Here is a 121,896-nt window from a genome sequence, read left to right as displayed (position 1 = left end):
GTATTGAATATATAGTTCTGAAGATATAAGGCCTACTGATGTTACATTTACAACACATGCAGCTACCGAAGTCTGAGAGGCGGGTGACAGATGTTCAACCTGATAAATGTTTCCAAATCTGCTCTATTTCATGTCCCAGCTGTGGAAGTGTCAAATAAAAATGCCAGTGTTGTATTCACATCTGATATTTATCAAGCAACAACATTTCAAATGACTGATATGGTTGTGATGAAGGTATCATACATGTACTTTTATTCAGCTTTGTTGAGGTAGATGGTTACAATATAATGAACTTACTCCCCAAAGAAATTCCCTCTTCTTTCTCCCACCAATTTGAATTCGACGTGTCCTGTGAGATCATTCTGCTTGTTTTTTTCCGCCCTGTCCCTCCTATCTAGGGCTGTTAGGATCGGGATGACGCCACCTTTGCTCCGCCCCAAAGAAAAACTCGCTCTTCGCGTTCATTTCATTCCTGTTCTCATTCCGAGCATTCTTCGCATCTCTGTCCGTGCGCTGTCGATTCACGTACACATATCCGGCTGGCCCAGAAACACAACAATAACTTTACACAGTTTACAAAAAAATGTAATATCCCACATTAGACAAACAAAGGGGGACGAATTGTATTACAAATAACAATAACGGAGGTGTTTGAGGTAAGTTTCAATGTAGTTAATGATATGCAAAATGGTTGCAGACTAACACTGTTATGATGAAGTTGCGCCTTTCATTAGAAATAAGAAGTAATGTATGGTATTAGAATGAGTGGGCATATTTTTATATTACAATAAAAGTGTGTCGGTGAGATTTTAGGTTGCCGTTACTTGTCGCTGTTGCAACAGGGTGCTTTCACTTTGTCCACTCAGTGTTGTATTCGACTGACACGAAAATCTTTGACATTTTTCAAATTTTTGTAAAGAAGCCCGACCATACGCCCTATTATATCGCAGTAAGTCCAGTGCCCTCAAACTCCTAACAGGATTCCGGATACGATTGGACGTACATTATTTTATGAATGACAATTTTGGACAAGATGACGGATCAAAATGTTGCTGTTTTCTTCTCCTTAGTTGGCTCAGCCGGGAGTTGGAGATTTCAGTGGAACATTTTCGGAGCAGTGCAAAAACATTCTGCTGAAAGACTTGTTGCTTCAACACCTTTGGTCGTGTATTTAATCAATCGTCCCTTGAAGTCACTGTAAGTATATCTTTTTTTATTTTATCTGTTTTAGGCTACAAAAATTCCATCAAATTCTTCGCATTCCATTTTCCATATGCGGGATTGATTCAACCGATCATAGGCAAGAATCTATCAATGTTGCCGAATTGATTAGATGTGTCTTTTAAGATAATTTTTGATCATCTTTGACAGTAGAATATTGTGGCCTACATTTAAACACATATTAGCCTACATTTAAACACATATTGCCCATGTGCCATCACAGTGTAGGATAGTGGGCCGGGCAACATACTTTTAGAGAATATAATTGATAAAGCACAATCTGTTACATTTACAAAATAATCTGAACATATAATTACATAGTTTTGGTGTTTTAGAGATAGTGGATGAAAACATTTGATATGTGTTTGGATTCAAAGCTAGGTTTTACTTGGCTTTCGGGCACTGTTGAAACGTTGCAAAAAAGAAAAATACCATTGCTACCCAGTTCTTATTTGCAACTCCCTTTGTCTGTTTAGTTTTTAAACAATTGGTAATTCAATATAGATTTGAACTATTTCAAAAATAAATTCTTACAAGTAGGTTATTGTGGGCTTTGAGCTATGTTTATGTCTGCTTCATTGCTCTGTTCGATCCTTGTTTTCCATATCCGCCTTTTTTCGGCATACATTGTTTCCTGCTCAGCTAAAATCGGAATAAGTCACAGGGACTGGGGTTGCATCATGTAGCCAAGGCCACTTCTATGTGTTACAAAGTTTCATCGCATCCGAAGAAACCGTGTGATCCGATGCCTATTAAATATAGGCCTATAACGTTAGTCCGTTAATCTCAGGAAAATCTTGATGAAGGTTAAGAGGGATTATGGAGCTTTCTATTCCTTTAGAATTTCGTAATATACATGAATTACCTATAGGTTACACAGATGCGCAGCTGTTGCTATTTTAAGGATGAATTTGTTGCAGGAAACTTTGCACTGCCTTTTATTGTAGGCTATGTGGATGTAGTGGTTTGCGCTGATGCTATTGCAGAGCTATGAAACATATGAATATTAATAGGTTATGTAGCCTGACTGCCCTCACTTGAACCAAATTCTAAACGTCATCAAGGTCACCACATCAGATACAATTCCAATATAGTTTGTCTGATATAAGCAAATATATTTTATAGAGTAGGCCTATGTAATTATTGTGTAATTAACTTATAGTGTTGTTTATAGTATCTCAAAGAATGTAAACCTTTCAATTATAACTGTATATGCTTGTTGGTGAATATAGAAGGTGAAATGACTTGGTTATTTCTATGCATGGTGATATACACTTCATTCGTGACTAAACAAACCTAACTGCATGAGGGTATTCTTTGGCTGTGCAAGTTCTCTGCTATGGAGTGGAATTCATCTCTTAATACAAGTTAGGGTTAACCCCAACCCTATTGTGTGATTAGGGAAAAACCTCTTTCTTGCAGTTAATTACCATCTTATATTTCAGTTTGTCTCCCTTGAAAATAGTGGCCAGCAAGATACAATGTGTAATTGGTTGATTCCTCTAACTATGCTATTATAATTTACTACATTAAATAGGTTGACTTCTATCAGACTTAACCCCTGATATGTTATGATGTTGAGAAGTAAAGCTGCTTGCTGTAGGTGGGAAATCGGGAACAGCAATAGATGCTTTGTTTTCTGCTTATGCAACAAGTGGACCTGTTGGACATTAGCCTGCATGGCAATTTCAAGTGCAAGAATTGTACATGGTCTTTGCTTGACTCCATGTGTTTTTGCTTTTGAAATTGGGCTTATGAATTCCCATTTTACCAGATGATATCAGTTGAACCCCAAGTGTGTGTGAAGTTAAGAATTATTATAATTATCTGGAATTTCTCTTTTTCAAAAGTAATACCATATGTATGTTGAAACCCAATCACATAAACATATAAGATTAATAAATAATAACAAGTCAATGTACATTATGGAAATATGCTACAGAGGCATTCAATAATGTATATTAGATGTATTGCAGGTATTTTGAACTTGGCATTTAACACAGATAGACTGTAGCCTACTAAGCCCGTCCTCCCCCATTTCTGAACATAAGTGTCGCATAGTTTTTTGTTATAACATTCATTTAGCCCCAATGACTCATCGGACAGGTACAGTTGAAGTCAGAAGTTTACATACACTTTAGCCGCCAAATACATTTAAACTCAGTTTTTCACAATTCCTGACATTTAATCCTAATAAAAATTCCCTGTCTTAGGTCAGTTAGGATCACCATTTTATTTTAAGAATGTGAAATGACAGAATAATAGTAGAAAGAATGATTTATTTCAGCTTTTATTTCTTTCATCACATTCCCAGTGGGTCAGAAGTTTACATACACTCAATTAGTATTTGGTATCATTGCCTCTAAATTGTTTAACTTGGGTCAAACGTTTTGGGTAGCCTTCCAAAAGCTTCCCACAATAAGTTGGGTGAATTTTGGCCCATTCCTCCTGACAGAGTTGGTGTAACTGAGTCAGGTTTGTTGGCCTCCTTGCTCGCACACGCTTTTTCAGTTCTGCCCATACATTTTCTATAGGATTGATGTCAGGGCTTTGTGATGGCCATTCCAATACCTTGACTTTGTTGTCCTTGAGCCATTTTGCCACAACTTTGGAAGTATGCTTGGGGTCATTGTCCACTTGACATGTTGCTTCAATATATCCACATCATTTTCCTGCCTCATGATGCCATCTATTTTTGTGAAGTGCACCAGTCCCTCCTGCAGCTAAGCATCTCCACAACATGATGCTGCCACCCCCGTGCTTCACGGTTGGGATGGTGTTCTACGGCTTGCAAGCCGTCCCCTTTTTCCTCCAAACACAACGATGGTCATTATGGCCAAACAGTTCCATTTTTGTTTCATCAGACCAGAGGACATTTCTCCAAAAAGTACGATCTTTGTCCCCATGTGCAGTTGCAAACCGGAGTCTGGCTTTTTTTATGGCGGTTTTGGAGCAGTGTTGAGCGGCCTTTCAGGATATGTTGATATAGGACTCGTTTTACTGTGGATATAGATACTTTTGTGCCTGTTTCCTCCAGCATCTTCACGAGGTCCTTTGCTCCATAAAAAAGCCAGATTATGGTTAGTAACTGCACATGGGAGCGTACTTTTTGGAGAAATGTCCTCTGGTCTGATGAAACAAAAATGGAACTGTTTGGCCATAATGACCATCGTTATGTTTCGAGGAAAAAGGGGGAGGCTTGCAAGCCCAAGAACACCATCCCAACCGTGAAGCACGGGGGTGGCAGCATCATGTTGTGGGGGTGCTTTGCTGCAGGAGGGACTGGTGCACTTCACAAAATAGATAACATCATGAGGAAGAAAAGTATGTGGATATATTGAAGCAACATCTCAAGACATCAGTCAGGAAGTTAAAGCTTGGTCGCAAATGGGTCTTCCAAATGGACAATGAGCCCAAGCATACTTCCAAAGTGGTGGCAAAATGGCTTAAGGACAACAAAGTCAAGGTATTGGAGTGGCCATCACAAAGCCCTGACCTCAATCCCATAGAAAATTTGTGGGCAGAACTGAAAAAGCGTGTGCGAGCAAGGAGGCCTACAGTTACACCAGCTCTGTCAGGAGGAATGGGCCAAAATTCACCCAATTTATTGTGGGAAGCTTTTGGAAGGCTACCCGAAACAGTTTGACCCAAGTTAAACAATTTAGAGGCAATGCTACCAAATACTAATTGAGTGTATGTAAACTTCTGACCCACTGGGAATGTGATGAAATAAATAAAAGCTGAAATAAATCATTATCTTTACTATTATTCTGACATTTCACATTCTTAAAATGAAATGGTGATCCTAAGTGACCTAAGACAGGGAATTTGTACTATAATTAAATGTCAGGAATTGTGAAAAACTGAGTTTAAATGTATTTGGCTAAGGTGTATGTAAACTTCCGACTTCAACTGTAAGTTATATTCTTCAAGAATCAATGGGTATACAGTGCCTTCGGGAAGTTTTCTGACCCCTTGACTTTTTCCACATTTTGTTAGATTACAGCCTTATTCTAAATTTGATTAAATATATCTTTTTTCTCAGCAATCTACACACAATGCCCAATAATGACAAAGTATTCCGACCCTTTGCTATGAGACTCGAAATTGAGCTCCGGTGCATCCTCTTTCCATTGATCATCCTTGAGATGTTTCTACAACTTGATTTGAGTCCACCTGTGGAAAATTCAATTGATTGAACATGATTTGGAAAAGCGCACACCTGTGTATATAAGGTCCCACAGTTGACAGTGTATGTCAGATCAAAAACCAAGGGTACCAAAACATTTCTGCTGTATTGAAGGTCCCCAAGAACACAGTGGCCTCCATCATTCTTAAATGGAACATGTTTGGATCAACCAAGTCTCTTCCTAGAGCTGGTCGCCCGGCCGAACTGAGCAATTGGGGGAGAAGGGCCTTGGTCAGGGAGGTAACCAAGAAACTGTTGGTCACTCTGACAGAGCTCTATAGTTCCTCAGTGGAGATGGGAGAACCTTCCAGAAGAACAACCATCTCTGCAGCATTCCACCGATCAGGCCTTTATGGTAGTGTGACCAGGCGGAAGCCACTCCTCAGTAAAAGGCACGTGACAGCCTTCTTGGAGTTTGCCGAAAGACATCTAAAGACTCTCAGACCATGAGAAACAAGATTTTTTAGTCTGATGAAACCAAAATGGAACTCTTTGGCCTGAATGCCAAATGTCACGTCTGGAGGAAACCTGACACCATCCCTACGGCGAAGCATGGTGGTGGCAGCATAATACTGTGGGGATGTTTATCAGCGGCAGGGACTGGGAGACTAGTCAGGATCGAGGCAAAGATTAAAGGAGCAAAGTACAGAGAGATCCTTGATGAAAACCTGCTCCAGAGCGCTCAGGACCTCAGACCGGGTCGAAGGTTCACCTTCAAACAGGACAATGACCCTAAGCACACAGCCAAGACAATGCAGGAGTGGCTTCATTTGCACACACTGTATACAGATTTTCTATTGTGTTATTGACTTTACGTTTGTTTATCCCATGTGTAACTCTGTGTTGTAGTTTTTTTGTCGCACTGCGTTGCTTTATCTTGACCAGGTCGCAGTTCTCAGTTGGCCTACCTGGTTAAATAAAGGTGAAACACATTTTTTTATTTTTTTATTCTCTGAATGTCCTTGAATGGCCCAGACAGAACTCGGACATGAACCTGATCAAACATCTCTGGAGAGATCTGAAAATAGCTGTACAGCAATGCTCCCTGTCCAACCTGACAGAGCTTGAGAGGATCTGCAGAGAATGGGAGAAACTCCCCAAATACAGGTATGCTAAGCTTGTAGCGTCATACGCAAGAAGACTTGAGGCTGTAATCGCTGCCAACGGTGCTTCAACAAAGTACAGAGTAAATGGTCTGAATACTTATGTAAATTTGATATTTCAGTTTTTTGTTTCAATAAATTTGCAAAAAATAATAAAACCTGTTTTTGCTTTGTCATTATGGGGTATTGTGTGTAGATTGATGAGGGGGGAAACAATTTAATACATTTTAGAATAAGGCTGTAATGTAACAAAAATGTGGAAATAGTCAAGAGATCTGAATACTATCCGAATGCACGGTATATCATTAATTTATCATTTAAAAAATGAATGTAGCAACTAAGGATTCTAGCTTTAAAACATGCTCCAAAATGTGAGTTTTTGAACCTCAACATGCAGTAGTTGTACGCAGACCACCTCTCTCTGAATACACATGCCTTTTTTATAGATCCCACCGCTGTACTGTTTTGGCTAGGAATGTGGAAGTCTCAGGGCCGGGAAAAGAAGAATATAGTCTTTCACTTGTGAAATGTGGGGAGAATATGTGCATTGCTGAGGCATTGAGTGGATTGGATTTCTTCTGGGAGCAGAGAGAGACCCATTGTCTTTCCTGTTGTCAAGACTGAATGTGTGCGAGGCTGTTGAGCTGCTGAGTGCAAACACGCCCGTTCTCATTGACATCTGCTTGGGTCATTTTCTGCACCTGTATGAAAAAAATGCAAATATCAACATTTGCTCTAGCTTGTACTGCTCTGAGATTTCATGCCAACGACCATTAGTCAACTTGTGGTTCTACATCCTGGCCAGGCTATTGTTATGTCAAAAACAGGCTGTACTGGCTTTGGTACCATATGGCTCTTGTATGCTTCCGATAAGCTATCTGTTCCCTTGCTATATCATTTAATATGCCTCATATTTTATTCACCAGCTGTTGTAGGACAGTGTGTGTATGAGTTATTGTAGGTGATGTGCACATAGGTGATTTCGTCTTACCATGAAATTCCTGGCCTAGAATTGTACTTCAATGTTTACTAAGCATAAATGTTGAAGCGAACCACAAATACATTCATAGTTATTGTAAACAAGTTCACCTAGTCAAGGCATCAGTAGGTATGACTGAACCACACATGGGCATTACCACATCATTTACAATTAGCAAGCTTGTTTTTCCCTCTGTGGTCATGGGTCATTGTGAAGATGTAAACTGTAGTGGGATACAGCCCAAAGCAAACAGGCATGTCCTGTCGTTTTAATGTTCCACTAAGTCATAATTTCCTATTAAAATCCATCTGCGGTCAAAACTAATTCAGAGTTATCACAGGCAAAAGAATGCAATGGAAACCGTTGGATCTTTGAGTGTGTTGGTTTTGTGCAGGGGGATTGTACTTGGGCTGGTGCCACATATCAAGTTTTCCTTCACAATGCCATTTTATGTATTTATTTATTAGTAAAGGTTGGCATGGAAGAAATGTTATTTTCTTCAGAAAATCTATTCTTGTTCGATCCTCTTACATTTGTTGCATTCTTTAAGAAATGGAAACAGCTGTTAGGAATAAATGCCTAAACATATCAAAAGCACAATTAGGAATACCCAACAAATATTTTATATTCCTGCATGATAACAGTCTGAGAAATGCCTTGAGGGAATCTGAATGGCACAAAGCATTCCTTTATCTAATCAAGGGAAGAATTGATGAAATGAAAGGATGCTGCTTTTGTTATAGCTACACAAAACAGGAGTAGGGCGAGTATAAGAGATGTGATCTGTAATTTAATCTGGACACAGGGTCGTTAATTGTGTAATTACATCCAGACATTTAGCAGGGGAGGGACTCATCGTCACATCAATGTGTCTGTGATCGGATAGCATGCTTCACTAAAACACACTACCGTACTGCTGGGTTCCAGTCACTCTGTACCCTGAGGTAAACTCTATTCTAGAAAGAGAATTTTGCAGTATGGCCTGCTGCTCAACAGTTTCAGTAAGGCCTCAGAGAGGCCGATGTAGAGTGCCACCAAAAAGGAAAAGCTGGCTCAAAGCCACTGACGTCATCTAAGTAAATCTGCTTCAGGACTGCAGTCATAAAATGACTGCAGGCTAGAGTGCACTTTGGCCTTGTCAACCACCTTTGCAAGTGTAATTCACTTTTTCTACATATGTATAATTATGGCAAACAGCTTTTGTATTAATTTGTTTGTCCCACTTTGTCTGTTGGTATATTGACCTTTACCTCATCATATGTTAATTTTCAAAAGGTCCAAAGCACTTTCTCCCTAGATAAGTCAAAGAGTCAATGAAACCTTGAAAAACAAAGTTGTAGAGCATTATACTGCCATACTGTTGCAGGAAATCTGGGGGAAATAAGAAGGAAAGAGAAACATAAAATGTAAGAGCTTTCCTCATCTTTAGAAGTCATACAGTAAAGAAACCACTGTTTCAGCACTGTACAATTATAGTCTCATAATTCGTACCATATGTCAGCCTCAGTCAGTTTCTCAGGAAAGCAAATAATGTTGATACAAATTCTGTCTTAATCACGTTTTATTAAACTGTAATGATTTGGAAGTTGGGATTAGGAAATTGTTATAAGTACCTTCCCTGCTTTCACATTCTCCTAACTCTTCTTTTTTGCATGGGGAAAAAGTCATTTAAACGAGCTCCCACATGACCAGACACACATGAGAAGCAATATCTAATCCATGAATCATTAGATGAGTCAGTTCCTGAAACCACTATAAACCTTCAAGCTGTTGGCCACAGCCGAAATCAGGAAATCCAGGCTTCAATAACTTCCTTTCCCAGTGCAGGCTATGCTAGTGGTTTAGTGCCCACTAGCAATAGGAAGATGTACGCCTGTGGAACAAAGGCCCTCAGTCACTTCATTTACTGAAACTGTTTATAATTTGTGGTCTGTATTCAAATGTGGGCTGTCCAGGCTCTCTGGCACCGTATTCCCCAGTCCTCTCCTGTAATAAATCCCTACAAGGCCTTTCATTAATTGCTGCTGTATTGTTATCATGGCCGACAGAGATCAGGCAGGCTCGCTCTGCCCTGAAGCTGTCCTGGATTCAGCCGAGGCACAGATAGACTTTGGGTGAGCTCCCAACATTAGTATGCACTCTGTGCCCAGTGAATGAGTTTGAACTCTAGCCCGAAGCACAGCTTTCCTAGGTTTCTTTACGGCTTAGATCTATGTGTATGTAAATACTTCTGTAAGCATGTTTGGCTGGGAAAGCTGGGCCTAATATGATTGCACCTCGTAAACAGTTTAATTGCTCCGTCTGAGGACCATACAGTACATTTTGCTTTGGTCCATTTTTGCGTTGATGCTGGATGTGGCTATGGACTACAGCATTGTGTGCTTTCCTAGGTTTCTTTACGGCTTAGATCTATGTGTATGTAAATACTTCTGTAAGCATGTTTGGCTGGGAAAGCTGGGCCTAATATGATTGCACCTCGTAAACAGTTTAATTGCTCCGTCTGAGGACCATACAGTACATTTTGCTTTGGTCCATTTTTGCGTTGATGCTGGATGTGGCTATGGACTACAGCATGTTGAGACATTCCTTGCATTTATTGAAGATGTTGTCTCAAAATGTTCTGACAAAGTTGTGTTTTGGTGTTGTTTTGCCCTGACAAGTAAATCATTTTACAAGGTAAGCACTTCAATAGAGTTCCCCGCCTTACATTTTGGGCTTCAAATACGGAAATGATCATTGTCAATGTGAAACTTAGTTTCTTTCAATAGTTCAATGGTTTTTTGTTTGTGTACACTGCTTGCTTAATTGGAAAAGCTCATGAAATGAATTAAAGCTTTGTGCTGAAGTTGGATGAAAAAATCAGTTGAGTAAATCAGAGTTTGAGAAAACCTTGAGTGAGGTTTGAGCTTTTGTTTGACACTGGCAGATTTATATGGTATTTGTTTCGTACAGTGACTCAACATGTACTTAACTAAGTCGGGTCAACATGAAATTTTCTCCATCAAATTACCTTGGAGCTTCATGGGGACGATGTGTCACATCTGACCAAGCCTTCCTTTAAGTACCAATAAACTGGACAGTGTCCGCCACACAATGAACAGCAAACAAAATAGTTTCTAGAAAATTCCATTTTACCTTTCTGCCGGTAGCACCTTGGTAGTAGGGGCTGGTTTATGGCAGATGGAGGCCCAAACAGATATCCTTTCTGAGATGGAGGCATCCGTGATGGTGAGTGTGGTGTGGAGGAGCTGGATGCAGATGGTGGTCTTCATGCTCATCACTGATTTGTTTTTTTCATGCCAATCCACAGTGTCCTGACTGAGCCCGCGCCCAGCCTGAAGCCCCCAGACTGCTCTACTCTCATAACTGTCAGGGGATCCTTTATCTGCCAGACGTTTATTTACAGCTTTCATTTCCTGCGCTTTATGCGCTCCCCCTTCTCTCCTCACTAGTGTGACGCGACCATGAGCAGACGTTGGAATGCCCTGCATATTTTTGACAAACAGAAGTTTATTGCGTTGAATGCATTGATTTCCAACATTGTTGCGGTTGGATGGCATGTTTTTATGTCATGGATTTGTAGTTCATCATTTCTGACGTGAAGAATGTATCATGGGCACATTTTTTAGCAGATCCTTTGCTAATTTTCTGAATAGACATCTACAGTAAAAGACTGGTCCCCTGCACTCCCACTGTATCTGATGTGATGCCCAGGTATAGAAGGTGCTACTTGATTCTGATACGTCGTGAGGCAGGTGGGGACTGGGAGAGCTTCTTTGACAGCGCCTGTAAATCAATCCCATTCTCTACCGAGTAGAGATTGATCCCCGAGTGGCTGGCCCGTTGGTCGGGCGCTGGGCGGCGGGCTCCAGACCTCACATTTGAGTGGGATATTATCAGACAGATTCACTGCACCCAAGCCTGCTGGTTTAAAGAGGCATGAAATAAACGCTTGGCCGTTGCCAATAACAGAGGGAGCATTACCGAGCTACTCTACTGAACCTTTTGCTCTCTGCATTGGGAGATTGGTATTGAAAACCTTGTTCATTAATTTATCAGCACTCCATACCCAGCAGATTTATTCATGAAACCTGGAGAAAAATCCAATACTACGTAGATCAATCGGTTTGTCCCTGTGTACGGCAAGACATTCTTGTGTTCCCCTGCCCACCTTGTCATTTTCCTCTCCTTAAAGAGGCTACAGCAGAACAAATATCGTGCCTGTTTCAGAAAGAATAGATGTCTAACAGAAGAAGCCTCTTATTTCTATGTTGCTGGGTGTGTTCATCTAAGAAATGTAAAGACAAGCTTTCTGAATGTTTGAATCATTTCATGAATGTTCTATTACTTTATATCTCAAGGTCCATACCGTACTACAGAAAGGGTTTCTGCTCGTCATTCTTGATACATGCCATTCCAGTTACAATGAACATGTTTTGATGAAGCAAACTGTAAATGGAATCTCAGTAATGTCCCATCATGGTAATATGCATAATTGGATATGTTTTGTTCCAAACATGAGGGCTTTGGCATACATTCAACATTACTGAAATAATTATCCAAAGCCCATGGTACGCCTTTAAAACTCACAGCGACCATTGAGTTTTGTAATCACATGGTAATTATAGTTCTCCACAGTGCAGGCTTAACTACTAGGGGTCATTATGCGGTGCGCAAAAGCCATTCACAGGATCATTATTGCACCCTCTGAGATAACAGCACAAAAGGACTCCACATGGAAAATTACATTTGAGACCTCTCATCTGCTATTTCATTACCCAGGTCTGTATGATCGGTGAAATGGGTTCTTTTAATTTAAGGAGCTGGATTCCAACTTAGCGTGAACGAGAGTGGTTTATGTAATCTGCCGATAAGTGTCATCTCCCATAATGCCATGTCACAACTATGGCCCAACCCTTGCCAATGCATTCACTTGTTGCCCACTTTTGTCCTTATCTTGCTAATAAGACCATTTCCATGGTTCCGACCTTGGTGTGATAGGAGTATGCAATTATCTGTTAAGGCCCCAAGTGTTTCTACAGGTGACATTCCAACCTCTCTTTGGCCGGGATAATTAGTGTTCAGATTCTCAGACACTAGGAGACCAGCTCAATAGGAAACCTCACAGTCCCCATGGACCTCTCACATCTCAGGACAGTAATGGCTCTAGAGTACCTCTGTGGAGATGGGAGAACCTTCAACCATCTGATTGATGCCACATGGTGTTGAAGACCAGGCATCTGGGGACAGAGATGGAGAGATGGAATCTGGGCATATGTATGAATTCTGTGGTGTACTCACTCAGTCCATGTTTCAGAAATATTTAACATCTTTTAGTTCTCTAATTATCACATTATTACCTTCAAATCAAATTTGAATGGTCACATGTGCCAAATACAACAGGTGTAATAGACTTTACAGTGAAAAGCTTACTTACGAGCCCATTCCCAACAACGCAGAGTTAAAAAGTAAAATAACCTTCTAACAGCATCAGTAATGGCTGTTCTAACTTGTGGGCCTGGTGGCTACTGAAGGTTTTGTGATAAACAAGGTGTAACTGGGGATATGTGGAGTCTATGAACACCAGTAACAGGAATACACAAGGAGATGGGTCTGTTCCATGACAGCCTGTGTGATGAGGTGATAACGATTCCCACTACCACAGAGCCTTCTGCAGGAATAAAAGATCCTGGACCCACTCAGCAGAGAGTGAGCAGACGCAACAAAATATGCACACTCTCACACAGATGTGTGCCATATAAATGTGAAAGGTCGGTGGAGGTTGAAAAGGGCTTCTTTTTTAGGTTAGCTTAATTGAATAGACATTTTATGATTGTAGTTTGTAGAAATCCTTTTGAATTGATGCAAGAACCTTAATCATATTCCTTGGAAATAACCTTATTCACAAGAAGCTTGTTTTAAAACATATGGGTTGGAATGTACTCAACATAGTTGTACCGTAAAGGAAATGTCAAACCAAGCCATATAGGGTTTGGCTTGGAAGTTTATAAGGGTTACAAAGACATTGGAATCAGAGTGTATAAAATATTAGGAACACCTTTTTCCATGACATAAACTGACCAGGTGAATCCAGGTGAAAGCTATGATCCCTTATTGATGTCACTTGTTAAATCCGCTTCAATCAGTGTAGATGAAGGGGAGGAGACAGGTTAAAACTTTATTTTAAAGTCTTGAGACAATTGAGACATGGATTGTGTATGTGTGCCAATCAGAGGGTGAATGGGCAGACAAAATATTTAAGTTCCTTTGTATGTGGTATGGCAGTAGGTGCCAGGCGCATCGGTTTGTGTCAAGAACTGCAACGCTGCTGGGTTTTTCACGCTCAACAGTTTCCCGTGTGTATCAAGAATGGTCCACCACCCAAAGGATATCCAATCAACTTTACACAACTGTGGGAAGCATTGGAGTCAACATGCCCTGACAACTCAATATTTGGAAGGTGTTCCTAATGTTTTGTATACTCAGTGTAGATGTTTATTATCTGTCCAAAAGTAATATTGTTGTAGTTGTATTGTCATTCCTAAGGGAAAGCAGGACACATGAAAACTTTCAATTATGCAAAGAATGTCTCCCTCTTCTGAATGTTGTACATTTGACAATCTCAAACTTTGTTCTGTAGTGGTTTCCTTTGTTTAGGGAAATCTCTTTCCTCCATCTTTTCCAATGACCTTGAGAGAGCTTGACACGTAAAAAGTGAAATTCAATGATTGTCAACATCTTTTGAATTGTCCATCCTATATTAATAGTGCAGTGAGCCGAGTCATTGTATCTTTGGATAGCACTATCGCCTTTGGAGTTCCAGTAAGTGAGTTTTTGGTAAGCACCCAGATTAGACAGTTCACTTCTCTAGGGACTAAACATATCAATCATGATATAGATTGTGTCATGTTTTATTACAGAATAGGGTTTACAAAACCCGGTATTTCCCATCAAAATCGGAAGTGTCATTCAAAAGCATTATAAAGCATGTCTGGATTTGATTGGAGCTTTGGTCAGCATGAAAATTCAAACCTGATACTACCTGAGCCTGATGAGACATATATTAACCACATTTAATGAGCCACTACATTAACAACATTTAATGAGCCCAAGCCCCCAAAAAAACAAATGCTGTTATCTAAGCACACAGTGCCTTTGGAAAGTATTCAGACTCCTTGACTTTTACCACATTTTGTTACATTACAGCCTTATTCTAAAATATATATTTTTTAAATCCTCATCAATCTTCACACAATACCCAATAATGACAAAGCAAAAACAGGTTTTTAGAAATGTTTGCACATCTATTACAAATAAAAAAACAGAAATGCCTTATTTACTTAAGTATTCAGACTCTTTGCTATGAGACTCGAAATCGAGCTTTGGTGCATCCTGTTTCAATGGATCACTCTTGAGATGTTTCTACAACTTGATTATAGTCCACCTGTGGTAAATTCAATTGATTGGACATGATTTGGAAAGGCACACACCTGTCTATATAAGGTCCCACATTTGACAGTGGATGTCAGAGCAAAAACCAAGCCATGAGATCAAAGGAATTGTCCGTAGAGCGCCAAGACAGGATTGTATAGAGGCACAGGTCTGGGGAAGGGTACCAAAACATTTCTGCAGCATTGAAGGTCCCCAAGAACACAGTGGCCTCCATCATTCTTAAATGGAAGACATTTGGAACCACCAAGACTCTTCCTAGAGCTGGCCGCTCGCCCAAACTGAGCAATCGGGAGAGAAGGGTCTTGTTCAGGGAGGTGACCAAGAACCCGTTGGTCACTCTGACAGAGCTCCAGAGTACCTCTGTGGAGATGGGAGAACCTTCCAGAATCTCTGCAGCAGTGCACCAATCAGGCCTTCATGGTAGAGTGGCCAGACGGAAGCCACTCCTCAGTAAAAGGTACATGACAGCCCACTTGGAGTTTGCGAAAAGGCATTTAAAGACTTTCATACCATGAGAAACAAGATTCTCTGGTCTGATGAAACCCAGATTGAACTCCTTTGGTCTGAATGCCAAACATCACGTCTGGTGGAAACCTGGCACAGTCCCTACGGTGAAGCATGCTGGTGGCAGAATCATGTTGTGGGGATGTTTTTCAGCGGCAAGGACTGGGAGACTAGTTAGGATCGAGGCAAAGATGAACGGAGCTAAGTACAGAGAGCTCTTTGATGAAAACCAGCTCCAGAGCTCTCAGGACCTCAGCCTGGGGCGAAGGTTCACCTTCCAACAGGACAACAACCCTAAGCACACAGCCAAGACAACGCAGGAGTTGAATGTCTCTGAATGTCCTTGAGTGTCACAACCAGAGCCGGAATTAAACTTGATCGAAGCTGACCGATCACTGGAGAGACCTGAAAATAGCTGTGCAGCAACGCTCCCCATCCAACCTGACAGAGCTTGAGAGGATCTGCAGAGAAGAATGGGAGAAACTCCCCAAATATTGGTGTGCCAAGCTTGTAGCGCCATACCCAAGAAGACTCAATACTGTAATCGCTGCCAAAGGTGCTTCAACAAAGTACTGACTAAAGGGTCTGAATACTTATGTAAATGTATATTTCAGTTTTCCATTTTTTATAAATCAGCAACATTTCTAAAAACCTGTTTTTGCTTTGTCATTATGAGGTATTGTGTGTAGATTGATGAGGGAAAAAAAGATTTTATCAATTTTAGAATAAGGCTGTAACCTAACAAAATGGGGGAAAAAGTCAAGTGATCTGAATACTTTCCGAATGCACTTTATATGACACATTACTCAAGACAGAAAATCATAAAAGCCCATAGATGTAGCTAGCTATATGCTCTCTTGGGTAAATAAATTAAACTAGCTCCAGTAGGCTAATATTTTTTATTGTGAACTGTATTACTGTACTGTATTGTTCTATACTGTTTTATATGGATTGGAATTACGCACATCGTTCAAACCATGATAAAGCAGGGGAGAACATACGATTCTGGTGCAGCACATGTGGCCTACAAAGTTACAAGTATAGGCTAACGAATTTGATTTGAATTTTGAAATATAATAGGGTCTATTTTTCAAATTAGTAGGCTGACGCATATATACAGTGGGGCAAAAAAGTATTTAGTCAGCCACCAATTGTGCAAGTTCTCCCACTTAAAAAGATGAGAGAGGCCTGTGATTTTCATTATAGGTACACTTCAACTATGACAGACAAAATGAGAAAAAAAAGTCCAGAAAATCACATTGTAGGATTTTTTATGTATTTATTTGCAAATTATGGTGGAAAATAAGTATTTGGTCAATAACAAAAGTTTCTCAATACTTTGTTATATGTATTTGGTCACCTACAAACAAGCAAGATTTCTGGCTCTCACAGACCTTCTTTAAGAGGCTCCTCTGTCCTCCACTCGTTACCTGTATTAATGGCACCTGTTTGAACTTGTTATCAGTATAAAAGACACCTGTCCACAACCTCAAACAGTCACACTTTTTTTTCTCACCTATGATGAAAATTACAGGCCTCTCTCATCTTTTTAAGTGGGATAACTTGCACAATTGGTGGCTGACTAAATACTTTTTTGCCCCACTGTCTAGGGTTATATATCAATCTAAAACACAATTATATATTTTGGATGCAATTTGAATGGAATAGATGGAGAGAGACAGAATGCGAGAGAGTGCATGCGTGTGCACTGATTTAAGCAACGATATTCAAGTGATAGGCTTTTTTTTAAACTCAGCTTTAAAACTCTGCTTAAATTGCAGCTACAATTTAAAAAATTATAATCTTTACAATTGAAAAAAACAAGCTGACCCACAAAAGCCAGATGGAGATGGGTAAATTAGACGTGCATTTGGTCTTTATATTACTGTAACATAGACTATGCTGCAGCAAATGTAGGCCTACCTGTTACAATGATGAGTTACCATGATGAGATGATAGGCCTACCTGCATTTTGAACTGCGCTCCATATTGAGATGGGCTGTCTGCCCCCACCCTCAGCGTTGATTCATCATGCTGAGGCCGTAGAGAAACCAGTTTTAGACATCACATATCATTTAACAGTTCCATTTCACGCCATGCTGTTCATATAAATCATTTATTATAATTTAGCGCTTTCTCTTAGTTATTTATCCCGGGAAAAGGGAGTGGTTTTGGCGGTAAATCCCGGTAAATCTCAGTAACCGGGTTCCCACCATTCAACCATATCACTGAACTCTCTGCGGTATAAGTTGTCATTTTCTTTGTTTATGCATGTTGATAAATTTTTTTTTGTCCTGATTCGCTCTATCACTCTCTTGCTTTCTCACTTTCATTTTTCTATCATTCTCTCTCTCTCTCTCTCTCTCTCTCTCTCTCGCTCTCTCTCTCCCTCTCTCTCTTTCTCGCTCTGTCTCCCTCCTTTCTTGCTCTCGCTCTCTTTCTCTCTCCCTCTCTGTCTCCCTCCTTTCTTTCTCTCTCTCTTTCTCTCACTGTCTCTCTCTCTCTCCCTCTTTATCTCTCTTGTGTAATAATGGATGAGACACATCAGTGCCTTATCATCCAACCCGAACAGATACCAGAAATCCTGCCATCAAACAATAGCCACGTGGTGTATCCTGTTAAGCTTCCATCGTTTCTTTTACAGTTCCAAATCCCCAATCCTGGAACTGTTGGTGTGTGTGTGTGTGTGTGTGTGTGTGTGTGTGTGTGTGTGTGTGTGTGTGTGTGTGTGTGTGTGTGTGTGTGTGTGTGTGTGTGTGTGTGTGTGTGTGTGTGTGTAGATGTCTGTGAGTTGTGAAAGATGCGTGTAGGGGCACATGCTGGCTGAATTGATTGGGGAGACTTTTCAGAGAGGGGTACAGCCTCAGAAGAACCTGTGAACACACACACAGATACAATGAACGCAACCTTTTGGTGAGGAAAGCTATTGAACTCCACTATGATATTATAAGCACATTAATAAAAAATTAATGAAACATGGGCCTGGCTTATGACCGTGCCACCGAGATTTAAAAGCATAGAATTTGCCATCCACAGTGTTAGGCTCTTAGAGGAGGGAAATCCTAATTTCCAATTTTATGTTAGAGTAGACACGATGCAAGAAATCATCCATTGTATGTGAAGAGGGTTACAGGAATATGTGTGAGGAGAAAAGTACACACTTTGGGTACACGCTGTTGTTTCATCATTGATTCGATTTTTGGAAATTCAATTTATCAAATTCATTTAAAGTGGTCGCATTATAGTCATCACATAATTTTCATGTGGGGTTTTGTTGATGTCTTGTTCTTGTCCATTAGTCTTGTCATTATGATGACTGGAACAGTTGGATTTAGTTGAGTTGGGAATTTGATTAGAGTTTTACAGAAACATTTCCAGACATTCAATTAACTGTAATGACTAACAAAAGCCACAATGCTCTTTACCTGCTGAAGGTTGCAGGTGTTCGTATTGTTTAATCATTTTTGTACTATTACGCAGAAATATATGAATGGAGCCAGATTGCGAAGCTCCCATCTACCATACAGTTCCGTTATTACAGCCAATTGCATTTTTATTAAGCATCTTTCTGCTTTGTTGGCATGCTGTAGGGCAGCTAATGCAATGTTGCTCTGCAAGTCTAGCTCCATAATTTTATTGAAAAGTGTGCAGCAAACACCTGCTTATAGTCCATCATTAGTGCACACCAGATGAAATTATCAGGTTTGTTGGTGGGCTATTTTGTTTTGAATGATGTACGATCGAGAGAAAGCGCCTCTCCCTGGGTGGGAATGGGATTTGTCTGTAGCCTATGGTGTCCTTGTTCTGGGTATGTCTGAAATGCTTTCCCTGCTTTGAGAGCGAGGTGTAGCGACAGCAGCTCAGCCACAGTATATTGTTGCATGACTAATCTCTGTCTCCCATCTGCCACTGGGGCCTGGACAAACATCACCACTTCAGCATCATCTGGAGACATATTGCACTAATCGCAGCACTCGTCTCTCTCCCGGTCCAAACACACAGCCAGCTCAGCATAGCATACCTGTTATGGCTAAAGCACACAGGCACATTCTCCTCTGCGTGTATTTATACAGAAGGCTGTGTAACATAGACTAAATATTAGAGACACACTCGTTTGATTGCTGTAAAATGTTCTTAACAACATAGTAAGTCTGTTAGGTTGCTATGCTCTTGGCATGGTGTGCATTTGGATTTGGCTCAGTTCAGCTGCATCATGTTGTATTGGTGAATTTCTTTCCCTTGCCTTTCATTACTCAAGTCTATAGGGGACAGCAATGATTTATGTTCGTCATGTAAATGTTTTAGGGACGAAAAGCCGAAGTCTTGGGGAGTCAGCAAATCCTCTATTCTCTCCTAGCAAGAAAGATAAGTGTTTTATTTTCTGTTTGCAAACATCCCCTGCGTTTGTTTCTCCACTAAGACAGCTGAGTGTCCATAGTTTAGAGGACGTTCATTAGAAGAATGGTCAAGGTGTTCTATGATATTCGTCTTGCGTTTAAAAGCAAACTTTCAGCAAACAATGTCTACTGCTCTAATGATGATCTCACTCAGTTCAAAACAGCAAGAACGACTCACTTGTCAATGTCTACTGCTATGCTCTAATGATGATCTCACTCTGTTCAAAACAGCAAGAACGACTCACTTGTCAATGTCTACTGCTATGCTCTAATGATGATCTCACTCTGTTCAAAACAGCAAGAACGACTCACTTGTCAATGTCTACTGATATGCTCTAATGAGGATCTCACTCTGTTCAAAACAGCAAGAACGACTCACTTGTCAATGTCTACTGCTATGCTCTAATGAGGATCTCACTCTGTTCAAAACAGCAAGAACGACTCACTTGTCAATGTCGAGAGATCAACGAAACACAGGGTAATCAGTAATTGAAACATAAAGAAATATACATCAAACTCTGGCTAATTGACCTCATATTTCCTCAGAATGCTCAAGGAGGCGATCACCCGCTTGGACACAGAATTAATCTGGTTGTTGAGGTGTATCCTGAGAGATGCTCCTTATGAAATAGTGACAGAGGTCAATTATTTAGGGTGATATATCACTGAGCCAAATGACTGCAGAGTCACTTCAGCCATGCCCAGTGATTAAGCTGTTAACTCAATAGATTTATCTGCTGTTCTCTAACACTTGTTCAGGTTAATAGACTACAGCGTGCTAATGACAGTGTTAGGGTAAAGTCATTCATTCGGGGGACATACTGTAGAGTGCTTCTGGCTGTGGTGTCTTGGTGGGAAATAACGCCCTTGACAATGTACTATTCTATTGAATTTACTTTGGCGAATGGTGGCAATAAACGTACCAGTAACAAGATAAATGTGTAGTTATCACCAAAGAATTATGCGGACATTGATTATATCACATTGTAACTGCCATTAAGTAAATGCGTTTGTAAATAGCATTGACTTACTGTAGATCTGCCAGCTGTACGATGTGGGTGCTTCTACTGGCCAAGAGAGGTACTCTTGAGCCCCTTTGCCGCTTCAGTCTTTTAAACTCTTTGTGATTACATGGCAGGGAGTGTGTACCGCTGTTTCCCCCCTCAGAGTAATCCTGCAGCAGCTGCGGCTACACACCATCCTCAGCAATGGATGGAGGAGACAGAAAATACTTATTTATGTTGGTTATATTAACTAAATTAATTAAGAGTACCACTTAAAAGGAATTAATTAGCCTACCAGGTTCTATTATAACATTTCAATGTTATATATTACCCCTCCACCCCTACCCCCTCCATCTTTATACCCCAAATATTTTCTGCTCTAATCTTTTCATGTAGCAATATTATAGGCCAAGGATTTCTGCTGCCCTTCCCTAGTGGTAAATGCTAGTCGTGGTTGAGAGCTCAGTTTTTGTTTTGTTGTTGGACGGGGGTGGGGTGGTGGATTCAATAATTCATTGCACGCTTCAGTGTAACAGTATTCATTTCCTGGTGTGGCGCGTCAGGGGAAACCACCTGTAGAAGAGCGGGGAAACATCAGCCCATTGTGGGATGAACATGGCCATGAGCTCACTAAACACCCCTCCAAATGTCAGTGTTGTTTCCCTCTTTTTGTCCAGACACTCACCTTAGCTCTCGCTTTCTCTCACTCTCACTTTTCTTTCTCGCTCTCTCTCTTTTCTCTCTCTTTTCTCTCTCTCTCTTTTCTCTCTCTTTCTCTCTCGTTTCTCTCTCTTTTCTCTCTCTCTCTCTAAATATTTTTTTTCTCTCTCTCTCTCTCTCTCTGAATGGTGAACCCCTGGAAAGAGCATTCACAGCCATTTAACTTGTTGAAGAAGTAAAGAAGAAATCTTGCTTGAGATCAAGTATTAAAATCATGACCGTGCTGGAAGTGATTACCGGTGTAGTTTATTATTCAGTCTGGGTGGGGGGAGCAAGGCTGGAGAAAAAGCCCAAGCCATTTAGTGGTCGAAATGGGCGTTTTTTCCCCTCCCTCATCAGTCTATGAGTAAGTTCTGCAGTGTCAGCAGTCAGCTCACAAAAACGGAATTCAGTAAATGCTCCCTCCGCTCTCTGGGAGTTTTTTTTCTCCCAAACAGCTTGCTCCCATCCCCCCTCTCCCCCCTCACAAACCGACATTCTAGAAGAAACATATGCTGCTAGTCCCACTTCACAACAGCTTGTGCTGCTTGAATAGAATCTTGCCTAGAGAGGGAGCGGTCGTCTGGAAGGGGAGAGGAGGATAGGGCTAAAGATGGTGGACCGAGAGGGGAGGATAGGGAGGGAGACTGGGTAGTGGGATGGCGGGTGGGGGGTGCTAGAGTGAAGGGCTACAAAAACATCCACCGAATGAACTCCCCAGTTGTGATTTTCACCGTTAAAATTCAACTCAGCATGATTGTCTACAGCAATACATTAGAATGTACATTGCTTTTATGAGTCACTTTGTGGACAATAGTTTTGATTAAGGAGAGATGGACACTTTCAGTTTAGGTACATTTCTGCCTCTAATTCAATCAAATTTCAATCAGATGTATTTATAAAGCCCTTCTTACATCAGCTGATGTCACAAAGTGCTGTACAGAAACCCAGTCTAAAACCCCAAACAGCAAGCAATGCAGGTGTAGAAGCACTTAATGTTAAATGTTAAATGTGATTTCCTCCTTCTGCGCTTACAATCCAGCCATTTGAATGAGTTTTTAATGGGGATCTAATTCAGAGCATGTTGCTTACACAGCATAAATGCAATGAAAATTGAGGAACCTCACAATGGAATGTTCTATGTCAAGGGAATTCACAATGTGGAAAACAGACTCTTTCCTGGAACAAAGAGGACAGGGGATATTTCTTCCGTTTGAAATTTAAAGTGGGACAGATATGGTTGCATCCTTTCTTGAGTGGGCTTCTCTGTTTCTTTTTTTACAGTTCTCCTACATGAATTTCATCCAGATTTAAGAGTCTATTTGACAGTCCTGACAGCCGGTATAAAACGGCTTCAACTGTTCGTGTGCAGGAAATACCAGGTGCGCTGGATGAGTTTTATGGTTATGTTCTCATTATATATTTTATATCTGCAGTCTTGTATTTTTATTTGCCTGCTTATCTATTTTGGAAAGTAAAGGAGGTGAATCTACTACAACAAGGTAAAAATGTATCCTGTGATGAAGTAGTTACATGTGACCTCCATCACATATATTTGTTTCAAATGGGAGCTAACACAAAGTATTTTCAATAGTACCATTTCACATGTCGTACAAAAACTAGCATAAAGCAAAGTTTCAGTCCCTTCCATGGCAACTAGTAAAACTGTACCACAGTCATCCTAACATCCTAGGTAGATAGCAAGGCCAAGAATCCTCTCCTGTTTGGCTCACCACACTATTGACCAGTGGCCATGAGCAGTGTGTTGTCGTCTTGGAGGCAGATGTCTGTGCTGTGGAGAGTAACGGATGGCTTGTGTTTGTTTATTTGGGAATTCCAGATCTCTCCCTACAGTGCTCCAGGCTTCGGCTTGGAGATCCCAAGCTCCACCATGGACCCCAGCAGCTGGAGCGGCAGCGAGAGCCCTGCCGAGGACATGGAGAGGATGAGCGACTCGGCAGACAAGCCCCTGGACAATGACGCCGAGGGGGTGTGGAGCCCCGACATCGAGCAGAGCTTTCAGGAGGCGCTGGCCATATATCCCCCCTGTGGGCGCAGGAAGATCATTCTATCTGACGAGGGAAAGATGTATGGTGAGTACAGGGGTCAGGGATGTGGGTTGGTACATGGCAGGAAGGGCGAGGATACCCTCCTTTGTAATTATACATTACTATTTTTTACATAAATTTTTTTAAGATGAAGGTCACAACATTTCACTTTTAAAACCAATTGCATATCATCATTACACACTCAAATAATCTTGGTATGGGACCTTAAAAAGTGCCCAAAGTGACTGAGGAATATTTTCAGAGATTCCGTGTTGACCGCACAAGTGAAACAATAGACTGGGAGGGAAAATGTCAATCAGGAATTCATTTGTGGGACTTGCAGGCCTCCCTGGCTGTGGCCATACATTAATATCCCTTCTATGCAGAAGTAGGAGTCTATAAGTAAAGCAGCATTAACTATTAGTCAGGGGCAGATGGTACTGCGGCTGCCACCAGCTGTGTCCCCCCTCCCCCATCCCTGGCTGGGTGATGTCATGGAAAGAGGGAATATTTTCTTTCTGCAGTGTTGGACTCTCTCACAGCCTGTCAGTGTCAAGTGAAAGCAGAAAGCCCCTCGGGGTGTTTGTTTGCAGCTGTCATGTGACCCCTCCGGCCAAACCAAATGTAAAGTCTAGGAGTCGCAGCGAAGCCCCTCAGCTGCCGGTACAAAGAGGCTTCAGACCACATGACCAAGCAGCTCACCACCCCAGCACCACCTCCTCTCTCCTACAAGCCGAATGGGAGTGCCAAAGAAACTCACTCACACTCCCCCTGCTCAGGATTAGAGCATAACAAATAGGTTTGCCTAGCGAGTTTTAAATGATTAACGCTAAGGACAAGACTCACTAGTGCAGACTGGACACGCCAGTCTCGTTTTTTGTTGGACGCATTCTTCTCTCCGATAAGAGATCAAATTAGGTGAAATAAAAGTTACATTTGGAGGAGAGATTTGACACCTTACTGAATGCAGTTTCTTTAATGGCCACCATCAGACATATTTTAGCTCAGGCACTTCTACCATTTCAAATTCCACAAAACAGCATTTAACATAACACAGCATGTTTTGTGTCAAATGCAAACCTTGGGAGAATTGATAGGTCTTTGCTGGCTCTGCTGATGCATAAAGAATATGATAATAGCTGATTCAAGGTTATTCATTTACATGAAAATCCATTGTCTGGAGCTCTGTTTGTTTTCAGTGCTGTGTAAAGGGAAGTGCCATGCAGAGTGGTGTTTACAGCTATTCCGTCAGTGCTTGTGTTATTGGGGGTATTGAATGTACTTTGACCTGCCTGAGATCGGGGGGGATTGAGCAAAGGTCAACCATGCCAGATGTGCTGCGTATCCGGTTGCATATATACTCACCAGCACAATCCACTGTCTCCCCGGACTGGCCTTTCACTGTGCCCTGAGCCAGAGCTGTCAGCCACACACAGTGAAATATTTTTACGGAAATATGCAGTTGCCAGTCTATTAGGTACTCAACTTTGTTCACAGAAATGGTTCGCTCCTACAGACAGTGAGTCACTTGGCCGTGGCTTGCAAAATAAAGCAGGCAGACAGGCATCAAGGCATTCAGTTACTGTTTGATTGAACGTTGGAATAGGCAAAAAAACTAGTGAACTAAGCGACTTTGCCTGGTGTCAACAGTACAGGCTGGTGGTAGTGGTGTTCTGGTGTGGGGAATGTTTTCCTGGCACACGTTAGGTCCCTTGATACCAATTGAGCAACGATTGAACACCACAGCATGTCATACCCCAAAGAAGTCAGGCTGTTCTGGAGGCAACCTGTGTAGGTGTGTAGATCTAGTGGGATGATCCCTCTTGTAATTGAAGTAATGCTTCAAGTACCACTGAAGTGTATCAAGGGATGTGTTAATGGACAATGTATTATGTGAGTAACACTCTTCATTTTCATGCTGCATAATTCAATTGCTTTTCTGCAGCACAATGGCCAATGGATCCAAAGATGTGAAGACAACAAGCTTACATGCTGCACATGAAAGCTCTATACAAGGTTGTTTGTTGTGCCTTGAAAACAGACTGGGTCGAGTGCCAGTGTTCAGCTGTGTGAAAGAGCTTTTGAATCAAATCAAATCAAATTTTATTTGTCACATACACATGGTTAGCAGATGTTAATGCGAGTGTAGCGAAATGCTTGTGCTTCTAGTTCCGACAATGCAGTAATAGCCAACAAGTAAACTAACTAACAATTCCAAAACTACTGTCTTGTACACAGTGTAAGGGGATAAAGAATATGTACATAAAGATATATGGATGAGTGATGGTACAGAGCAGCATAGGCAAGATACAGTAGATGGTATCGAGTACAGTATATACATATGAGATGAGTATGTAAACAAAGTGGCATAGTTAAAGTGGCTAGTGATACATGTATTACATAAGGATGCAGTAGATGATATAGAGTACAGTATATACGTATACATATGAGATGAATAATGTAGGGTATGTAAACATTATATTAGGTAGCATTGTTTAAAGTGGCTAGTGATATATTTTACATAATTTCCCATCAATTCCCATTATTAAAGTGGCTGGAGTTGAGTCAGTGTGTTGGCAGGAGCCACTCAATGTTAGTGATGGCTGTTTAACAGTCTGATGGCCTTGAGATAGAAGCTGTTTTTCAGTCTCTCGGTCCCCAAAAAAGAAAGAAAGACAGTGTGTAGAGGAAGATTTGTTTTTGTTTTTTTCAGGGGGCTAGGGAGGAGGGGGAACGTGGTCTTCTTTCATTGCCTAACTAACACAAAGTTTGGTGGGACTGTGAGGCGGGCGGCGAGGGGAGCAGATTGGAACTGGTCTCAGTGTGTTAGTGGGCTTTTTCTGGGGGCAAGGCTAGCTGTTCTGTTCAGCCCGGCAGCTGCTGCTGGGTCCTAGTGCCAAACCCATCATAGTGTGAACTGTGACCCCACTCATACTCACTGAGCCATTAAGAGGACTGTAGCACTACCCAGTATGGAAAATAGGCTGCCTTTTTACTGGGACTCTTTTGATTTTTAAAAACCTGGGTATAGTGTTTGTTTACATATAATAACTGTGTAATTAAGGAAATAGTAAGAAACATCAAACATCTTACCTTCAATCAATTTTACCAAAATCATTTCACTCAAATGTTATTGTTTTATTAAGAAATAATATTTGCACAAAAATGGTAAATAATGATCAAATATTGAAATTGTATTATTATTAGAAGAATGCCAACTAGAGGGTAGTTGTGTTGTACACTGTGGAGAGATGCAGCTCTCATTGAGGCAATGTTGTCTCACAGGAGACACTGAGTCTGGCTGGAGAGCCAAGAGGAATCTCACAACCCAGCCTCTTCATCTCCCTCAGGAATCTCACACCTTCCTTTCTCACCAATCATGGATTGTTGGGATATCTGTATGATGCCGGTGTCATTCTTTAAAAAACAGAGAACAAAGGGGATATCTCTAGAGGTAGCGCCCGTGAAAGCAGATTTACCAGCAAGAGCCTCATCTTTAGACATACCGACCTGTTGCATTTCCCAGAGAAAAACTGAAGCGTTTTGTTTACAATGTTAGATATGTGTCTGTTTCTCCCTGCATGCTACAGATTTCCATTAGTGAGGTGCTCTAGCTCGGAGGGCATCACTTCAGAATGCCACCAGAGATGATGAGAAAGCCATGAAGTGGTCTTCAGTGCTGATGGAGGGCATTGATTGGTCTGAAACGCCACAGTGATTTGTGTTTTAAGAGGGCAAGCCGGGCCCTGCTAACCATAGAACATCTCCCCTCACACAGCCTTGTAATCCTGGTCCACAGAGTTGTGCCCTGATGGACAGACAGACAGACAGACCACCACCGCCCCTCTCATGGCATCTGTGACAGGTGGAGACACAGGTATTTTGGTGATGAGAGACCCTGGGGATAGTACTGGGTACCGTGCATAAAGCTCATCACAAGAGGAACCGTCCTGAGTGCCCTTAAGCCCTTTGGTACCCCTGGGCCGAGTGCAGTTAATTAGCAACAGTCTCTATAGCAACTGCCTCTTGGTTCAAAACAATGTCTAATTTCGGCTTCTTAGCTTATCGTGGCGGTGTTTACCTGAAGAGCTTTCTGGTGCCCTGAGTCTCATCGGGGCTGGTGCCATGCCCAGTCTCAGAGGTTAATTGTGACTGGGGTGAACAACAGCACAGCTGCATGGTAGGCAGAGCCTGGCCCTGGGCTGGCTGATGAGAGGATCATGAAAAGCCCAGTGAGAAAGTGGCTGTGGCCCCAAGCCCCCAACACTGCTGCTTACATAATTCACCTGCTGTGCAAACCTCTATTTAACTCAGCCCAGAAATAAGGTTGACGCATGAAATGACATGCCCCACATTATGAATGTATTCACTGTATATTTGCATTTACGCGCTTGCCTTGCATTACAAGTGAGTGAATATTTCCCATTTTACTGCTGGCAAAGAAAATCTGAATTCATTAATTTTTCCCCGGTGTTGCCTATAGTCACATTTCTTGTATTTTACACCCATCACTTTAAGAGGATGGCTGTATCTAATTCTAGTGTTCCATAGCAGAGCTGTTTAACTCCTCTGGTGTGTGTGTTACATACCACAGCAAATGATTCCACTTAACATTAATGTAGACAAAGCACTGGCACAGCTATCATAAACCAGTCTAAATATCACAATATGTTTGTGTTGGAGCAGTGAAGCCGTGGCAACAGTAATGATTATGATGTGTGAAACGACCATCTGTCTGGGGAACTCAGAGGTGCTCTGCTCTTGGAGGCTGTCGTCTGATTGGGCCCTATCTGACCCTGGTCAGTCACCACGCTGCATCTGTTGAGTTTAGAGGTGGAAAATGTTACTGCTTTCTGTCATTTCAGCTTGATGACTAAGGTACAGGTAAGACAGGGCTTTACATACGATTCTGGGGATTGGCGACACTATCAGTCCACATACAGTCCACGTATGCCTTGGTCCTTCTTGTCTTTTGAAACAAAGCTTTCCCATTACTGCTATGCTGTGTGCTCTGTCATCTCATCAGTGGGCGGACCCATGCCCCTCCTATGGGCACTAAGTGGCACTTGGTTTGCAGGGATGCCAAGGATGAGTTAGGCATAATGAGCAGACCTGGCTCACCCCCGATGGCCCAGCTCTGTGCTCCTCTGGGGCCCGCCTCGCCGGCCCTGCAGTGCTTCCAGAGACAGCGAGCGGACCTGAGATCCCCCGCTGGGCGGATAATGAGGAATTCTGGGATCAGCTCAGGCTCCCTGAGTCACCTGCATTCACACAGATTGGAGTGTGCGGAACTTCAGGACGGAGAGGCATCAGACACCTCCACAATAATCCCCTCTTTGTTCCTGAGCCATTGTGGCAATGGAGCACTGCTGTGTTTTTACACACATGAAGGAAAAATTCCAATTATATTATATTTTTTCTCCTGATAAGAGGAACTCTTGAAGTGTAATCTGAGTTTAGTCTGGACGGACTGGATGTTGGCATTGTGAGACTAGCAGGGGGTTGTGTTGAATAATGTAAAGGATGTAAAGGTCATGAGTTCATAGGTTGACACACCAAGTTATGTAGTCATTCTGGGTCAGTCAGTGAAGCTGTTTCTGCTCCTATCTGTTTGTTTGTCGTCCGCCCTGCCCCACTCACTACAGTATATTTAGTTTACTCTCAGGGACAATGCTTCCAATTGTCTGCTCCTTAAAATTCTGTCGGATTTTCAAAGGGAGATTGTTGCAGTATAACGAGACTCAAAGGCACATGACATTTCAGCCTCTAAAATTCAAGGAGGGTACCTTTTATATGTGCTCTTTGTGCTGTCACTTTAAACCAAGCTCAACGCTGACAATCCTGCTGCTGCTTGCCTGCACCTGTTGTTTTGTGCCCGTGGCAATGAAGAGAGAGACGTGTGTGTGTGTGTTCGTTCAATACGCAATACGCCAGCTCGAAGAGTATGAGGACAGGTGATAGAAACAGGTCGGGTTATATTTACAACTGGATTTCATATCGCTTATGTAATCGTAATGTAATCAATTTACATTCGAATGGATTTTCACAGAGATTCTCCGCTTTTTTGATGATCAGTACTGTTATTTTTAGTAGGGGTCTCCCCAGCATGTAGACCCCAGTGTTAACCTGTGTTGTTATTGAAGTGACCCTGTGTGTGAGGTGTGACCAGGCATGGCATGTTGGCACTTGTCGTAGATTCCTGTCTCCTGCCTGCCTGCCTGCTGCGTTAACCAGCCGCAGGCTGTTGGGGGATTGCACCACGCTTGGCTGCTCAGCCAGAACAATGGGCCCTGGACTCTTGTTGTTGTTATTTGTTGACCAGTGGGTGACGGGATGCTATTGGCAGGAGCTTAAATAGTGCTAAAGAGGCGGCTTTACTCGCAGATGCAGAAATAGGAACAGAGATTTGATTTTTATTTGATTTGAGATAGCATGCAACGTTTATGAATATTGAGGATACTTTTGGTGTATCCATATGTCAGGGTTGGACGAAGGAAAATCCTTGTAAATCTCTTTCCGCTGGATTTGTTTCGTGACATTTAGGGACTTTTCGGTATATTATGTAAATCCATCAGCATACAGTAGCTGGTATGTCTGTTATGAACAGCAGTCTCAGTTTGTCTTTTGTAGGTCAGGACCTCAGTTGGTTTATCAATGTCCAGACACAGGCTCCTCATCAGAATGGAATGTACCATGGAATCTCAGATGGCTTTCTTAGAGACTGTGAGAACCCAGACACATTTATACACAGACAAAACAGACACACATACATGCATGTAGGCTAAACACACACACATAAACACGGACCTCTGTGTCCTAAAATGATCAACACTGAGGCTGTTTTTATCATGAAATGATTGTACAAAATACAACGTTTGTTTTTCCCATATAAAGGACACAATCAGGTTTTCAAGTCCCATCCTGGTCTAACAAGAGAAGAAAGAGCGCATTCTAAAGGTGCCATGTAACTCCTGACCTGCAGGGAAGAGAGACTACAGAGGGTTACAGTGTGCTCAGTTGTGATTTGACCGTGGCGAGGTTTGCTCAACGTTTTTTCAGGAAATGTTTGCATGTGAGAGCAGGGTTAGGTTAGTTAATATTCTGCTGCCTGTGTGTGTCAGGGACTTTATGGGGTGTGTCCCAGCAGGGAAGCCTGTGTGAGTCTCTTTAGAGCTGGGCTGGTTTCAGGTTGCACACTCCCAATTGGCTGCTTTTGTTTGAGTAAAACGCTGAAACTCTGGGTTTCTTAAAGTTGCAGTGTCTTGTGCTCTCCATTCATGTAGAGCATCAGTTTAACACTGATGATGGCACCATTTTATATTTATGAAACCCTTTCTACTGATGAGACCAGCCATTCTACACTGACGAAACCATTCTGTGTAATCAATGTAAGAATGGAATCTGTACTGTTACTCTATATTTTTCAACCAGTGCTCCTAAAGCATTTAATGTTGGCAGCAGATGTTGAAGCCTGTGATTGTATGTCCAAGGTAAAGCCTATAGTATTCTAAACTGTAAGTCTGTTCATGAAGAGGATCATAAAGAACAGGTAGGAGATATGCTAACCTTGCCAATACTGCACAGTGTTTTTTGCAGAGAAGCAGACAAAGGAGCTGCTCTTAGAAGACTTCTATACTCATATCTCAACAGCAGAGTTTACTATCATTTACTATCATTTACTATCGTGTTTGGTCTGTATCACAGGCAGCTATCTCTTCTAGACTGATTGGAGCTGTCAGATTGTTACAGCCTTGACAGAGAGGATTGTGTGCGATTTCTCTGTTGGAAAATGATAGCATTCCCTCACAACTTTGAGAGATAAGGTTTTGACTTTCAGCCTGTGTGAGTGAAAGAGAAGCAAACAGGGAGAAGGAGAGGCAGACCACATCAGGGCCACAAAGTTGGGCTTTTCATTTACACATATTGGTCGCCGCTAACAGGTTTTTCTTTGTGTTCAGATGCCGGATTGATCCTGAGAGATTGAAAATATTGATTTAACCCTGTGAGGGGGCGGTTGGGGGTGCCTCCCTGCCTGCCAGCCAGCGTCATGTTCACACATCGGCCGCGCTCCGCTACGAGTTCCACAGGGGACTCCTAATTACCGCCGCCCTCACAGATTAGTCCAGCAGCCAGTCCGACTGTAGCCTGACTCCCTGGTTGTTTATTTCATCCCTCCGTCCTTCTCTTTCTCTTCTCCTCCCCCACTACTCCTGAAAGACACACCCCGACCCAACGGCCAGGCCTGCCTCTGCTGTAATGTATGAGATGATATACTCAGTGGCTTCTAATTGATAGAGTAATTCAGACGAGTGCTGGTTGCGTTAATTGGTCCCCGGTGAGCGCATGTATTGCTCTGAGAGGGGGGAGTAGGCCTCAGCCGGAGGCTCACCTAAACAGGACAGGTCAGGGAGAGAGGATGTAGAGCCGGCCAGGGCCACTGAGTGATGGGTGGCGCCCCTAACTCCTCGCCCCTGTCCAAAACACAGTCACCATTTAGCAGAGGTTAGCTGGTGTAATCCTCTCTGTGTCTCCATGAAGACCCAGGTCAGTAACCTGTTGATATCTGATGTCCCGTTAGCTTGAGAGAAAATACCCCACCTTTAATCTCTCGCGGTTAACCTGACTCATTACCTCAACCACTCACTGGGCTTTTACCCCACTTTAAGGTCAGTTAAAGTTAAGTATTGATTTCTTTTTGGTGTTGGCAGATATAAATAGATTTTTAAAGAGGTATTAATTACATACAAAGACATTATAAGGAGATATTAATTGATCAGCAGTCATATTTCCAGCCACCGAATGAGACTTTTTATCCATTAATCAGGCCTGAAGACTAAACACAGTGCCTTTGAGTGTCTGTGAGCACCGACCTCCACTGGGTTGAATTATGAATGTGTATCAGGAGTCGCGAGAACTTGGCGAAGCCTATTCAGCTGGCCACTTTCTGCGGGTGAAAGTGATGGTCTATTACCACTGAATGCTTGTAGATCCTGGTTGCATACCATGCTGTTACTCACTGTGGAACAACAGTTATATCACATGACAATGATTAAGTAGTGGATATTGTTGGATGTCTTGATGACTGAATGAGAAACATTACTCAGGTCTGGGGTCTGCTGCTCTGTTTGTTCTTTGTTTGCTTAAGACCACAAACATAGCCTAGCCGTTCCATAGAAGAGCTCACCCTTTGTAGCCCTAATCATCAGAAGGAACTGCTTCTATTTTCTCAGCCAATCAGCAAAGGCCTCACATTAGAAACCACAAATGAACACACTGCAGAAATGGGATAGATGAATCACTTGAAATCATAGTGTATCTAAGAGAAAATGAGATTATACTTCAGCAAATATAAGATCTTATCTTCTCATAGATAAATACATTTTAGACAGAAGTATTTCAAATATAGGTTTATGGTAGTTTTGCAACGTATTCGTCTGCAACAGATTACTGGCACATCGTTTTTAGAGAAATACTGTAAATGTATTTGGGTACCGGTAATAGTTTTGAGTAATAGTAGGCCTGTTTTTAAAATGACAATCATGTCATTACATTTCAATGTTGCTTTCTATCATTTCACATTGTATGCTAAAGGTTATGTAAGAGATTGGGAACATCATTATATCTATGTCTTTGAAAGTTGACTGGATTTTGCCTTTTTGTTTGTGGAGCTCATTTTATATGGCGTTTTTAATGTTAAACGTGATATTATGTAAACATCATCTTAAAAACATAATCTGTTCGTGTAAAACCATATGTGAGTTTAGTGAGTTATTCGAGGGCATTCATGTTTTGTGAATGGGTGATATGAATCTCTGTGGTTTCTGTCTGCCCCACCGGCCTGTTTGAGAAGTCCTGAAGAGGTCCCCTCTTACTTAATGACTTTTTAAACCAACCACATTTCTTCTTCAGTGTTACATGAGTGCCCTCATGGATTGGTTTCATTATTTTATTTTTTTCTGTTTCAAATTAGCTCTGAATTGTTGTGATCTGTGGCTGTATGAATGAGAAATACCTATGTTGAGTGTTGGGACTGAGGTCAGAGCCGAAAGCAAACAGCCACTGATGTTCCATTTCTTTCTCCCAGAGACATTAAGGAGCCTGCCCTACATTTACACAGGCACACAGCAGGCTCTACAAATCAAATAGTCAAATCATGGATTGTGGAGTTTTGGGTGAAGGCTACAATGAATGTATAGACTGCAGATGACAATCAGAATCCTTCACTATGTTTCACTTCAAATAATTCAGAAAAACATTCTTGAAAACGTTTTGTGCAAAAAAACGAACATATGGTCTTTATTAATCCTTGTTTCCTCTAACTCAGCAGCATGGCACCATGCAATGAATTATTAAAGCAAGCTGAGTGAGTAGAATGTAGAGGATGTGTATACGTGTGTTAGCGTGTGACCTTGCCCTCTCAGCAGGAGGCAGATGGACGCACGCAGACAACCTCTCTGGAAGATATATAGGCTTAAACTTTCAGTTTGTAAAAGCCAGGAGGGATGGGTGGGACGTGTGTGTCTGTCATCGTGGGGGGTGGGCTAAACTATTGTGACCCTAAGAATGGCCCGAGTGTGTGTGAACGTCGACGTGACAACTTTGGCCTTGAAGTCTTTCTTAGGGCCCCACACTTTAAATACGGGGGGGGGGGGGGGGGGGTTAAGCCACCCTAATAAGAAGCTGGAGTCAGATGTTGGGATCAACAGACGTTATCCTCTTTCTAAATGGATTTCCCTGGCATAAGGGGCTGAGCCCCCTCTCCCTCTGACCCTAATTATTACTGATGAGAGAGCAGAGATTTGAAGAAAAGGGGGAGGAGGAAGAGGGGAGGGAGTTTCTTTGAGCCACACCTTCATGAGGAAACACCTGCAGGATCTTAGCAACTTCAAACCTTTATTGTTAGAAGCACTGGAATTGTTTCAGCTAGCCTCTTGATTAAAGGGCAGACCTATTGTTTTGTTCACCTTGGCAGCTCAGCAATAATTGTTTTTGTACAATTAACACCAATACAAACAACATGCTTTTGCAGTGTGATTATGTTTAATGATTATACAACTCGGCTATTGTTGCGTCATTTTTAAAAATTATTTTGTACATATTAAAATGTAGGTTACTTGAAATGGACAGCCAAACGTAGGACACCATTGTCTGTCACCTGTTCATTTTCCAGGCCACAAGTCTCCTTTATTGTTAGTGACTGGTTCTCCTCTTGGCAAGTGCTGTTTCCCAGTGTGTCGCTGTTCTTGTCAAGTTAAAGGCTTTCTGCCTCCTCTACCCACACCCTGACCCAGCCAGGGACCCTCCTGCTGAATGCCTCCTCTACCCACACCCTGACCCAGCCAAGGACCCTCCTGCTGAATGCCTCCTCTATCCACACCCTGACCCAGCCAAGGACCCTCCTGCTGAATGCCTCCTCTACCCACACCCTGACCCAGCCAAGGACCCTCCTGCTGAATGCCTCCTCTACCCACACCCTGACCCAGCCAAGGACCCTCCTGCTGAATGCCTCTTCTACCCACACCCTGACCCAGCCAAGGACCCTCCTGCTGAATGCCTCCTCTACCCACACCCTGACCCAGCCAAAGACCCTCCTGCTGAATGCCTCCTCTACCCACACCCTGACCCAGCCAAGGACCCTCCTGCTGAATGCCTCCTCTACCCACACCCTGACCCAGCCAAGGACCCTCCTGCTGAATGCCTCCTCTACCCACACCCTGACCCAGCCAGGGACCCTCCTGTTCTTGTCAAGTTAAAGGCTCTCTGCCTCCTCTACCCACACCCTGACCCAGCCAGGGACCCTCCTGCTGAATGCCTCCTCTACCCACACCCTGACCCAGCCAGGGACCCTCCTGCTGAATGCCTCCAGATTGTTGCTTTAGTCTATTGTAATGCTAATGTTAGCCTGAGACCCCTGAGTAATCTATCAGGGATGACAAGGAAGTCAGGCCTATTGTCTGAACCTGCTACTCCATCCACATAGAGAGAGAGGCTGGCCTCTGGCCCACACTGCATTTGGGGACAGGAAACCCAATGAAAAAGGATCAATGCTGCTCTTACTCTGCCCAGACAGGAAAACTGCCAAGCCATTTACATTGACAAGCATTCATGTAATCGATACTTACATAGATTCCTGTGTCTTTAGGGGGGGCGGGGGGGGGGGGGGGGGGGGGGGAGACAAGGAAGCACTTCCTCTGGTTTGAGAAAGTCCCCTGTAGTGCTCCTTGACTTACAAATGAATGTTTTGAGACAGGAGAATGTGTAATAGGTGCTTTACCCAGTAGTTTCCTACAGCACAAGGTTCTAAATATTGGGTTGAGATAATGACTGAGCAGTGCCGTAACATCTTACAGCGTGTTAAGCTTTCACAGGTCTAATTCAGGTTAAGCCTGGGCGAAATCACATTGGCGGTTCCTTTTGGGCCTTGACAAGTGACACTTGAGAAAATAACATTGTAATGAGATGGAATGAAAGATATGTTTGGTGGGGGCGGGGCGTGTGGGTGAGAGGTTGCCCCCTGTGTTGTTCAAGGCGTGCCCCGTTGTCCTACTAAGAGGAGAGAGTTAAAACCACATGAGCGGCTGACATGGAGCCAGGCCCAGCACGGTCTCAACATCCATTGACATCATCGCCCACCGCCGGACCAGATGTGACTGTGGTTGTGCCTGCATTAAACAAAAGTGCTGCTACAGGAAATGAGCGCCTTGAAAAGGAGGGAAAAAACCTTCAGCAAAGCGTTGTTATTACCACTCAAAGGACGTAACCAAGGCAGTTAAAACGTTTAATACACCATAACCTAAATTATTCCAATGTTTATAATATGCGGGTGCATTGCTTTGGGGCCTTTTCAGATTTAATGATCTTTTCATTGATATGCCAGTGGAGATGCTTCGTTTACAATGGCCTCTGGGTGCGTGATCAGTGGCAAATTTATGCACATCAAGCTCACTTATACTTATATAATTGACCAGCTCACCCTCTGGAGAAATGTATCTCATCACTGCTATGGATGAGAACATGAATGTCTGGGCTGAGTTCAAGTTCTGGAGGGTCAGCACCATTTTCGACCTAAATTAATATCTCATACCATATATATTCATGATATTATGGCCACATGACCCAGGCTATTGGTCTATCTCATTCCCTTCTTCAGATGAGGCTCTAGCACTGCTGTTCTCCTGGCAGGTGGCAATAGTCAGACCACAGCACCACCTGTCTTTCCCCGGTGTCACTCACCACTCATACGTAGCAGGATACTTTAGAATACGGGCTGAAGCAGAAGGACATGTGGTCTACACATGTGGGATGAACTAACTTCAACTCAAACATCAATATACTGTATCTCCTGCAAGACTCAGCTTCTCTGCTTTTCATAGAGCAGCTAATGATGGACGGTTTGTTAGCATTGATTAGTTTAAATATAGAGACAGTAATGTGATGAGGAGAGAGAGTCAAGACATATAAATGATGAGAAGGGCTTACCGAGAAACATTTCCAAAAGGACTCATTCAAGGTAGAAAAGAGTTGAAGCGCTCAACAAAAAATGATACAGTGGGGATTTTTGAAACATTGAGAAAGACTATAAAGGTCAGAGGAAATTATTCCTAAAGAGGGAGTTCATCTAATTAATGTTACTCAAAGTGTGATTGAACATTGTCAGAATATAACTAGGGAAAGTGGAGGAGTTGTAAATAAGCTGGGAGTCTGTTATTTTTAGGGGGAAGCAGGCTCCAGCAGCACCAGAGGGGGTATGAGTGGGGTGGGGTAGAGGCAGTGTGGGGGCTGGCTGTACGGGGGTGTTGGATGGGAGCTAGGAGCAAGCAGACACAGCAGCTGTGTAAACCCCAATAGTTCAAGGAGGGATAGAGTGGGGGGGGGGGGGGGGGGGGAGACTTTCCAGCTAGGCCAGTTAACCTCATAGACTACTGCAGTCTCACTCAAAAACATTTGTACAGTTTAATGGTGGAACGTGTTATGTGCTACAATAAGTAAGTAATAAGCATACCTTAGATGTTTCAAACCATGAAAGAAGTGGTGCTGCTGTGTGAATCATGACAGCTAATAGGCCTAAGCAGCAGGTCATCCATCACATGTTGAATTGAAACATTATCCTATTAAAAGTGTGTTTGTGCACCCTTACCGTCCAGCAACGTTACCGGAGCAACAGGACCAACAGGCTCCGAGACAGATTCTACCCCCAAGCCTTAAGACTGCTAAATAGCCATAAGACTGCTAAATAGTTAATTAATGGTTACCCGGACTATCTGCACTGGCCCTATCTTGCACTGACTCTATGCACACTCACAAGACTATATATACACACTCTTTCACACACACACTACACTCTCACACAAAACACTCTCACACAAAACCCACAAGCATTCATTCTCACACACACACACACACACACACACACACACACACACTATTTTACTTTTATTATTATCTATCCTGATGCCTAGTCACTTTACCCTGCCTTCATGTACATATCTACCTCAAATACCTCATCTGGTACTGGTACTCCCTGTATATACCTCCACATTGATCTGGTACTGGTACTCCCTGTATATAGATCCATTCTTGTGTATTTTATTCCACTTTTTTCCCCATTTTTTAAATTTTTTTTTTTTTAAAACTCTGCATCGTTGGGGAGGGCTCTTAAGCAATTATTTCATGGTTAAGTCTACACCCGTTGTATTTGACTCATGTAACAAATAAAATGTGATTTGATTTTTGATTGTAGAGGCAGAAAAAGTGCATTCCTGTGGTCAGGCTTGAGTGGACTGTGACTATATTCTCCACTACTATTGTAACACCCAGCAGGGCTAGGGACCAGGGTGAGGCTGTTCCAGGATCCTCCCAGGGAGGAAGGATGCTCAGGGACAAATTAGATTTCTGACTGAATGAAGAATCAGCTCTGGGGGACAATCCCAGGAAGAGTGGACCGACTGGCTCTTTGTGGTGCTGTGGTTTGAGTGCCATTGATATGGCCCAGGACCTTCAGGGTCATTGAGATTCAGAGGAGACCATTCTTACCAGGGGGAAGTAATCCACAGAGCGACTCTACTCTGGGGATCACACCATAAATATCTAATCCTTTTCCTGCTGCTTTGAGTGACAACAAGAACCCTCCTTCAATAGTTAACTTCCTCAGTCAACCCCCATCCCCTCGCCATGACTTTCCCTATTTTCCTCCAGTGGGGCACAACTATCCACCCATCAACCTGAGTGAAAATGAAATTGTGGTCCCAACTCCAAAACGATGGTCCCAACTCCCAAAGATTGAGAGCTTCCCCCTCAGCAATTCCCTTCCAGCGCTCTGTAACTCAGGCGGATGCCCAGGGCATCATCGGTTACGATGCAGAGTTACTTTTGCCCAGCGGGAAACCTCTGAAGGAGAGATGCAGAGGAGCCAGGCCAGCGTAAAAATGTGGTCTTGCGTTGGGAGAAGGTGTTAGCCAACATGTTGACAGATATTGGAGTAAAACAGGCTGCTGCAGCGTCTTTAGGGGTGATAATTCACCCCAGTCGTATACCTCACTAAATAAGATGAACAGCTCATGTCAGCTCTGACTCTTACCTCCCACAGAGTTGAAATAAGCATGTGGGATGAAGCAGAGCTGGGACCCTGATGCTCATGTGGAGAAAAGGGTCTATCTTGATTCACAACAACTTTCAACTCCCTAAATGCTATTGGTTCTCACTGTTTAGGACATAGTAATCTGTTGATTCTCATTGAAATAATCTGCTAATCTGTTTTGAATTGATTGTTCTCATTTGTATGAATTTAATTACTTCTTTCACTTTAGTTAAGTAAAAACGTTCATGGCATCGAAAAGCTTGTTTGATCCAATGCCAATTGTTTCCAATTATGTTATGTGCTTTTAAAAGAGGAAATTAAAAACACAACTGTACTTGAAAAGTGTGAATGAAAAGGAAAGAGAGAGAGGGAGAAAGAAAGAAAGTCATCTGGCACTGCTTAGGTTCCAGTGAAATGAAAAGGCCGGACTTTAAAGCGCTGAATTAGAACTCTCAACAGGGGTAACTTCTCTACCGCGCGACTCCAGGCACTGCGCCACATCTCCCAGAGTAAAACACAAGTGTTGATTAGTTTACGGGAGACACAGTATTGCCCCTCAGAAACATTTTGAGTAGGTCGGAGAGCGGTTGAATAAAGTGGATTCAGAGTGCTGAATGTGGCCAGTTGCTGTTTTAGCAAATGTTGTTTTGCTGTGGAAACACAGGAAAGAAAGCAGGCTTGCCAAGACCCGCTGAGCAGTCTTTTTTCAGCCTGGGCAAGAAAATAAATAAAATTCAGCAGTAAGCATTTGTGTGCTTTGATCTAGGAATCAGGCGTCTGCATGAATGCCCTTATTGTCATGTTATGTGTACACAGTGTGTGAATTATTGAAAACAGCGTAGCCCCTAGGTTCATCTGGGAGAGATTACTGTGCAGGCACGCTGGGAGGCCCGGGCAGGGATTGAAATCCCCCAGATGCTGTTTATTTTTCCAGGGGAAGGAGACCTGATTCAGTCACCCTGGCCTTGTCTAAATGCTCCTTGTGAGGAGGCGAGACTTGGGTCACGACTCTCGCCACACCCCTCCTCCCGGTGCCTCGCCCACAACAATCCCCAGCCCCCGTCACGCTGCAGAGCAACACCTGTCTGGGTGTGCCAGACACATGGAGCAAGGTGTTGTGCTACACAACATGTGTTTACTTAACCTCTTCAGTTTTATCAGTGCATTGATTTAAATGTGCTATTTTGAAAAGTCACTGGTAAATCTGCTACATCAGGGTCTTCTTTCAAAAGAAACTGAACATTTGACATGCTTATATATAGAGCCAGTGGTGAATCTAGGGGCTAATACATTTGATAAAATAGTGAAAGCAAACATCTTGGCATCCAAACCCCTCTGGCATCCAAAAATAACACTGAGGGAGACAGCCAGAGAGAGAGAGACAGCCAGAGAGAGAGAGAGAGTCAGCCCGAGAGAGAGACAGCCAGAGAGAGAGAGAGAGAGAGAGAGAGACAGCCAGAGAGAGAGGCAGCCAGAGAGAGAGAGAGAGAGAGAGAGAGAAAGACCCTCTCCGTTGACAGGTGTTGTTAATGGCAGTAACTCGAGGGGCAATACCCAGACTGAACGTCCTTTCATCTGGCACACCTGAACAGAGTGCGCTCCCTGGGTTCACAGCAGGTGGAGGCTTCTGCCTGGCTGCCTCGGTGTGACATTACACAAACAACAGGCAGCACATACAGCCCCAGCCTAACAACCCAGACCTGCCTGCCACCACCTCCACTACGCTTGTTCTATACTTCACTTTAGTCACCATCCCCATGTGCAGCCTCTGCATTAGGCCATCCACTGCCTTTCACAGGAAATGTTGTAGCTTTTCCATTCTGAGAACACAGTCACTGCTCCGTAGCCAATGTACCGTTGTATATTGATGATGCTAAGTGAAATATCAAGACAAGGCCTTTCATTGAGCTGGAGAAAAAAGCCTGTTTGGTTGTTTAAAGGACATGTTGCACTACATGGGAGGGAGAAGTAGGTCCATGGCATTGGTTGCCTTCAGCTGGACACATAATTAGAGTGGCTCCTTACCTATAATTTGCGTAATAGTTTTGGGGTGGCGGTATGTTATTACCATATGAAAAGGCTAAGCAGGGGTCATTGTGCATCGCTGCAGCAATTAGAGGCGAGCTGAGGGCAGAAGAATGTTTGGAGCTGCCATTAATTGGAAATCACTACAAAGCCCATGCTTTAATAATCATTTAGTGAGAACAGCACTGCTTAAATTAATATATTTCCAGTGCCATTATTTACAGTAACAGTACGAATGTCTGGATCAGTTTCTTTTCATAGTGTGAGGCTTTGAAGAGAATGGGATTCAATTAGATGAATTTGAAAGGCTGTATGCTTGTTGTAGGGCTTTCGCATGCTAATGCAACATGCCGCTTTTACATTTAAATGGGATTTTTGTTTGTTTGTCGAGATGTATATAGTGAGATGTAAATGTCTGATGATTATACAGTATGATGCATATTTGACTATTGTGTGCTTCATTTGTGTCATTGTAAATGAAAAGGACACACGAAGTCCAGGATCTCAATGATGGCTTATTTTGTGTTAACCTTCCTCTCTCCTTGCTGTGTGCTTTCTGCAGGTCGGAATGAGCTGATAGCCCGATACATCAAGCTTCGGACTGGAAAGACGAGGACGAGGAAGCAGGTAAGAGGGGAGCGGGAAAGTTTGCATGGCATGTTAAAACTGAAGAAGACCTGAATGTACCCACTGCCTGTGTTTCTGCTGGAGAGAACAGGGCACACACACACACACACACACACACACACACACACACACACACACACACACACACACACACACATACACACACATATACACACATACACACACACACACACATACACACACACACATACACACACACACACATACACACACACACATACACACACACACACACACACACACACACACACACACACACACACACACACACACACACACACATACACACACACACACACACACACATACACACACACACACACACACACATACACACACACACACACACAAACACACACGCATAGAGCTTTGCTGCATGCTTGGTCTGATGGGAGGCTGTCTTACCAGACCCTGGATGTGTTTAGTCTTCTTACAGTTATCCTGCATGAGAAGATGCCTCTGCAAACGCTCTCTCTCTCTCTCTCACACACACACACACACACACACACACACACACACACACACACACACACTGACTTGGACACCCTCACATTACAGTAACTCAACTATAACTCACTTGTTCCGTCTGGAAGGGTGTTATAAGATGGATACATTACTCAATATTTGTTGTGAAAAATGTATTTGGTGTTTTAAAATAATCACAACAGAAACTGGATTAGGACATAGATGATAGAACTTGATTAATAACAGCATTATTGTTGTCTGTTATAAGTTTCCAGTTGATGTAAGCAACAGACTAGATATAAATAGATGTTACCCATAAGCTCCCATAATATCAGTTGGTGGGAAGGTGTCTGGCCATGAGGTCCATCAGTCTGGTTGAGCAGGAAGTCATGCGCGTATGTCCATGATAAACACCCCTGTGTCCAGACTGACACTCTATAGCTGGGTGGGAATTGATCAGCCAGCTAGAGGAAAGTCATGTGTGCTATGTCTCTGTAATTCACTCTCTCAATGGGGAATCACATAAGGCAGAAGGTTGTTTGCCTGCTGTAATATAATTTATGATACAACCAAAAAAAACAAATATTTCATATTTAATTATTGAAGTGTTGAGATGTTAAGAAATCAGTCTCAATCAGAATTTTTTAAAATTTATTTGAGTTAATTAACATAATTTGAAATATTATGATTACTTCCACATTCACTGTTCTAACTAAAGAGCCCTGTTCTGTATGAGACTAGAGAAAACAATATCAAGGCATAGGTTGATTAAAATAAGGAATGTCAGATTGAATTGTAATTGTAATCTTATTTTGGCGAGCTGGAACGGAGTACTTCCCCATTACCCTGCTCCCCCTATTAACAGACATGCTTTTAGGCTTTGATCATTCCCGGGTGAACTGCCTCAACAGCCACTTGTGTGTGATTGGCCTGATTAAGACCGAGAGGAGAGGAAGGAAATCCCCCTCAGACCAAGTGTTCGTCCCTCCCCCGTCAGAAATGCAGACTGACCACACATTATCTTACTATAGCCAACCATTTACACAACTGAATATTTTATACAAAAGCATGACATATTTCCAAGTCTGTGTGAATGTTGAAGCAGCATGGGCCTCTGAAACACCTTATCCGGCTCCCTTAAGGATACAAGACTGGCCGATTCTCAGTCAGTACACAGTCGATCACATCTGCGCCCTGTTAATGTGTGCTAAAGAGGCCTGCATCCTTCTTAATCAGCTCACTTAAGTGACAACAACAGGCAACACAATGCTTTGTGGCTGTGAGCTTGGTGTGTGGCTTGGAGATGCTTCTTTTATCCTATTGGGCAGCTCAAATCCCCCTGAAGTGTTCTCAACAAAGAGATGTGTAATCCTTTTTGTATTTTTGGTTCTCTTGTTTTTTCTCTCTTCTTTTGTTTTAAAAAATGGAGGTGTCTAGTCACATACAGGTCTTAGCAAGAAAGAAAGTTCGAGAAATCTCAGCTGCCATCAAGGTACGTCTGGCTTTGCCCAGTTGCAGGGGGGCTTTTCATCGCCATGGTTACAGGCTGTTCCTTTGTTTTCCTCCCCTCCCCTACCCCGCAGGTGTCTAGTCACATTCAGGTTCTTGCCAGAAGGAAATCTCGTGAGTTTCATTCCAAGCTAAAGGTATGCGCTTTTCTGCTTTTGGGCTTGTGGTTGCTGTGCGTCGTCTTACTTCCTGTTTCCTGTGGTGACAGAGTGAATGCCTGACGCTCTGATTCCCGTAGCCTAGATCCCCTGCTTATGATTAGAATTCATAATATAACCACACACACACACACACACACACACACACACACACACACACACACACACACACACACACACACACACACACACACACACACACACACACACACACACACACACCTCTCCATAAGTGTTTTATTTCTATTTTCTTTATTGTCATTGAACAATAAGTGAATTTGCTTTGAAAACAATTGTAAGGATCCGTTTAAAAACTTAAGAACTATATTTTAGGTTTGTGAACAATATAAGTTATAGTATTACTAGTGTCCATAATGCAAGTCTGAAAATAGATAGCATTTTAAAATGTATTTATTTATTTAACTATTCAAGTCAGTTAAAAACTAATTCTTATTTACAATGATGGCCTACACCGACCAAACCCGGCCGACGCTGGGCCAATTGTGCGCAGCGCTATGGGGACTCCCAGTCACAGCCCATTGTGATACAGCTTGGATTCAAACCAGGGTGTCTATAGTAGAGGTCGACCGACTATGATTTTTCAATACCAATACCAATTATTGGAGGACCAAATAAAGCCGATACCGATTAATCAGCCGATAAAAAAAAAAAAAAGTATTTATTCATTTGTAATAATGACAATTACAACAATACTGAATGAACACTTATTTTAACTTAATATAATACATATATAAAATCAATTTAGCCACAAATAAATAATGAAACATGTTCAATTTGGTTTAAATAATGCAAAAACAAAGTGTTGGAGAAGAAAGTAAAAGTGCAATATGAGCCATGTAAAAAAGCTAACGTTTAAGTTCCTTGCTCAGAACATGAGAACATACAGTGCCTTGCGAAAGTATTCGGCCCCCTTGAACTTTGCGACCTTTTGCCACATTTCAGGCTTCAAACATAAAGATATAAAACTGTATTTTTTTGTGAAGAATCAACAACAAGTGGGACACAATCATGAAGTGGAACGACATTTATTGGATATTTCAAACTTTTTTAAGAAATCAAAAACTGAAAAATTGGGCGTGCAAAATGATTCAGCCCCTTTACTTTCAGTGCAGCAAACTCTCTCCAGAAGTTCAGTGAGGATCTCTGAATGATCCAATTTTGACCTAAATGACTAATGATGATAAATACGATCCACCGGTGTGTAATCAAGTCTCCGTATAAATGCACCTGCACTGTGATAGTCTCAGACGTCTGTTAAAAGCGCAGTGAGCATCATGAAGAACAAGGAACACACCAGGCAGGTCCGAGATACTGCTGTGAAGAAGTTTAAAGCCGGATTTGGATACAAAAAGATTTCCCAAGCTTTAAACATCCCAAGGAGCACTGTGCAGGCGATAATATTGAAATGGAAGGAGTATCAGACCACTACAAATCTACCAAGATCTGGCCGTCCCTCTAAATTTTCAGCTCATACAAGGAGAAGACTGATCAGAGATGCAGCCAAGAGGCCCATGATCACTCTGGATGAACTGCAGAGATCTACAGCTGAGGTGGGAGGCTCTGTCCATAGGACAACAATCAGTCGTATATTGCACAAATCTGGCCTTTATGGAAGAGTGTCAAGAAGAAAGCCATTTCTTAAAGATATCCATAAAAAGTGTTGTTTAAAGTTTGCCAAAGCCACCTGGGAGACACACCAAACATGTGGAAGAAGGTGCTCTGGTCAGATGAAACCAAAATTGAACTTTTTGGCAACAATGCAAAACGTTATGTTTGGCGTAAAAGCAACACAGCTGAACACACCATCCCCACTGTCAAACATGGTGGTGGCAGCATCATGGTTTGGGCCTGCTTTTCTTCAGCAGGGACAGGGAAGATGGTTAAAATTGATGGGAAGATGGATGGAGCCAAATACAGGACCATTCTGGAAAAAAACGTGATGGAGTCTGCAAAATACCTGAGACTGGGACGGAGATTTGTCTTCCAACAAGACAATGATCCAAAATATAAAGCAAAATCTACAATGGAATGGTTCAAAAATAAACATATCCAGGTGTTAGAATGGCCAAGTCAAAGTCCAGACCTGAATCCAATCAAGAATCTGTGGAAAGAACTGAACTGCTGTTCACAAATGCTCTCCATCCAACCTCACTGAGCTCGAGCTGTTTTGCAAGGAGGAATGGGAAAACATTTCAGTCTCTCGATGTGCAAAACTTATAGAGACATACCCCAAGCGACTTACAGCTGTAATCGCAGCAAAAGGTGGCGCTACAAAGTATTAACTTAAGGGGGCTGAATAATTTTGCACGCCCAATTTTTCAGTTTTTGATTTGTTAAAAAAGTTTGAAATATCCAATAAATGTCGTTCCACTTCATGATTGTGTCCCACTTGTTGTTGATTCTTCACAAAAAAATACAGTTTTATATCTTTATGTTTGAAGCCTGAAATGTGGTAAAAGGTCGCAAAGTTCAAGGGGGCCGAATACTTTCGCAAGGCACTGTATGTTCTCATGTTCTGAGCAAGGAACTTAAACGTTAGCTTTTTTACATGGCTCATATTGCACTTTTACTTTCTTCTCCAACACTTTGTTTTTGCATTATTTAAACCAAATTGAACATGTTTCATTATTTATTTGTGGCTAAATTGATTTTATATATGTATTATATTAAGTTAAAATAAGTGTTCATTCAGTATTTTTCAGTCTTTATGTTTGAAGCCTGAAATGTGGCAAAAGGTCGCAAAGTTCAAGGGGGCCGAATACTTTCGCAAGGCACTGTATGAAAGCTGGTGGTTCCTTTTAACACGAGTCTTCAATATTCCCAGGTAAGAAGTTTTAGGTTGTAGTTATTATAGGACTATTTCTCTCTATACCATTTGTATTTCATATACCTTTGACTATTGGATGTTCTTATAGGCACTTTAGTATTGCCAGTGTAACAGTATAGCTTTCGTCCCTCTCCTCGCCCCTACCTGGGCTCGAACCAGGAACACATCGACAACAGCCACCCTCGAAGCATCGTTACCCATTGCTCCACAAAAGCCGCGTCCCTTGCAGAGCAAGGGGAACAACTACTTCAAGGTCTCAGAGCGAGTGACGTCACCGATTGAAACACTATTAGCGTGCACCCCGCTAACTAGCTAGCCATTTCACATCGGTTACACCAGCCTAATCTTGGGAGTTGATACACTTGAAGTCATAAACAGCGCAATGCTTGAAGCACAGCAAAGAGCTGCTGGCAAACGCACGAAAGTGCTGTTTGAATGAATGCTTATGAGCTTACTGGTGCCTACCATCGCTCAGTCAGACTGCTCTATCAAATCATAGACTTAATTATAACATAATAACACACAGAAATACGAGCCTTAGGTCATTAATATGGTCAAATCCGGAAACTATCATTTTGAAAACATGACGTTTATTATTTCAGTGAAATACGGAACCGTTACGTATTTTATCTAATGGGTGGCATCCATCAGTCTAAATACTCCTGTTACATTGCACAACTTTCAATGTTATGTCATAATTACGTAAAATTCTGGCAAATTAGTTCGCAACGAGCCAGGCGGCCCAAACTGTTGCATATACCCTGACTCTGCGTGCAATGAACGCAAGAGAAGTGACACAATTTCCCTAGTTAAAAGAAATTCATGTTAGCAGGCAATATTAAATAAAAATGCAGGTTTAAAAATATATACTTGTGTATTGATTTTAAGAAAGGCGTTGATGTTTATGGTTAGGTACACAGTGCTTTTTTCGCGAATGCGCTTGTTAAATCACCCGTTTGATGAAGTAGGCTATGATTCAATGATAAATTAACAGGCACCGTATCTATTATATGCAACGCAGGACAAGCTAGATAAACTAGTAATATCATCAACCATGTGTAGTTAACCTGTGATTATGTTAAGATTGATTGTTTTTTATAAGATACATTTAATGCTAGCTAGCACCTTACTTTGGCTCCTTGCTGCACTCGCATAACAGGTAGTCAGCCTGCCACGCAGTCTCCTCGTGGAGTGCAATGTAATCGGCCATGATCGGTGTCCAAAAATGCTGATTACCGATTGTTACGAAAACTTGAAATCGGCCCTAACTAATCGGCCATTCCGATTAATGAGTCGACCTCTAGTCTGTAGTGACACCTCTAGCACTGAGATGCAGTGCCTTAGACCGCTACGCCACTCGGGAGCATATATAGATATAATGTGAATGAGAAATTCAATATTCTCATGATAGGAAGGCTTGCTAAATATTCTAAATCTGTTCCACATAGCTCAGAGTGGGCACTGTTAAAAAGAGCTTAAAGAATTTCATTTTCTTCTGTATTTTTTGCCAAGAAAAATATTGTCATGTTAGTCCAGACATCCAAAAGGCAACGTCATCATTTTCTACAGTTAAATTAAAATTAGCCCAACTGCGTCGGATCCTTATAAAACCCTCAAAGCAAATGGCGCTCACAGTTTGTAGACTTTGTTGCTTCTTTCTTTCTGTTTGGCATGACAATGTGAACCCAGAATCAGAGGTTGGTACTGGTGTTATCTGTATTGTATGTGGGAAAGCATGTTGGCAAGATGCATTGGCTGTTGGTGAGTGGCTGAGAGCTGGAGTTCAGAGGTCATCAGCAGAACTCTGTTTACATGTCATAAGCAGACACACTATCAGCCACTGATGTGCTCTATGTATAAAGGGTTTAGGTTCAAAGACTTAAGGGTGGTCTATGAAAAAACCTTTGCCTCTTTTTTGTTGTTGCTGTTTTAACCTAATCATCTTCCCCTGTCAATGCTGAGTTAAGACCATGAGGAAGCAGCATCTCACCTGCCCTCTCTGCTGTTATGCCAACCCTCCATATTGATAACTCTAGGATATCACATTGACATTGCTATCAGTTGCCTTCTTTTCTCTGTGTACATGTGTAGCTGTCCTATTACATTCTTCCTTTGTGACTCATTTTACCAATAGCAATGTGTTGAAAATCATGGGCTAACACCAAATATACCTTTTCAAAAATGTCTTGTGAAAAAAAATATATATTGTGAAAGGTGTAATCTTGTCATACATGTACCTGTAATTCAAAACATTTTTACAAGGGTCATTTGGTAATTGTTGTGTTTAAGGACCAGATTTCTTTCTCTCTCGTCTTTGAGGGGATGACTACATCTTTTGACTTTCCCCTGTTCCCAGTGTTCAGATGGATTAATGACCCCTCATTAGTGTGTGTGTGTGTGTGTGTGTGTGTGTGTGTGTGTGTGTGTGTGTGTGTGTATCAGCCAGCTGTGAATGCCTGGTCTTTCAGGCACAGTGCGTCTGTCTGAGTTAAAACAGCCATCTTTTGTACGGGTCTCTGTCTACTCTCATCTAAAGCAAATTAGAGATCAGCAGCAAAAAGAAAGGCACGCGTCCCCCTCCATTTTACAGGGAACATCTCTGTAAATCTGCTCTGTCTCGTTTTTTATCTGAGACATGTTGAGTGAAATGACAGTCATTATGGTGCCATTCTTTGTGCTACTTCTCTCGAACCATAGCTGACCATAGTGATCAAATTCTCAGACATTCCAAGTCCACCACATTCTCCAAAATGTCCCACCGCACATTATTATCATCCAAGTTTCAGTGTGACAGCAGTGCTAGTTGATTAATGAGTCTGAGGTTCCTGTACCGATACATTATTTCAGTGTAATGTTTTGACAGAGGACCTGGCATGAATACTTCAAAGTGCAGTTTGCTTTGAATACACATTTTTATATTTTATACCATTTAACAATGGTATTTTGTCAGTCAGGGTTTTCTTACATTTTTGTTACGACCAAAGGGTATAATGTCCTAAAATATGATTCAATAGAATTCACATTATTTTGCAAGCATTATTTTTTTATCAAATCTGATTAACTGAAATCTGATTAATTGAATGAAATCATAGAACTTTCACCTACATTGTCAAATTGATTAAAGTGATTCCTAGAAATGCTCGTTGTTATCATCATTGAAATCACAATGCTGTTTGATAAAACATACATTTTTACATCTTGCTAAAGCAAGATAGATTGTAAAATGACAATAAAACCTTGTTTGTTTGCATTCAGGTTACAAGCATGGTAAGTATCAATTATCCGTCCAAGCTCCTGGCTCTGCTCTTGCCAGACCTGTCAGACCTTGAGTATCTTTGCTTCTGCTATAGTACCATAGCTGCTGCTGCAGCCCAGTGACTGTCTAGTCTGTGGGCCTCTGTCATAGTTTCACACCACTGCATCTACAGATACTGTACAGCTCTTGCCAGCATGCTTAACATCAGCTTCTGCATGTGTTCTCATGGGGATCCTAGTTCTGTAGGGATGGGTCAGAAGTCATACTGTATACTGCTCTACCTGTGTTGAGATAAGAAACTACATTTCTGTTTGTTTGTCCTGCTGTGTTAACACAGTAGAAACGGAATGCCATAGATATGGTTTAGCTGGATGGTATACAGCAGACTACTGAGTGGAACTGATGCTAGCGAGTATTTCTCCGTCGTTCCCTCAGCCACTAACTCCCTAACTCACTACTCCTGCTATTGATTAATTAACCTTGCTTAATATCAACATTAAATTAAATGTGATTACATTTTTCTGATACACAAAGGCTGATTGTAGTCCTCATGTATTGTATTGAGCTGAAGCCTTTCATTTTTTTTTAACCAGATAGGCCAGTTGAGAACTGCGACCTGGCCAAGATAAAGCAAAGCAGTGTGACACAAACAACACCGAGTTACACATAGGATAAACAAACGTACAGTCAATAACACAATAGAAAAATCTATAAACAGTGTGTGTAAATGTATTAAGATTAGGGAGGTAAGGCAAAAAATAGGCCATAGTGGCAAAATAATTACAATTTAGCCATTAAACACCGGAGTGATAGATGTGCAGAAGACGAAAGTGCAAGTAGAGATACTGGGTTGCAAAGGAGCAAAAAAAAGTTGGGTGGTCTATTTACAGATGAGCTGTGTACAGGTGCAAGGATCTGTAAGCTACTCTGAAAGCTGATGCTTAAAGTTAGTGAGGGAGATATAAGACTCCAGCGTCAGTGATTTTTGCAATTCGTTCCAGTCATTGCAGCAGAAAACTGGAAGGAAAGGTGGCCAAAGGAGGAGTTGGCTTTGGGGATGACCAGTAAAATATACCTGCTGGAGCACGTGCTACGGGTGGGTGCTGCTATGGTGACCAGTGAGCTGAGATAAGACTTATAGATGACCTGGAGCCAGTGGGTTTGGCGACAAATATGAAGCGAGGGCCAGCCAACGAGAGCATACAGGTCGCAGTGGTGGGTAGAATATGGGGCTTTGGTGACAAAACGGATGGCACTGTGATTATATCCAATTTGCTGAGTAGAGTGTTGGAGGCTATTTTGTAAATGACATCGCCAAAGTCAAGGATCGGTAGGATTGTCAGTTTTACGAGGGTATGTTTGGCAGCATGAGTGAAGGATGCTTTGTTGTGAAATAGGAAGCCAATTCTAGATTTAATTTTGGATTGGAGATGCTTAATGTGAGTCTGGAAGGAGAGTTTACAGTCTAACCAGACACCTAGGTATTTGTAGATGCCCACATACAGTGAGGGAAAATAGTATTTGATCCCCTGCTGATTTTGAATGTTTGCACACTGACAAAGAAATGATCAGTCTATAATTTTGATGGTAGGTTTATTTCAACAGTGAGAGACAGAATAACAACAAAAAAATCCAGAAATACCCATGTCAAAAATGTTATGAATTGATTTGTATTTTAATGAAGGAAATATGTAGAAATGTGTATATTGCTTCCTAACTTCCCTGAAAAGTTGCATATCGCGGGGGCTATTCGATGCTAATGCAGTTCGCCACAGGATGTTTTTGTGCTGGTCAAGGGCAGTCAAGTCTGGAGTGAACCAAGGGCAATATCTGTTCTTAGTTCTACATTTTTTGAATGTGGCATACTTATTTAAGATGGTGAGGAAAGCACTTTTAAAGAATAACCAGGCATCCTCTACTGACGGAATGAGGTCAATATCCTTCCAGGATACCCAGGCCAGGTTGATTAGAAAGGCCTGCTCGCTGAAGTGTTTTATTAGGGGTGGTCGTTTGACCGCGGACCCATTACGGTCGCAGGCAATGAGGCAGTGATCACTGAGATCCTGGCGGAAGACAGCAGAGGTGTATTTAGAGGGCAGGTTGGTCAGGATGATATCTATGAGGGTGCCCGTGTTTACGGATTTAGGGTTGTACCTGGTAGGTTCCTTGATAATTTGTGTGAGATTGAGGGCATCTAGCTTAGATTGTAGGACGGCCGGGGTGTTAAGCATATCCCAGTTTAGGTCATAAGGAGTAGAGTGGGGGGACTTGGTGAGAGGAGCCATGAAAGGAACTCTTAACCAAAGCTTTCGTCCTTCAGACTTAATTTAGTAATTCTATTTGTATGGTTAACTGTGTTCTGTCAGGCAGACAAATCCAACCTTGACATAAGAACTATTGAATTATGTTATATTCAAGGAATAACGGAGAAAGGAGTTATTATTAATCACTCTATTACCTATTCTATATGGTTGGAAGTGTGTTAGTGATAGATTTGTCAACAAGGAAGCATTATTAAGTACATACCTAGACTTACCATTTTCAGGAATTCAATTTACTCTGTGGCACATTCCTTTGAAACAATCCACTTCTTTAATGGCTGCCGCAATATGTTTGCTTTTAACATGCATGCTGTCCGTTGTTGTTGGAGGCGAGTGTGTGTGCTTGTGTGTTTAGAAGTGTGGCTGTTGTTATCACTATGTCCCCCATCTTGCCGTCTGTGAGTGCTAAGCCTTTTGTGATGGCTGTTGAAGGATCAGACCGTGAAGGACAAAGCCCTCCAAAGCATGGCCTCCATGTCATCGGCTCAGATCGTCTCTGCCACCGCCATCCACAACAAGCTGGGCCTGCCAGGCATCCCGCGCCCAGCCTTCCCCGGAGCGGCAGGGGTAAGAGGCCCGCCGGCAACCCACTATCGGTCCACTCAGACCAACACACCACAGAGGGCAGCCACCAGGCCCCCTGCTCCCCAGCCAACACAGCTGACGTCCCATCCAAATCACATTACACACACCAGGGCTTTATGGAAACTGACCACATCTGATAAGCACACAATCAAAACGAATGCTAGTCGAGATAACTACATGTGTTAATTGTGCTGCTTGGAAGTATTTTTCTGTGATGTGTTTGGATGTTTTGTATTGATATATCTAATTCTCTAGTTTTGGCAGGGCATGATATCGACAGCCCAACCTGGATCATCACAAGAGTGAGTATCGTGTTCTATTCTCAGAAAACATGCAACGTGACTGTTTTCCATTTCTCTCCCTCTCTCTGTTTCTCTCTGTCACCCTCTTGCTGTTCCGCTCACTCTCTCGCTCTATATGTCACGTACTCGCCAATATTTTTCTTTGTGGGTGCTGCGGTTGAAGGGTCTATATGTTCCAGAGATAGAAATGAATGGGCTCTCGTACAAATACTTCAGTCAGCCTTCTTTCTTCCTCGCTGCTTGTCAGTAGTGATATATTCAATATGTTGCTCTGTAGATGTTCCAGACCATTGCATTTTTCTAATGGGATCCTCCCTCTGTTTTAGCATCAAGCCGTTCACCCAACAAGCATATCCCATCCAGCCAGGAGTAACAACAACGATTTCCAGTAAGGCTTTCACTCATGCTTACAACCAATTTCCTTTTTTTTCTTAATACGTAGACCTGTGTGTGGCGTTGTTTAAAATCTGACATTATAATGAGTTATGGAGATAAAATTCAGTTTGATGATATGGCAGAGAGAGAGTTGTGTTATCTGAGTGTTGCTCGTGATGGTTGTGATGCAGGTTATGAGCCCACGTCAGCCCCAGCCCCCACAGTCCCAGCGTGGCATGGCCGCTCCATCGGGACATCCAAGCTCAGGCTGGTGGAGTTCTCTGCCTTCCTGGAGCAGCAGAGAGACCAAGACTCAGTGAGTATCAGGGCCCCATACTCATTTATCAGACACTTTTATCCAGAGTGATTTACAGGAGCAATCAGGGTTAAGTGCCTTGCCCAAGGGAACATCAATAAATTTTTCACCTAGTCAGCTCGGGGATTAGAACCAGCAACCTTTTGGTTACTGGCCCAACGCTCTTAACCACTAGGCTACCTGCCGCTACACTGCATATGTATCTTGCATGTACCACTCTACTAGGCTACTCATCACCACTCTACACCACTACACACTGCCACTGACCTATTCGCTGTATCCAGACTGGCACTACCTCAGGGTTATTTATGGGGTTTTAATGTTGAGGGAAAAAATACCCACTCGCTCTTCTTTTTCATGAAAGCATGTAAAAGCATGTCAAGATAGGGAGGGTATTGTCTTGCTCTCATGAGACATAGCTGTCAGTCATTTCCAGCTCTTATCAGCCAGTTCTGGCCCCCTCTCACCACACAGAGGGTCTAGCTGCACACTGTCGAGGATCAAAGAGACGAGAATGAATGCACACTAGATTGAACTCCCTTCGCTAGTTCTGACCGACCATGCACACACACACAGAACACTGGGATTAGGGAAAGTAAGATGGACCACAGACCCATGTCACGTCATGTGAAAAGGCACAAAGACCAGCAGCCCTAAGCTCATGCCTCACATTCTTTATTGTTTGGTTTGGACGTGAGCGATCTGTCTTGGTTTGTCTGCATTCCCCCGAGAATTTTATTTTGTTATTGATATCGCATGACAACAGCCATTAATCTTGTATTTAGCTGAATATTTGAGATGGTTACATGGCCTTAAGGCTAGGCTGGAGAGGCCATGCAGCACTCTGGTACTGAAGTAAAGGGCAACAGTGACTTTGAAATAACCCTCATGATAAGATTTGACTCTCTCACAACCAGAGCATTAGGACAATAGTACAAATTTAATTGTGAAGATATTCCCAGATTTGCTGGCATTCCTCCTTTTTGTCTTATGACTATGTATCTTATTTATATTTTTATATATCATACACATGGAGAACAGACTGACTGGTACTGTAAATTAGAATTTGGCTGAGGATCTCAGTCAGCCAGATGTTCTACAGTTATTGAAAACAGAACACCAATGAACTGAGAGATCAATACTCAAAAGCATTTTTTAAATGATTTACATATGTGTCTTTTTTTATATTAGCTCTGTAAGACCCTCATGTTTACTGTCTTTCAGTACAACAAGCACCTCTTTGTGCACATCGGACAGACGAACCACTCCTATAGCGATGCCTTGCTGGAGTCAGTGGACATTCGTCAGATTTATGACAAATTCCCTGAAAAGAAAGGAGGACTGAAGGAGCTCTTTGGCAAGGGTCCCCAGAATTCCTTCTTCCTCATCAAATTTTGGGTGAGTGTCATGTTGCAAACTATCTGCACTGGTCTGGTGACTGAATAGCACTTGAGTGTGTACAGTAGGCCAGTGTGTTTGTATGAAGAAAGAGGTAAGAAAAGATATGGAGAAGAAAAATCAACTCAAACAGATATTTAAACAAATATGTTCACAGAACTACTTACTATTAATTAGCTTGTGAAATAAAACGGGTGAGATTTAATGCATTTTGGTCTACATTAGTATCTCCATAAAGATATATTGTATATCATTTCTCATGTCGTTTCTGTGGTAAAAAGCATTTCCTGTTTCATCTCCAGTGAATGGGTTTAATCAGAGGCTAAACACTGAAGATGGCTGCAGAATGCATGTTGCTATATTTGGCCTCGCATAGCAGGAGAACTTGTGATCAAAGCGTTCGCTAATTTAGTGTAATATCTCAAAACAATGGAGTGACCTGGTTGCACTCTTAATGGCTGTTTAAACATTGCATGTATTTTAGCCCAATGGAAAATGCTAACTAGCGGCAGCCAACAAAGTGGGCCTCGCCGTCGCAGCCAGAACAGCCCGCTCAAATTCCTTTTGAAGTGACCGGCCAATCTGAATTTCAAATGAAAGGCACAATCTGCACAATAATTAAAGTGTAACTGCTTTGACTAATGAAGGAGGAGGATGCTATAGAAGGAGATGTGCTCTTTTTGTCCCCATAATGAACATGGTGTCCTGGACCTGGATAGCTGCCCTCAGAGCACTGCTCCTTTTCACTAGCATGAATCAGCCTCTTAACATAACTTCATTTAATCTCCTTTATAATCTAGTTCCAAATATGGATTACATTTACATAGTCATTCAGAGGTGGCTAAGAAGTGTTTCATTTATTTAAGACTATCTGTTCACTTGATCACTGATGCCCCACTACAGTGCCTTGCGAAAGTATTCGGCCCCCTTGAACTTTGCAACCTTTTGCCCCATTTCAGGCTTCAAACATAAAGATATAAAACTGTATTTTTTTGTGAAGAATCAACAACAAGTGGGACACAATCATGAAGTGGAACGACATTTATTGGATATTTCAAACTTTTTTAACAAATCAAAAACTGAAAAATTGGGCGTGCAAAATTATTCAGCCCCTTTACTTTCAGTGCAGCAAACTCTCTCCAGAAGTTCAGTGAGGATCTCTGAATGATCCAATGTTGACCTAAATGACTAATGATGATAAATGCAATCCACCTGTGTGTAATCAAGTCTCTGTATAAATGCACCTGCACTGTGATAGTCTCAGAGGTCCGTTAAAAGCGCAGAGAGCATCATGAAGAACAAGGAACACACCAGGCAGGTCCGAGATACTGTTGTGAAGAAGTTTAAAGCCGGATTTGGATACAAAAAGATTTCCCAAGCTTTAAACATCCCAAGGAGCACTGTGCAAGCGATAATATTGAAATGGAAGGAGTATCAGACCACTGCAAATCTACCAAGACCTGGCCGTCCCTCTAAACTTTCAGCTCATACAAGGAGAAGACTGATCAGAGATGCAGCCAAGAGGCCCATGATCACTCTGGATGAACTGCAGAGATCTACAGCTGAGGTGGGAGACTCTGTCCATAGGACAACAATCAGTCGTATATTGCACAAATCTGGCCTTTATGGAAGAGTGGCAAGAAGAAAGCCATTTCTTAAAGATATCCATAAAAAGTGTTGTTTAAAGTTTGCCACAAGCCACCTGGGAGACACACCAAACATGTGGAAGAAGGTGCTCTGGTCAGATGAAACCAAAATTGAACTTTTTGGCAACAATGCAAAACGTTATGTTTGGCGTAAAAGCAACACAGCTGAACACACCATCCCCACTGTCAAACATGGTGGTGGCAGCATCATGGTTTGGGCCTGCTTTTCTTCAGCAGGGACAGGGAAGATGGTTAAAATTGATGGGAAGATGGATGGAGCCAAATACAGGACCATTCTGGAAGAAAACCTGATGGAGTCTGCAAAAGACCTGAGACTGGGATGGAGATTTGTCTTCCAACAAGACAATGATCCAAAACATAAAGCAAAATCTACAATGGAATGGTTCAAAAATAAACATATCCAGGTGTTAGAATGGCCAAGTCAAAGTCCAGACCTGAATCCAATCGAGAATCTGTGGAAAGAACTGAAAACTGCTGTTCACAAATGCTCTCCATCCAACCTCATTGAGCTTGAGCTGTTTTGCAAGGAGGAATGGGAAAAAATTTCAGTCTCTCGATGTGCAAAACTGATAGAGACATACCCCAAGCCACTTACAGCTGTAATCGCAGCAAAAGGTGGCGCTACAAAGTATTAACTTAAGGGGGCTGAATAATTTTGCACGCCCAATTTTTCAGTTTTTGATTTGTTAAAAAAGTTTGAAATATCCAATAAATGTCGTTCCACTTCATGATTGTGTCCCACTTGTTGTTGATTCTTCACAAAAAAATACAGTTTTATATCTTTATGTTTGAAGCCTGAAATGTGGCAAAAGGTCGCAAAGTTCAAGGGGGCCGAATACTTTCGCAAGGCACTGTAGATGGTCATACATTCACAGGTGTAGGTCATTATTTATTTGAGATAAATGACTACTTTCAATCTACACTAACATTTTTCCATTGCATGGTGCATATCCATACAACATTCTGCATTCCATTAAATTGTCATCTCATTGCCCTCTCACTGGAGGGGCAGTATTGTGATGATGGCCATTTTTGGGCTAAAACACATTTCTCTCACCTCATATGGATGAAGAAATGGAACACATTTCTGTCTTACCAACGACTAATATTGTGTTATTTGTGGTTCCCAGGCTGACTTGAACTGCAACATTCAGGATGAAGCAGGGGCTTTCTATGGAGTGACCAGTCAGTATGAGAGCTCCGAGAACATGACAATCACCTGCTCAACTAAGGTGTGCTCCTTTGGCAAGCAGGTGGTCGAGAAGGTGGAGGTAGGTACTCAATCTGTCTTATTGTTTTAAAAAAAGATCATATTCTGTAAATGACATATTCAGTCATCAGTATATGTGGAGGTGGAAAGAAGCGCACACCTGGTCAGGTGAGGTTCTCAGGTGAGCCGCACACTCTAGGAGTTCAGATGAAATCATTTATTACCAACGTTTCGACAGACAAGCTGTCTTCATCAGTGTTTAATGACAAACACTGCGGGTCACTAGTTTATGTAGTTTGGAAGGACACACTCAGGTGTCTGTAATCCTGGCCAGCTGTTGCATGATTTCATTGGTCGATTTACAAATATCAATAGAACATATAAAAAAAGCATGAATGGATAACATACGATCATAGATACAATTAGGCTACATCGTATAGGCCTACAAACCACTTTTATTTACAATGGATAACAAAAACACAAGCATCACAGGAATGACTTCAGATCAAACTCTATGATGAGACCGAAGGGAGCGAGGGTCTTTAAATTAAAGATCCAGGCGGTCTCTTGTTTTAACAATAAATTGTCAAGGTCACCCCCTCTCCTAGGGAGAGTGACGTGTTCGATGCAGATATAGTCATGGTATACAGTATGTGTGACATAGCTATCAGTATATGCGGCACACATTTCTGGATGTTGGTTCTCTCTCTCCCCAGACGGAGTATGCCCGGTTTGAGAACGGACGCTTTGTGTACAGGATAAGCCGGTCTCCCATGTGTGAATACATGATCAACTTTATCCACAAGCTCAAACACCTGCCTGAAAAATACATGATGAACAGTGTCCTGGAGAACTTCACCATTCTATTGGTAAGGATTACTTCTTGTCCTGTCCGTCCTACTACTGCTTCCTTAAGCAGGCAATTACAAAAGCCAGTCTCCCACTACTCTAACCTGTGGCTAGGACCCTCCCTTTCCTTTATCCTAGCTTTCTGCTGGGCGCCTTTGGCTCCAGCGAACCTGAAAAGAGGAGCTCTGACTGGGGCCTGAGATGAGCCTCGCTCCCTGCTCCTGCATTCCTAACATTCCACAGGGGATGGAATGCAGTGTGAGGAGCCTTATCATCTGCAGGGGAGAGGAAGGGAGGAGGGGAGGGGAGCGATCAGAGGGGGTGGGGACCCCTGTTATTAGCCATCACATGGGGGCTTAAAGTCCTATTCTCCACTGCAGAGAGAGCTCTTTTTAATGCATGTGTGGGTGTGCACTCTCAACCCTGCCCCGGTTTGGTTTGTTTCATTTTTCTCACCCACTCCTTTAAATTCCTTAGATTTACAAATGGACTTGTTTTTGTCACACTGTTTGCTGATTGACATCTGTCCGTGGGCCTTTTAACATCGGAAAGTCCTTTTCCTGAGACCCATATTCCTCTCCAGAGACTGCTCATTGCATTACAGGGAGGGGGATTGCGTTAGGTCCGAATGACTAACATGACATTTCCGTCTCTTCCAGGTGGTGACGAACAGGGACACACAGGAGACTCTGCTGTGTATGGCGTGTGTGTTTGAGGTGTCGAACAGCGAGCACGGTGCCCAGCATCATATCTACCGATTGGTGAAGGAATGAGACTCCTGAACCCCTGAATCCTCCCTTTACATAGACTAAAGAACCTCAAAACAAAGTGACAGTGCCTCTAGCTGAAAATCACACATGCACTGCTTTTCGGTCACATTTTGGGCGAGGCCTATTGTTATTCGTTTCTTTGTATATTAATGTATGTATTTGATGTTTGACTGCAGCTGTGAATTGCGGTACAGTTGTTCTATGTTTTGATACAGGATAAGTTCTTCATTTTAAGGATGGCAAGTCAATCTTTGTTTGTAGGATGTACATATAAAATAGGCAGTATATAAGGAATCTGTTGGTTGGGTTTAATTTGGTCAACAGACAGTATGTGTATGTTGTCTACTTCCTCTTTGATCTTGTAATGTACACTTAGAAAACACTAGAAAGATGTTGTCTGTTCCCCATGGGTTCTGTAAACGATGTGTATATATGTAGTTGATTTGTGAGCGTATAGGTCACAGGAGGTTGGTGGCACCTTAATTGGGGAGGACGGGCTTGCGGTAACGACTGTAGTGGAACCAGTGGAAGGGTATCAAATACATCAAACACATTGTTTCCAGGTGCTTGATGCCATTCCATTTGCTTCGTTCTGGCCATTATTATGAGCCGTCTTCCCTTCACCAGCCTCCTGTGGTATAGATATACAAACCGTACATACACACTTGACCAATTGGTTTTCCAAAGAAAAGCATTTTTTAAAAAAACATTTTGGGGATAATAAAATTGCTACACGAAAGTTAGTCGAAGGCAGGTGATTGTGGGCACCATAATAGTGAAGTTATTGCTTTACAAAAACATCTGTTTCTTTCAGGGAAATAAGATACCGATCCCTGTGGACAATCCACGGTCTTAGACACTAACAGCAGAATGAATGCACTGTGATTACACTACAGACGCCTAGTTCAACCTGTGTCTCTGCCTCAGACAGGGCTCACACGTCTTACATTGCAATAAGGAAACCATACATCTGTCCTGTTCCAGTGTCCGACTGAGTCATTCAAATGGATTTGATTCTAAAAACATGAAAGCACTACTTTAGCTACTCTGAGTGGACTGCCACCTTGTCCTAAGCACTTGGTTCCCCTTCTAGGACATGCCAATTTTAACTTGTACCTTTTTCATTTAGGATGTGTGATTTAAGGTTTTAGGATATCCTGAAATAACCATGAGAAAATGGATCACTTCTTAGACAGCGGGCTGTGTTCAGTATGCAGTTTCATTGCCTCTAAACAGATGATGCATTTTTTCTGGCCATTGCAGTGTAATTTCTACTAAGTTCTAGCCAGTGTCGCTGCCTTTACGTTTACACCACCCCATGAATCTGTGGCCTACACCAATTCCGAGCCTTAAACATGTTACGGACGTGTGAATTCCAAAAGATGCCACTAAAGCTGTGATCTCTTTCCTAAGCTGGGTGACTAATTTTCACATTTTGTAGGAATTCACCTACAGTACAATCTGCCAAAGTGTAACAGTGTACAGTGCCTTATTGTATGGTGTCAAACTGGCCTTGGTTCACTTTTAAGAATGTATTTTGTTTTTAACACGCACAAAAAATATATAAAATCACTCACCAATATACATATTGGTACAAAATTTTACCACAAACATGCGAGTTGAACTGAGTTACTTTTTAACATAAATAAGAACTGACTTTGCCTTTCCTGTTCTGAAAGACCAAAAATACAGAGATACATACGATCTCTAGTCATGTCCTGCACTGTAGCATGGAAGTGCCTTTGGTTTAAAATCTCCAGCAATGAAAATAGTAAATAATTATGAATTAAGTGTTGCTAAACCAAAAAGAGATGTAATGACACCAATCACCACATTGCCTTGCTGAAGGTTTGTACTAGATGACAAGGGACAATGAGTGAGTCGATCAATGGTGAAATAAATGATATATTAATATAATTTGGTTTTAAGAAATGATCTGTTAAGAAGAGTACCTGTACTATACATGTGTGTAAAGTTATAGTCTGTGAAAGGCCTGTTTGACCAGACAGCAACTGATAGAATGGAGGATGGTGACTCGTTCCAGCAGCTGTGAAGTCACATAGGCTTACAACTTTACCTTAAGAAGAGATGTTTCCTGATTCTTACTAAATTATTTATGGGAACGTCTCATTCTGAATCATTGCAGAAAATGTTTCTGGTGGATACAGACAAAGTTGGTTCAATTGCTCAGTATTTTTGCTACAGCCCTATGGAGACTGGAGTTCAGTAGGCATATGTATTTTTCCTTTGTTAACTGTTTTATCTCCATTTTTGCCCTGTGTACTAGTTCACGTTTATGAATTACTTACTGAGGTGTTCCTGTTTTATTGTTCTACGTGTATATAATGGTTTGTGATTACATTTTGGGTATATTCCAAGCCCCAAGAGGGTGGTGATGCTGTTACTGCTACACTGCTGGTACATTTGACATGTCAGTTCCAGGCTGGAACAGCTGACTGTACCTCCCATGTCTCTGGGGACCAGAAGACTGTTGCCTTTGATCAGATGAATTGTCTAGAGGACACTCTGAATAAAATGGACACAAAGCATAATAACAGAATCTCGACACAAACATATCAGCAGTTTAGCTCTTGTTGTTATTTGTTTGTAATTTTGTCTAAATGTAGGTACTGGTACCTTTTTTGTTGGTTATTACCATTTTAAGATGTTGGCTTTAAAGTGAACTTTTCCATAGTTCAGATAGTATCATAAAAACAACTATTGGGTTTGTGTGCAGACATTTTCTTTGTAAAAAAAGGTGCTTTGTATAAAATGATATATCCTGGCTTTTCTTGGTACAGAAGTGTGATAACTTTTCATATCCACGACAGTAACGCGTTGGAGCAAGGGACAGAAAACAAAACCTGCTATGTGTATGTGTTCTCTACTGCATATGGTCTTGTCTTTGCTCCGTAACATTTTGATGCCTTCTTGATAAAGTGGTCAATATTTTGTAGCTTTCTAGATACTTTGTATGTATACAATATTGAAGTTAAATAAATCAGGAAAAATATGGTCTCCCTTTTTATTCTGTGATCAACTGACAGTGAGAATGTAAAAAAAAAACAGTTGGGAGCATCTCCAAATGAATACTTAAAATCTAACTAAACCTTTAGATTACAAAACATAATATGTAAGAACACATCAGCTGTACTAACCACAATTACACACCAGAGGGAGCCATTCCCTGGCTTTTGTATTGGTGCCAGCCTTGTTACAATGTCTCCATGTGGCAGTATTTTCAATTATGAAACTAGATTTCATAATCTGGGACAACAATTTACAAAAGAAGTCTCTATAACAACAACAATGAAGCCACTTAGAAAGGCTGCACTCTTTGATAAAGATTGTTTACATTTAACAGACACTCTTATCTAGAGCGAGTTGCAGGTGGAATTAGGGGTAAGTGCCTTGCTCAAGGGCACATCAACAGATGGTTAGAATCCCCCAGCCGACTACATGAACAAACACCCTTTCAGTTACTGGGCCAAAGCTCTTAAGGTTCCGCTAGGCTAGCTGCCGCCCAATGTTATTATCCCTAGAGCAAAGCCCTCTCACAGCTAAAGTTCTGTGCTTCGTTCATTTTGAATAAGATCTAGCATGACTATTGCACTTAATTATATATATTTTTGTGAATAACTTATGAAGCATTAGTGTCATTGTAAAATGTATCACTTTCCTTTTTGAATAACAGTTATCATGGGTAACACTGAATGCTAACACCAGATGGAGCTATTGTCAAATGAAAAACTTGTCCATTGGACCAACCTAAAATAGACTGATGGCCACGGTGCTGCTGTTTAGCTGTTGCACTGACATGCTCATTCTGTAACACTGTTGTAAAAAGTGATAACAAATTTCAACCTGGAGCCTAGGTATGTCTATTGCTCTCTCATTCACTCACTCACACATCGATTATACCTTGTAATGGTTTTACGTTGTAATGACTGTGACATCAGTAGTTTTGTGTGCTTAAATAATCAGAGACGGAACAACTCGCCCGTCTACAGAATGTCCTCTCCCTATCCTCTCTCTCCACTGACACTGTCCACATAATATCTAACAGATGTGTGTCTGTCTGTCTGGCTCATGTGTGTGAGAGGATCTGATTATGGAGACATGTTTAAATCCATGCACAGTGCACCAGTGTAATCTTCCCAGGGGTCAGAGCCCTGACAGATTTGGACTACTACACTTCCTGTTTCCAGGGAGGCTTTTACGCAGCTGTATCTGAGTACAAGAGGAATAATACTGGACACTCATAATGGGTGTGAAATGTGTAGCTGTGTAGCTGTCCTCACTTGACAGGTACCAGCAGGGGGACAGAATGTCTCTCTAATTCCAGATAAATCCTTGAGCTCAAGTTTAGAACGCTGCCTTCTGAATGAACCAGGAAGTGATCATCTCATTCGGCACAGACGTCATTTCAACGTCTAGTTTTGGTTTACATTTGGTTGAGTCGTCATCGAATGAGAATTCAACGTAAAATCAACAAAGAATGTCACCATGTCATTAGATTTAGGTGGAAAAAAGATGACATTCCCTTATGTTTCCCACGTTGGTTCAACATCATCACAACTAATTGTTTTTGTTGAAATGACGTGGAAACAACATTGATTCAACCTGGCAATGTACTGTGGAACCACGAAGCTGGCTCAATACAATTGTTTTTATTTTACCATCTGTTTGTTTGTCAGTCAAGTGACATATGTGTGTCACCCAGAGAAGATGCAAGGTGCAATCTATGAGGCTACAGCCTCCTATGCAGATGTGTGTAAATTAGTCTTATTTTGTACACTGCATGCTAATGTCTTTGGTTTAAAAAAGTATAGATGCTCAGCAGTAAGATAACATCTTCTGATTTAGGGATGTCAGTACCTTAATTCACTCCTCCCATTGTCACTATTTGAAGTGTTGCACAACCCCCAGGACTGTGCATTTCTGTTGGCATCATCCAAGGCACCACATGATGTAATATGATGTTTACCTGAGTGGTGAAATGAAAAATGAATAGGCCTACACATTGGGTCTCATTCATAAACATTTACTACAGTAAATTATTATAAATTAATATTAGTAATAATAATACACGTGCATTTATACAATTATAATTCTAAGTATTTTTCGAATTTTACATATCAGTACTATTATTGATGTGGTAGTTATTGTTATCATTATTAGTTGTAGTATTAGTCGTTTGTTGTTGTTATTCATGGATAATAGTGTTGTTATTGTTATTGGGGTGGTAGGTAGCCTAGTGGTTATACCGTTGGGCCATTAACCGAAAGGTTGCTAGATCGAATGCCAGAGCTGACAAGGTAAAAATCTGTCGTTCTGCCCCTGAACAAGGCACTGTTCCGAGGCCGTCATTATAAATAAGAATTTGTTCTTAACTGACTTGCTTAGTTAAATACACATTGTTATCACGTTTTATCAAAATACGCAGTCAGGTCCCCTGGAGAGTAACAAACTGTATGGGCGGTGTTACTTGTAGAGTTTTGAAACTGTACAGTTGTCATGTGATCAAATCAGAGCGAGTCTCCCGTTGTAAGCACAGCGCGCAAAGAGCGCAGTTGAGTGTGCTTACTTGGACACAGAGCAAACAGCGACAGCAAGGACTTCCCATACGCTACCAACTACTTGAGGGAACACGTAAAATGAACAATTTATCTCAGAATGTTGGATGTTGCTTTTTATTCTAACGTATGCGGATGTACAATTAATTTAGCACTTAAATGACAAAACTCTTTTACAATCCGTTTCCATCCTCAAAAAACGTAATTTGAATAGTTATCTAAAGGGGAAAAGGTTTAGTTTTAGTTTATGATGGAGTCCAAGGAAAGTAAGATATCTGTATGGGTTTGCCGAGAGGAGAAGCTTGTCTCCGGACTGTCAAAGCGCACCACCTGTGCAGATGTGGTCAATGTGCTCCTAGAGGATCAAAACTTGCAACAATGTGTCTCTGTAGCCATGCTCTCGGGATCACCCCAGTCCTATTGCATCGTAGAAAAATGGAGAGGATCTGAGAGAATTTTGCCCAATAAAACGAAGATCCTTCGACTTTGGGGCGCGTGGGGAGAGGAACAGGAGAACGTGCGGTTTGTGTTGGTTAAAAATGAGGCTTTTTTGGCTAACCATGGACCCCGGAGCGCAGAGGCCCGTGTGGTGCTCAGCAAGGAGAGCCCGTGCATTTACAAGGGGACAGCAAGAGCCACCATGGGCTTCTCACCCGAGAAACAACGTCGGATTGTTAGGAAAGCTTTCAGAAAGTTGGATAAAATAAATAAAAAGAAGGCGCAAACCGTGTCCAATGATGCGCCCACTGGGGAGAAAATGGAAACTTTGGTTCACCTGGTCATATCCCATGACCACACAATCCGCCAACAGATCCAGAGAATTAAAGAACTGGACAGAGAGATAGAAATGTATGAAGCTAAAGTTCATTTTGACAGGATGAAAATGCATGGGATTAATTACGTGCAGGACACATACTTAGTGGGTGCGCATTCTGAAGGGCTCTCCAAGCAGGAGGGTGAGAAGCCGTGCTCGGCGGAGGCTGTTGCCCAGTTTGAGGAGTATGCCCAACGGTGTGAGGAGGTGGTTAGACTTCAGGATGAATTGGCTGAGCACGAAGCGCTCCTGGACAGCATTACTGTGGAGATCCAAGAGGAACTGAATCAGAGGTGGATGAAGCGAAGGCAAGAGGAGCTGTCAAGTAAAGAGGTGAAACCCAGCGCGGTAGATACCGCTATGTGGGTATCAACAACCCATGCGACACACACAGACACTTTAGCCCTCGAGGCTGATACATCATTCGATAACGATTTGCTTCTGGAGGAGGAGAGGATCAAAACGCAGCTGGATACTAGTTTATACATTGGACTGCGCTTGAACACGGATTTGGAGGCTATTAGGAATGATTTGAATGTAACCCAGGATATTTGGGGGGCGAAAGAAAAGGAGATACGGGATTTGCTGGAGAAAGTGAACTCGTTGTATATAGAGGATGACGAGACACCAAGCGAGGACAATGACTGCAACTCTGTGGTTACTGAGGCAGCAATGATGCGTCCCCTGGAGACGAAAAGCGAGTGGGTGGAGCAAGCCAGGGGGCTTTCAAAGACATGCAATGCCAACGATGACGACTCAGACACTGGCCTGAGCTCCATGCACAGTCAGGACTCGGATAACCCACCTGTGTGCGAGTCATTGGTATAAATTGCCAGGATGCTTCAAATTCTATTGACAATTATGGGACACAATTACTGTATGTCTAACAACTCAGGGATCTGACATAGAGTATATCCCCACAATGAACAACACAATACAATGTATTAAAAAATGTCCCAAAATGTATTGACTAATATGTAGTTTACAGAGTCAAAATACTTGATCACTTATATATACGCACTTATAGCTATTCACATATTTTGCTGCCTTTTCTCTATAAAAAAAACCCGTGCCAGGATAAGACAACTCAGTGTTATTGGTCAGATTATTATTGGTTAATTAAGGAATGGAAGTCTTTGTGTTTGCAAGACTAAACAGACTTAAAATAGACCATGCTAAATGTAACACTGCACAAGTGCTAATTCTGGTTGGAATGTGATTTTGTGGACACACTGATTGATGAGTCTTAAATATGAAGGGTGTATGACATACTAAAATAAACATAATTTACAAAGCGTATGTGCAATTGCTTCATTGAAATGTGCAGAAAATGACTTTGCCTTGCCTAATCAATACTAAGTCTGCAAATTGTATGCATCAGGAAAGAGTTTGGGAAGAGTGAAAAGTATAGGATGATGTTAAACCATGTATGTGTGTGTGTGTGTGTGTGTGTGTGTGTATGTATGTGTGTGTGTGTGTATGTGTGAGAGTGTGTGGATGCATGCATCACTGTGTGTGTGTGTGTGTGTGTGTGTGTGTGTGTGTGTGTGTGTGTGTGTGTGTGTGTGTGTGTTCATGCCCTTGCTTGCATGTGTGCTTGAGAGAGACGGTGGGTAGGGTAAGGGGTGGCATGCAGCGTTACGCAATGGGATGAAAACTCCAAGCAGATGCTGGGCTCACACAGAGTAAACCAGAGCCTGTACAGTACATAACGGATCAGGGATACATACAGGACGTTTGTGCCCCAGTGTGAGTGAGAAAGGCCAGGGAAGGCATGAAGGATTTGGGCTCATATCCATGGGCGTCAGGCGATTCCAGGGGTGAAAACTTCCTCTGACATAAACCACACAGGGAGAAGCAGCAGAGATGCCTTTGACAGAGAGACACAGTAGTATGGCATTACATTGCATTTCCCCACAATAGCGAGTGTGAGGCTTGCTGTCTGGCCCAGGTGGGGTATCGCATGATGCTACTGTATTTCACTGTTGACTGGTCTTCAGTCAGGCTTCAGATCCAGTCCCTCTTAGCCAGGGTCTCATAAGAGGATCACCCCCCCCCCCCCCCCCCCCCCCCCCTACTGTACCCCTGCTATAGTGTACTCTTAACACATCCCTGAACACTAGATCAAACCAGCATCAGCTGTAATCAGAGGCTGGGTGTTGTCTGTTGAGCAGTGTGAGGATTGTAGCTATAAAACCAGAGCTGCAGATGCATTCAGACTGTCACAAATAACATCATCAGGTTTGTTTGTGAAGCTAATGTCAGAGCATTACCTCTGGCTCTACTTCACGTTTATTTATGCGGAACACTTAACAGATATTAACATTTAAATCATTCAGATGATATTGTTATTACATATGTATAAGCTACAGAATTTCATAACAGGGTGTAATTTGCTCCAATGGCCCAAATAGTATCTGTCTTTCTATCACAGCCAGTAAACATCTGGACTAAAGTATTACCTCACCTCGGGTTGGGCAGGGTAATCATGGATTAAAGCAACATACTGTACGTTTGGCCAATAGCCTTTCCAGATGACAAAATTATAAAAGATTATAATAAGGCTGGATTATAATGTGGGTCGAAGACCAGTCATAATGAAAACCTCCAGTCTCAATGGTAGGGCTACTTTTTTTTCTATAACCATGCTATTTCAGAAATGATTTTAGAATTCCAATCACTCTCAATTATATTAAATCTGTTCAGAAATTGATATTAGCATGCCACCAGCACACCACTGAATGAACTAGTATGTGATCTGCATGCATTAGTGGATGCACTCAGAGGTCACAACAGATAGAGAATGCTAATCCCTTTTAAATGTCAGTCCAGAAACACTTGCTAGAGTTTATGGGAACCTCTCGTACCCTCCTCAGTAATAAAGTCAAGGATCTGTGACGCACCAGAGAGGAGGAATGCTGTAAAACTCCCTTCCTGGCTTTGCAGGCTCAGGAACACATAGTGTATGTCTTCCACTGATATACACTATAGGGGCTAGGTTAGATTTTTACTCACACAAGAATGGCCACCCAACTAGTATGACATTTTACTGTTGTTGTAACTTATGTCACTATTTTCATGAGGCTCTCTTCACACACACACACACACACACACACACACACACACACACACACACACACACACACACACACACACACACACACACACACACACACACACACACACACACACACACACACACACACACACACACACACACACACACACACACACACACACACACACACACACACACACACAAAGTATACATGATCATTTTTATATGAATTCTACAAGCCCTTCAAAGGAGTGTGGGAAAGTGAGTAACACGGTGGTGACTGAACTGTAGCTTTGGGGAGGAGGTGTATTTAGAAGGAGGTTCTCAGGGGGCTCCTTCATCTCTCCAACAGCAAACAGGACGCAATTACTGCCATGTCTTTGATCCTTCATCAATCTCTTCCACTCCCCTGCACCGAGCACTGAGCCCCCACCCCCTCTAATGAAGCCCTGCCCCACTGACTCCCTGCAACTCCTTCCCCTGTCCTGAACGAGGCAGGTATCTATCAATGGATGATAATGACAGGTACTCTAACTCCACCCCTCCCATAAATACTTCATTACTGCAGTGTGAGGAGAGGACGGGGCTATTATTGTTGACCCAGGTGGTCCTGGTTTCAGATAGTCTGAACCATAACCTTCTCTTTACACAGGGACAGAACCAGACCAGATAAACACTTGATTTTCTCCCGCTTTATTACTTGCTCTCTCTCTCGCCCACACACAGAGAGAGAGAGAGAGAGAGAGAGAGAGAGAGAGAGAGAGAGAGAGAGAGAGAGAGAGAGAGACAGAGAGAGAGAGAGAACTACCACACTATCAGAACTCCAATATTTGAAGGTTCAATGACTCCAGAGTAGATTAACCCAAAATAGGGCGCAGGTGTCAATCAAGTCATGGTCATGGGACACTGCCTTGCTCGGGGGGCTGTTTGTTTTGTTTTAAACAAGAGGGAGAAAAAAATGTCAGTGCCAAACTGACTTTCCAGACCAATAAGCAAGGCTCCAGCATGCTGACACTCACTACAATCATCCATTTCCCTGATTTGGCTGCTTTACAGTAGGATATAATTTATATTTGGTACTCAGAGCCATTGAACATTGTATACAGGAGCCATGACAACAACATACAAGCCAAGCACAGCATGCATGCAGCCACGAAAGCACCCGCATCCATAAGCATACACAGCATACTGAGCACACTAACTCAAAAGGAGAAACTACTTGGGGTGTTTCCACATTTTCTTTTGTTTCTAACATCCTGGAGTAGGAGTCCACTGTTGGCTTAAATATTGACCAGATTGCCCAGGTTCGTATGACGCTCTGATTTTCCACCATATACAGTCGGCTACTTTGGTGGTTCCAGCAGTTTTCCTACAAAGACGGATTATAGCTCAACTAAACTCCTTACTGTATGGATTATAGCTAAACTAAACTCCTTACTGTATGGATTATAGCTAAACTCCTTACTGTATGGATTATAGCTAAACTAAACTCCTTACTGTATGGATTATAGCTAAACTAAACTCCTTACTGTATGGATTATAGCTAAACTCCTTACTGTATGGATTATAGCTAAACTAAACTCCTTATTGTATGGATTATAGCTAAACTAAACTCCTTACTGTATGGATTATAGCTAAACTAAACTCCTTACTGTATGGATTATAGCTAAACTAAACTCCTTACTGTATGGATTATAGCTAAACTAAACTCCTTACTGTATGGATTATAGCTAAACTAAACTCCTTACTGTATGGATTCCTAGATACCACACACACTGTAAACCAACCAGTGTTTAGTATACACACTGTACCTGTATATAGTAGGTATCCAGTGTCAGGTGTTGGATCTGAGACATAGCAGCAGTATACTTTACTGCCTCCATCCTGGAAGCCTGGCAGGAGGTTCTCTGTTTTACATGTTTGATTATGATTGGATAAAACAAAACCAGAGGACTAACAAATGGCTATTCAATATTTTCAATGTATCGTATAAATGCACAGAGATGCTAGGAGAAAGTTCTGTAATTATTTTGGGATGTCTAATGAGAACCTCAAGGTTATAATGCAGACAAAGCCTATTATAGCACAATGCACTTCTTCCGTGGTCTCCAACTGCTCTTAAACACTAGTAAAACCAAATGCATGCTTTTCAACCGTTCGCTGCCCACACCCGCCCGCCCGACTAGCATCACTACTCTGGACGGTTCTAACTTAGAATATGTGGACAACTACAAATACCTAGGTGTCTGGCTAGACTGTAAACTCTCCTTACAGACTCATATCCAAAATAAAATCTAGAATCGGCTTCCTATTTTGTAACAAAGCCTCCTTTACTCACGCTGCCAAACATACCCTTGTAAAACTGACCATCCTAACGATCCTCGACTTCGGCGATGTCATTTACAAAATAGCTTCCAATACTCTTCTCAGCAAACTGGATGCAGACTATCACAGTGCCATCCGTTTGTCACCAAATGCCCCATATACCACCCACAGCTGCGACCTGTATGCTCTAGTCGGCTGGCCCTCGATACATATTCGTCGCCAGACCCACTGGCTCCAGTTCATATACAAGTTGATGCTAGGTAAAGCTCCGACTTATCTCAGCTCACTGGTGACGATAACAACACCCACCCGTAGCATGCGCTCTAGCAGGTATATTTCACTGGCCATCCCCAAAGCAAACACGTCCTTTGGCCGCCTTTCCTTACAATTCTCTGCTGCCAATGACTGGAACGAATTGCAAAAATCGCTGAAGTTGGAGACATATTTCCCTCACTAACTTTAAACATCAGCTATCTGAGCAGCTAACCGATCGCTGCCGCTGTACATAGCCCATCAGTAAATAGCCCACCCAATCTACCTACCTCATCCCCATATTGTTTTTATTTACTTTTCTGCTCTTTTGCACACCAGCTACTTGCACATCATCATCTGCTCATCTATCACGCCAATGTTAAATTGCAACTACCTCGCTCCTATGGCCTATTTATTGCCTTACCTGCTCACGCCATTTGCACACACTGTATATAGACTTTCTTTTTTCTATTGTGTTATTGACTGTATGCTTGTTTATTCCATGTGTAACTCTGTGTTGTTGTTTGTGTTGCACTGCTTTGCTTTATCTTGGCCAGGTCGCAGTTGTAAATGAGAACTTGTTCTCAACTGGCCTACCTGGTTAAATAAAGGTGAAATAAAATAAAAATTAAATATTGGATGAAGAGTGTACGAGAGCATTAAAAGTATTCTTTCTAAGTTGACTAAGTAAGTCACACAAGCATGTTGGTATGTACGTTTATGGTGTAGAACATAAGACCAGAGGGGTGTTATGTTCAGATCATGCACAATACTTCCACTGAGTTTTAGCTTCTATCTCAAGGCCATCAGACTGTTAAACAGCCACCACTAACATTGAGTGGCTGCTGCCAACATACTGACTCAACTCCAGCCACTTTAATCATGGGAATTGATGGAAATGGATATAAAATATATCACTAGCCACTTTAAACAATGCTACTTAATATAATGTTTACATACCCTACATTACTCATCTCATATGTATATACCCTACTCTATATCATCTACTGCATCTTTATGTAATGCATGTTTCACTTGCCACTTTAAACTATGCCATTTTGTTTACATACCCTACATTACTCATCTCATATGTATATACTGTACTTGATACCATCTACTGCATCTTGCCTATGCCGTTCTGTACCATCACTCATTCATATCTTTATGTACATATTCTTTATCCCTTTACACTGTGTGTATAAGGTAGTAGTTTTGGAATTGTTAGGTTAGATTACTCGTTGGTTATTATGGCATTGTCGGAACTAGAAGCACAAGCATTTCGCTACACTCACATTAACATCTGCTAACCATGTGTATGTGACAAATAAATTTGATTTGATTTGAGTTAGAAAACTTTTATCCAACACAATACTTCCATTGAGTTTTAGTTAGAAAACTTTTATCCAACATCAAAGATACTTGATAACCATAAAATGGGATCTGATACTTTGACAGCAATTAGCGTTGAGACCAGACACTATCCATAAGGAACCTATTCATGTGTGTTATTCACCCACAGGTACATCACCCATCCACCTCTCTATTGTTACCTGCTCTGATATCTCTCACCTTACACTACTAGTACAGACCTGGGATGGAGTGGTGATACTGTAACAAACTGCCCAGACAACCAGAGAGAGAACAGACATATATCTGTAAGATCTAGACAGCCACCCTGACGTTCCCAGTCTAAACAAATATATTGGAAAATACTGTTTCATAGTTTGATTCCTTTGTGTTTGCATAGTTGACAAAGGCAGACACTCCAGCGGACTTATGAACATGTCAGAGGGCCTCTTGAGTGGTGCAGTGGTCTAAGGCACTGCATCGCTATCTGTGCCACCATAGATTCTGTGTTTGAGTCCAGGCTCTGTCGCAGCCGGCTGCGACTGGGAGATCCATGGGGCGGTGCACAATTGGTCCAGCGTCGTCCGGGTTAGGGGAGGGTTTGGCCGGCAGGGATGTCCTTGTCCCATTGCGGACTAGTGACTCCTGTGGCGGGCCGGGTGCAGTGCACAGTGTTTCCTCTGACATATTGGTGTGGCAGGCTTCCGGGTTACCAAGCAGTGCGGCTTGGTTGTGTTTTGGATGACACAAAGCTCTCAACCTTTGCCTCTCCCAAGTCTTTATGGCAGTTGCAGCGATGAGACAAGACTGTAACTACCAATTGGATACCACAAAATTGGGGAGAAAAATAATTTCAAAAATGTAACATGTCAGAGGGGGATTAGTCTGAAGCCAAAACTCTAAACAGAACAATGACCCCTCTTCCCTTGTTATACAATTGGTGTCTTTCACAGTTCTCTGCTCATCTGCCATTTCTCATAACTTACTATGCTGCATGGCTTTTGCATTTTGAAAGAACACACAGGCCCTGAGGTAATGTTGACATTTTAATACCTTTGGCTCAGAAAACAATGAATCAGTTTCAGAGTGGTCCAACAGACTGGGACACACCTCAAACAGGTTGAACATTTTTATGCTCAGTATATGGGCTGTATTAGAAGAGAAGACAACCATCCACTGTGCTTATCAAATCCACCAAATGCAATATTTCCCCAAACCCATGAAGCCAGAACTCATGCACTAGACAATACAACCTCCTCGGCCAACCGAGCCACGGCCTGCTCTCCTTTTTTCTCCCCAATTTCATGGTATCCAATTGGTAGTAGTTACAGTGTTGTCTCATCGCTGCAACTCCCGTACGGACTCGGGAGAGGCGAAGGTCGAGAGCCATGCGTCCTCCGAAACACAACCCAACCAAGCCGCACAGTTTCTTGACATAACACACATCCAACCCGTACACCTGGCGACCTGTTCAGCGATGCAGTGCCTTAGACCACTGCGCCCACTTCTTTTTTTTTTTACTTGCATTGCTGTAGCATAAGAATTTCACTGTACCCTGTGATTACATCTGTGACTCTGTGACTAATAAACAAATATGATCTATCTAATCCTATCAGTGGTTTACACAAACAATCTACAGGAATTCCCCTCCAGATCCCACATAAAGGGTTACAAAGTCATGGCATAACATCCATTCCATCTGGCTTCCATGTTAAGGATCTTCTGACATGGCTACAGTAGGTGTCTGTCTGTACAACATCCCACACACAGAAACAACAACCAGAAACCCTATGGACCTGACCAGGCATGGGAGGGGCCCCTCACTTTATGGAGCTCATTAGGACCTGAGTGTAAGGAGCTGCCAGAGGTGCCATACACCATGAGGTCCACTGAGAGAAACACATGAGGCGGTGCAGGGTTCATCTCCCCTCTTTTCATCACGTCTCTGCACCATTTATCAGTGTATGAAAACACCCGGCCTGGCCCCTCAGTCAGTTGTGTAAATAGCTGGCTGGCTGAATGGGAGGTTTACAGTGTTCACACGGCATGTCATGAGACCTGGTAGGCCTATCACTCTGAAGAAGTTTGGAGCTGTATGGGGGACAACAACATCTCTTGTTTATATTGGTATTGGAATGTTAACTGCAGTAAATGATTAGTATATTGATCTCAATCACTTTGTGACAGAATAGAATGTGATATTATGTCCCATACTACATTCTATGGCAAACATTCTAATACCGTAACATTATATACTGTTTACATGTGCTATTATCAATAATCATATTACCATACATCCAGACGATGTACTAGAATATTTTTTTCTTCCCATACTGACAACTGTGTGGCATAGGGAGTGAACTTGAAGAGTTTAGGACCTGTTTTGTGTCTTGACTTAAATGGTAAAAGTAAGGTTTCTTCCTACACAAACCACAAGAACACCATCACAGCTAGCCATCTTCAGAAAAAGAAGGGAGCGTGCAGGATTGAGAATAGGCCTGATTTGCATTTTGATTTAGGGGGATTACATTACTGGACCCTCACAACGCAGCTTCACTGTGTGGTATAATTGAAGATAGTTTGGGGAGTGTGCAATGGCCAGCTCATACTGAACAATGTGTCTTGAACCCCTCACATCTCAGAGGATGGGACTTCTGGGGGATTCTGGGATGTGTTGTTTGTCTCGCTTAGCAGTTGGCATCTCGGTGACAGCTTTGTATAAAAGGGACAAAAAAGGAAGTGATTGCAGTGCATGCAAACAGGCTCTTTCGAAACGTGTGCTAAAGGCAGAGCAAGTAGGAGAAGGAGAGGGGCGACAGGCAAACATGCATGAAACAATGTGGCTTTCAGAGGCGCCAGCGAGATACTGTGTGTGCCTCTCAGTAAAAAAAAAAAAAAGGGAATGCACATGAAGCATGGCTGAGTCAGAGCTTAGGATCCCACACTGGCAGAGCCAATACCAGAGCAGAAGTTAAAACAATAAATTAATGTTAGGCAACAGGTGCATCCACCTTACGCAATTAATTAATTAATTTCCTTTTCTATTCTAAGTGGTTCTAAGTACACACATTATAATAAAATTACATGTTGGAGTATCATGGATCTTTTGTCCAGTATTTTGTACTTCTTGATAGTGAAGGCACCTGATGGTTGAAGTAAACAGTTATTTTAGTTCAGAGATAAAGACAATTAAAAGTCTCAGTGTTGTTTGAAATAAAGGGTTGCATTACCACCCTGAATAATAGAAGATGCATTGCACATAGAACTGAAGTCCCGAGGTGTCCTATCCCTTTAGGCACTAACAGCACTTCAGCATAATGCAGAATGCAGTTGAAAGACATTGAATATGAAATGCAGCTCAGAAATACAACAGGAAAGAGCTTTTATTCAGGGAGGCAACAGGAAATAAAGAACCAAATGAGGATTTCATCATGTGTGGTTTATTTGGGGATATGGGGTTCACTCCACTACTCCTCTTAGTTCTTAGATTAGTTATAATAATACTGCCTATATCTAGAATCTAGATGAACATGGGATGTTTTTCACCTTATTTCTACTTGTGTAATAATAATCAATACAAATTGCTCTAATGTCTGTGAGAGTGTTGAGAGAACAAGATGGTAGAACTTGACATTATATACATCTTATATACCAACTTTCCTGTTTAATATAACACGTTTCAACAGTTCACAGTTACAGTAGACTATCTATGTTCTCCCTCATTTTATGGCCCTACGTTATGAATGAAGTGTTTTGGTGACATACACGCACATAAAAGCTGGGTTAAAAACAACCCATGTGCAGTGGAAACTTGTCACAGGCACTGCACTCAGTTTGTCTACATTTTCCAATATCCCCTCAGCCTGCTGAGACCTGACTGCTTCCTCTGCTGCATCTCATGAATAATTGGCCTCAGAGGAAAACCACTCTTTTGCCACAACTCTCTGACTTGATACTGTGTTGTGTTAACCAGTTGCTGCAGCCTCGTGTCATGTTAAGCAGCTGCTGCAGCCTGCCTGCCCTTTGTCTGGCAGTCCACGGTATGTGAAGAGAAATGACCATGCAGACCTGAGCTGCTCTTCAGCTGCAGGCTGTGAAGGCCCACTGTGGGTAGATAAGCAGGACAGGTCATTGACCAAGCAAATGGACCATACACACAGCCTCTAATACCACTACAAACTCTAAGCCCCAGACACACCTCAGCCTGATGCTGATGGAATGAGTGCGAAGCTCCACATCTGCTCTTGTGAATGGACCACAGGAGCTCATCTCAACTTGCTAGCCAATCCAATGGTTCAGTGAAGAGAGAAATGGAAAGGGAATTAGAATACGAAAAGTAAAAGGTGGAAATGAGAGAACAGAAATGCCTTTTGACAGCCCAAAAAACATATTTAGTCACAGAGACAGACCTGGTCCTACGGCCAACTAGGAAGAGGGGAGAGAAGCCAGTCCTACTCTACCCAAACACATTGCCCTGGCCATATGGGATCTGACTGGGACAGGCAGTGCAGACAGGGTGGGCTGTCTGTTTGGATCTTCATGTCCCAGAGAATTATAACCCTGTAAATAGTAGGCATGCAGCCAGGTAGGCATGCAGTCTACAAGACTAAACCTAGAGAACAAGGACTACGCGTCTTTGTAGAGAAAACATCTCAGCTCGGTGGTAACAGGGAAGCTTTTATGATGACTGTGGGGAAAATGTTCACCCTAAAAGTGTAGGGCTGGGCGATATGGCCAAAATATCATATGACAATCTTGTCCCCCCATTTTTGGCAGTACGGTGGTATTTGACAGTATTTTATGCTCCTGAATAATACAGGTTACAAATATGTTTGATGAGTAGTGCATGACCCTACAATGGCAACTCATTAATTCTAAGTGATGTTAATAGGCTTTCTCTATTCTGGTGGTTTTATTCTCAACCAATCTAGGCCAAAACTGACAGTGAAGTAGTCCAATTTGTTGAACGTTCATAGACGGTATTGTGAAAATCCATACCGGTATACCAGTATTCACAATATATTTCCCAGCCCTGTGAGAGTGTTACCCTGGCCTGAAGAGGGAATGTGGTAAAACATTAACGACAGGCCCAGAGTGGAACTTATAACTCCTCTTATAGAATATAAATAGATAGAATATGATCATAAATACAGTACCTGTCAAAATATTGGACACACCTACTCTATCAAGGGTTTTTCTTTATTTGTACTATTTTCTACATTTCTACATAAGACATATGGAATCATGTCGTAACCAAAAAAGCGTTAAACAAATCAAAATATATTTTATATTTGAGATTCTTCAAAGTAGCCTCCCATTGCCTTGATGTCAGCTTTGCACACTCTTGGCATTCTCTCAACCAGATTCATGAATTTTCAATTAACAGGTGTGCCTTGTTAAAAGTTAACGTGGAATTTCTTTCCTTCTTAATGCATTTAAGCCAATCAGTTGTCTGTGACAAAGTAGGGGTGGTATACAGAAGATAGCCCTAAGTCCATGTTATGGCAAGAAAATATAAAATAAGCAAAGATAAACAACAGTCCATCATTACTTTAATCATGAAGGTCAGTCAATAAGAAACCTTTCAAGAACTTTGAAAGTTTCTTCAAGTGCAGTCGCAAAAACCATCAAGTGCTATGATGAAACTGGCTCTTATGAGGACTGCCACAGGAAAGGAATACCCATAATTACCTCTGCTGCAGAGGATAAGTTCATTAGAGTTTATTGCACCTCAGATTGCAGCCCAAATAAATGCTTCACAAAGTTCAAGTAACAGACACATATCAACATCAACTGTTCAGAGGACACTGCGTGAATCAGGCATTCATGGTCAAATTTATGTAAAGAGTCCACTACTAAAGGACACCAATAATAAGAAGAGAATTGCTTGGGCCAAGAAACAAGAGCAATGGACATTAGACCAGTGGAAATCTGTCCAAATTTTTTATTTTTGGTTTCAACAACCATGTCTTTGTGAGACGCAGAGTAGGGGAACGGATGATCTCCGCATGTGTGGTTCCCACCGTGAAGCATGGAGAAGGAGGTGTGATTGTGTGGGGGTGCTTTGCTGGTGACACAGTCAATCACAGTCAGTGATTTTTTTTTAGAATTCAAGGCACAAAGCACCCAACAAGTGCTCAGCATATGTGTAAACTCCTTCAAGACTGTTGGAAAACCATTCCAGGTGAAGCTGGTTGACAGAATGCCAATAGTGTGCAAAGCTGTCATCAAGGCAAAAGGTGGCAACTTTTTTTTCTTCTTTGGTTACTACATGATTCCATATGTCTTATTTCATTGTTTTGATGACTTCACTTTCATTCTACAATGTAGAATAAAGAAAAAACTTTGAACGAGTAGGTGTCTAAATGTTTGACTGGTACTCTATATATACAGGTGTATGTGGACACCCATTCAAATTTGTGGATTCAGCTATTTTCTTACTGAAGAGCTCAGTGACTTTAAATGTGGCACTGTCATAGGATGCCACATTTCCAACAAGTCAAATGTCTGCCCTGCTAGAGCTGCCCAGCTTAACTGTAACTGATGTTATTGTGAGGTGGAAAGTCAAGGAGCAACAACGGCTCAGCCACGAAGTGCTAGGCCATACAAGTTCACAGAATGGGACCAAATAAGGGTCTGGGGCTGTTTTTCATGGTTCGGGTTACACCCCTTAGTTCCAGTGAAGGGAAATTGTAACGCTACAGCTTACAAAGACATTCTAGACGATTCCGTGCCTCCAACTTTGTGACAACAGTTTGGGGAAATCGCCTAATTCAGCATGACAATGCCCCTGTGGACAAGGCGAGGTCCGTACAGAAATAGTTTGTCGAGATCGGTGTGGAAGAACTTGACTGGCCTGCACAGAGCCCTGACCTCAACCCCATCGAACACCTTTGAGATTAATTGGAACGCTGACTGCAAGCCAGGCCTAATCGCCCAACATCAGTGCCCAACCTCACTAATGCTCTTGTGACTGAATGGAAGCAAGTCCCCACAGCAATGTTCCGACATCTAGTGGGAAGCCTTTCCTGAAAGTGGAGGCTATTATAGAAGCAACGGGGGGGACCAGCTCCATATTAATGCCCATTATTTTGGAGTGAGATGTGTCTGCTGTGAAAGAAAAATTACTTATTTACCTGATTTATTTGATATTATTGGTTAACAATTGAAAGGTAACTAATAGTAAGACACTTCTGTCCTGCTAGTGTCTGTATTTTCATGGGCTCCACTCTAGTTCCCTGCAGCTAATCTGTGCACATGGTCACCAGAGATGGCTTGAGCTGACAAATGAGTTAAAGACTGCATTACATAGACAATAATGTGTTTTACCAGGGATAGCTGAGGAGTAGAACAATCCCTCATCTTCTCAAAATCATCCTTGCGTCTGGGAAACTAAGCCAGGGTGGGGTTAAGACAACAACCCACTTGCAGTCAACGACAGGATGAACCCAGAGTTGCTTATGATTCCCCAATCTGCATGGGATGGGTGGAACCAATCATGACTAAGCATTTTTAGTGTAAGCTATACGTATATAGTACTCTGCGTTTGTGTAAAGGTTAGGTTACTTGGTCGACCAGCCTCATTATTGCAATAATTAATGGATGTTGAATAAAGGTGGTGGTTTGAATAATTGTCCAAGTCTCTCTCAGTACTGAATTTTCCACGACACCACAAACTTTTAGTGCATACTGTATATATACTGCAATGGTTGCAGTTTGATTCTTCTCCCTGGCACTTATAAAGAGAAGAAAGTAAGTACATGTTCCGAGGTTTTTTCCTTGAAGAGAACTCCTCGGCCCTGTGAGTTATTGCATTACATAACCAAGGCTTCTCATTTCCTTTCTCTGCCTCCTCAGAGAAACCTGAGCCATCTACAATGCATGGTAATGGTGGAGAATCTGGAGCACCATCATTATCAGACAAGAGGAAGTACTGTATCACATGGCATGTGAATGTTAGTCTTCCTGCTTCTTAAAAAACATATACAAACGCTTTTCACTGTGTAGAACTCTCTCAGGTGGCTCTGTTTCCATTGCACGCATTGGTACACATAGGAACATAATTTTGCCACAGGACTTGACAAGGAAACCTTTTCTGTGTCAAGTCAGATTAGGATGAATTATTTTACCCATGCGAATAATGATGTATTCTTTTCCTTTTGTTTTACAGGTGTGACTCTTCTGGTGTTTGTTTCCCACGCTACTGGAGAGGGTGGTCCCATCTGGCAGGGGCTGTAGACCACTACAGCCACCTGAGAGGCAGTGGTGGAATCTGGAGTGTCCTGGTCCTCTTCTCTCAGACATTCCTCTGTACTGGGCTGCTTTAATGAGGTTAGGGTTCCCAGCAGCCTCCAACTGAAACACATTCAACAGTGTTTCCCCCAGTGGGCTCTCTGATAACCCACTCCACATCCCCTCGTCTGCCGGCATTATATAACTCTACCCACACACAGGCATAAGCTCAGACTTTTGCACTCACGTGCGAACATCCATGCACACACTCACCCGAGTTTCCACACACACGGACACATGGGAGGCGCACACAATGGCACGGGCCAGGGCTTTGTTCTGGGGTCTGGGTCTGAGAGGCAGAGGTCAGCCCTGAGCCTCTATTTGCTCCAGGATCATTGGGGGTAACAGTTGGGAAATGGGGGTGTATAATGGCAGCATGCTCTGAGGGCCAGGACCCCTCTGACTTTGGCCCTTCAGAGCCAGGCCGTCCACATGGTCACTACTTCATCATGTCAGTTTATCAGCTCTTTAAAAGAGAGACAGGAACTTCTTACGCCCCACTCTGTCTCATTAGGATGACAGCCAGAGAGAAAACGTCATCATTCAGTTCAAGAATGCTTTTAAAAAGGCCAGTATCTATGGTAATCATTGTGCCAGTCATGGTGCTGGTAGAGTGTCGTCACCTTTGGTCCTAAATTGAGAATCCAAGTCCATTTAGTATCTAATGGAGGTGTAACTTAAAAATAAATCATTGCGTGGGAAGATGGATTGATGTCATTTTCCAAGGTTGGTCCCGACCACACCAAACTCCCACAGCTTTCCTGTCCCAGCCACAGGACAGCGATGCAGATACAGGCCTACTGAGACCCAGGTCCTCTACATATTGTCCTATTTTAACTACACTTTAAAGGCTATTCCTGTGTTGAGGCCCATCCAGAGGTAGAAAATAAGCCACAGGGCTATAACAACTCTCTCAGATAGGCTAGAGATGGCTTTCTCCTGCTGCGTATACACTACATGACCAAAAGTATGTGGACACCCACTCGTCGAAAATCTCATTCCAAAATCATGGTCATTAGTATGGAGTTGGTCCCCTCTTTGCTTCCAATGCATGTCCTTCCACTAGAAGTGGAAACATTGTGGTGGGGACTTGCTTCCATTTAGCCACAAGAGCATTAGTGTGGTCGGGCACTGATATTGGGTGATTAGGACTGGCTCGCAGTCAGCGTTCCAGTTCATCCCAAAGGTGTTTCGATGGGGTTGATATCACTTCACAATAACATCACTTACAGTTGACCGGGGCAGCTTCAGCAGAGCAGACATTTGACGAACTGACTTGTTGAAAAGGTGGCATCCTATGACAGTGCCACGTTGAAAGTCACTGAGCTCATCGGTAAGGCCAATCTATGGCCAATGCTTGTCAATGGAGATTGCATGACTGGGTGCTTGATGTTATTCACCTGTCACCAACGGGTGTGGCTGAAATAGCAGAATCCACTAAGTTGAACGGGTGTCCACATACTTTTGTATATATAGTACATATCTTGAAATTACAGTAGATTGGAGAAAAAAACATGTTAGATTGAACAACCTATAAAAAACGTTTCTCTCACGTCAGGAAATATTGTGTCTCTTTTAACGGCACAATCTTTCAACGCTCCTTAATCCCTGGAATGTGTCACTTTGTGTTGCTAGGTCCCTTTGTTCCCCTGCAGAAAGAGCCCCGTGGTGGAGTCACTAATGAGGGAAGGGACTTGAGAGCCAAGCTTTCCATTAAGGTTCCACCAAACGCCACTCTGCCCCAGCACTCTGGGCTGAGGCACTCAGGAGCCCACTGGTATCAGACTGGGACCAGCGGTACTATGCTCATTAAGACTAGTTATTCCAGCGACAGGTGTGTTAATCCAGCAGCCCTGTGATGTGACCTCTGACCTCTAGCACAGTGTGGTGCTATATGGCCCCTCCTACTCACACCGGGGTTGTCACATCCGTTAGGAGCAGACGTGTCCCAGGCCTGCCACCGACACAGCCAGGCCCACTGGCTCACGCCTCACTGGGTTTTATAGGTATGGCAAGGCAGTATTGAAATCACACACTGTTGAGCTGTTCTGTACTGATTAAAAGTTCTGCAGAAGCTCTCAAGACATGAGGGCCCAGAAATGCTGTTATACGGACTCAGATTTAATTGTTTCTGTAAGTGATGTAACTTTTTTTAAATGACTCATATCACTTTGAACCGATAAGCAAATAAAGATGGCTTGTGATTCATGTCTACAAAACTGGAGGGACGAAAACCCTATTGCTTTGACTGACAGCATCACAACCACTGGTTCCACCAGTCATTCATTCTCTGGTCTACAGTAACAATAGACATCTCAACAAACTCATCAACAAAGGCTATTTATTGTCATCGTAGAGGGGAGAGATGCTGGGGGTATTGTTGCAGTGTGATGCCAACCATGAGAGGACAGTTGGAGATTAAAAGCCACGTGTTAGGATGACTTTCACATCTCTAATGTGCTGTTACATATGAATCAGCTTAACACAGTTTCTTACCTGGGGCAATTAGCACAGCTCGTATTTAGAATGCAACACTCCCCATTTACAATGACTGAATGTCAACTGCAGCAGATCCCCTTGACTACCCTGCTGCAGGGAAACTAGCGTCATCAGAATGCCAAGTGGTGCTCACCTGATGTAACCTGCACTTACAAGTTTGAACGCTCCCGATTACCACCCCAAAGTCTCTCACTCAATGCTTGATTTAATTAATCAACTGCACATGCTGCTGACAGATGACAGCTAGAACCCAAGCCACGACAAGGTGAGGGTCAACCAAAACACAGACACCGCTTGGTTTCACGGCCATGACTCATTCTCACCATTGTCTTGACTGACACCCTCCCCTTGCTGCCTCAGGGGTCTCATTGTGGCGCCGTATTTAGTATTGGAGCACTGACTTGGAGCACTGACAATGTAGGGCCCCCGGGGCGGAAGGGAGGAGCAGCACCTGCAACGCTGGAGGTCGTGTCCCAGGCTGTGGCCTCGTTCACTGGGCAGCTCTGGTCAGAGCAGTGGGTGCAGACCCAGAGGTCAGGCTACTGAATTAAATGGAGAGTAGTGTTTATGGGGGTATTTTAGAGCTCACTATAAACCAGCCCCCAAGCTTGTGAGCAACCCAGAGTTTACCTCAAATGCTAAACACAGAGGACCTCTTTCAAATGAGCAGCATTGAAGGCAGGTTAAGGAAATAATGTTTTCTTCCACAAACTCTCTCTGTGGTCACTCTCCATTCTCCTGAAATTGTAATCTGTGATTAGTACACTAGGCCCTACTAAGTCACTGTGTGGTCGCCCAGCCTTCCATGGCAGCGGGCAGCATGCTCTGAAGCAGTTAAGACCCTTAAGATTATTATTGTTTGTGTGACTGCCACTGTGCAGAAAAGCAAATAAGGCTTTACTGCCATGAGCTGAGAGAGGAGCTAAATCTTTGTTTCCCCCAAATGTAATAATCCTGAACATGACCCCTAGCAACCTGCTCCTCATTTAGGACATTTCCGCCACTCATCAACTCTGGCATGGGAACGAGCGGGAATGTCAGGTATGCACCCTGTTTCGGAAGAGGCCAGCTCTGGATGTTTTGTCTGTGCTCACAGACGTGTGTCTGCTATGGTGAGAGAGTGTTACTGCCTGTGCCAAAAGAAAAAATACACCTGCATGCATATGTTCAATCATGCAGAAGGAAGGGTAGTACTGATCTCAGTTGAGAAGTATTTGATCATTTTTAACGCCACAAGTCTTTCCTGACCTTGTGACCAAACAAGGAAATACTCCAGGCCCTATTCATGTTTCATCATTATTGTGTTACCCTATTCACTGAGGTTGTCAGACTGTCAAAGCGTTGAATGTTGAGAATATTGCAGATCAGAGTTACAGATCAGATTTAAATACTGGAACACATCCAGTATGTTTTTGTATGCACGCCTGAGGCAGCTTGTAGGCTTTTGCTCTGGCTCACCCAGTGACACTACCTAGCTTCTTTGATGTGTACAACAAGGCTAAAAGGCTCATCTGCTATGGCCATTCTCTGCTAGCAGGATCAAATACTCCAAAAAAGAACAAAAGCTATCCCCGCGCTATCCCCGCCTCTTTGGAAAACCAGTTCTGCTCCAGAAGCTTCTGTAGAGACTCCCGAGTTCAGCGTTCAGCTGCAACATGGATTCTCTTTGATGGACTGTTGTCTGATTAAAGACTTCATACATTGACAGCCCATATGCACTGTCTAAGGAGTCACTGAGAGAATAGTGGTGTAAGGAAATGCTCAATAACAGACTGGTAACCACTCAGTAACAGACTGGTAACCACACCTATGGGTGAAGAAAGGTTGATTGTAGCCAATTTACAGCTGAGCATTTGGTTGAATTATCTCCTCCAATAACACACAGGTGTACTCTTATCATGCATAACAGAGGATTCCACGGGTGCACTTGGTATAAGTTACAGAAAAACGCATGAACATTTCTGGGTGTTTCTCAACCTCACAGAATGATCTTCCTCTCCATAATAAAAGTGAAGGGACTCTGTCCGGGGGCAAAACTCACAAGATCTTGCACCTGAACAATTGCTGTCGCCCCCATGTTTATCACTTGATGGGGGAAAGTTTGGTTTCACTCACAATGGCATTGTATCATGTTGCAAAGATTTTTGTGGAGCACATTCTTTTAGCGTTCAGGCACATTGGCAATGTGCACACAGGGTTGAAATAGGATCCCAAAATGGTGGATGTGGTACCTTTTTTACGATGTTAAAGTTAAACACTAATGCGTCAATAAAAATGTCTTTACCTTTGATGATTTCCAGTGAAAATGTCCTTGTTGCTTTTGTATTGTGGTTGCAGATACTGGGGACACTCATCCCCCAAAGGTGTATTTCGGAAGAGGCAAGAGGGACAGGCTTACAATGGATAGGCTGAGAGTTTCAACATTATAAAACACTTTGTATGCACAGTGTACAATAGATGTTAGCTAACACATCACTTCTCACTTCTGAGACGTATGTTTTGCTGTACATTGTCCCTGTTTCAAATAAGGGTAGTAATAACAAATTAAAAACAGACTTCCAAAATTACTGGGATTTGCTTGAGGCAAGTTTCCACAGATGGGGAAAGCATAATCAAGCAAAGAAATCATAACTGCACTTGGGCGGAAAAGCATTTGTTATGACACTACTTAAGTGTCCTACTTACAGACTAGGGTTGCAAAGTTACCTGTAATTTACCAAAGTTAACAGAATCTTCAGTAATCTATGGTAACTTTGCTAATTTATATAGTATACATGTGTTATATTTGTCCATGGATTTCTAGTGGATAGGCTAATAGAGGAAATAGCCGTATTAATTACAAAACATTTACAACAAAGACATATGGACATAGTAAAATAAATAAAAGTGTGTAAAAAAATAAGCAAATATATATTTTATGTTGAAAGCCTTATATTGAACACCAGTGGTATTCACTAAGTTGATGGTTTATTTTTAGGATAATGTTTTACAGCTTTGTCATTCAATGTTGTATTTTAAAATCATCTTATTCTGTTATTGTATATATTGTACATGTGATAAGGCCACACAGAGGGCCAGAAATAATAACGGACACCTGTGATAATCTGAATTACCCAAAAAGTCCAGTAGATGCATTTTTATAAAATTACCCAAAAACCTTGAAAGCTACCAAAATTCTGGTAGTTTACTGGTAAACTTTGAAAGTTTCTGGTAATATACACTCCCTTTCCAACCCTATTACACCTGTTTCTCTATTCAGGTGAGAGAACTAAGCCATGAATAGTTGAACAAATCCTTGCGTGTGTAGGTGATTAGTGTTATTATAGAGAGGTCACAGGTCCAAGTCAAACCCCTGGAGCGACACACACTCTCCTGTACCTTTTCTAACCAGGTGCAGACCTCACCAGATCTCTGTAGAGGAGCATGGGGACATGGGAAATATCAGTCATTAGCATGAATATACCCTCTTATTACAGGAGAAAATCATATCTTTCAGCTTCTTGAAAATATTAGCTATGCATTTTGGATATATTTTCTCCTGACACCTGTGGATTGATCGATCATTTTTAGTTTCAGAATGAGGCAGGACTGGCTGGGTATCATGCATGCAACAAGAAAGCAAATGTAAACAAGTGCATATACAGTGGGGCAAAAAAGTATTTAGTCAGCCACCAATTGTGCATGTTCTCCCACTTAAAAAGATGAGAGAGGCCTGTAATGTTTATCATAGGTACACTTCAACTATGACAGACAAAATGAGAAAAAAAATCCAGAAAATTACATTGTGGGATTTTTTTATGAATTTATTTGCAAATTATGGTGGAAAATAAACTTTTGTTATTGACCAAATACTTATCTCAATACTTTGTTATATACCCTTTGTTGAGGTCAAACGTTTTCTGTAAGTCTTCACAAGGTTTTCACACACTGTTGCTGATATTTTGGCCCATTCCTCCATGCAGATCTCCTCTAGAGCAGTGATGTTTTGGGGCTGTTGCTGGGCAACACGGACTTTCAACTCCCTCCAAAGATTTTCTATGGGGTTGAGATCTGGAGACAGGCTAGGCCACTCCAGGACCTTGAAATGCTTCTTACGAAGCCATTCCTTCGTTGCCCGGGCAGTGTGTTTGGGATCATTGTCATGCTGAAAGACCCAGCCACGTTTCATCTTCAATGCCCTTGCTGATGGAAGGAGGTGTTCACTCAAAATCTCACGATACATAGCCCCATTCATTCTTTCCTTTACACGGATCAGAATGTCCTGGTCCCTTTGCAGAAAAACAGCCCCAAAGCATGATGTTTCCACCCCCATGCTTCACAGTAGGTATGGTGTTCTTTGGATGCAACTCAGCATTCTTTGTCCTCCAAACACGACAAGTTGAGTTTTTACCAAAAAGTTCTATTTTGGTTTCCTCTGACCATATGACATTCTCCCAATCTTCTTCTGGATCATCCAAATGCTCTCTAGCAAACTTCAGACAGGCCTGGACATGTACTGGCTTAAGCAGGGGGACACGTCTGGCACTGCAGGATTTGAGTCCCTGGCGGCGTAGTATGTTACTGATGGTAGGCTTTGTTACTTTGGTCCCAGCTCTCTGCAGGTCATTCACTAGGTCCCCCCGTGTGGTTCTGGGATTTTTGCTCACCTTTCTTGTGATCATTTTGACCCCACGGGGTGAGATCTTGCGTGGAGCCCCAGATCGAGGGAGATTATCAGTGGTCTTGTATGTCTTCCATTTCCTAATAATTGCTTCCACAGTTGATTTCTTCAAACCAAGCTGCTTACCTATTGCAGATGCAGTCTTCCCAGCCTGGTGCAGGTCTACAATTATGTTTCTGGTGTCCTTTGACAGCTCTTTGGTCTTGGCCATAGTGGAGTTTGGAGTGTGACTGTTTGAGGTTGTGGACAGGTGTCTTTTATACTGATAACAAGTTCAAACAGGTGCCATTAATACAGGTAACGAGTGGAGGACAGAGGAGCCTCTTAAAGAAGAAGTTACAGGTCTGTGAGAGACAGAAATCTTGCTTGTTTGTAGGTGACCAAATACTTATTTTCCACCATAATTTGCAAATAAATGTATTAAAAATCAGACAATCTGATTTTCTGGATTTTTTTTCTCATTTTGTCTGTCATAGTTGAAGTGTACCTATGATGAAAATTACAGGCCTCTCTCATCTTTTTAAGTGGGAGAACTTGCACAATTGGTGGCTGACTAAATCCTTTTTGCCCCACTGTAGATACAGAAACAGTTGTTCTACAATTCAGATAAGTTGTAATGCAGTGCTCAGAGAGATAATCATAATCCTGGGTGTTAAGAGACCCACACGGCTGAAGTCCTTAGAGTTGAAGGATCGGTACGGCCAACCAGAGAACACCTGTTATTACTGGAGCAATATGCTAAAGCATCTCAGAACAATAAAGGAATAGCAGAACATAAATACCTTTACAGTAATGGTTATATGACTAAATGCACGCTTCAGTAATGACAGCCAGTACATAGTGCAGCAGTAACACCACCACTGGCTACTGTTAGTGTTTAAATACTGGAGAGTTGAGACCAAATCACGGACGCTGGACAGAGTGGATTTCAGTTGTAACAAAAGACAGTTTTAATGAGTCAGAGATATCTTGTCCCGCAGTTTTACGTGCACGGACCTAGTTCACATAACTCGGCAAGGAGACAGGTGAAAAAGAGGCCTTATACTACGGTTACATTCATTTTTATACATAGAATAAAGTAGGTGGAGTCTTGTCGTTTCGGTCTTCTTGACTGGTCGGAGGGTTGGAGGCGGGCCTTGCTCTAGCCAGAGCGGGCCCCATTGGTGCACAGCAAAAGTCCTTTGCTCTTGGGACCGGCCAGTAGAGGGAGATGAGATGTGTGTTTCTACAAGGAAGAGGGGGTCAGTCTTATGGCTGGGTGTATGTGTTCTTACGACGGAATGTCTTTGTTTATATGAGCTATGTGTATGAATATTTATATAACACTACTGGTCTTCAGTGACCCCTTCATGACCCCTTCCTAAGCAGCTCCATGGCCTCTCTCATGGTCCTGTTATTGGTGGCTTAACTGAAGCTCTGCCCTGGTCTGTGAATATTCTTTCAGGATCTTATCTGGTCAAAACAACCATGTCTGTTGGTACGTGGGGAAACCGTGGAGACACAATAAAACGCCCTTGTCGTATCAAACATCCTGAGTCAAATCCACTTGTATGGACACAGAGTGTGAGGCTGCAGCTGCCAGTGAGGGACAGACTAAACAGACACATGGTCACCTGAGTCAGTGCTCTCGCTTATATACTAGGGTGCGAGTTCCTCCAGTGTCAGCTACCGCAGCTATGATGGTGGCTAGTAGCATATCCTTCCTGCCAACAGTGCGTGGTGAACGTAGCAGACAGACACATGCATCAGCCCTGACAAATCTGAGATGTGTGATAGTGGTGGAGCACCTCTCCAAGCAGAGCCCACAACGTGTTGTTCACATAAACAACAGAGACATGGCTTCAAACCTGTAGTGAACATTGTAATGTGATTTACTCTGGCATGTTCTCACCTCCTTAACACCACCACCTCATACCCACCTCATGCCTGGATCATGTTTTTTCTTCCTCAAACCTGGAGGGAAGATAAAGTCATTCCGCTTTACTGGTTCTAACAGCTGACCAATCAGTCTACTCCTGGCTCTTGGCAAACTGTTGGAGCAGCAGATACAATGTTATTTCTCTATGAACAAATTAACAACAGACTTTCAGCATGTCTATCGAGAAAGTCACTGAACATGTACTGCACTGACACAAATGACTGATGACTGGCTGAAAGAAATTGATATTAAAGAAGATTGTGGGGGCTGTTCGTCCTCAGTGCAGCCTTTGATATTGTTGACCATAATATGTCACAGGAAAAATGTATTTGTTATGGCTTTATACTCTCTGCCATATCGTGGATTGAACGCTACACAGAGAGCTAGAGAGTTAGTTTCAGAATGGGTGGTCAGTAATAAATTAGTCCTGAGACTATATTAGTCCTATATTAGTCCTGAGACTAAGAGCATAGTATTTGAAACAAATCAATTCCTAAGGTCTAGACCTCAGCTGGATCTGATAACGGAAAGTGTTGCTATTAAGTGAGTTGAGGAGACTAAATTACTTGGTGTTACCTTAGATTGTAAACTGTCATGGTCAAAGCATATTCATTCAATGGTTGTAAAGATGGGAAGAGGTCTGTCTGTGATAAAGAGATGCTCAGCATTCTTAAAACAACACTCAGTCAAACAAGTCCTACAGGCTCTAGTTTTATCCCATCTTGACTACTGTAAGACCTTTAAGTCTTTACTGATGACTCATCTCTTCAGTGGGTCATATGATTGAGTGTAGTCTGGCCCAGGAGTGTGAAGGTGAACGGAAAGGCTCTGGAGCAACGAACCGCCCTTGCTGTCTCTGCCTGGCCGGTTCCCCTCTTTCCACTGGGATTCTCTGCCTCTAACCCTATTATAGGGGCTGAGTCACTGGCTTACTAGGGCTCTTTCATACCGTCCCTAGGAGGGGTGCGTCACTTGAGTGGGTTGAGTCACTGATGTGAACTTCCTGTCTGGGTTGGCGCCCCCCCTTGGGTTGTGCCGTAGCGGAGATCTTTGTGGGCTATGCTCGGCCTTGTCTCAGGATGGTAAGTTGGTGGTTGAAGATATCCCTCTAGTGGTGTGGGGGCTGTGCTTTGGCAAAGTGGGTGGGGTTATATCCTTCCTGTTTGGCCCTGGCCGGAGGTGTCATCAGATGGGGCCACAGTGTCTCCTGACCCCTCCTGTCTCAGCCTCCAGTATTTCTGCTGCAGTAGTTTATGTGTCGGGGGGCTAGGGTCAGTTTGTTATATCTGGAGTACTTCTCCTGTCCTATCCGGTGTCCTGTGTGAATTTAAGTATGCTCTCTCTAATTCTCTCTTTCTTTCTCTCTCTCGGAGGACCTGAGCCCTAGGACCATGCCTCAGGACTGCCTGACATGATGACTCTTTGCTGTCCCCAGTCCACCTGGCTGTTCTGCTGCTCCAGTTTAAATTGTTCTGCCTGTGATTATTATTATTTGACCATGCTGGTCATTTATGAACATTTGAACATCTTGGCCATGTTCTGTTATAATCTCCACCCGGCACAGCCAGAAGAGGACTGGCCACCCCACATAGCCTGGTTCCTCTCTAGGTTTCTTCCTAGGTTTTGGCCTTTCTAGGGAGTTTTTCCTAGCCACCGTGCTTCTACACCTGCATTGCTTGCTGTTTGGGGTTGTAGGCTGGGTTTCTGTACAGCACTTTGAGATATCAGCTGATGTACGAAGGGCTATATAAATACATTTGATTTGATTTGATAGGGCCAAGTGCTGCAAAGAAAGACATAATAAAGCTACAGAGGGCCCAAAACAGAACAGCACGTCTTGCCCTGCATTGTTCACATAGAGCTAATGTCAACAAAATGCATTCTGATCTTTCCTGGCTCAAAGTAGAGGAGAGATTGTCTGCATCACTTCTCGTTTTGTAAGAAATACTATTGTGTTAAAAACTCCAAACTGCCTATTCAATCAACTAATATACAGCTCTGAAAGACATTCATACTCTGCAAGACTCTGCAACCGGAATTCTCTTCACAGTCCTTATAGCCAAAACAAATACAAGGCAACGCACAGTAATATATTGAGTCATGATAGCATGGACCTCCCTACCATCTCAAATCACTCAAGCAAGCAGCAAAAGCAGCTTTAAAAATGGAATAAAACAGCACATCACAGCACAACGCCTCTGACCTAAATAGCTTGTAGCATCTCCCTCCCGAGCAGATCTGGTGTTTGGGTTAAAATGAAAGATAAGATATGCCCTTGGCATTAGGATATCAGGGCCTGCTTAGAGAAAACATGTAAGCAAAGCCTCAGTAGGGTAAGGACTTCAGTCATGCTCTGTATGATATGACAGTCTGCTCAGCTCACTGACTAAATTCAAGGCCTGGTTATAATGTTCATGCATGTTGCATTTTACTCCAGGAAATACATTATGGATGGTAACTGTAAAAAGTCTATACTTTACCCCAATGTACCCATTACTGGCGCTAACTACGATAGCTATGGAAACAAGGCAGCTTTATTCACGTCAGGGGGATTTATCGAAACAAGGTTGCTGAGTGTATGCCTAATTGCAACGCACCTCCTTGTTAATGCATTTCCATTTTCCTTTTTGCGTGTTGCACTTGTATTCAGTAGCGTCTATGAATAACATGATTATGAAAACATAAATGTATGAAAGTGTGTATACTTATTTTTTGTATGTACAGTATGTAGTTCTGTCCTTGTGATGTACCTGTCTATAAAATGTTATGTATTGTGTCATGTCTTATGTTTTGTGTGAACCCCAGGAAGAGTGGCTGCTGATTTAGCAGTAGCTAATAGGGATTGTAATATAATACTAAAATACTAAAAATACCACTCACACACACACATACAGTATTATACACACAGAGTTCTGACATCATTAAAGGTAGACTCAGTGAAATGACGTTGCCACGAGCAGCACCACAGATATTGAGATGAGTGAGATACAAGACTTCGCTTTCACAAAGTCACACACAGTCTGTACACATGTGCATGGGTTCACTTCACGCTTTTTTACAGCGTGGTAGCCAGGGCACAAAAACAGAGAAGTTGATTCTCCTGCTTAGGAGCTCTTGTGGAAATTGACCCACTAGGCTGTTTACTTTCGGCATCTACGTAATATCACTGAGTCAACCTACAGCTTAAACTATAGCTTAAAATTTTACAGCGGCTGATGCAGATGATCACACCAACCTGCTAATTAGAAAGTAAATACCACAGATTTTCAACATGTTTTGCAAAGAGTGTTGGGGACAAATAACTTTACAAGCATTAACTGAAAACACATGTTGGACAGAAGTGAATTGCAATCACCAATCACTATTGCTAGACAGCCATTATGGGGTATTGCGTGTAGGCCAATGACACATTTAATTTTCACCCATTTTAAATTCAGGCTGTGACACAACAAAATGTGGAAGTCAAGGGGTGTGAATACTTTCTGAAGGCACTGTAGGCTCCAGATATATGCCTGCAGTAGGCTTAAATAGTTTAGTCAATACAACAGTCTGGTTAACTCAAATGGAGACCAGTAAACAACTCTACAGTATTTACCACCTCAGTGACATGCTTAACCTTTGGAGACAGCTCTGACCTCTAACCCTGGACCATACCACAGGCACCAACAAATAACAACTTCTCTAAAATCCCACCTGAATTTTACATGAGATTGCATAACAATGTGAAATACTCATTATAGAAAACAGTTACACTGCCTTTACTTTGTCTGGGGATCTGAGGTCCTCAGTCTCAGAACATGTTTTTTGTGTGTGTTTATGGACCTCACTTGCTCTTCATGGGTGGGGGTTTATAGGACTTGCCCTCTCTTTAAATAGTCAAAGCACATGCTTTTGCAGCTCAAGACACAGATGAACACAAACCTTCCTCTCAGACGAGCCTTGATGTATTTGTCATGTCACAGAGCATAGGGACCCGCAAAACAGCAGTCTCAACGTCAACAGTGAAGAGGCCTCCGTTATGCTGGCCTTCTAGGCAGAGTTGCAAAGAAAAAGCTATATCTCAGACTGGCCAATAAAAAGAAAAGATTAAGATGGAAAAAATAACACAGACACTGGACAGAGGAACTCTGCCTAGAAGGCCAGCATCCCGGAGTCGCTTCACTGTTGACGTTGAGACTGGTGTTTTGAGCGGTACTATTTAATGAAGTGGCCAGTTGAGGGCTTGTGAGGCGTCTGTTTCTCAAACTCTAATATACTTGTCCTCTTGCTCATTTGTGCACTGGGGTCTCCCTCCCTCTCTCTTTCTATTCTGGTTAGAGCTAGTTTGCATAGTTCTGTGAAGGGAGTAGTGTACAGCGTTGTAAGAGATCTTTAGTTTCTTGCCAATTTCTCGCATGGAATAGCTTTCATTTCTCAGAACAAGAATAGACTGATGAGTTTCAGAAGAAAGTTCTTTGTTTCTGGCCATTTTTAGCCTGTAATCGAACCCACAAATGATGATGCTCCAGATACTCAACTAATCTAAAGGAGGCCAGTTTTATTGCTTCTTTAATCAGCTTAACAGTTTTCAACTGTGCTAACATAATTGCAAAAGGGTTTTCTAATGATCAATTAGCCTTTCAAAATGATAAACTTGGATTAGCTAACACAACGAGCCATTGGAACATAGGAGTGATGGTTGCTGATAATGGGCCTCTGTGCGCCTATGTAGATATTCCATAAAAAATCTGCCGTTTCCAGCTACAATAGTCATTTACAACATTAACAATGTCTACACTGTATTTCTGATTAATTTGATGTTATTTTAATGGACAAAAAATGTGGTTTTCTTTAAAAAACAAGGACATTTCTAAGTGATCCCAAACTTTTGAACGGTAGTGTATGTCACAATATAATACTCACATTGTACAAGAAGAAACTGACCCACAGCCTTGTAACTTATAACGTAGCAGCCTGAAAATGTATATTTTTTTTCTACTTCAATGTATTGAGGCATTTTATTGCAGAAGCCTTCAGAAGATGTTATTTTCAGTATTATGGAATGACTGGTTATTCTTTAAAAGTGCCTTCCTCACCATCTTAAATAAGCATGCCCCATTCAAAAAATATAGAACCAGGAACAGATATAGCCCTTGGTTCTCTCCAAACCTGACTGCCCTTGACCAGCACAAAAACATCCTGTGGCGTTCTGCATTAGCATCGAATAGCCCCCATGATATGCAACTTTTCAGGGAAGTTAGGAACCAATATACACAGGCAGTTAGGAAAGCTAAGGTTAGCTTTTTCAAGCAGAAAATTGCATCATATAGCACAAACTCCAAAAAGTTCTGGGACACTGTAAAGTCCATGGAGAATAAGAACACCTCCTCCCAGCTGCCCACTGCACTGAGGCTAGGAAACACTGTCACCACCGATAAATTCACTATAATTGAGAATTTCAATAACCCTTTTTCTACAGCTGGCCATGCTTTCCACCTGGCTACCCCTACCCCGGTCAACAGCCTTGCACCCTCCACAGCAACCCACCCAAGCCTCCCCCATTTCTCCTTCACCCAAATCTAGATAGCTGATGTTCTGAAAGAGCTGCAAAATCTGGACTCCTACAAATCAGCCGGGCTAGACAATCTGGACCCTCTCTAAAATTATCTGCCAAAATTGTTGCAACCCCTATTACTAGCCTGTTCAACCTCTCTTTCGTATCGTCTGAGATTCCCAAAGATTGGAAAGCAGCTGCGGTCATCCCCCTCTTCAAAGGGGGGGGGACACTCTAGACCCAAACTGCTACAGATCTATATCTATCCTACCTTGCCTTTCTAAGGTCTTCGAAAGCCAAGTTAACAAACAGATTACCGACCATATCGAATCCCACCGTACCTTCTCCGCTATGCAATCTGGTTTCAGAGCTGGTCTGGGTGCACCTCAGCCACGCTCAAGGTCCTAAACAATATCATAACCGCCATCGATAAGAGACAATACTGTGCAGCCGTATTCATCGACCTGGCCAAGGCTTTCAACTCTGTCAATCACCAAATTCTTATCGGCAGACTCAACAACCTTGGTTTCTCAAATGACTGCCTCGCCTGGTTCACAAACTACTTCTCAGACAGAGTTCAGTGTGTCAAATCGGAGGGCCTGTTGTCCGGACCTCTTGCAGTCTCTATGAGAGTACCACAGGGTTCAATTTTCGGGCCGACTCTCTTCTCTGTATACATCAATGATGTCGCTCTTGCTAATGGTGATTCTCTGATCCACCTCTACGCAGATGACACCATTCTGTATACTTCTGGCCCTTCTTTGGACACTGTGTTAACTAACCTTCAGACAAGCTTCAATGCCTAATACAACTCTCCTTCCGTGGCCTCCAACTGCTCTTAAATGCAAGTAAATGCATGCTCTTCAACCGATCGCTGCCCGTACCCACCTGCCCGCCCATCTGACTAACATCACTACTCTGGACGGTTCTGACTTAGAATATGTGGACAACTACAAATACCTAGGAGTCTGGTTAGACTGTAAACTCTCCTTTCAGACTCACATTAAACATCTCCAATCCAAAATTAAATCTAGAATTGGCTTATTATTTCACAACAAAGCATCCTTCACTCACGCTGCCAAACATACCCTAGTAAAACTGACTATCCTACTGATCCTCGACTTCGGCGATGTCATTTACAAATAGCCTCCAACACTCTACTCAACAAATTGGATGCAGTCTATCACAGTGCCATCCGTTTTGTCACCAAGCCCCATATACTACCATCCACTGCGACCTGTACCCTCTCATTTGCTGGCCCTCGCTTCATATTCGTTGCCAAACCCACTGGTTCCAGGTCATCAACAAGTCTTTGCTAGGTAAAGCCCCACCTTATCTCAGCTCACCATAGCAGCACCCACCCGTAGCACGCGCTCCAGCAGGTATATCTCACTGGTCACCCCCAAAGCCAATTCCTCCTTTGGCCGCCTTTCCTTCCAGTTCTCTGCTGCCAATGACTGGAATGAACTGTAAAAATCACTGAAGCTTTAGACGCATATCTCCCTCACTAGCTTTAGGCACCAGCTATCAGAGCAGCTCACAGATCACTTCACGTGTACCATAGCCCATCTGTAAATAGCCCATCCAACTACCTCACCCCCATACTGTATTTATTTATTTATTTATTTATCTTGCTCCTTTGCACCCCAGTATCTCTACTTGCAAATGCATCTTCTGCACATCTACCATTCCAGTGTTTCATTGCTATATTGTAATTACTTCGCCACCGTGGCCTATTTTTTTGCCTTACCTCCCTTACCTCATTTGCACACAATGTATATAGACTTTTTTTCCTACTGTATTATTGACTATATGTCTGTTTATTCCATGTGTAATTCTGTGATGTTGTATGTGTCAAACTGCTTTGCTTTATCTTGGCCAGGTCACAGTTGAAAATGAGAGCTTGTTCTCAACTAGGCTACCTGGTTAAATAAAGGTGAAATAACACACATTTAAAAAACTGTGGAATGATGTTGGTGTTCCAAAATTCATATTGAGCTGTCATCATGGCTGCTCCTTGGAGAAGTTGCCTTTGCTTCAACTCTATTCTCAGTGCAGTGGAATGGCACTTCTGTTCAGTTTCCTCCACGTTGGACCTTCATTTGAATGTTTATTCTGACTAGTCTCTTAAGCCATTCAAATGAGCCCTTTCCTGAAGAGGTTCTCCCCATAGAGGTGTTCCCATGCTTAAAAATAATACAATGCATCTGCAACTGGGTAACAAAGGGGATAAATCAAGACCTTCTGCCTCCCACAGATGGACAGGCCCCTGTTGACAATGGCATGCCAAATATTATTTACAGACGACAAATCGGACGCCGCTGCTCCCTCCTAAAGCTCTTCAGCAGCCATGAGAAAACATCTGAGTTGAAGTTTGTGTCGCTTGTTAGGGAAGCCAGGAGAGCCAGGAGCTTGGGGCCTCTCAATGGCGAGGGGACACGCTGAGCCTGGGGCCTCAGTGGCAAGGGGACACGCCACACACAGTCTCCATCTCTCGCTCTCCGTCTCTCGCTCTCCGTCTCTCTCTCTATGGCTGTATTGTTGGAGTCTTTCCAATGCCTGCATGGTGGATTTAAGACCCAGCTGCTCCTGGGTTTGGGGGTGGGGCAGACAGTGCTGTTGGCGTCATAGAGAGGATCTGACATGCATGTCATGCTCAGACCACCAAAATCTCTGGTATGGCTGGTTGGCAAAGGCTCCATCTTCCCAAACATTGAGACTGACCACAGAACATAGTCAAGTTTAATAGGTAGGTGTTACATTCTCAGGCATCCTAAGACTTCTGGTGCGACGCTCCTACAGTAAATACACAGCATAGTTTCCAATAGGCTGAGACAAAGGTAGGCTGCTAGCTAGAGAGTCATATGTATCTAACCCAAGCCCCCAATTCTTCAGTAGCTCTCATAACTGTCTGAAGTTTCATCTGAGCGAGGCTGTTGGGAACAAATAAGGGCTTTGTTCTCTGTAACGGGAACCATGTAGGTGCATTCAAGCACACACACATTCCCAGATACTCACGTTTTCTTACAAACATACTAGTTTCTCATATTTCTCCAAACTATTTCAGATAGTTTACCTTACAAATATGTTTTGATCACACATCACCTGTCCATGAAAAGTCCCGCTCTGAGATAGAACACAGGTATGTGGAACTGGACATGCTTCAAATAGAAAGTGACTGATAGGAAACTGTTGGATATCCGATGGGCATACTCTGAAAGAGGGACATCTAGAACTTGTTTCCTGCGGGCTCGAGAAACAGAGAAACCATTGGACTGCACCAAGCAGTCCATGTTGCTGTATCAAAATATATTCTCCCATGACAAAATCTAATTTGACTCGGTTAGACTGTTTGGATATCCATATAAACACATGATAATAAAGCCCAGTTGCTCACAGCTTCACATAACAGATTTGATATAACAACTCCTTATGAATATGTAAGAGTCTGGTTGTACTGTTTTGATGGATGGTTCAATGAGGGAATCTGCTCCATCTGTGAGAGAGGAAGGTCCTGCTGGGTAAATGCCCCAGATATGCCTTCACTACGGCAACCAATTCATCTATCTAGTCTACATTGACGCACGGGTGGGCGACTGTTGATAACACCCCAGACACATCCCAGCAGCCCTCACTGGAAAAGAAGGAACTGGATAAGAAAGCTTGGCTAGAGCCAGGATATCAACCACAGTTCCCACTGGTGCCTAATCTATGCCTATTGTCATTTCAGCTAAATGAATGGTGTGTTTACTCAACTTGTTCCATCTGTAAATTCTTGACGTTAGCCATGTAGATTTTAACACTTTTGTTATGAATCCCACTGCTGGCTTGCTTCTGAAGCGAAGCAGGGTTGGTCTTGGTCAGTCCTTGGATGGGAGACCAGATGCTGCTGGAAGTGGTGTTGGAGGGCCAGTAGGAGGCAACCTTTCCTATGGTCTAAAAAAATATCCCAATGCCCCAGGGCAGTGATTGGGGACATTGCCCTGTGTAGGATGCCATCTTTCGGATGGGACGTTAAACAGGTGTCCTGACTCTCTGTGGTCACTTAAAGATCCCATGGCACTTATTGTAAGAGTAGGGGTGTTATCCCTGCTGTTCTGGCTAAATTCCCAATCTGGCCTTCATACCATCATGGCCACCTAATTATCCCCAGCTTACAATTGGTTCATTCATCCCCCCTCCTCTCCACTGTAACTATTCCCCAGGTTGTTGCTGTAAATGAGAATGTCTTCTCAGTCAATTTACCTGGTAAAATAAGGGTAAAATGAATCAAATCAAATGAAATGTGCTGATACATAACAAAAGGTTGGTAAATCATGTCAACGGTCATAACGGGTCAACGAACTGGGTCAAAAGGCACCTGTGGAAGGATTCAGTAGCTCTTAATCTAAATGTGACGGTGGGCTGCCTGAACACAGAACCATAAGCCAGGGCCTAATCGTCCTCCTCTGCTGTCTGTTGACTTTGCGAGGGAGGACAAAAAAAGACATTGGTGAAGTTCTAACCTAGAGTGTCCACATCTTCCAGACCCATACTGGTGTTGTTCATGTATGATTACACTATATTCTGAAGTGAATAATGAAACAATACATATACACTTGTGAGCTACCTTAAAGGCCCAGTGCAGTTAAAAACGTGATTTGCTGTGTTTTATATATATTTCCACACTATGAGGCTGGAATATGCACACTCACAGGGCCCCACACACTCACACACACTGTCACTCCAACGCACACACAAACACTTGCTCCATAATTTGCTCACACACACATAGTATGCACATACATTAATACTGACTGAGGGACACACACACACCCACTCACATACAAGCTGCTGCTACTCTGTTTATCTTATATCCTGTTACCTAGTCACCTTACCCCTATACATATCTACTTCTATCACTCTGGTATCCCTTCACATTGTAAATATGGTACTGGAACTGACCCTGTATATAGTATGCTTGCTTACTTACTTTTTTGTGTTCTTATATCTTATTCTTATTTATTGTGTGTTTTTGTTCTACCTAGCATTTTTTTGTAGTACATTGTTATTGATCACTGCATTGTTGTTGTTTTTTGAATTTGCAGGAAAGGCATTTCACTGTACACTGCATGTGACGGTAAAACTTGAAACTTATTGTGAAAATGATAATGGCCTTTTAGTGTAAGAACTGTTTGAAAAGACCAACCTGAAATTTCAGCCTGTTTAATTGACCAATAAGAAAGAGAGTTCCAAACTCTTTGCCCATAACAACTAGTTTTCAGTTTCCCCCTCCCCACTCAGACCACTTCCAGATTGTCCTTGCTTGAGAAATGTCTCTTTGCTAAGAAGCTATTTGTGTTTCTTTTTGACCATTTTAATTGAAAAACAATCACAGGAAGGTTCTTAAATCTTACACAGAAAGGATTTGATAGGGAGATAAAAACAACTGCATTTGACCTTTAAGATATTAACCTGAAAGAAGTTCAAATCTGTGAGAAATATTGGGGTCCAATCTTTGGCTAGTTTTGGCATGCAGTGGATCTCATTTACACAAGAAGCATATATTATCTCAAGCTATCCCAGTCACAAAGAGGGTGACTACCCCACCCAGTCATAAGCAAACACATCTGACAAGACGAAGATATCTTTAGAAAGCACAGGCATGACACCTCCGAATATGAATACACAATGGTATCTCATATCTATCTTCCCTTTACAATCTACTTAAAATGGGTTAGGATAGGGGCTGTGTTGGGCTGTTTTATAGATAGCGCACAGATGTCAATGGCAGGAACTGGCTGTTCATGAGGCTGTTTGTTAACTTATTGTTCATAGACAATAGCTTAATGTCTGTTTGGCATGAGATATTTTTCCATTTTAAGCCTCATGTCAAATATGTCTTATGTGGTAAAATGTACAGATGTACAATCTTAAATTTGAGCCAGTTTGCCACAACAGGAAAAGTGAATTATTATGTGGATTATAATAATGGACATTTTTGTAGGGATTGATACATTTTTTGTGAAAATCAAGTCTGATATTTTTAAGTGGAAATTACACACTTCAGAAGTCTTTTTAAACCTCAAATTTAGCAAAGGTAAACCTCAAATACACTACAAGTAATTTACAGGGTGATCAAATGACAATCCCACATCTGTATGTGGAAATCTTAAGAGTAAATTACACCATTACGCTTTGCTGGTATAACTAATTATGTAAAGGCAACAGATTTATGAAGACTTAAGTTGTGTATGACAGACTAAACCTCTGTAAATTCATTATTTGGTTTGTGGCTTAACCATGATATACAGTATCTTCATCGAAAGGGAAATCTCAGATGTCTCTTTCCTTGCCTGTGATCTTCTTTAGCATAACTGACCCCATAGCCTCCTTTCTGAGATATTTGCCAACGTCAATAGCCCTCTAAGTCCAGTATAATACCTTGTGGGCTGTGTTGTTGACATGCCATTTTCCCCATTGTTAGTTGTGGGATCTTGTCTACGGATAGTTGCCTGTGTGCACCAGTAGCGTCACGGTTTGTTTGTGCGTTTTTGTTTTGTTTTGTTTTGTTTAGTTGTGCTGAGTTTCGGTTTATTAAAACTATGTGGAACTCTACTCACACTGCGCCTTGGTCCAATCATTACCACGAGCATGACAGTAGTGTACTACATGTACAGTGCCTTGCGAAAGTATTCGGCCCCCTTGAACTTTGCGACCTTTTGCCACATTTCAGGCTTCAAACAAAGATATAAAACTGTATTGTTTTGTGAAGAATCAACAACAAGTGGGACACAATCATGAAGTGGAACGACATTTATTGGATATTTCAAACTTTTTTAACAAATCAAAAACTGAAAAATTGGTCGTGCAAAATTATTCAGCCCCCTTAAGTTAATACTTTGTAGCGCCACCTTTTGCTGCGATTACAGCTGTAAGTCGCTTGGGGTATGTCTCTATCAGTTTTGCACATTGAGAGACTGAAATTTTTTCCCATTCCTCCTTGCAAAACAGCTCGAGCTCAGTGAGGTTGGATGGAGAGCATTTGTGAACAGCAGTTTTCAGTTCTTTCCACAGATTCTCGATTGGATTCAGGTCTGGACTTTGACTTGGCCATTCTAACACCTGGATATGTTTATTTTTGAACCATTCCATTGTAGATTTTGCTTTATGTTTTGGATCATTGTCTTGTTGGAAGACAAATCTCCGTCCCAGTCTCAGGTCTGTTGCAGACTCCATCAGGTTTTCTTCCAGAATGGTCCTGTATTTGGCTCCATCCATCTTCCCATCAATTTTAACCATCTTCCCTGTCCCTGCTGAAGAAAAGCAGGCCCAAACCATGATGCTGCCACCACCATGTTTGACAGTGGGGATGGTGTGTTCAGCTGTGTTGCTTTTACGCCAAACATAACGTTTTGCATTGTTGCCAAAAAGTTCAATTTTGGTTTCATCTGACCAGAGCACCTTCTTCCACATGGTTGGTGTGTCTCCCAGGTGGCTTTGGCAAACTTTAAACAACACTTTTTATGGATATCTTTAAGAAATGGCTTTCTTCTTGCCACTCTTCCATAAAGGCCAGATTTGTGCAATATACAACTGATTGTTGTCCTATGGACAGAGTCTCCCACCTCAGCTGTAGATCTCTGCAGTTCATCCAGAGTGATCATGGGCCTCTTGGCTGCATCTCTGATCAGTCTTCTCCTTGTATGAGCTGAAAGTTTAGAGGGATGGCCAGGTCTTGGTAGATTTGCAGTGGTCTGATACTCCTTCCATTTCAATATTATCGCTTGCACAGTGCTCCTTGGGATGTTTAAAGCTTGGGAAATATTTTTGTATCCAAATCCGGCTTTAAACTTCTTCACAACAGTATCTCGGACCTGCCTGGTGTGTTCCTTGTTCTTCATGATGCTCTCTGCGCTTTTAACGGACCTCTGAGACTATCACAGTGCAGGTGCATTTATACGGAGACTTGATTACACACAGGTGGATTGTATTTATCATCATTAGTCATTTAGGTCAACATTGGATCATTCCTAGATCCTCACTGAACTTCTGGAGAGAGTTTGCTGCACTGAAAGTAAAGGGGCTGAATAATTTTGCAGTTTTTGATTTGTTAAAAAAGTTTGAAATATCCAATAAATGTCGTTCCACTTCATGATTGTGTCCCACTTGTTGTTGATTCTTCACAAAAAAATACAGTTTTATATCTTTATGTTTGAAGCCTGAAATGTGGCAAAAGGTCGCAAAGTTCAAGGGGGCCGAATACTTTCGCAAGGCACTGTAGTTCAATTAGTTGAACTAAATTCAAATCTTGGCAGTGTTTTCAGTAATTAATTGCCATGTAGCGGTGTAGCTAACTACTGGAAGTACACACTACTTTTTTTGCTAAAATAAAGTATGGGTGAAGTAGGCAAGAATTTCCATAATTTTTCAGTATTAATCAAACCTAATTCTCACTTGAAACATATTTTTTTGTGTTTAAACCTTAAGAGTCTAAGCAAACATGTGGAATTGTTTTAAGATGGTCATAGCAAGGATCTTTCAGCATTTATATTTATATATTTTTTAGGTACTGACTGTATAGAAATAAATAAAATATATGATAAAACATTGAATTTGGCTTTACTGCTATTAGCCCATAGAAACACAGTGAATAACGGATTCATACATGGAAAAACAAATATTTAACATTTAAGATTTAAATATGATAATTTCATGAAGTAGCTTGGATGTTGTGATTTTTTTAAAGGTAGCTTTATTTAAGTAAACTATGTTTTTATTAAGGGTAGTTTTAGTGTAGCTTTAACTACTTCCAGTGTGAAGTAATTGGTAGTTTGGTAAACTATGATTTCAGAGTAGCTTCCCCAACACTGTCAAATGCTACATATTAGCTTTCTGCCATTTAAATATATATATTTTTTACATTTCAGTCATTTAGCAGATTTACAGGAGCAATTATGGTTAACTGCCTTGCTCAAGGGCACAGACAGATTTTTCACCTAGTCAGCTCGGGGATTCAAACCAGCAACCTTTCAGTTACTGGCCCAATGCTCCTTATTGCTAGGCTACCTGCCACATAGCCCTAAGTTAACTTGACCCAGCTGGCAGTGATTATTTCCTGTAACAAATTCCATATAAGCCTATCAAAGATCTTAAACTTAATATCCACCAATCAATTGCATTTCTTAAAATAGGTCAACTTGGCCACCAGAGGGCTATATTACATTTTCCTGGTGGCACACACAGCTAAAGTGATTGGTAGACTCATAAATGACAGTACACATTAACCATGGGTTCAAGCCCCCCTCGCGTCAACCACTTGTTAAGGAAAACAGTATTCATTGCTGGTCCTCGATGCTCAAATCAAATAAGCATACGTGACAAAGTGGATAATTATAATAATGCATATTAAACATTATAGCCTACACATCTATGTAATATAGAATATAGCAGTGAAGATTTTTTTATGTAGCAGTGTCTGTAACCTATGTGTCAGTCTGCAAGAGGGACTCCAACAATTTGAAATCTTTACATAAAATGTAAATAACAAGGTTTTGGCTGCACTTCTCTTCTCAACACACTAATAATAATTCTACATTTCAAAGGGCCATAATCTGTGACAATTCCATGCAGCTAGGCACTCTACACAGAGAGTTATTTCACTTTTTCGACAGTCAAACACACGTGATCTAGTTTCAGAACGTGCGGTTGGACAAGGACGCTTTCATGAACAAGTGTTGGATCACGTCCAACTACGTAGACAATTTTAATTGGCCGACACGGAATTTGAAACCAGATATAATCACGGCTGTGTAGGTTAGCATAGGGCTAAATCTGCCAGGTTATCTGATGGGAACAGCTAACATAGCGTTTGATCACATGCAACTGCGTCAACGATGTTTAATTAATCGGCTGATGCGCATTTTAAGACAGAATAAAAGTTTAAACTTAAACTTATTCTAATGCTCAAAAGTATGGCCCCCTTATGTTTGCATAGAGAACATTCCAACCAGTTCTGTAAAACTCTGATAACATACTTATCATTCTAATGAAAGCAATAGAAAAACATACAATACAAAACATAACTTGGTAATGCAATCATAAGAATGATTATAGTAGGCTAGTGAAGTTAAAAAGCCATCACTCCTATTTAATACTGTTCTGAAGAAGGCGGGGATGACACTGGATTGTTTATACTGTACATATTCCAGATAGGAGATGGCTGACACTGACACAGTGCTTAGAGAAGGATCCAGGGAGACTGATGACGAATGACCCCTGATCCCCAACTTGGGTATCTTCCACCCCCAGCAGCCTCTCCACACAGCATGGCTCTGGGAGATAGGCAGCAGCAGCCATAGCCACAACGCTGCACAGTAGTGGGCTAAAAAAGCAAAAGCTGGGCTTCTGAAATAATTTAACCTTAATGTGTAGGGCTCTGTCTGTCCTAATTCTTAGTGGCTGGATGTTTTGGGCTGTGGCTGTTCTGTCTGTGTGTGGGAACACTGTGATCTGTTCTGTGTATGCTATGGGTAATTTTTACCATCCTAAATGTCATCTGGGAGCTGGGCTGGGGGTGGGATGAAGGGGACCTGGCACATCGACAAAACTGGATTAATGCCTGGCAGTTTGGCCTGCCCTGCATTTTCAGAGGAAGAGGGAGTGAGAGGGGGATAGAGGCAGACAGAAGCAATTTAAAAGATTGAGGTGGAGGGAGGGAGAGAGAGAAAGAGCGAGAGAAATAAATACATAAGGAGAGAGAAGAGAAAAGAGAAGTCGAAGTAAGGCCCTTTGGCACTTCTCTATATGACTGTAATTTCACACCTGCTCTTTGATGTGTTTAACACAATCCACCTCTGGCTCAATCTGATGTAGGTCTCTGTGTTGAGAAAAAATTAGGCCATTCAGGTGGCAAGTAGCCTAGTGGTGAGAGTGTTGGGCCAGTAACTGAAAGGTCGCTGTTTCAAATACCCAAGCCGACAAGCTAAAAAGATGGTTGATGTGCCCTGTACTATTATCGCTGACCCTGTAACACATCTGCACCTATCTGGTATATGTCAGAAAGACATTCTTCCCAAAAATTGTGTTTGTGTATTTGTTTCATTAGTCTATTGTTGACGTAAACCCAAAATGTTTAGCTTTTCAGCACTTAAGGTTTCAAGATATGTCACTTTCAAAATACAGAAATCGTCCCCATAGGATGCATTTAGCATCATATGATGCTGTGGCGTTCCATATCTTGAAAACTTGAGTGCTGACAAGCAAAACATTTTGGGACTATATCAACAATAGACTAATGAAACAAATACCAAAATATAGTTATTTTATATTTTCCTTAATGTTAAGCTCAATAACTGTAGAAAGGGTGACATTTTGTGACGCATTCATCTTTAGAAACAGGGCATTTTGTATATATCAGCTGACTGCTGTACTGTACAGTTGAAGTCGGAAGTTTACATACACCTTAGCCAACTACATTTAAACTCCGTTTTTTCACAATTCCTGACATGTAATCCAATTAAAATATTCCCTGTTTTAGGTCACTTAGGATCACCACTTTATTTTAAGAATGTGAAATGTCAGACTAATAGTAGAGAGAATTATTTATTTCAGCTTTTATTTTTTCATCACATTCCCAGTGGGTCAGAAGTTTACATACACTCAATTAGTATTTGGTAGCATTGCCTTTAAATTGTTTAACTTGGGTCAAACGTTTTGGGGAGCCTTCCACAAGCTTCCCACAATAAGTTGGGTGAATTTTGGCCCATTCCTCCTGACAGAGCTGATGTAAAGGAATCAGGTTCGTAGGCCTCCTTGCTCGCGCACGCTTTTTCAGATATTTCCACAAATTTTCTATAGGATTGAGGTCAGGGCTCTGTGATAGCCACTCCAATACCTTGATTTTGTTGTCCTTAAGCCATTTTGCAACAACTTTGGAAGTATGCTTGGGGTCATTGTTCATTTAGAAGACCCATTTGCGACCAAACTTTAACTTCCTGACTGATGTCTTGATATGTTGCTTCAATATATCCACATAATTTTCCTACCTCATGATGCCATCTACTTTGTGAAGTGCACCAGTCCCTCCTGCAGCAAAGCACCCCCACAACATGATGCTGCCACCCCCGTACTTCACGGTTGGGATGGTGTTCTTCGGCTTGCAAGCCTTCCCCTTTTTCCTCGAAACACAACGATGTTCATTATGGCCAAACAGTTCTATTTTTGTTTCATCAGACCAGAGGACATTTCTCCAAAAAGTACGATCTTTGTCCCCATGTGCAGTTGCAAACCGGAGTCTGGCTTTTTTTATGGCGGTTTTGGAGCAGTGGCTTCTTCCTTGCTGAGCGGCCTTTCAGGTTATGTTGATATAGGACTCTTTTTACTGTGGATGTAGATACTTTTGTACCGGTTTCCTCCAGCATCTGCACAAGGTCCTTTACTGTTGTTCTGGGATTGATTTGCACTTTTTGCACCAAAGTACGTTCATCTCTAGGAGACAGAACGCGTCTCCTTCCTGAGCAGTATGACGGCTGCATGGTCCCATGGTGTTCATACTTGCGTACAATTGTTTGTACAGATGAATGTGTGACCTTCAGGCGTTTGTAAATTGCTCCCAAGGATGAACCAGACATGTGGAGGTCTGCAATTCATTTTCTGAGGTCTTGGCTGATTTCTTTTGATTTTCCCATGATGTCAAGCAAAGAGGTACTGAGTTTGAAGGCAGGCCTTGAAATACATCCACAGGTACACCTCTAAATGACTCAAATTATGTAAATTTGCCTATCAGACGCTTCTAAAGCCATGACAACATTTTCTGGAATTTTCCAAGCTGTTTAAAGGCACAGTCAACTTAGTGTATGTAATCTTCTGACCCACTAGAATTATAAGTGAAGTTATGTCTGTAAACAATTGTTGGAAAAATGACTTGTGTCAAGCATAAAGTAGATGTCCTAACCGACTTGCCAAAACTATAGTTTGTTCCCACCAACAGTATGTAAAAAACAATCTATCACCTGTTATCAGGTTCCACCCACAGTGGAAATACAGAATATTGCAGCTAGAGTCTCAACCATTTCAGCACAACAGTTTTATTCAAGTTTTTTTTCCCGGTGTTGCAATAGAAACAGCAACCAAAAGCAGCACAGGTATAGGAATAAGTCTCCACATCCATGTTCATCACTCATACGGACGGAATGACTGTTGGTTCGTCTGACGTTAGACAAATCTATCACTTGCTCAGCCTTAATCCCAGTCACACAGAAAAGTCCTCAGCCCAGGGCAGAAGAGTGTTTGTTTAGGCGTGCAGACACGTGCATAGAAGCACTCAGTGTCCGAGGTTGGGATGGGTTTCATTTTGTCAGCTTGATACTGCAGCCCCACCTTTACAGCAGTTGATGGATGCAACCTAGATGTACAACTCACTTCTGCACATGTTAAGTTAGTCTTCAAGGAGAATTCATCATATCAGATCATCATTGGCCTTCTCTATGCAATGCATCTATACCAGTGTAGGCTGCTGAGAGGAGGACGGCTCATAATAATGGCCGGAATGGAGTGAATGGAATGGTATCAAATACATTCATGTGTTCCATTTCATTCAATCCATTCCAACCATTATACTCCATTCCAGTCATTATTTTGAGCCGTCCTCCCCTCAGCAGCCTACACTGGTATAGATGCATTGCTTAGAGAAGGCCAATGATGATCTGATATGATGCATTTATCTGTCTCCTTGAAGACTAACAAAAGTTGTCCTACCATCAACAGCACATTTGCATCCTTGGAACTTATTTTGCAAAACACATCCTCTCCTCTAATTTCTTTGGTCTCAATAGTGCAGGAAAGTGAAAATGATATGGTTAAAGATCTAAAGTAGACATGTGGGCTTGACTAAAGAAAAAACAAAACCCTGTTGTGGATAAGATTTCAAAGCCTGCATATTCACTTCAAAGTGACTTCAGATTTCAGGAGCCTTGTAGTACCTCCATTCACACGACCCTCAAAGAGTGGGTAGTGCAGCCCACATCCCCATCCCTCACGCTGCTGGACCACTAGTCCCATAAGAAAACTGTATGCAGGACACTATTCAACAATACTCCCTTCAAGTTCCAAAAACATACTGCTGACACTAAAACTCAGTCTCGATAAGGGTGTCTCCTAAACAAATACATGTAATGCAAAATACTCTCCGACGTTATGGCATTGCATTGTTTTGTTCAGATTTAGTGATGTGCACTCCATAGGTGAACACTAATTGGGGTCCTGAACTCATCCAGTTCAGAGAAGCCTTCTGACAGATAAACACAAGCCCCTCCTTGAAGAGTCCCTGAGTGCCTGGAGGGCATATCTCCAGCTCTCTTTGAAACTCTAGAGAACCCCACATTCCAAGACAAGCAATCCAATCCCCAGCTATGACACGCTCACAAACACACTGACCTGACCGGGATCAAGTCAACAGAGAGGTTCATAGAACACATGGCAGTGGAATTATTCACCCCCAGCTAGAGGGCCTGCTTGACATTTCACAGATTGAATCAATCTTGCATTGTGTAAATGAAAATACCAATATGATTTCTGACCTTGACTTGGCAGTCTTACCTGCACACATGGGTACACAGACAGTGGTAGCCTAGCGCTTGGAGGACAAAATGAAAGTGAGGTGCACAGTGCAGACTGTTCCCGTGTGCACTCTCTGGGCCAATGGCTACAGGCCACGCCCTGTCAAACACAATAAATTCTAAGCCAATTCTACAGATGTAGAATCTTAATTTCAGCCAGTTTGCTACAGCAAAAAAAAAACATTATGCAGCAACAGGAAATGTGAATAATTATGTAGATCATAATTAATGGACATTTTGGAGAAGTTGATACATTTTTCGTAAGGTAAAATCAAGTCAGACATTTCTAAGTGGGAATTACAAACTTCAGAAGCCTTTTTAAACCTCAAATACACTACAAGTTTTACGTTCTCCTGCAACAGGGCGATCAAATTAAGATCCTACATATGTACCTTTATTAAACCTGATCTAATGCCCTCAGACATTCTACCATCTAACAGAAACGTGTGCCAAGATATTGATCTAATCTGTGCTCCCTCTCGCTCTCCTTCTCTTTCTCCTTGTCCCCCTCCCATTATAAGAGTTGTCAAGAAGACCTGGGAGTTTCCCTATAATTCTCACAATCTTGGTACCACACAGTATTTTATCTCCATTCCTGAGTGCATGTTAATCAGTGGAAGGCAAGGCCAAGGTTAGGGGTATCTGGAGCTGGTTTCTCTGATGATGGAATGAATCATGAAACTAGATGATACTTCAGCTCCTGCTCTACTGTTCAACAAAATTCTCAATACTCATCTGACTTATCTCAGTACTTTTCAAAAGTCTGACTTTATCTGTCTCACAGACACCAATATACTTGAGGAAATACACATCTGTAAAAACAGTGTACCACATTTCAAATCAAATCAAATCAAACTGTATTTTGTCACATGCGCCGAATACAACAAATGTAGACCTACCGTGAAATGCTTACTTACAAGCCCTTCACCAACAGTGCAGTTCAAGATCGGGCTCCAGTATACTATAGCTGAGAAATACTTTGAAACTTTGACTCAAATATGTAGCATTTCTACTGAAATTGCAAATATAGAGTGGGAACTGGGACCTTTTGTCAGATCAATGTGCTTGAGTGCATAGCTCCCTGTTGTCATTAAAAGCAGAGGCCTCCTTTGAGGTAAAAAGGTCAATCATGTTGTCCCGGCAACCTGTTGTCTGGGCATCTGTGAGAACTTATAGAAGAGATGAATAAAATGGTTACTCAATGTGTGTCCGAAGAAGTTCTACATTTGAAAAAAGGAAAATCCTGCACTCACTGAGAAGAAGGTCACCACCCACTTAAATCAGCGTCACTATTGCGGCCGGAGAAATATCCAGGGTATGCTTTAGTGAGCCTTGGCTTTTCAACTGTCACTTTCTGTATTTCAGGCCTCGCTCAGTATTTATAAAGCATTTTATACCTGCATTTATACATGTTGGGACTGGTAGACAACTGGCACCCGACAGAGAATGATTATTGACACCATGGGGGAACAAACAAAAATGTAATGGGGTTTGGTATGAGCAGCAGCAATGAGTTTCTAAACCAAGAGGCCCAAAATCGTGATACTTCCAAAAATGCTTGGGAAGCAGACTTGGCAGGCCAGAATGGGGTTTGAGGTTTGAGAAGTCAATGAAGGCACAAGCTAGATTGGAGCCAAGTAGCTGAACATGTTATAACTCCAACCTCGTGAATGTGACAAACTGACACGTTTTCATTTTCGTCAAAACTCCTTTGAAATCGAAGGACTACCTTTGATTTAACGGCCTGCACATGCCCAGTTCAGTGAAAAACAACCGTTAGACCTGATGACGTGTTTCTACGCATGAACCTATCGCTACTATCGTGATCAGGGGTTTGTGTTGGAGAATCAGTTTCTACATATCTTCATACTAAACCATCTTTGGTATGAGGTCAAACAGCACCACATAGCTGGGATATTTTCACAATATCTGTATATCAATGTCTCTGACCAGTTATCACTTAATTAATTACACCAAATTCACAAACACTGGTGTGAGAACAAAACTACAAAATGCTCATCTGAAGTAATGACCCAGTGGATACATTTGAAGAGTGAACATCCTAGCCTTGCACTGTTATGGGAGAAATACCGTTTTAACAGTAGTATTGTATCAGTAGATTGCATTCTCTCAGTGTTTTAACATCTGATTATGTCCAAGGGATCAGCACATCTCCATCATTCTCATTTGGGAGCAATAACCTTCACTTAAATCCTTAACTTAAACCCAACAAAAACAATAGCATGTGCAGAGTCATTGTTAATACTCTCTATCACATCAGTGTTGTGAAACAAATACACACAGATTGCAGTTTGCAGAATGCAGATTTTAAGCCCTTGTTCTGACCTGAAGCAATAGTTCAAGCCCCCATATGCTGAAGAGAATGGACATGTGTCATGAACAGTGGCAAGGACTGGTTGCGTGTGTACCATGTGTGTTTGTGTGTAGCTGTGTGTTAAAAAGGAAAACAAAAATATGCAAATACTGGGTCTGCCTTAAAATGAATGTTATTTAAATCCTCAGATCATAGTAAAATATACAATCTGGGTTAACTTTTCATTAACTTGTCAAAGACAACATCTCTAGCTGGAGTCAACACTCCTCTTCCAGAGAGCGAGTGAGCTCAGGGATGCAGGCTCAAGGTGAGCCGACATCAAAAGAGACTATGGACCTGTTGCACAGCAGGTGAGGCCTGGCTGTAATCAGCCTGATAAAAGCTGGCTTGTTGGAGAGGCTCTTTTGAGTGATATCATCAGGAATTCCCATTAGCAGAGAAGGAAAGGGACTTAGACTGTCCTGTCCTGTCTCTCTGGCAGCTGGGTTATGTGACGTCTCTCTCAGAGCACTGCGATCAACGACTCTACATCTCTTGCCTCATAAGCAACTGCTGAAAACTTCATCACCATACTCCTCATTGTTCCTTCTGGTTTTAACACGCCGATAGTCAAACATGTGATGATCAAATCTACTAAATCCTCCGAAGCCAAGCTTCCTCCGAAGCCAAGTTGCCAAGTTGGATGAAATTCTTGTTTGCGATCGTTTAAGGAAAAACACAAATTGATCATCCTCTGGAAAAAAAATCTGCTTGCATCAGAATTGTTCCATGCGAGATGGAAGAAATCAAATGTTTCCGTTCCATATGATACGGAAGAAATGAAAGACAAAGCAAACCGCGGGGCATGTGTCTGCAAATGCACTTTCATTTAGGAGAGGTTTGTGTTATGACTGAGTCTGACTGACTGACTGACTTGTTATCAGATTGTCTACCACACAATTCATTATTTCTGATTTATCACTATGAGTTCTCCCAAAGCCAGACAATGCTCGACAATGGAAAAGCTTACTCATCAGGCACAGTTTGGGCACAGGTACCAGAGCTGGCATTTCTCTAGCTCTGTGCGAACAGGGTTCCTCTAGCACCACAACCCTTTCAGCTTCACAATCCCAACATGCCCTTGGATTCCAAGAGGAGCCTCCGGGACTTTTCTTTTTTGTCTAGACAGTGTAGGAACTGCTGTCCCTGCTAAAGATTAAGCCACAATGATATCAAGGGGAATTCAGCCCAGGCTGTTTAATAAATGTAATGAGGGGGATCCATTGAGATAATGTTTTGTCTGGGCGGGATGATACATGAGCACTCCTGCATAGAATAGCCCAAATCCAAAGATGTAATTGTTTTTCGCCGAGATGCTATGTTTGCCAAAGCTAGAGAATATAAAATACCATTAAATGGATCATATATAATCAGAACTGTGTTCAATTATTTCAATATGAGCTAAGCTACTATGGTTAGGTTACAATTATCCTAGACAATTCTTTAGGCCTATTGTAACACTGTTCTATACAAAAATGACTAACCTTAGCTTTCTATAAAGATCTTTGATGGCCTTTGATGCTTCTATGGAAGGAGATGGAAGTCATACACAGCTTTGCTCTGCAGGGAACTGGGCTTCTATTAGAAATTCATTTTACATGTTCAATTTACATGTCTGAAATGTGTATTTTGTGATCTTGCACAGACATTTCTCCATCTCAAGAGTTGTCATAGTAGCTTTGAATGCCCTTTAAATCTACAAGTAGGATAACGAGTAGTATACAATACAGTATAAATACAGTCAAGCTACATGAGGAGAGAAGAAAATAAAAATTGTGTCCCTCTACGTCCCCTCAGCAGCTGATGTGCAGACTCAGAGAAACCTGAGCAGTCACCTGAAAACTCCTGGGGACCATCTCTATTGACAGCTTGTCTAAATCTCTCCTAACAAAATGTTTCCTCATTTACAGGGTTAGGGGGCGAAAGGAGGCAGGGCCTAAGTAATGCAGGAGTCTGAGGAAGGATGGACATTAGGGGGGTCTAAAAGGGTTGAGGGCCTCATTGTATTCAAACGTACCTGTCCAGACAGGTCCTCTGTGCTACAAAGCTATGACTGGAAAATATCAAATGCAAGGATAAAAAAACATCAACATACTATATGAGTTAACATTTCCACATACAAAATATGTAATTGTTGGCTCTGTAGAAAACATTATGGCGAGAACAGTTTTTAATCTAATGGTCTATTGAGGCAACCTTTTGCCATTGTGCTGCTGGCTGTTACCAAACAAATGTGCACACAGAGACAGCTTTGTGCCTGCCTCCCTAGAGGTCATGTAAATAAGGCTTCAACATTTCGCAGGGAGAAAAGAGCCACATAAAGACAAGATAGAGCCTGCTGAACACATTGCTTGACTTTGTCAACACTACCTAATGCAGGGTCACCAAAGACAAAAGTGTGGACAGCACACCACGTCATGTTGCATCCGTCAGACTTTAACACTTCTGTCCACCAGCCTTGTATTTGGTTACATGTTATGAGGTACTGCTATAAGGCTCATTACCTAGAATACTTCTTATAGTGTACAAACTATATGGTAAGGTGAGTGGTGAGTTACCAACGACAAACTTGATGTCTTCAGATGTTCTTGGTTAATAGGTCTTTTGGTGGAAGAAAGAGAGCATTATCTACATGAGGCCATTCAGATGTGCCATTTCTTTCAGGGCACTCTTACAAGAGATGAGCCTAAGTAAGAATGGAGAGAAAAGAAACTGAAGATGGGAGAAGTGCACTGGATCTCATTTTCTCCTGTGGTCCCCAATGGCAGTACTTGCAGCTAACAATCCCTGTTTTGTGTTCATTGACTGGCTTGTTTTGTAAACCTGTCTCGTAATGCAATGGGTAGGCCTTGTGTATCTATGGCAATAAAATAGACTGCAACAAGTTGCATCAAGAAATTCTAAATATTGCTTCTGGTGGGTATGATTGGTCTGTTACAAAATATATATAACTGAATATAAGCCACTTAGTTCATTGTTACCCTGTTGGGTAATATGACACTTTCACTCCGAAAAGAGCAGATGGGTGGAGTAGCTCATAATCAAATTACTATATAATGCTGCTTGCTCTCATCATTCTGTCTGAAGGAATATTGAATTAGAGGATACAAGAGCCTGTTATTGCCCAGCTGTTGAGAGAGAATGAGATATAGAGAGATATAGAGCGAGAGATCACACACCATGGATGACGTAAGCTTATTCCCGGTTTTAGTCAGAAACTCAAAATAAATATTTCAACGGGAATTAAGTTTTGAGATTTTTCATTGTAGGATCAAAATGAAGTGGGTATGGACTTTAAATGAAGTGGGGATGGTATGCTCGCTCGCACACTTTTTAATACATCCCCTTATAAATGGTTTCTCCCAAATTGATATTGCTGTTCTTTTCATCTTCATGCCAATATCATGAGTATTTACATGTGTTGAGGAAATGTTTGGTCAAGTTTTTGGCACATTTCAGTTTCATTATTAAATGCAGTCATTTACCTGTTTGCATCCTCGAAGTGGACGTGATATTTAGGTGCACATGAACACACTCTGAGCTTACAAAAAATACAGCTTGTTTGTTTCCTTTGTTTGTAATTTGAGCATCTCGGAGCTCCATATCTGTCAGTGTTTGTCACGTGCGTACTAGGAGTGAGTGACTGCCGAGATCCACTGATCTGTGTTGAACACCATAGGGAGATGAAGCCATTCATTTTCAACGGAGGGAAGTGAAGTGGGCGAGGGGACCATTGGGCGATGCGAGCATGGGCAAGGGAGCATGAAAAGGGGAGGGGATTTCCACATAACACAATCATTTGGATAGCCACTTTAGCTTCACCATTATGCTATTGCTAGCAAGCTAGCAAGCAGGCTAGGTATACTCTTAGAAAAAACGGTTCCAAAAGGGTTCTTCGGCTGTCCCCATAGGAGAACCCTTTTTGGTTCCAGGTAAAACAATTTTGGGTTCCATGTAGAACCCTCTGGGGAAATGGCTCTACATGGAATCTAATAGGGAAGCCCTGGAAGCAGAAATTATTTTTTTAAAGGGTTCTCCTATGGGGACAGCCGAAGAAACCTTTTAGGTTATAGATAGCACCTTTTTTTCTAAGAGTTTAGTGCTAGGTATCAACAGCCAATCCAGTATCGTCTGGAAGCTATAGAGAGCTTTGATTGGTCAATAGCATTGCGATATCGCGGCGTATTTGCATTAATTCAGCTTTCTCCAACTTTGGTTCCACCCTGTTCACTCTCCCGCGACCATGCTCCCAGCGCCCAATTGTCCCCCTGCCGACTTCCCTTCCCTCCATTGAAAATGAATGGGGCTTCATTGTTTCCTTACCCCCAACGTGTTGTGTAGAAATGCACTGTTTGTTGGGGAAAGCTGAACTTCATGCAAATATTCTGTGATATCGAGGCGCGATTGACCAATCAAAGCTAATTATAGCTTCCAGCCACTACTGAATTGCTGTTGATATCTAGCGTTATCTAGCATTCTTGCTACTAGCTAGCACCTCAATGAGGGTGAAGCTAGCGTGGCTATCCAATTTATCGCTGATAGTGGAAATCTCTGGTGGTATACAGTGGTAACTCGTTTAGTTACGCCAGCTTCACCCTCATATGGGTGCTAGCAAGGTAACAATCATGCTAGGTAGTGCTACACTCTTAGGGAAAAAGGTGCTATCATATCATACTATAGGAGAACCCTTTGAAGAACCCTTTTTGGTTGAAGGTAGAACCCTTTTGGTTCCTCACTTTTTGTTGATCTCTCTAAGGCTTTTGATACAGTTGATCATGCTATACTAAGGCAGAGATTGTCGAGTGTAGGTCTTTCGGAGCATGCAGTTGCATGGTTTGCTAACTATCTGTCTGATAGAACTCAGTGCACTCAATTTGATGGGCTTATGTCTGTTAAATTGTCTGTCCTGAATGGTGTGCCCCAAGGCTCTGTACTTGGTCCTCCCTTATTCACTATTTATATATATGATTTAGACAAAAATGTCCAAAATGCACAACTTCATTTTTATGCTGATGATACTGTTATTTACTGTTGTCCGTCATCTCTTACAAAAGCTTTCCAGAACATGCAAACTGCTTTTTATACTGTTCAACATACCTTGTGTCAATTGAAGCTTATCCTCAATACTGACAAAACTAAACTAATGGTGTTTTCTAATGCAAGAAATAGACCTCTGAACCTTTCACCTATTACTACCCGTCAGGGCAAGGAGATTGAGGTTGTAACCTCATATAAATATCTTGGAATTTTAATTGATGACGGCCTCTCTTTTAAATTCCATATTCAACAACTTTAAAAAAATTGAAGCTGAAATTGGGATTTTATTTTAGGAATAAGGCCTGTTTTTCTTTTGAAGCCAGAAGGAGGCTAGTATCAGCTACATTTATGCCTTTACTAGACAATGGGGATATTTTATATATGAATGCTTCCGCTCAGTGTTTGAGATCAATTGACACTCTTTACCATGGCACTTTGAGATTTATTTTAAACTGCAAAACCCTTACGCACCACTGCACTTTGTATACCAGGGTTGGCTGGCCTTCTCTAGTCACTCGTAGGCTCAGTCACTGGTATACTTTTATTCACAAAGCCATTTTGGGTTTACTACCTTTTATTTGTGCATTTTTATTGTTCAGAAATGTGGTGGGTACTCTCTTCGTTCGCTGGACTTTATCCTGCTGACTGTTCCAAATGTCCGAACTAAATTTGGTAAAAGGGCTTTTATGTACTCTGCGCCATCGTCTTGGAACACCTTACAAAATACTTTTAAACTGGAAGAACTTGTCCCGATTGGTGTTTTTAAATCACGGATGAAGGTTTTTGAGGCTGATTCCCTGACCTGTCAATGTTTTTAATTTGCTGTTTTATACTCTTGTGAATTCAATGGTTTTTACTAGATTACTTGTAGTTTTTCATGTTGTCTGTCTGTCATTTCTTTGTAATGACTTGGTGCTGCCTATCTTGGCCAGGGCGCTCTCAAAAGAGAGATTTTAATCTCAATGAGCCCTTCCTGGTTAAATAAAGGTTAAATAAAATTTAAAAAATAGAACTGTTTGGGTTCCATGTAGAACTCTTTGCACAGAGGGTTCTACAAGGAACAAAAAATGGTTCTACCTGGAAACAAAAAGTGTTTAACCTGGAACCAAAAAGGGTTCTTCAAAGGGTTCTCCTACGGTATGATATGATAGCACCTTTTTTCCTAAGAGTGTAGCACTACCTAGCATGATTGCTAGTATGGAGTGGTCAAGAATTTAGATTTTCAGCAAAAGCAAGAAGGGCAAATGAATACAGGCCATCAAGTCTTCAAAAAGAACATGTAGAGCAACAACGGGGAAAAATGACACTAACGAGGAACAAGGGGAAAAAGTAGAAGCGCTTCTTGAGTGGTGCAATTCAGAACCTGTATCAGAAGTTTAAGAGGGAATATTCAGAGATTCAAATTTCCTACTATGAATTCTGCAAAATATGTCATTTTTGGTTGTCAAGCCAGCACTCCAAGATTGAGAACCTTATTGAGCCTTTGTGTTGTGAGAACCTGAAGGAGTGTATGTATAGAGAGTGATCCCTTCGCCAAGCAAAAGAGCTTAAAACATATGACTTCGATGCTGGTGAGCAGACATGGTGGTTTGAGTGGAAAACAAAGCTGAAGAGAGAGAGAAGAAAAACAAAGAGGGAAACATGGAGAAGCTCACTGTACATTTGACAGTAAAAGAAAAGATGTGGAAGACTTCTACAAAGGATTGAAAGAGAAGTTGGGGAAAGCACGTGTACAACATTCAACACCAACATTCCAAACTGAGAGAATTAAATGGGATCAGTGTCCCTAAATAGGGACAGTTGTTGCTAAATTTTGGATAATGTGACTAGAATGACATTGTAAACAACAGCCAACTTTCTATGGAACTTAGACATGTTTTATACAGGCAGAAAGCTTGAATTCTTGTTAATCTAACTGCAGTGTCCAATTTACATTAGCTATTACATCAAAAAAATACCATGCTATTGTTTGAGGATAGTGCACAACAACAAAACACTTTTATCACGGCAACTAGTTTAATACATTCACCTCTGAAGGTAAATAATGTGTCAATAATTCAGTAACATGGCTCTCATGTTTCCTCCTGAGGGTCCCAGAGATAAAATCTAGTGTAGTTTTGTTTGAAAAAAAGTATTTTTTATATTCAAATGTATGAACTGGGTTCTACCGTTTGATCCCACTGCTGTCTCTGGCTCCACACCCACCCCGCCCGCCCATCTAGATGTGTGAAAGTTAGTGTCTTAACTGTAGGGAAGCTAATTTTATTTTTATTTTTTATTTTTATTTTACCTTTATTTAACCAGGCAAGTCAGTTAAGAACAAATTCTTATTTTCAATGACGGCCTGGGAACAGTGGGTTAACTGCCTGTTCAGGGGCAGAACGACAGATTTGTACCTTGTCAGCTCGGGGGTTTGAACTCGCAACCTTCCGGTTACTAGTCCAACGCTCTAACCACTAGGCTACCCTGCCGCCCATAATGATCCATCATGTATGACATCCCTGGGAGTGTGTAAACTAAAAAAACGTATTACCATAGTATTTTTTGTATATTCTCTATATTTATGTACTTGAAAATGTATAAATTGACCAATTTGGCACATTTGGGCAAACTCCTGGCAGACTTGATACAACGTATTGTGTAGTGATGTAATTATTCACTGCATCGGTCTGAAACTTTGCACACACACTGCTTCCATCTTGTGGACAAAGTGTAAATTATACCTAGAATCCTATCTCAATGTATGGCCTTTCTCTTGTATTTCAAAGATGATAGCACGCCCCAAAAAATGATAGTTTACCAGATCTAATGTGTTATATTCTCCTACATTCATTTCACATTACCACAAACTTCAGTGTTTCTTTTCAAATGGTATCAAGAATATGCATATCCTTGCTTCAGGTCTTGAGCTACAGGCAGTTAGACTTGGGTTGGCAAAATTTGAAAAAAAGGGTCTGATCCTTAAGTTAAAAGAGAATCTGGGGAAAGAGGAGATCAAAGTTGTATACTTTGCAGTGAACTACCTGTGTAAATACACCAGTGAAATTCAGGTAGTTGTAATTCTCACAAGCAGATTCTCCACGCCTGTGTTGGATACACCACAAATGATACAGTTTCACTTTGCACACTGAGCTCTTCTATGCGGCATGACCCCTCTGCTATCTGGGCCCATCTCTCAAAAACACTGACCTACTTCCTTGATCTCTGCCCATCGGCTACTGCTGAACACTTTGTGAGTGATGGGCCTTCAACCCAGTCCCCCCCCCCCCCAAAATGTACTATCTCTCCACCCTTCCCTTTGAAATGGGCTTCTAGAGAGTAGGCCGTCATTGTAAATAAGAATTTGTTTTTAAATGACTTGCCTAGTTAAATAAAGTTTCAATGTAAAAAAAGAAAAAGAAAAGTGAAAGTGTCACATGGAATTTCCTAGAAGCCGGACATGGAAAAGGCCAAGCTGATGAGGTAGGAACAGCTGTGAAACGAAGAGCAAATGGAATTGTGGCACAAGGCAAGGATCTCCCAAATGGAAGAACTGTATTTGAGGACCAGTCAAAAGATCAGTCAGCTATCAAGCAGTTATATATCTCAGAGGAGGAGATAGCGAGCATGGAGGCCCTTCTACCAGATCACCTGGAGAAAATGCGTGGGACAATGAACATATACCAGGTAATATTTGTGGGTTATTTTATATCAAATCTCACATTTGTTATACAAACATATTATCACTACTCTCTATATC

At 42.0% G+C, this 121,896-nt stretch overlaps 2 protein-coding genes across 9 annotated transcripts; both read left to right on the top strand.

Moving 5' to 3' along the window:
* Positions 1-474: 474 nt before the first annotated feature.
* LOC139384335 (transcriptional enhancer factor TEF-1) lies at positions 475-62,893 on the top strand. Of its 8 annotated transcripts, none has more exons than XM_071129038.1 (15): positions 498-656; positions 1,071-1,197; positions 22,833-22,930; positions 23,389-23,641; positions 41,761-41,825; positions 43,895-43,957; positions 50,082-50,093; positions 52,836-52,970; positions 53,244-53,290; positions 53,617-53,678; positions 53,857-53,981; positions 55,206-55,379; positions 58,177-58,317; positions 58,973-59,125; positions 59,765-62,893. In XM_071129038.1, exons 4-15 carry the CDS (start codon positions 23,440-23,442, stop codon positions 59,876-59,878), a joined length of 1,293 nt encoding a protein of 430 aa, XP_070985139.1. In that variant the 5' UTR covers positions 498-656; positions 1,071-1,197; positions 22,833-22,930; positions 23,389-23,439; the 3' UTR covers positions 59,879-62,893. The 8 variants fall into 8 exon arrangements, with proteins under 8 accessions (XP_070985141.1, XP_070985142.1, XP_070985139.1 ...); XM_071129035.1 differs by lacking the exon at positions 498-656 and adding an exon at positions 43,741-43,803 and having other exon boundaries at positions 1,069-1,197; XM_071129040.1 differs by lacking the exons at positions 43,895-43,957; positions 50,082-50,093 and adding an exon at positions 43,741-43,812 and having other exon boundaries at positions 475-656.
* Positions 62,894-65,545: 2,652 nt separating this feature from the next.
* On the top strand, positions 65,546-67,270 carry LOC139384334 (ras association domain-containing protein 10-like). The gene has a single exon (XM_071129034.1). It carries the CDS (start codon positions 65,699-65,701, stop codon positions 67,091-67,093), a length of 1,395 nt encoding a protein of 464 aa, XP_070985135.1. The 5' UTR covers positions 65,546-65,698; the 3' UTR covers positions 67,094-67,270.
* The last annotated feature ends 54,626 nt before the right edge of the window (positions 67,271-121,896 follow it).

The sequence above is a fragment of the Oncorhynchus clarkii genome, chromosome 26, assembly GCF_045791955.1.
Source record: "Oncorhynchus clarkii lewisi isolate Uvic-CL-2024 chromosome 26, UVic_Ocla_1.0, whole genome shotgun sequence".
In the NCBI taxonomy this organism is placed as follows: domain Eukaryota; kingdom Metazoa; phylum Chordata; class Actinopteri; order Salmoniformes; family Salmonidae; genus Oncorhynchus; species Oncorhynchus clarkii.
This window is presented reverse-complemented; position numbering and strand designations above follow the sequence as displayed.

Coding starts and splice junctions, on each gene's coding strand:
- LOC139384335 (XM_071129035.1), top strand. CDS start 23,440: ATGGACCCCAGCAGCTGGAGCGGCAGCGAGAGCCCTGCCGAGGACATG. Junction 23,642..41,760: donor TGACGAGGGAAAGATGTATG/GTGAGTACAGGG, acceptor TGCTTTCTGCAG/GTCGGAATGAGCTGATAGCC. Junction 41,826..43,740: donor AGACGAGGACGAGGAAGCAG/GTAAGAGGGGAG, acceptor TAAAAAATGGAG/GTGTCTAGTCACATACAGGT.
- LOC139384334 (XM_071129034.1), top strand. CDS start 65,699: ATGATGGAGTCCAAGGAAAGTAAGATATCTGTATGGGTTTGCCGAGAG.